General features: G+C 50.1%; 6 protein-coding genes across 18 annotated transcripts; 5 read left to right on the forward strand and 1 right to left on the reverse strand.

Moving 5' to 3' along the window:
- The first annotated feature begins 9,151 nt into the window (after nt 1-9,151).
- Slamf9 (SLAM family member 9) lies at nt 9,152-12,237 on the forward strand. The gene is made up of 4 exons (XM_052736641.1): nt 9,152-9,264; nt 9,825-10,166; nt 11,040-11,312; nt 11,680-12,237. Exons 1-4 carry the CDS (start codon nt 9,222-9,224, stop codon nt 11,877-11,879), a joined length of 858 nt encoding a protein of 285 aa, XP_052592601.1. The 5' UTR covers nt 9,152-9,221; the 3' UTR covers nt 11,880-12,237.
- A 3,572-nt stretch (nt 12,238-15,809) lies between these two features.
- On the forward strand, nt 15,810-33,625 carry Igsf9 (immunoglobulin superfamily member 9). Of its 6 annotated transcripts, none has more exons than XM_052737670.1 (21): nt 15,810-15,830; nt 18,202-18,467; nt 18,706-18,894; nt 23,587-23,739; nt 24,419-24,573; nt 24,781-24,898; nt 26,289-26,430; nt 26,542-26,687; nt 26,801-26,943; nt 28,195-28,335; nt 28,869-28,985; nt 29,214-29,364; nt 29,576-29,699; nt 29,932-30,107; nt 30,322-30,572; nt 30,789-30,873; nt 30,965-31,141; nt 31,429-31,468; nt 31,705-32,556; nt 32,803-32,930; nt 33,171-33,625. In XM_052737670.1, exons 2-21 carry the CDS (start codon nt 18,410-18,412, stop codon nt 33,350-33,352), a joined length of 3,528 nt encoding a protein of 1,175 aa, XP_052593630.1. In that variant the 5' UTR covers nt 15,810-15,830; nt 18,202-18,409; the 3' UTR covers nt 33,353-33,625. The 6 variants fall into 6 exon arrangements, with proteins under 6 accessions (XP_052593630.1, XP_052593628.1, XP_052593632.1 ...); XM_052737668.1 differs by lacking the exon at nt 15,810-15,830 and adding an exon at nt 16,149-16,224; XM_052737669.1 differs by lacking the exon at nt 15,810-15,830 and adding an exon at nt 16,291-16,393.
- A 1,442-nt stretch (nt 33,626-35,067) lies between these two features.
- Tagln2 (transgelin 2) lies at nt 35,068-42,366 on the forward strand. Of its 3 annotated transcripts, none has more exons than XM_052737675.1 (5): nt 35,068-35,189; nt 40,082-40,288; nt 40,708-40,882; nt 41,179-41,281; nt 41,593-42,366. In XM_052737675.1, the coding sequence occupies exons 2-5, from the start codon at nt 40,109-40,111 to the stop codon at nt 41,732-41,734; spliced, it is 600 nt and encodes a 199-aa protein (XP_052593635.1). In that variant the 5' UTR covers nt 35,068-35,189; nt 40,082-40,108; the 3' UTR covers nt 41,735-42,366. The 3 variants fall into 3 exon arrangements, with proteins under 3 accessions (XP_052593635.1, XP_052593636.1, XP_052593637.1); XM_052737676.1 differs by lacking the exon at nt 35,068-35,189 and adding an exon at nt 36,878-37,157; XM_052737677.1 differs by lacking the exon at nt 35,068-35,189 and adding an exon at nt 37,718-37,741.
- A 3,484-nt stretch (nt 42,367-45,850) lies between these two features.
- Cfap45 (cilia and flagella associated protein 45) lies at nt 45,851-82,128 on the forward strand. 4 transcript variants are annotated; one of them, XM_052737682.1, is made up of 12 exons: nt 45,851-45,927; nt 62,475-62,600; nt 65,007-65,149; nt 67,607-67,751; nt 68,090-68,260; nt 69,314-69,492; nt 70,628-70,757; nt 75,045-75,191; nt 76,717-76,830; nt 77,424-77,617; nt 81,340-81,564; nt 81,932-82,128. In XM_052737682.1, exons 2-12 carry the CDS (start codon nt 62,559-62,561, stop codon nt 82,008-82,010), a joined length of 1,569 nt encoding a protein of 522 aa, XP_052593642.1. In that variant the 5' UTR covers nt 45,851-45,927; nt 62,475-62,558; the 3' UTR covers nt 82,011-82,128. The 4 variants fall into 4 exon arrangements, with proteins under 4 accessions (XP_052593642.1, XP_052593638.1, XP_052593639.1 ...); XM_052737678.1 differs by lacking the exon at nt 45,851-45,927 and adding an exon at nt 56,833-56,908; XM_052737679.1 differs by lacking the exon at nt 45,851-45,927 and adding an exon at nt 56,914-56,974.
- A 10,180-nt stretch (nt 82,129-92,308) lies between these two features.
- Nucleotides 92,309-99,875, forward strand: Vsig8 (V-set and immunoglobulin domain containing 8). Its single transcript, XM_052736513.1, has 6 exons — nt 92,309-92,359; nt 95,848-96,093; nt 96,553-97,084; nt 97,744-97,863; nt 98,136-98,334; nt 99,168-99,875. The coding sequence occupies exons 1-6, from the start codon at nt 92,309-92,311 to the stop codon at nt 99,451-99,453; spliced, it is 1,434 nt and encodes a 477-aa protein (XP_052592473.1). The 3' UTR covers nt 99,454-99,875.
- Nucleotides 99,876-113,136: 13,261 nt separating this feature from the next.
- Nucleotides 113,137-129,851, reverse strand: Slamf8 (SLAM family member 8). Of its 3 annotated transcripts, none has more exons than XM_052737684.1 (5): nt 128,971-129,851; nt 126,340-126,666; nt 122,845-123,150; nt 122,657-122,764; nt 113,137-120,998 (listed from the first exon to the last, which is right to left on the reverse strand). In XM_052737684.1, exons 1-5 carry the CDS (start codon nt 129,002-129,004, stop codon nt 120,931-120,933), a joined length of 843 nt encoding a protein of 280 aa, XP_052593644.1. In that variant the 5' UTR covers nt 129,005-129,851; the 3' UTR covers nt 113,137-120,930. The 3 variants fall into 3 exon arrangements, with proteins under 3 accessions (XP_052593644.1, XP_052593643.1, XP_052593645.1); XM_052737683.1 differs by having other exon boundaries at nt 122,646-122,764; XM_052737685.1 differs by lacking the exon at nt 122,657-122,764.
- Between the last annotated feature and the right edge of the window lie 8,464 nt (nt 129,852-138,315).

Genomic DNA, 138,315 nt, shown 5'->3' on the forward strand with positions numbered 1-138,315 from the left:
GGCGGTGGTGGCACACGTCTTTAATCCCAGCACTCGGGAGGCAGAGGCAGGTGGATCTTTGTGAGTTCGAGGCCAGCCTGGGTCACCAAGTGAGTTCCAGGAAAGGCGCAAAGCTACACAGAGAAACCCTACCTTGAAAAACCAAAAAAAAAAAAAAAAAAAAAAGAATCATTGGGAACAAGCCTTAGAATTGTCTCATGGAAGGTCAAGGAGGCTGAGACACTCACCCAGTACTCCATTAACTGGTTTACACCCACCCTCTGCTTCTAAGATGCTCCCGTGCTTAGGGTGAGTTAACCTCTCTTTGCTGCAGTAAAACCAAAGCAACAGAAAAGCAGAACATACCCAGGATGAAAACTTCAGCAAGCAAGGTAGGGAGGATGGCTTAGTCATAAAACCTGTCTGGGGTAGAAATCCGGCGCCAAAGAGACTCAGCACAGAAAACCTTAAGTGCATGGTATAAACAAGATGTTGGAGTGGATCTCTTCCTGCTTGGCTACCCTGAGCTGACAGTGTGATAGATGCCAGGCGATCAAAGGCAGTGTGGGGGAGATCAGATCTCCCCTTGCAGAATAACAGTGGAAGTTCAGAAGAACCTACATCACTGCTCTTAGAACCCCTCATCCGTGGAGAGAGGGCACTTGAAAAAGCAGCATCTTTGGATATAATCGTTAGTTTGGAAAGTGTCCCCTGTGGAAGATAGTCTGAGGGGACAGTAGCCTAAGATAGGCCCAGGAAAGTTAAAATTGATTATGGACTAGGGTCTGACTCCAACTAGGGAGCTAGAAGCATGATACTACTACACTGTAGATCCTGGAATCTATCACGGAAGTAATATTTACCGGAGTCAGCCAATGAGACATAGTCTGCTTGGTTACCCAGGGAGCAGTATAATAGGGGCACTTGAAGGGGTGTGTGTGTGCGCGTGTGTGTGCGTGTGTGTGCGTGTGCGCGTGTGCGTGTGCGTGCGCGTGCGCGTGCGCGCACGTGTGTGTGTGTGTGTGTGTGTGTGTGTGTGTGTGTGTGTGTGTGCAGCGAGGTATGTTCCAGATGTCTAGGGATGAAGGAGGGAATTATGGAGGACCATCCAGAAGAGAGATGCCTTAACCATCAGAACGCTTTAGCAGAAAATAGTCCCTTTTAACCGTCTCCCAGGACACAGAGTACAAAGTCTCTCAGTCAGAGAAGAACAGTTTGTCACCCCCACTCCCTCATCTGTCTGGAGAGGGACTCAGGAGCCGTGGGAGACATTGCTGGGGGCACCAAGGAGGAAAGGGCAGTGGTGGTGAGCTGAGGGTGAGTGGTATGGGGATCTCCCTCCCCCATGGTGGACCCACGCTAATGGGTAGAGATTATTTCACTCTAAGTTAGGTTTGGAGTCTTGATTTATCACGTGGGGTAAGAACTTCTCATTTCTGAGCTGAGACCGGAGATCAAGGGCAAAGTTCTCACCCAGGGCAGGAGTAGACTGCAGATGTGAATAAGATTAAAAGGGGGAGTGAGAGAAAGCAAGGAAGCTTCATTTGGATCACAATCCATGAGCTGAAGTAACAGTTCTTTGAAAATCATGCAGAGGAGTGACTCTCTCCACAGTGGACTGGAAGAGCTCAGTGAGGAATGTAGATAGCAATCATTTTTCTCTTTCCGAAGATGTATTGGACTGTTTATATTTATGGGGGCATGTTCACCAAATATGAGGACAGCCATCTCTGGCTATCAGCACGCTCACTGTAGCAGCAGTGGAGATAGCCTTTTGCTCTCCCTTCAAGAGAAAACTTTTCTTCATCTGCCAGGAGTGTTATGAGCTGACAGCCTCCAGCTACCATCCTCCAAGCTCCACCATTTCTAGGGAAGCCCCTGCGAAGGACTGCACCCATGGTGGGCGTTGGTACCTGACACTCTCGCACAAGACCTAGCTCTTGGGACATCCTGCCCAACAGGGGCATCCTCTACTGGGCAACACTGAGCCAGCGCTCCTGTTGAGCTAGCAGATTGAGACACCTACATCATGGTACCACACTCTCCCAACTTGGTCTGGCTTTCTCCTCCATTGCATTTCACAGGCATTTTCTCCCCAGGAAGCCTCCTTTATTCTTGACTCCAACACTTGCACTCTTTAAACCCTGAACATTGTACACATGACCTTGTTTTCTTTTCTTTTTTATCTTGCTTTAATTTTATTTTTAATTTTGCGTAGTTCATTTCAAAAAATCTGGTTAAATTTTTGTATACCTTTATAATGTATGACATGTTGCTCTGAAGCATGTATATGTGTGTCTGTGGAATGACTAAATCAAATTAATTAACACAGTATTAATTGCCTCAAATAATTTTTTGTGCTATGAACACAAAATCTATTATCAGCTATTTCTGAGAATACTATATGTTAACTGTATATGTACAGTAGATCACATTATACAGTAGATCTGTTGAATTTATTCCTTCTGTCCATCTGAAACTTTGTGTCCTATGACCACTGTCTCCCAAGCTGACCTTATCACCAGCCCCTAGAAACAACCACTCTACTCTCTACTTCTATGGGTTCAATTTTTAAAGATCCTACATGTGAGATCATGTGGCATTTGACTTTCTGTGGCTGCCTTGCTCCACTTAGCAAGACGGATTTTTTATTTTTAAGGTCAAATAGTACCCCATCATGTGTATGTACCACGTTTGCCTTATCCATCCATCCACTGATGGATACTTGGGTTGTTTCCTTCTCTTGGCTGTTGTGACTAATACTCCAGTACACATGGGACTGCAGAGAGATCATCAGCATAACTGATTTAATTTCCTTTGGATACAGATCAAGTAGTTGGGATTGCTGGATCTAGTTTCTTTTTAAATAGATGGGAAGTCTGGTCTTAAAAAACTTCCAGGCTCAAGTTAAAGCCTGACCTGTATTTATAGAAAATCCAGATCAAAGAGGCTTGGCACTCATGAACTGAAGCACAAGGGCTAGTACTTTCTCTCCTTCACTTAGCAGACCTTTCTCATCCTTGAGGTCTTATCCTCGGTATCTTTTCTCTTTGAGAGTTTTTCCTCAATCCTCCTGACTTCAACCTGGCTTGTTAGAGGCTTTCGTTTTCTTTCTTTCTTTCTTTCTTTCTCTCTCTCTCTTTCTTTCTTTCTTTCTTTCTTTCTTTCTTTCTTTCTTTCTTTCTTTCTTTCTTTCTTCCTTCCTTCCTTCCTTCCTTCCTTCCTTTCTTTCTTTCTCTTTCTTTCTATCTTCCTTCCTTCCTTCCTTCCTTCCTTCCTTCCTTCCTTCCTTCCTTCCTTCCTTTCTTTCTTTCTTTCTTTCTTTCTTTCTTCCTTCCTTCCTTCCTTCCTTCCTTCCTTTCTTTCTTTCTCTTTCTTTCTATCTTCCTTCCTTCCTTCCTTCCTTCCTTCCTTCCTTCCTTCCTTCCTTCCTTCCTTTCTTTCTTTCTTTCTTTCTTTCTTTCTTTCTTTTTTGGACATTGTGATAATTTGACCGTAATTGCTCCCCCCCATAATCTCATAGGGAGTGATACTATTTGGGGGTATGGCCTTGTTGGAGGAGGTGTGTCACTGTGGGGGATGGCTTTGAGGTTTCCTGTGCTTAGGATACTGCCCAGTGTATCAGCCGACTTCTTATTGCCTTCTGATCAAGATGTAGCCAGCACCACATCTGCACACTACCATGCTTCCTGTCATGATGATAAAGGACTGAACTGCTGAAACTGTAAGCAAGCCAACTGAATTAAATATTTCCTTTATTAGAGTTGTCATGGACATGGTGTCTCTTCATAGCAATAAAAACCCAAACTAAGACAGTCATGAAATACCTTTTTGCTTCCTTGTCATGGCTTATTGAATTGAGCACTGATAGAAACTTAAAGGTTATCCAGTTTGAGGATCCATCTGGTAACAGAGATGCTGTAGACCATCTGAACCAGTGACTGTCCAGTCTTAGCTTGAATACAGGGAATGGAAGCTATATGACATAATCTATTGCCTCCTTACAGCCAAAGCTTACCTCTTTTTTTTTCTTTTCTTCATTCTTTTAAACTATTTTTAAAATTTCAATTATAGTGTGTGTATGTGTCTGTGTATATGTATATGTGCTTGTGTGTGTATATGTGCATGTGTATATGTGTGTGTGTGTGTGTGTGTGTGTGTGCAGAAGGAGGAGGTCAGAGGGGTATCAGATCACTTGAGGCTGGAGTTATAGGCAGTTGTGAACTGCCTGATGTGAGTGCTGAGACTCAAACTCAGGTTCTCCGCAAGAACAATATGTGCTCTTAACCACTGAGCCATCTCTCCAGCCCCAAATCTTTTCTTTTTTAACTTCTTAATCAGTATATATTCTACAGCATAGCAGGTTTCCCTGTAATGCTTTCATATGTGCATCTAACACACTTTGCACTCACTCTCTGTTATTGTCTCTTGTGTCTCCGCACCCCCACACACTTTGCACTCACTCTCTGTTATTGTCTCTTGTGTCTCCGCACCCCCACACACTTTGCACTCACTCTCTGTTATTGTCTCTTGTGTCTCCGCACCCCCACTCACTTTGCACTCACTCTGTTATTGTCTCTTGTGTCTCCGCACCCCCACACACTTTGCACTCACTCTCTGTTATTGTCTCTTGTGTCTCCGCACCCACACACACTTTGCACTCACTCTCTGTTATTGTCTCTTGTGTCTCCGCACCCCCACTCACTTTGCACTCACTCTGTTATTGTCTCTTGTGTCTCCGCACCCCCACTCACTTTGCACTCACTCTGTTATTGTCTCTTGTGTCTCCGCACCCCCACTCACTTTGCACTCACTCTCTGTTATTGTCTCTTGTGTCTCCGCACCCCCACACACTTTGCACTCACTCTCTGTTATTTCTCTTGTGTCTCCGCACCCCCACTCACTTTGCACTCACTCTGTTATTGTCTCTTGTGTCTCCGCACCCCCACTCAAGTCTCTCTTTCTATTCTTAAGCAGTCTTCCTTTCACTTTCATGTTTTCAGAAATCTAGATTCTGCATATGAGAGGAAAAAAGAAACAACCCATGGATTGTTTTGTTCAGCATGATTACTTCTGGTTCCGTTTCCTTTCCTACAAATGACATAACTTCATTGCTTATAGATGAACAAAACTTGTGGTGTATACTTATCCCACACCAGCTTTATCCCTTCACACCTGTTGATGGGCACTTAGGTGGATTCCGTCACAGCTACTGTGACTGCTGTCGAAGTAAACTTGAATGTGCAGGATCACTGCAGTATGCTGACTTAGATTCTTTTGAGTGTACTACCCAGCAATGGTATATCATGTGATAGCTCTGTTCTTAGTATTTTAAAAGAACCTTCATACTGATTTCCATAGTAACCCAACAAGTTTACATTTCTACTTATAGTTTCATTTCTATTATTGTGATAAAATACCCTAACAGCAGCTTAGAGGAAACCTGTTTATTTTGGCTCATGATTCCAGGTTACAGTCTATCAAAGCAGGGAACACAGTATTAGGAGCCTGAGACAGTCAGTCACTTCAGATTAACAAGAACAGAGAGAAAAGAATACATGCATGCTTGCTTCTTTGCTTATGCCTACCTCTTATGCAGCTCAGGGCCCCTGCATAGGGAATAGTGCTGCCTACAGTGGGCTGGATCTTCCCACATCAATCAATTCCAGAGACACACCCACAGGCCAACTCACTGTAGACCATCCCTCATGGAGACTCTTTCCCCAAGTGATTCTAAGTTGTGTCAAGTAGACATGTAAAGCTAATCAATCCATCACACTACGAAGAGTGCATGGAGGGGTTCCTTTTCCAGCGTATGTTTTTCTTTTAATTAATCAATTTATTTGTTTATTCTATGTGTCTTTTACATCATGTATCTTGATCCTATTCATTTCCCTGTCCCTTTGCATCCACCCTCGCCCCTGCCCACACCTCAAATAAAACAAAGTTTAAGAGAAAACAAGGAAAAAAGATTTAAAAGGGGGAAAAAATAGGTCTTATCATGGAAGCTGCAGTGCGACACTCTGAGTCATGCCGTAAACCCCTTTTGTCCATACAGCTTTACTTGCAAGTGTCCATTGCAAAGAGCCACTGGTCTGGTTCGAGGCCTCTGGTTTCTACTACGCTATCATAGAGCTACTCCTGGATATCCTGTTGTTGCCCTGTGTTGTGGAGATCCTGCAGCTTTGGGTCTGCAGGTCAGATCCCATCATGTGCTCCAGCAGGTCATAGATGGGGTAGATGATGGGGTGGGCCAAGTCATATCCTTGGGTCTGGGCCTGGGCAGCTGTAGGGTTCATCTGCCAGATGTGGAATGGGGACAGCTCTCCCATGCTTACAACTTTGGGGCTGGCTCACCCACACCTGCACTAACAGGGTCGGGCTCTCCCACACTTATGACCACAGAGCCAGCTCTCCCCCCTGCCCAAGATGTTGATGGGCAGGGTGGAGGAGGGCAAATTTCCTCTGCTCATGCCACCACCAGACAGCTCTCCCACGCTCACAATTTCGGGGCTGGCTCACCCACACTTGCTCTAACAAGGTTGGCTCTATTGTGCTGCCTTGGCAAGGTGCAGGGCCTACTCTCCGGAGTATTGCAGCTGGTGGGGTCAGGGATGGGTCTCCCACACTTATGACCACAGGAGCAGGGCATCATTCCCCTGCCCATGTCACCACAAGACAGATGAGAAGTTGAGAGAGCTCTCCCATGCTCACAACTTCGGGGCTGGCTCACTCACAACCGTGTTAACAGAGTTGGCTCAATTGTGCTGCCCTGGCGAAATGCAGGGCCCACTCTCCTGAGAGTTGCAGCTTGTGGGGGTAGGGACAGCCCTCCCACTCTTGTTACTTCAGAGTCAACTTTCCCTCCACCTTAGATGTTGATGGGTGGGGATGGGGCTCAGCTCACTCCCTTCCTCTCTCATCTTTTCAAATTTGCCTCTGTCCACAGGAACCATTCTGTCTCTTTCTCTCTCGTGTAAACCACCATACCATACCTCTGCTCACACTAATGTGTCCATCTGGCTGGTGCAGCGAGGTACCAAGTGGGCCCGAGTTTTCTTCTTGTAGCCTGGAGTGGACAGCCCCAGGCCTATGTCTCCCTGTCCCACTCTGGTCACCCTAGTGCTGTGCTGGGCCGTGCTTTCTCATCAGAAAGAGATCATTATAGTGCCAGCCACCCAGTGCCATCGGCCGCATGATGTGAGGTGGGGGTTTCTCTGGAGTCTGGTGGGGGGCCAGGGGTTAGACTGCCCTGACCCGTGCTTGGCTGGGTTCTGCCCACTCCCACTGTGTGGTGTGGTGTGGGGGTTTTCCAGAGTATGGTTTTTTTTTAACCTTGATTCTCTACAATCTCTTCTCAAATCTGATTTTCTCTATATCGTTGATCAACATTGATAATGGAATGATTTTAAATCTTTCTATGACATTAACAACTCTAGCTGAAACTCTTTTTAAAATTATTGTTGCTGTTATTGTTATTTTCTTTTTGAGACGGGGTCTCAGTATGTAGCTCCGGCTGACCTGGAGCTCACTATGTGGACCAGGGTGGCCTGGAACTCAGAGCAATCCACCTGCCTCTGCCTTCTGAGTGTTGGTATTAAAAGATGGGTTCCATTATGTCTGGCCTGAAACAGTATTTTGAAAGAGAATCAGCCTTTCCCTGCTGCCTAGGGAGGGGTCTATGTGATGTTTCTCTCAATTCACATTACAATTTAAAGGGGAACTCACACAGTCTCTGGAGCCCTTGAGATCCTGCAAGTGGAGAGGAGGATGTCCTCGAATTCCTTGCAGTAGGAACCCACTCAGGTGGCACCAACCTTGAGTTCCAGATGGAACAGCACATCTGCAAAAGGCACAGTGATGGCGTTTACATCGAAAGTGTGAGGAGGACCCGGGAGAAGCTGCTGTTGACAGCTCCAGCCATCACGGCCATTGAGAACCCTGCAGATGTCAGTGTCATCTCCTCCAGGAACCCCTGGGCCAGCCAGCTGTGCTGAAGTTGTTGCCGCCTCTGGAGTCACTCCAGATGCTGGCACCTCACTCCTAGGACTTCCACTAGCCAGGTCTAAGAGGACTCCAGGACACCTTCTGGTGGTGACTAATCCCAGAGCACACCACCAGCCTCTCACAAGAGTGTCTTGTGTCAACCTGCCTACCACTGCTCTGTGTAACCCAGAATCTCCTCTGTAGTGCTGGCATTGTCATTCCAAGCCACAAACGAGGGTGCTCACTCAGTGAATCCTATTTAGTGGATGCTGACTTGGGAAGTTCTGCACGTGTGTGGTACCACTTCTGGTGAGCACCAACAGTGCTCGTCTGGTCATGCCTGATCCCTGTTTCTATCGAGATCCTAAGAGATTGAGAAGGAAGAGCAAGTGAGCTAAAAAGGCTGTGGCCAAGAAGGACTGTCAGGGTGAATGGGCTGTACCTGCCCCCTGAGTCCACTGCTCTTAGATGGGAGGTGGCAGTCGCCTGCAGGTGTGCATGTGGCCTCTGGGCCCATCCAGCTGTTCCTTAGTGAAGCCTGGAATGTCCAGACAGCCACTGGGGACTTGTCTGCAGCTCTCACTGCCGAATCAGATGGAATCACCACTGAGTGGTCATAGACTGTTTTACAGACACTTGAGCAGAAGAGGAAGGTGGATGGAAGACAGTTTCTTAAAAAAAAAAAAAGAGATCAACCCCTCACCCCCAAAGAGCATCACAAATGGGAATACAAATAGCTTTAAACGGAAAGACTTCCCTCACTTATGTATTCTAATGCCACGAATGTGCATTTAACAGGGGCCAGGAACAGTGAAACATACAGAGGAAATGAAATATAGACTCTCAGGGGAGATAAAGATCATAGCAACACAGGAAATACTAAGGTGGTGGGGAGAGCTTGCTGAGGGCCGAGAGCAGGCTGGTACGTGCATATTTGATTTCTATGGGATCTGGACATACAGAGAGTTGGAGATAGAAAGTCTTTATTAGGAAGTGAGATTTGAACTGAGTTTGGGGGATGGGCAATCTGAGTCAGTGGATAAATCATCTGACTGTTAGGCTGGGGAGAAATTTCTTTCCATGAGGGCCAGGGAGGAGCTTAATGTGGACAGAGGAAGTTGAAGTGAGAAGTATTTCCCTCTCAACTTCCTATCGATATCAGTCAGTCATTCCTCTTCTAGGAGCCCCTTACCAGCTAGTGTTTCCACGACCTGGGGAGCTGACCACATCACTCTTCCCAGGCAGGAGCTGCTGATATGGGGGCCCTTCTCTGGTCACTCCTTCTGCTGCTTCGGGAAGGTGAGTGGTTGCCTAGTGCTGCATGAGACTATCTTGGTATGCCTCTGTTCTACCTGGTCTTGGGCTAGCAAGACCCTTTCTTTAGAGAGAATGTGTCAACCCTCCTGTGGATGGGCACCGAGGCTGATTCTATAGCTTGGCTATTGTAGCTCGCTCTGCAATAGACGTGGATGTGCCCATATCACTGCAGTATGTTGACTTGAATTGTGCCAAGCATGTACCCAGGAGTGATATAGCTGGATCCCAGGATAGTTTTGAGGAACTTCCATTCTGCTCTCCAAGGGATGGAGGACGGCCTCAGAGCAGGATAAGAGAGAAGGATCTGGATGGGGTTGCAGTTCCAGAAGGACAAAGAAGAAGGAAAACGTTGGATGGGGAAGCGATAAATGGGGACCCTCCCTGACCAACTTGGGGTACAATGGAAATCTAGAACTACAAGAGGTAGCTAAAAAGTCACACTGAGCAGAGAAGGTGCTTTGATGAGGAGGAGCCATAGCTACCATGCTAACTAGCCTTGGGCTCCCAGAGATATCAGCTGGGCTACATACATCTCTTTTCAGCCAAAGGGTTTTCTGGAGATGATGAGGACCCTGAGGAAGTGATTGCAGTCCTTCAAGAGTCTATCATCCTCTCTCTGGAAATACCATCCAATGAAGAGGTTAAGGACATCATCTGGTTCTCTCAAAAAAACCTCGCCGTAGTGGCACCAGGGGAAGAGGGACAGCCAGCCAACATCACTGTGATGGATCCTCGCTACCGGGGTCGAGTGGGCATCCCAGAGTCCAGTTACTCTCTGCATATCAGCAATCTGACCTGGAAGGACTCTGGCCTTTACCAAGCCAAAGTCAACTTGAAGACATCCCAGCTCTCTGTCACGAAGTCTTACGATCTCCGTGTCTACCGTGAGTTTTAGACTCCTATTATTCTGGTTTTCCTGAACTTGGCATGGATGCTTGGGAGCCGAGGTAAGCTTTACGAGGCTGGAACTGGAAGGCAGACTGCCTCTAGTGTGCTCTGTTCCAGTGTCTGAGCTTCAGCCACAGGGAGAGTGGGCTAGAACAAGGAGGCATTAGGACTGAGGATGTTTCCACAGAGGTTCCCAAAGCAGTGAGAGAGATGAGGACTGTGAATAGGGCATCGAAGGGCCCTTTTCTCACCCAGGAGACTGCATCCTCTAGATAAATAGCTCTTGAGCCCTTTATCTCCCTGTGTGATTTGAGGGTTACTCATCATTTCCTCCCCCACCTGAACTAACATTTCTTCTCTCTACCTGCCACATTGAATCTACTTAGGACCTTGGAGAGGCGATTAAAATGTAAATGTCTTTGGGAGGGTGGTAATGTTTTGTACAATCAGTGAGACCGAAGAGGATCTAGGGGAAGGAGGTGTATAAACTAAGAGTGAAGTAACAAGGAACCACTGGTGTATATCTGTCTAAGCAGATATTCTGCGGCCCTGCAACCACAAATGATATTGTTGTTTTATCTGGTTTTGCTTATTTATTTATTTATTTATTTATTTATTTATTTATTTATTTATTTATTTATTTATTTACTTGCTTATTTATTTATTTATTTATTCATTCATTCATTCATTCATTCATTTATTTATTTATTTATTTATTTATTTATTTATTTATTTATTTATTTATTTATTTATTTATTTTGAGTAAAGGGCCTCTCAAGATGGCAAGAATACCCAAGGCTTGAGAGACTTAGGAAAACAGACCCAACTTCAGACTGTTCAGTGGGTCTTCATGTTTTTTTCTTTTTTAGGGCGACTGTCAAGGCCCCACATCACTGTGAACGTTAAGATTCCTGAGGAAGGTGCCTGTGACATATCCCTGATGTGCTCTGTAGAGAGAGCAGACGTGGATGTGACCTACAGCTGGCTTTCATCTCAGGACAGCACTGACACTCCTCATGAAGGCTCTGTCATCAGTACATCTTGGAGGCCTGGTGACGAAGCCCTTTCCTACACTTGTAGGGTCAGCAACCCCGTCAGCTACTCCAGTTCCCGTCTCATCCCTGTTGGGTCCTTCTGTGCAGGTACCAGAACCCAAGAAACAATTCCTGAGCTTGTACAAGTCCTGTGCCTCAGGATACCACCTCCCCTCATGCCTGAGGCTCTCCAGGGACCCTAGAACACAACATTATTCTGTAGAGGCTTGCCACTGGATCAGGGAGGGACCCTGCCTTTGTCAGTTGCTCTGGATTTCCAGAGGATTCTTCTGCACTTGGCTTGAGACTGAGGGCCAGATACCAGTTCTGTGCAGGGATTGGTATTTCTAGAGACATTTGGTATAAGAGATGAGCTGATTATTAACTGGAGAGCCTTTCTATGAAACTAGACAGATAACTGCCCTCTAAACTTAACCATTCTTTTAATGAACTCTTTTCCTTTCTTCCTATACAGAGCCTGGCTATTCTGAGAAGTCTTCAGTGGTCTGCCTCCTGGCCAAGGGCTTGCTCCTTCTCTTACTCTTGGTAACTCTGGCTGTGGGACTCTGTGTCTTCCGAGCCCAGAAAAACTATGAGATGGCGAGGGTGAGGAAACTCAAGAGAAACCGAATCAAACTGCGTAAGAAGGGGAAGCCTGGCCCTAGTCCAGTCTGATCGGCCCCTGGAGATCCCTCTTCTGAGCTTTGTCTCCTCTTAGCCTCCAGGGAAATCATCTGGGGGACAGGTGGGAGGATCACTGCTGAATACCTCAAAGGGCCATATTCCCTGAGAGACACCAGCTGGCAATAAAGTCAGTCCCCACCTTCTGGAAGAGCTGTGCTTGATTGACACTTGTGTTGGTGCTGGGCAGCCCAGGGAAAACCTGTTGCCCACTTTCACTACCTGTCCAGGTATCTTCACTGAAGCCCACGTCCCTTCTCAGGCTAGCCTTTGGGCGGGAAAATGAGTCTGAAGACCCCATTAGAGTGAAGTGTTTGTTTTTACTGCATGCATCCCATTCTTCACCAACCTAAGTCTTACAATAAACTACATGAAAGGCTTTCTCACCTAACTAAATCTGTGACAGCAGTTCATTTAGTTCATAACTCTTGTGCCTAAGACTCCTTGCTCTCCTACCCCTATCCTTATTTTGACAGATAACTTTACATAACTCTTTTACCCAGTGTACCAAGTCTACATAGAAGCTGTCCCACAAGGAGGTGGCAGAGACCCCTGCTCAGTCCTTCTCTGGGTTATAGTTGAGATTGGTGACCTCTGTTGTCTCCCTGATACCCCACTCTGAGCCCTGCTGCTCACCTCGTAGGAGTGACCACTCACTGGATCAATTACTAAGATCTTGTACCCTTGACTTTTGTTTAAGGTTGACATTAGGTGTGGTGGCGCACGCCTTTAATACCAGCGCTTGGGAGGTAGAGGCAGGTGGATCTCTGAGTTCGAGGCCAGCCTGGTCTACAAATCAAGTTCCAGGACAGTCAGGGGTTACACAAAGAAACCCTATCTAAGTTGATTTTGAGGCCTTCCTGGTTTTTTTGTTTGTTTGTTTTCTTTTTCTTTTTTTGTTTTTCGAGACAGGGTTTCTCTGTGTAGCTTTGTGCCTTTCCTGGAACTCACTCTGTAGCCCAGGCTGGCCTTGAACTCACAGAGATCCCTCTGCCTCTGCCTCCCGAGTGCTGGGATTAAAGGTGTGCGCCACTACCGCCCGGCCTGTTTGTTTTTTTCTTATAGGTTTCTGTTTTAGGCGTTTTGATTGGAATATTTGGTCAGTGTAGGGGGCTCCTTACTCTTGCTCTTTCCATAGCCCTAGGTCTGATGTGCCTATCATACCATTTTCCCCAAATTTGATCTTGGGTGTTTTACTTAGGTAACTGCCAGGGTTCAGAGGAGGAGGGGGTGCAAGGGAAGCCACTTAATCAGTAGGACAGGTGTAAGTAATAAATGACTTGGTGGAGGTGACATAGGATGTGCCAAAGAGGGAACTGGGTGAGATCTTGGGAGACCTAGGTTTTACTCAGGCACTTTCCCCTGGCCTGGGATCCTGTGTTTACCCAACATCCATTGAGCCTCAGTTCAGTTCCACAAAAAACACATACTTGAAAGGAAGACGTAGGTGTAGCTTCCTGGAGTTCTTACAGAGACTGGGCCTCCTTTAGGTACCAGATAGTCCTGTCTTCAAAAAAGGCCTGTAGCCCCAACTCCTGACACTTTCCATGCCTGTCATAGGAGGTGCCACCATAAGGTGAGGGCCTGCCTGGGTGAACCACCTGGAGTCCATTTTTTCACAGAGAGGGACAGCCCATTTCTCTTGTCTTTTGGAGCTGGCGTACAGGAAGCAAACAGAAGCGAATAGTCCCTGTGTGGCAGGTCCAGGGATCTCCCTGGAGTTGGCAGAGTCCCTGCTTCTCAGAGCCAATCTCGGAACAGAGAAAAGTCCAAAACAGCCTGGAGAAGGAAGACTTAAACTTCGCAGAGAGTGTACCCTCGGAAGCCAGGCTAGTGACCTGGCGGCACGTTAAGATAATCTTATTCATTATTTGAAATAGGTTCATGCAATCTGGGGAATGGACATTCAAGCCAGACAGAAAATACACACCAAGATGCTCATAAGTGAAGGATCATAGTAACTAGGGATTGCCATGCCACACACTGTGGCAAAAGGGTATGTGAGAAAACAGACTGGAGAGGCACGTTCTAAAAGGTGAGAGACCAGGACTCATGGACACGCTGTCCACAGGCTCCCCAGGTTCACCATTTTCTGATAGTCTCACCCAGAAATGGAAATAAACAAGCTAGCTGATACGTTAGATGCAGTCCTGGTTGGCTGAATAAATTTTTCCAGAGGAGCAATTACTATGGCCCAAGGACAAGTGGGGGTAAAATCTTTAGTTTTGACCTTTAGGGATTACTTAAAAAAAAAAAATCAACTTCACTTCTGGAGTAAGGAGGGAACAAGTCACAGGTCTAGGTTCCCTTTCTTACAAAAACAAAACAAAACAAACACGTAAGATACATCAATCAGACAAAAATGACAATAATAATTTAAAAAAAAAAAGCTTTCAGGAAAAGCATGAACATATAAACTTAAAATTTGAAAACCGTGTAAAAATCTCATTTTTACAAAAAAAAATTATTTTAACATCCACATGAAAGTGAGTAGCTTATCTATCAGAAACCACCATAGACTGCAGAAATGAAACTCTTGGACCAGAGGTGGGGCCAGTGCCTTACAATTAATTGGTAAGGAACCAGGAAATCAAAGACTTCCTCTTTTGATTGTATAGTCTACCGTTATGTTCATGCTCTTCTTACTGGCATGATATCACCTGGTCGACTGTTAGGGCAGCCTACTGCGCAAACGAGGGGCAAAGCCACTAGTTCTGGGCCCTTGTTAGGGGTGGTAGGAAAAACCACGTTTCTGCTGCAGCCTCCTTCCCTCGCCCCGCTCCCTGCTCCCCGCACCCCCCGCCACTCCCCCCCTCCCCCAAAACACTCAGGCACTTACACCTGGAAGAATGTTCCAGCTCTCAGGACTTACTAAAGATGGAAGGCCAACCACAGCAACGGGTTCAGATCTGGATGACCACTATAGGGGGTGGTGTGACAGTGATTCAGGTGTGCTTACAATCTTTCCCCAGGGTCTGTTCTGACCTGGATTCCATTAACTACATGCGGGATACACTGAGTGGGAGTTCAACCCCAGTCAGAGTGTGGTGAGGACAGTATGTTGCTTTCAGGGAGGGCTTCCAGAGGAGCTCACTGGGAAGTAGTACCTGGACCTTGTTGCCTGGGCCTGCTGGGAGAGCAAATAGCAAGCCCGCACCCCCACAGCAGCGCCAAGCTGAGAGGTACCATTTTCTGAGGGCAGGTATATTTCTGCCTGTGGGTGAAATGTCCAAGGGGGTGGGTTCCGTGATCCAGGCTGGACCCTGAATGTGCCTAGGTGGGAACTCTTGGGCAAGTTCCTCCGTCTGGTCCAGCCGCTGCTTTCCCACTTGTCAAAAGGAGCTGCACTCGCTTCGCGGGGGTTTCAGGGCAGATGACAGGAGCAATGAACTAAACGTGCATCTACCCCAGGGCTTGGCACCCTGCAAGGGGTTCAGTGAAGGATCAGATAATTCCATTCTTTCTCTTTCAATCTCCGTTGTCAGGGCGCCCGTCATTTCTTCCCCCTGGGCTTATTTCTCTAGGTCGTTGGTGCCAGAAGCTGCCCCGGCAGCCACAAACACACACACACACACACACACACACACACACACACACACACACACACACACCTGGGCTTATTTCTCCAGCCACAAACACACACACACACACACACACACACACACACACACACACACACACACACACACACACACACACACGGGGAGGCGCCTGGGCAAAAGCTGGGAGCTAGCCAATACAGACAGGTATTTCCAGTCCAGCGAGAGGAAATGGGTGGGGGTGGGGATAAAGATAGGAGATCAGATGGGTCCGGGACTTGGGTGGATCCCCAGGGAGGGGGCGGGGAATCGTGCTCTCCACCAGGTGCTCCTGCCCCTGGCTCAGATTTCAACCTTCGATGCCTCCTTTGTGGCACGCTTGTTCGGAAAGAGGAGAAGGCCACGGGTAAGTTATAAAGGAAGGAGGGCATGCAAGCATCCTGCAAAGGGGGTAGGCTCCTGCGGCTCTTGGTGCACCAGTCTGTCCGACCCAGTAGCCCATCTGACTAGAGGCGGGAAGCGGCGGTCAGCCTTCCCACGCTTAGTTGTACAAAGCTCCACGAGGGGGCGACTGGAGCCCACGTGCGACCGCGTCCTTCTGTCTCTAAACTACAACTCCCAGGAGGCGCGGGGGTCCCGCCCGCCTTGCCCGGCCTCTGTTGGCTCCAATTGGACGCCGCGGGAGGGGGGGGATTGGCGGTCTCCAGGGCGACGGGAGGCGCTCGGGGCATCTGAGGCGGGGAGGCGGGTCCGCCCCCTATTGTGTGGCTGCGAGAGCAGAGCTGTGCGGTGCAGAGCAGGTGAGGGTGGGGGTGTCCTGGGGCGTAGAAATGGGGTGCTGGCGGGGACATGGGGAGCAGTGAGGAGTTCTGGGGGCCAGGGGGAAGCGGGAGAGCTTCAGAGAGAAGTGAAATTATCTGGGGAAGCAGAACCAGGGTAGTGCTGGGAGCGAAGTGGAATTATTGATGGGTGAGTGGGGGTTCCCAGAGATCTGGAAGAGTGTAGGAGGTAATACAGGGGAGTTCTTGGCGGGTTCCAAAAGGAAGGCGCTCCAGGAGCCAGAGAATGCGAGGGAAAAGAGAATTGTTGTTGTGGTAGACCATGAGAAGTGTATTGTGGGCTGCGTCCTGGAGGATTGGGAGGTGGGGGATTCCCGGGAGAGCAGGGTGGGGAAAAGGGAGGAGGGCAAGTGGGAATTCTGGAGGAGGCCAGCCAAGGTTGCTTTGAAGCGAGGCCCCTCTCTCTGTACTTGGAGATCAGGTGTGAGAAACTGGAATCTTGCAGACATTGTGAAAAGTGTATGGCTGGGATGGGAGTCCTGGAAGAAATGAGGGAGTGCTGGACGGGGAGATGGAAAGGACGGAGGATGGATGGGGAGTAGGAGTTGGAAAGGTTCCAGGAAAAGTAGGATAAATTCTGAGGATGCCTTGGTCACAAGATTCCTGGTAGAGCCAGAAGAGAATGGCTTCTCTATGGTACAATTGGAAGGTTTTCCAGGGAAGTCCAGGAGAGCTGGCTGGGTGCAGCAGGAGGCAAGGGAATTACCAGGAGTCAGGCAAACCGGTGTTATGCAGAGGCAGGAATGATACTGCCCTGTGGAGGGTATTTTACAGACAGTGCTGAATTGTGTGAGGCCAAGAAGAGGGTGGAGGCTTCAGAGCAGAGTCCACTTGGTTTGCCAGGCCCAGGTCAGGGCCCTTTGGTCCTTTGTGACTTCCTTAGACACTGAGGAGTTGCCTGCCTTCCATGCTCCAGGGTTCGTTTTGTGTATGGTAGGGACTCAAAAGCGTTTTTGGTTTCTCTCAGATCATGCCTCTAGGGTTTGGGAATGGTGGGCCTGGCAAATCCTGGCACCCCCAGGGCACTAGAGAAGAGTGCGTGGGAGTAATTAGGGCGAGGCACCAAGTCGGGTGTCTGGCAGAGGGAGGGTTCTCTGGCAGCATTTTGAAAGTGGCTACAGCTGCCAGGCCTGGATCTGCCCAGACCTGGAGGATGCTGCCTCCCTCTCCCACCTCCCATTCTTCAGCAGGTGGGGATGGCAAGCGATGTTGACTGAGTAGGGAATGTCTCCAGGCTCCAGGGCTTAGCACAGAGGATGGGAAGTGGGGTGAGGAATTGGATGTGGGCGCTCTGTGGGGCACTCTCTACAGGGTAAAGGGTTAGATTCTGTCTGAGATTTGCTCTAGACTAGCTGTCTGCTTCTGGGCAAGACCCTTAGGATCCTTATTGGCCACTCGGGGTGGTGGTGGTGGTGGTGGTGAATAATGGTCCTATCATGTTGTTGGTGACCTTGTTGGCATTGGGAGAAAGGAAAGAAGGATGAGGGGGCTAGGCACGATGGTCCTCATCTCCAGGACTTCCCTGATAAATCCTTTTCCTCCTGTGTGAGTTCTCTTTGCTCACTTTGCTAAGAACATTGTATCCCCTTCCAGGCATTCCCAGAATTCCTTTGCTTTTCCTGGGATCCATTCCCTTACCTGTGTAGTCTCAGCCCAACAGCAGTCTCTTGTTCTCTAGTGTTCATACACTAGCTTAATCTTAGGGCTTCAGGATCTCTGGTTTGGGAGCTAGGAGCACAACTGTGGTAGAGTTTGGCAGGAATGAGGCCCCGGAGTTGATCCCCAGCGGTACTACCCCAAAAATCTCTGGTCTCCGTGCCGGTCCCTTCCTTTCCTCTACACCCTCTTCTTTCTTCCCCCGCACCTCGCTCAAACAGGGCTTTCTTCTGGTCTCCTCCACTGACCAACTCTGTATGTTGCCTTATATTTTGCATTTAGATCTGGTGGCTCTCCAGACTGGAACAGCTCCCTCGGGTGTTGCATGAGCTAGGCATTAACTGGAAGAGTGAGAGCTGAACCCGGTTGCCCGAGGCGGATCAGAACACGACTGATGCTCTCTGGGATTGCTGGGCAGTGGACATCCTTCCGGCCCCTCCATCTGGGCTCCTGTGGATAGGAGGGGCCGGGTGAGCAGGCCAGCTGGGCTATGATTTGGTGTCTCAGTCTGACTATCCTCAGCCTGGTCATCAGCCAGGGGGCTGACGGTGAGCCAGACCCCCGGGGATCGTCATCTCTGTTACCCTGGGATGTGACTGTTCACTAAGGGGTCATCTGTGAGAATGTGAGAATAGGAGATTGGCTCGCTAGGGCTGGCTCAGAGAGGTTGGGGGTCCCTCCTGTCACGCAAAGTCTTAAGGAAACTATAGAGAGACGTTGATGGAGCCTCCCCTCCCAAATCTCATTTTGATCCCTTGCTGTTCCCTCGTCCTGCCCACCACGTAGGTCGAAAGAAGCCTGAGGTGGTCTCTGTGGTGGGCCGGGCTGGGGAGAGTGCAGTTCTGGGCTGTGACTTGCTGCCTCCAGCTGGCCGCCCCCCTCTGCATGTCATCGAGTGGCTGCGCTTTGGATTCCTGCTTCCCATCTTCATCCAGTTCGGCCTCTACTCTCCCCGAATTGACCCTGATTACGTGGGTAAGAGTTGTCCTTAAGTGGGAGGGGGGGAGTGTCACCAACACAGGTGGGTTGAGTAGGCTGCTCTGGGCCCTCTCCAGTCGCATCTCCCGCTCTGCTGCCCCAACTGCTTAGCAAGCATGGCCCTGCTCCCCGGTAGTGCTAATTCATTGAAGGATTCATTTATTTATACATGATGCATGCACACGTTAGAGCTTTGCTCCTTCAGCTATGTGTGGCGTCTTGCACGGGAGATCCCGCAGCCCTGTTCCACAGGTTTCCATCCTGACTTGCTAATTGTTCGATCCTCATTTCATGCAACCTTCCATCTTGATCTTCTGTAGTTCCCCCACTTAACCCTGTGCTGGTCTCTGGGTCTACTACCTGCTGCTCCATGTCTTCCCTTTCCCTACTGTCCAAAATGCCAGTGTGGAGGCTCCAGGCTTTTAGGGAGTGGGCTGAAGGGTCCACAGAGTGGGTAGTTATGCGAGCTCTTTGGGTATGAGGAGCTTCGTCGTCATCGTCATCGTCGTCTGATTCTGAGTAGCAGAGAACATGAACACAGACGGGGGCTGCTGGGGGAGGATCCAGTTCAGTTCCCCCGAAAGTCTAGGCATAGATGAGATTGGCTGGGTCGCTGCTTCTGGAGGCTCCTGTGGAGGTGTACTGTGTAGACCTCCCAGTAGAAGAAGACCTCTTTCCTGCACCCCAGTGTGTTCCTGATCCTGGATGGAGCCTCAATCTGAGTAAGGTCTCAGAGAACCTTTAGGAGGCCCTAAGGATGGATCTGGGCTGCTGGGCAAGAAAGAGCTTTGGCGCTTCCTTTGCCCGGAGTGAAACCCAGAAAAGGCCACCTGGAGAGATGCTGATGGGGTACCTTTTCTGTCTTTGGTTTGAATCCTGAGGGAAATCCTGGGATTGGCTGGGCTCTTGTCACTGGCTGGCTGAGCGGAGGGGGGGTGGGGGGTGGGAGGCGCCGGCAGGTGCCTGCCAGAGAGAGTTTATTTTCAAACTGGGGGCAGTTATTGGCAAACAGCCTAGTTGGGAGTGCGAGTGTGTGTGTGTCTACACAAGCCTTGGGGGCTTGGTGAAAGTGGGCCTCAATTAGCACAAGTAGAGAGAAACAGCAGGCAGAAACAGGCGGCCTCCCTGTCTGTGCCTGTCTGTGCCCCGGGGGGGCTTTGGCTGCAGGGCTGAGGCTGGACAAATTCAAATTATTGCCAGGCAGAGGCGAGGCAGGGGGGGAGTGGAGGCGAGGTGGGCAGGGCTTTCCCTGGGACTCCGCCTTCCTTTGCCGCAACATTAGTCTTTATTGTCCTTGGGCCCCTAGGCAGAGAAGCCAGGAGATGGCTAGCTCCCCTGTCTACCTGTGAGTTTTCTCCAGCTCGAAGGACTGGGAGTTGCAAGCCTTTGGATGTCCCTCTTCCCTTTGTTCCCACTCTTGCCCCTGAGTGGCCTGGAGCTTCTGACCAGCCACATGGGTCCTGCTCTGGTGAAGACCCCAGAGGGAGGCCTCTGAGCCCATTAACCCTTTATCGCTTCACAGTTCAGAAGGGGGGGGGGCCTCTCCGCCTTTGTGCTGGGGGACTCACAATTGCGGTTGCTAAGCAACGGGAGGTGGAGGTTGCTGAGGACAATGCTGTTCTGTCATAAACCCTGTGGGCAAGTGGAGGGGAGATGGCCTGGGACTGCATGACGCTGGTGGCCTAGAGTGTGGGAGCAATCACGAGAGAGATAGTAGCTCTGGGAACCACGCTGAAGGGAAAGCTGGTTTTGGAGGGCTCTAGAAGCTGTGGAGTAGAGAAACCTAGATGTATACTTGCATAGAAGTAGTAAAAGGCAGTATAAAATGATCTAGGACTAATTAAGTTAGCTACTGTATTTAAAGTATTTAGCATAGCACCTGGGTGGTGTGAAACTGACCAGGAATTGGGGAAAGGCGATCTGGACTTAGGCTTCCTGGGATGGATGTTAGACTAAGTCTGAATCAGTGAGACTGGCCCTTGTCCGTTGACTTTTGGGCTGTGTTTCAGGGATGCCCGGCAGAGCAGAAGGGACTTGGGTTTTATGACTATACTGGATTGCTCGATAAATCAACTCTGAATGTCCATCTAGAAGGTCCAAGCTTACTCTAATAAGCCGCCCTTCCTGCCTTTGATCCTTCCAAGCTGTTTGCCTCGATACATCTTCCCAGAATGCTTCCTTATGCCTCTGGCTTCATAGTGCAGTATGTGGGCACGGTCACTGCTGTGCTCCAAACTTCGGTGTGAACATACACTTGTCCATGTTCATGGTTAAATTTAGTGTGGGTTTCTTGCCTTTGCAGAGCCCAAGAGAGCAGACTCTGTCCTTCTCAGACTCTGTATGTAGGCAGATCTGAAGTCCATTAGGTTTGGCCATGCAGGTGGAGGGCAGGCCTATCTATAGGAGGAAGTGGGCCCAGGGGACAGGAAGTTATAGGACTGCCACTCTGGTCACCTTCTTGTTCTGAAACACTGCAGCCCAGCAGTGTGGACCTCCTAGGGAGGTTAGTTTGTACAACATGCTGCACTGAATATTCTGGTTAACTGGCATCAGGACTGTTAGCCATTAGCTGGTAACATTTCTTAAGTGAAGTCAGAGATTATGCTCAGTGTCCTGAACATTATTTGATTCTGATGTCGGTGTTCACTGGAAAGTGCACTGACTTTGGGAGACCTGGCTTGATCTCCTAATAGCTATGCAATTTTGGAAAGAAGTTTAACATTAGTTCCTTCATCAATAATGGATTTTTTGGGGAGGATTAAATATGGTGACTGTCTAATATCACACGACTCATATTCAATGCTTAGTCTTTCTTCCTTTGCTCAGGAGCTCAGCGATTACCATAATGAGAAATTCTATGATGTGGGGGTGTGGAGGAAGCTGCAGTCTGGGGTCTGCTGGGCTCAGTGGCCTGTCACATTAGAGTGACAGGGACCTTGCAGGTATGAGGAAGGGTACTGTATTCTTATGTTAAATATTTACCTGCTAGGCCCATTTTTATCTTCTGGGTGGGGATTATACACCCAGACCTATATGAAGGTCCACCCAGTCTAAAGAATCCACACACCCAGGGGCCAACTGTTAGAAGAAGAAAGGTCCATTAGCCACCCTCGATCCTATGGTTGTCATCTCTCTAGTGGCAACCAAGGGCAAGCAGGCTGAGTTTCTACTTCCGAGAGGCCACCCTAGAGTGGAAGCAGCTTGGAGGGCGTGGGTACCCCAGCAGCTTCAGGATTGCTTCTGTCGGGGAGGGTTGGGCTAGGCAGGACTCTGAAAGCACCACCTGGGAGCTTTCATTTGCCCATCCTGTGAATTTTAGAAAATTCCATCTGTTCACAGCAAAGGTCAAGTGAGCATGGGCAACTGGTAAGTGTAGGCGGGATGGAGCAGCTGGATAACCCAGGTGAGAGACACATTGCAGACTTCAAGGTGGAAGGTGGCAGAGAGGGAAATACTAATGCTTAGGAGGTAGGGTTTGGGAGATGTAATGAATAACTACATGGCAGGGGGTGATGGAGCAATCCAGGTGGTGCCAGGCTTCCCCAGAGGGCAACCTGGTGCATGGTGGTACAGTTCACTGATGTGGAAGAGGAAAGGGAGGTGATACGTTATTTGATGAGGGACGGGCCCAGGATTGAGTGTAGACTTCTGATTTCAAATGTGTGTCGTATTCATTTGTTTAACAGGCTTTATTTGAGCATCCAGTGACCAGGTGCTCTGCACCTCCCCTGCTTCATCTCTGGCCTTCCACCTCATCCCAGTTTTTCCCTTTCTCATTTTTTTTTTTAACTGATGAGGAAACTGAAATGGCCAGGTCTCGGCGTAACTTGCCCAAAGGAGCATCCAGCTGAGCTGGACTTGTGCCTGGCTGTTTTGGGCTGCCAAGCATGTGCCTTTCTCACTTGTAATGCTGTCAGGGTGCAGGGTTCCCTCAGAGGAGGGTGCTGAGGGATGGGGTGGGCATCTCAGTCGGCCGGGTGGATGTGCTGTGGATGCTGACCTGGCGGGAATGAGGTGTCCTTTTGTGCTGGGGTGTGGGGCTTTGTGGGGCTGCATGTGGTCAGTCAACTGGGGCACAGAGGGGATGGGATGTGTGGAGAAGGCTGCTGACACTGCGGCCTGGCTGGGCTGGACTCTGGCCACTCTAAGGCGCTTAGGCCGCTGATAATAGCTCTGAGGGATTACGGGCTTTGGCAGGCGAGGTCTGGGTCCCTGGGAGGGCCCCAAAGACTGCTGGGGATTCCAGGGACAGAGTCCTCTAAAAGCCAGAGTACCCCCAGAGGACTTATATCTTGATCTTATAAAGGACACCAGGGATGGTGAATCTTGTAGGAGTCCAGAGGGGACCACCAAATGCTGGCTCTTCACTCCTTCCCCTAACAGTCTGGGAAGTCTGGTGTATGTGAGGGGCGCATTCTGTCCACTTACCAGAATGCCTTGACTTTTTCTGCTGTGGATCTCAGCTATCTATTGAAAGGCAGGAGCAGTCGGAAGGACTGAACATAGCAATCTGCCCTCAGTGACCTCAATCCTATCGGTTCCTCTGCAGACCCTCACTCTTGGGTAACAGGCTTAGGCTATTCTCCACCTCTGGGAATGGCCTGTGTGACCAGGCCTGGGTGCGGGGGGGGAGGCTCCTGCAGAGTTCCTTCATTCAGCCCCCTTGATTCAGGACTTCCCTCCTCACAGGGCGAGTCCGACTGCGGACAGGAGCATCTCTCCAGATTGAGGGGCTCCGGGTGGAAGACCAGGGTTGGTACGAGTGCCGTGTGCTCTTCCTGGACCAACACAGCCCTGAACAGGATTTTGCCAACGGCTCCTGGGTGCACCTGACAGTCAATTGTATGAAGCAGGGGGGCAGGTGGTGTGGTGCGGGTGCGGGGGTGGGGGTGGGGGTGGGAAGGGGAGGGGAATGACGGGAGCCCTGGTAGTGAAGGAGAGAAGGGAAGCTGCTTGTATCCCAGTGCAGGGCTGATGCTCTACCCATCCTGGCATCTGCTCACTGGATTTGCTCATCTGGTGCTTGCCTCTTACCCCTGCCCTCCCTCCCACCCTCTGAGTTCTTCAAATAAAATCCAATCGGCCTCTAGGCTCTGAGTCAGGAACTTCCACTCCTGGTGTATTGGGTCCCGAGTGATGCAGCTCACCCGTGCATGCATAGCACTTTCCATCCGGGACCTTGTTTCTTCCTCGTCACTAGAAGGGAGACAGTTGTAACCATTCCCACTTCATAGGTGAAATTGCGGAGAATCAGGTAGAGAGGCAGTTTGTGCCACCAATGGGTGGCGGAGATGAGTCTAAAACCCACACCTCCTGATTCCCAGATTTCCCTGGGCGCTTGCTCTGGACATGCAGCCAGTGTTGGGATGGTCCCGTGTACAGCAGGCAGGTGACCCTGGGCTAGTATTCCCATGTACCTGGGCAGGCAGCAGCTCGGAGATGAGGTCTCCCTGGCTCTTGAACACTGCTTTGTGGGCTGATAGCCTTTCTGGCAGCCCCTGAGGCCTCTTTCCCCTCACAGCGCCCCCTCAGCTCCTGGAGACGCCTCCCTTAGTCCTGGAAGTGAAGGAACTGGAGGCTGTTACCTTGCGCTGTGTGGCCCGGGGCAGCCCCCAGCCTTATGTGACTTGGAAATTCCGAGGACAGGACCTTGGCAAGGGCCAGGGTCAGGTGCAAGTGAGTGGCCCCCCTGGATTGGGCGGGCAGAATTGGGAGGGCAGGAGATGGGGGCAGAAGCTCCGCTGGGAGATGGGTCGGGGGAGGGGCTTTCCCTTGGCTTCCCTGAGCCTGGGGTGCTGCCTCCCTCTGCTGGCCAGCCCTGGAAGTGCAGGGTCTGAGGCTGCCCAAACAGGAAGGGCCTTTTCTTAAAGACTCCTTACTTAGGTGCAGAACGGGACGCTCTGGATCCGCCGGGTGGAGCGAGGCAGCGCCGGGGACTACACCTGCCGAGCCTCCAGCACCGAGGGCAGCGTCACCCATACCACACAACTGCTGGTGCTAGGTGCTCTTGGGTGGGAGGGCTGGGGACCCGGGCCACCCATGTGAGAAGACAGGACCTGTGTTGGGGAAGCACGCAGAAGATGGGGAGGAGGCTCCTATCTGAGGAAGGGGCCCCGGTAGGGTGAGAGAAAGGATGAAGACATGGGCGGTTTAGTGCCCGGCAGTGTATAATAGCAGAAAGAACGTGGGCGCTAGTGTTAGGCCACGAACCCTGGGACTCTCCTGGGTCCTGGTTGTGTCATCTCAAAAAAGAAGTTCATGCCTACCTCTCGGGACTTGGACGAGCACAGAAAGTGGCATGTAGTCACTCTTAGCTCTTGCCTTGGGCAGGAGAGGCTAAGGAGCTGTGTGAGGCTGGACTCTGACTTCCTAGCACCTGGTGTCCTGGAGGGGAAACAGATTAATCTGTGAACTACTGGAGTGTCATTGTCCTTGGTACTTGACAAGAGCAGGGTTGGATCACAGTTAAAGGACAGAGACCTTGGCATCAGGAAGGCCCAAGTAGAAGTCTTGCCTCCCTTTTTGACCTCGGGCGAGTTACCTCATAATGTGTCTGCCTCTGAAACGTCACTTCTTCATCTGCCAAAGCAGAGAGATAATTCTAACCACACTGGTTCTTACGAGGGCTCTGAGAGATAAGCAAGCAGAGTGCTAGGCGCTCAGTGTAGCCTGTGGCAGGTGCTCCGTGGGTGCACTTAGGTCACTTCCCACTTGTTACTGACCCTAACTGGCTGTGCATTGGGGTCCAGGGACGGAGAAGGGAATGGGGGTATGGTAGCTAGAGACAGGTTTGCAGAAGGTGTGTGGCTGGGTTAGACCCTAGGAAATGGTACTCAGGACCTGGGATTCACTAGGGACAAGGAAGCAGCCTGGCATGGGGACATATGATGAAGTTGATCAGGGACTTCCTGATGAAGTTGACATATAGAAAAATGGGTGGCCAGGTGGGGGTTATGGGCAGGCACTGGGGTGAAAGTTTTCTGTGAGCCGGTGAGGTCCTTTCTGCATAAATGGCCATTAGTGTTGAGATGCCAGGGGAATCTAGATCCTGGCATTGTTACAGCATCTTTGGTGACATATGGGACCTGTGTGGGGGACAGGGATGTGTCAGGGACTGAAAGAGTAAATGAACAGAGTCCTTCACATACGGTTTCTAAGCAGAAGGAAATAGAGTAAATAGGGCTACTTGTCACTTCTTGTGAAACAAGGAAGACTTGGAAAAGAGAGCAGCCTCTGGTATAGGATGGTTTTTTTATCACATCTTCCGCCTCAGGCCCTCAAAGCCCTGTAGTAATGTGCCGCAGGTTACAAAGGGCAGAGCCAGAAGAGCCCCGAGGGTTCTGGGAAGACCATGGGCTGAGGACATCTTTCTGCCTTTGTACTTCCCACAGGACCTCCTGTCATCGTGGTACCCCCCATCAACAGTACAGTCAATGCCTCCCAGGATGTCTCTTTGGCCTGCCAGGCTGAGGCATACCCCGCTAACCTCACCTACAGCTGGTTCCAGGATGGCATTAATGTCTTCCACATTAGGTAGGGTAACCTACCTCTTGGGTAGCGGAGTCAGGGAACGGATGAGTAGTATCTGAGGGACTCCTCGTCTGGGCGAGGCCTGAGTTCCTCCTCACACATGCCACATTGCAGCCGCCTACAGCCTCGCGTGCGGATCCTGGTAGATGGAAGCCTGTGGCTGCAGGCCACTCAGCCTGACGACGCTGGCCACTATACCTGTGTGCCCAGCAATGGCTTTCCGCATCCACCCTCCGCTTCCGCCTATCTCACTGTGCTCTGTAAGTCTGAGCTCCCACTTCCACCCTCGCCCCCCCACCCCTGCAGCCTGCTACTCTCCCCCCCCAGACAGACCCAAGACCTTGTCCTCCAACTTGCCTCTACATTCTTCCAGACCCAGCACAGGTGACAGTCATGCCTCCCGAGACACCTCTGCCCATTGGCATGCGGGGGGTGATCCAGTGTCCAGTTCGTGCTAACCCTCCACTGCTCTTTGTCACCTGGACCAAAGACGGGCAGGCCTTGCAGCTGGACAAGGTACAGACTCAGGACACGGGAAGGAAGGTCTTGGCTAGGTGTTGTTATAGTCAGACGGCCAACTGCAGTGGGTGGCTGAGTGTAATTCAGTGCCGTGGTTATTTGGAAACGTGCTTCTTACCAGATACTGTGTTAGGTGGTGGATGTGGGGGCGTAACGAAGAAGTATCCATCCTTAGAGCGTGGCCTGGAGGATGGAACTGGAACAGAGACTCTGCTGCCAGGCCAGAGAAGGAACAAGGCTTTGCTTCTAGGTCTGATGGAGGAGAGCTCAGTAACAAATCCTGGGACTCTGGGGATAGATCTTGCAGAGTGGGCAGTCATTCGACGCAGAAACCACTTCACAGAGGCAGGGTATGGTATCGTGGGTTGATGAAATGATGAGTCGTGCGGCGAGGTGGGAGCTGCTGTGAGCACCTGTAGGGACTTGAGTGGTGTAGAAAAGGCTGGAAAGACAGGTTGGGTCCTAAAGGGAAAACTGCGTGCCAACTTCAGATGACCTCATTCCAAGCTGATTGAGATCTTTTGTTTGTCTGAGGAGACTATAAATTCCTTCAGGCCTTGCGTCTTTTCATCATAGCGTCCTCGGGGCTTTTCCAGTTGTGGCGTCCGGTAAATTTTTGTAGAAAGTTTACAAAAATCTTAAGGCAACAGCAGCGGTGGGTTTTGACAGTGGCGTTGTGGTATCAGGACTCTTGAGTCGGAGTTAGGAGGGCAGCTGGAAGGCTGTGAAGCAGCTGAGGTAGTCCAGGTGAGGGGGTATGAAGTCTGAGCTAGAGAGGACCGGAAGACAGATAGGCCGTCGTACTCAGACCGGAATGACGGACAAGTATTTAGATACGGAGCGTGAGGGGTCACACTTTATCAGGGAGAATGGGGGCGGGGAGCTTTCTTATAGAAGAGGATTTGGGGTAGGAGATGCAGAATTTAGCAACGCCGTGCTGGGAGGACAGCAGGCAGGGAACCCCACGTGACTCAACTCTAGGGATGCCCATTCACACCGTTCTCTGTGAGTGGCACCGTGAAGCTGTGCTCTCTCTCAGTCTCACACCCATTGATAATAGCCCCTTGACAGGAGAGAGAGAAAGGTGGAGGTCTACAGTCCGGAGAGAGGGTCAGGCCAAGACCCAGCGTTGATGGGTTGACTTTCTACAAGAGAATTTCCTGTATCTCCTCCTCACTTGGGTTGCCTCTCTTCACCCCGGCTTCACCTCTGTTGACTTCTCTACTTGTCATTTCCTCTGCCCTCTAGTTCCCGGGCTGGTCACAGGGCCCAGAGGGCTCACTCATCATTGCTCTTGGGAATGAGGATGCCTTGGGGGAATACTCCTGTACCCCCTACAACAGTCTTGGTACTGCTGGACCCTCCTCTGTGACCCGAGTGCTGCTCAAGGTGAGGCCCACAGCAGACGTGCTGTGGCGTGGCTAGGTGGCTGGATATGCGTTCTAAACCATGTTAAGAGGGTGGAGTCAGGCAGACAGGTATGGGAGGGGCTTCTAAGTCTGTTTCTTGTGGTGGTCATAGCAACAGCCAGCACAACACGCAGAGATGAAACTGGGCAGTGGGACATCAGTCACGTACACGTTCAGAAAATGAGACATATCTGTCTGACCTCAATCCTTCTGCCTCCCTTGCCGGAGTTCCACAGGAAATGGAGGAAAGGGGAGAGAGAGCGGGGAGGAGGGAGAGAAGAGAGAAGACAAGGAGGATCATCTGTAGAGACTCATCTGTCTCAGAGGGTCCTGCCCCAGCCCACCATTGCCCTGCAGACAGACCTACCTGCTGGGAGCAAAGACACAGGACTGAGAGAGGGAGAATGAGTTGGAGACTGAGACAGTGTGACAAGGGTCTGGGAATGGGGGACACCCAAGAGCTGAAAGAGGGGCTGTGAAAGAGGCCCCTCCAAATCCAGATCTGGCCTGCAGGCTCCCCCGGCTTTTATAGACCAACCCAAGGAAGAGTATTTCCAAGAAGTCGGGCGAGAGTTACTCATCCCCTGCTCCGCTCGAGGAGACCCTCCTCCTGTTATCTCTTGGGCCAAGGTAAGGCTCCTGACTCCTGACTCGGCTCTACCTGGGCCCATATGCCCACCGTTCCCCGGGCTGGTTTTTTTTTTTTTTTTTTTTTTTTTGGAGGGGGAAGGAGGGATGTGTGAAGGTACAGGCTGTCAGAGGCAATGTGGGGAGGGAACAAGTTACCCGGAGAGATGAGTGGTCCCCTTGGTGAGGGGTGGCTGCATGTATCCTCAGGGCTGACCAGTGGTTCTGTAGGTGGGCCAGGGGCTGCAGGGCCAGGCCCAGGTGGACAGCAACAGCAGCCTCATCCTTCGACCCCTGACCAAGGAGGCCCATGGACGATGGGAGTGCAGTGCCAGCAATGCTGTAGCCCAAGTGGTCACTTCTACCAATGTCTATGTGCTAGGTTAGTGTCCTGGGAGCGGGCTAGGGCTGGGGGAGCCATGTGAAACAGGAGATGGGGGGTATCGCTGTTGGGAGGTGTAGGTGGGGATCTGTGGGTACGGGACCCCCCCCCCCCCAGGATAATGGGCGGAGGACAGAACCTGCGATGTACTCTTTATTTACCCTACTTCAGGGTCCTGATCATCATCCCTCCCTCCATTCCCCCTACCCAGGCACCAGCCCCCATGTCGTCACCAATGTGTCTGTGGTACCTTTACCCAAGGGTGCCAATGTCTCTTGGGAGCCTGGCTTTGATGGTGGCTATCTGCAGAGATTCAGTGTCTGGTATACCCCACTGTGAGTGACCTGTCCCTGACTTCACCCTGGATCTACCCGGCCCTCTGCCCCTCCTTCCATCCCTCTGTGTCTAGCCACGGGCTGGCTCTGCCGCCCTATTGTCATAGATTCTTGACCTTCCGGGCCGAGGTCCTGAGACTTTGGTGGTTGAGCCAGAGGGGTGAGGTCAGCTCTCTGGACCCCTACACCATCCCGATCATCCTTGCTGATGAGATTTCCCTGTATTCCCCAGGGCCAAGCGTCCTGACCGAGCCCACCATGACTGGGTATCGCTGGCTGTGCCTATGGGGGCAACGTGCCTTCTAGTGCCAGGGCTGCAACCCCACACTCAGTACCAGTTCAGTGTCCTTGCTCAGAACAAGCTGGGCAGTGGGCCTTTCAGCGAGATTGTCCTGTCTATACCAGAAGGTAAGAAGTCCCCAAACCCTGGACGGCACAGAAATGGATGGGAAGACCTGGAGTGGGGATAGGGCAGAGATGCTGGGCAGCTTGGGGCCCAGAGAGGGTACAGAAAGGCTCTGGCAGAATGCGTGGGTACTTATGAGTTGGGGCAGGCCAGGGGAGGGACAGGATGAAGGACTCTGAGACTCTTACCCCTCATTTGTCTGTCTGTCCCATCCAGGGCTTCCTACCACACCAGCTGCCACTACGCTTCCTCCAACAGAGATGCCACCTCTCCTATCCCCTCCTAGAGGTTTGGTGGCAGTACGGACACCCCGGGGGGTACTCCTGCACTGGGATCCCCCAGAACTCATCCCTAAGAGACTGGATGGCTATGTCCTGGAAGGACGGCAAGGCTCCCAAGGCTGGGAGATACTGGACCAAGCCGTGGCAGGCACAGAAATCCAGCTGCTGGTGCCTGGCCTTATCAAGGTGTGTGCCGGGGGCAGTAAAGAGGGAAGGTCCCCCTAGGGACTTGGACGGGGTCACACTCTTCTTTCCTAACCCCGTCTTCTCATCCTGACTTGGCCATTTTCACCCCCTGCCCTACCTCATTCTTACCTCCCGACTGCAGTCTTCACAAAAGGGACTGTGGTGGGCAGTACTGGCCCTGATCCGCTCCATGGCCCCCCCACCTCTAACCCTCAGGACGTGCTCTATGAGTTCCGCCTGGTGGCCTTTGCTGATAACTATGTCAGTGATCCCAGCAACACAGCCAACATCTCCACTTCCGGTGAGAACCCAGTGGGCGGGAAAGTCGCTGGAGGTTACACGGAGGCTCGCAGTCCACTGACCGGCCCTCTTTCCTGTCCCCCTTTGCCCAGGCCTGGAGGTGTACCCCTCCCGAACACAGCTACCAGGTCTCCTGCCCCAGCCCGTATTGGCTGGTGTTGTGGGTGGGGTCTGCTTCTTGGGCGTGGCGGTCCTCGTGAGCATCCTGGCTGCCTGCCTCATGAATCGGCGCAGGGCTGCCCGTCGCCACAGAAAACGTCTGCGCCAGGGTAGGTGCCATCACTCTCTTTCCTAGGCTGCCCTCACCCCTCTGCCCTCATCACTGGGGTCCTAAGTACTGCTTGGCCACTTGAAGGGGTTACCCATCCACCGGCTGCTTCTTCACGGGAGAACAGCCTCTCCCTTTTTACATGGTCCTGGTGCGGCGTCCTTCCAATCTGGTACCTGGCCCTTACCTACCCTTTTCCCAGTAGGATGGGAATGTGGTTGAGGGTTGTATCCCCGGAGCTTGGGCAGAAATTTACCTGGATCATGTCCTGCTTTCATGTCCTTACAGATCCACCTCTGATCTTCTCACCTAGGAAGTCAGGCCCGCAGTAAGTCCTTACCTCTCTGGTTTCCTATTGCTTCCCATTGTACCTTCAGAAGGAGTTAAAATTAGAGGGAAGTGAGACCAGGCGTGTGCTGTCCCTGGCTTGGGGACTAGTCCCACGCTGTTTCTCTTCCTTCTGCCCCCACCACCTGGCCCTGCCCTTGCTTGCTCTCCCTAGCTCTGCTTGGTTGTGCAACAGACCTTGCAAGGCCAGACCCTGATCTTCTGTCCTTCCCCCAGCTCTGCTCCTGGCTCAGACAGCCCTGACAGCGTGACCAAGTTGAAGCTCCAGGGCTCCCCCGTCCCCAGCCTGCGCCAGAGTCTGCTCTGGGGGGAGCCTGCCCGACCTCCTAGCCCCCACCCGGATTCTCCAATTGGTCGGGGACACTTGCCACTGGAGCCCATTTGCCGGGGTCCAGATGGCCGCTTTGTGATGGGACCCACTGTGGCCCCTCCACAGGAAAGGTTATGTCTGGAGCGGGCAGAACCTCAGAACTCAGCCAAACGCCTGGCCCAGTCCTTCGACTGTAGCAGTAGCAGCCCCAGTGGGGTCCCACAGCCCCTCTGCATTGCAGACATCAGCCCTGTGGGACCGCCTCCTGCAGCCCCTCTACCAGGTCCAGGACCCCTGCTGCAGTACCTGAGCCTACCCTTCTTCCGGGAGATGAATGTAGATGGGGACTGGCCACCTCTCGAGGAACCCACACCTGCTCCACCTCCAGATTTCATGGATACTCAGCCCTGTGCCCCCTCATCTTTCCTCCCACCACCAGACTCTCCTCCTGCAAACCTCAGGGCAGTGCTTCCCAGGACACTGATGGGGGTCGGGGCCCCCTCAGAGCCCCCTTACACAGCTTTGACTGACTGGACCCTGAGGGAGCGGGTGCTGCCGGGGCTTCTCCCCGCTGCCCCTCGTGGCAGCCTCACCAGCCAGAGCAGTGGGAGAGGAAGTGCTTCCTTCCTGCGCCCCCCCTCCACAGCCCCCTCTGCAGGGGGAAGCTACCTCAGCCCAGCTCCAGGAGACACCAGCAGCTGGGCCAGTGGCCCTGAGAGGTGGCCCCGAAGGGAGCATGTAGTGACCGTCAGCAAAAGGTAAAGGCAATACCTACCCATTCTTGCCCTGGCCCTCCATCCTGCCCTATCATTCCAGATGCCCTCCACCCCCACGCCCCCCTTCACCTTCCATGTTCTATTCCACTCTGAGACCAGAAGACTCCTTCTCTTAGAAGCTCTGCCGAGGTCCAGGAAGCTCACTCTGGTTTAGAGGACCCCGGGTTCATACTTCGCTGGATGCCCTCTGTTCCTCTGCTCACGCTTTCTACCTGTCCTTTCTAACAGGAGGAACACTTCTGTGGATGAGAACTATGAATGGGACTCAGAATTCCCCGGGGACATGGAGCTGCAGGAGACTTGGCACCTGGGCTTGGCCAGCGCTCGGTCCCGACCCGAACATGAGCCAGAGTTAGGTATGTGAACTTCCTAGCTGGCCGCACGGCCCCACACTCGCCCCCCTCCCCCGCCATGTTCTGAGGTGAGTCCATCTGTTTCCCAGTCAAATTCCCGAGTCTCAGGCTCCCTGCTCTGGAGTGTCTCTTGCTTCCTAGGCTCACTGCATGCAAAGGCCCTTTGGAGCCTCAGGCCTGAGCCCTTCACCCAATGAGTCACCAACCATGTCTCTCCTGCGTTGTCCTGCCTTTCCTTTGAAGGTGTGAAGACTCCAGAGGAGAGCTGTCTCCTGAGCACAGCCCATGCCCCTGGCCCTGAGGCCCGCTGTGCTGCCCTCCGGGAGGAATTTCTAGCCTTCCGCCGCCGCAGGGATGCTACCAGGGCCCGGCTACCGGCCTATCAACAGTCCATCTCCTACCCTGAACAGGCTACTCTGCTGTGAACACACTTAGTGGGAGGCTAGGAAAGGCATATGGATCTGCCAAGGAGGCCAAGACTCTGGCTCCGAGCTTGGGCGCTGCCCCTACCACTCTGTGCGGGCATAGACCCCGGTGGTGGCCTGGTGGTAGGCTTGAGTGAGCTTGGTGTAGAACGAATGTACTGACTCTTTAGTTGAGTCTAGGGGTTGAACCGTGTGTGTGTGTGTGTGTGTGTGTGTGTGTGTGTGTGTGTGTGTGAGTGTGTGTGTTTATAGTGTGGGTGCAGGTTTGTTTTTTTTTTTAAACTGGTGAATAAAAGTCTGAAAAAACATTTCTCTGTTATCTATCTTTGTGTCTAAGAGAGGTGAAGAATTCCCTGGACCTGTATAGAGAAGATTGGGAATGAGACACATTCAACAATCATTTGAAAAGTAGTTGTTGGGTGCCTAATAGGGCCCACGAGCAGAGAGCTGCTGTTAGGCTATGAAGCCATGAGAAAATACAGAACTCACGGAGATTGTGCTTTGTCCTTGGGGAGTTCTTTCTGGTCAGTGAGGCAGACAAACATTTACAGCATACGAAGTTCCGTGATAAAGCCGTAAGCGGGTTATCACGCTGGCACAAAGAGTTCAGTTTGCGTCAACCTTTAGTTAAGTACTTAGAACGTGTGGGTGGGACTTCCTGGGACCCTCGCAGAAGACGGACATCATCCCCTGTGTGCCCAGCGAGCGAGTGAGCGAGCACGGCTCTACGCTCTTTCCGGGTGCGGTTTAAGTCTCCGCAGCTTTGAGTTTATTTTGTAGACTGGGCAACTAAAGCATAAGGCGCCGCCTTTTATAACTGAGCGAAAGCCACACAGCAGGTAACAGGCAGAGCAGGTGAGGCGCCAGTGAAGAACGGGATAAGCTTCCGGGCGGAGGAGCACCCGAAAAGGCGCAGGGGCCCGAAACGACATTCTATAGGTCTGAGTGGGGACTCTGTGGAATAGAAAACGCAAAGGTCAGTGTGGAACCGGCTGCTGTTGTTTTTTAAATATCAGGCTCAACAGGGGACTCCCCCATAATGTGAAGAAAGAAATAAGACTGGTGGGTTTTTAAGTGGGGACTCCTTTAATTGAAGCCTGAAAAAAAAAGTAGTAGGTGTTCTGGACACCCCCTAAACTATTGCTCTCCACCCAAAGAGGCAGGAAAATGCCTGCCAGCTTCCTCCACGAAGCCCTCCCCCTTCTGATCTCTCCAAGATTTAAGGAGAAATGTCAGGTAATTAAACAGGAGATGGAAGGCAAGGAGAGAGAAGCCAGGTCTGAACTCCAGGTCCCAAGCCCGACCACACCCCTTGGGCCCTGGGCAAGGAGTGACCTCACTGTTAGTTTTTGCCCAGGCTTGAAGTTAAATGGCGAGCAGAACCACGTGGGGGTGCTGTCCCAGCCTGCAGGCCCCCCGTGCTGTCACACCCTACTCAATCCTGGGGGAAGGCTCTTCCTGTACCTCCATTTACCTCGCCAGTTTTTAAGCCTGCAATCGCGAGCTAACCTAGGTAGAAAGTTTCCTACTGGATTACAAGTCTATGGCTGTTGAGTGGAGGCTGAGTTCTCATGGATGGAGACCTTTGCAGCGGCACCCAGGGCTGACTCATTAGGTCCTGTAACCCCCATTCCTGCCCACGGACCACCTATCTTAAGCACTCCAGCATTCCACCAGGCTGCGCCTTTAAACCTTCTCGGCCCTTGCCCCGCCCCTGGTCCGCCCCGTCTGAGGCGGGACCCTCCAGAAAACTCTAAGCCCGGCCGGGTCTTGAGCTCCACTCGCCACTGCAGCCCCTGACGTGCGTGCGTGTGCACTTACCCAGCCCGCTTGGACGGTGAGCAGGACTGAGGGACCAGGGGAGAGGGGAAGGGGTGGGGTGGGGTGGGGGTATGTGTGTGGTCTGTAGAGAGCTAGAAGCCAACACTTGAGTGGAGCTCCAGGGAGCGTGGGGGTTGTAGACTGGCCGCCGCCAGGGTCCTAACGGGGTGCTCCGCCCCGTGCTGTCAGGTCCGGTTCCCAAGCCTTGACTCTGCATTGTTGGGCAATTAAGTAAGGCGAGCTTTGCGGGTGCATAGACGGGGCGTCCGTCCCGACCCAAAGTCCCCCCCCCCAAAAAAAAGTCCCAAGCCCCAGCAGTCCGCTCCAGCGTCGAGTTCTTGGGGGAGAAGGAAGGAGGGAGTCCGACGTTCTCAGGCTGGCGTTGAGTGGCGGCGAGAATGGGATTCTGGCGCGCGCCCTGGTGCGCGTCTGCAATCCCTGAATTTACCATGCGACCCTTTCACTTCCTGGTCCAGGAGCACGTGTGGGCACTACCTGCCTTCTGGGCCCTGGAGACCGCCCTTTTGCTCCCTCTCCTGCTAGTTTGCTTTTCTGGGTACTCGGGTTCACTACCTGGGGGTCACGGGTCTCGGTGCGGTACTTGCACCGTGGCCTGGTCTTCTGTGAAACCCTATCCCTCTCCTGGAGTGCCTTTGACCTCGGACATCTCGGGGCTGCAGCCCTGACTGCACTCGGATGTGTCCTGTCTGGAGGGGTTGGCTGCTGTCCAAGCTCTCCTACCCTAGCCTGAACCCCCGCTGCCCCCTCCCGTGCCCCCTGCTGCTGGGAAAGCTGGTGGTGGCCGCGGGCGGGCGGGCGGGCTGCCCAGACCTGCGTCACCCCAGTGGCGGGAGGGCGGTGGGTGACTCATCCGCAGTAACGGCCCAGGGTGTGGCCGTGGGGGTGGGGGCGGCGGCTGAAGGGGCCGGACCTGCAGACCGGAAGTAGATTGCCTCCTTGCTGGACTCTGCAGACCTCCCTATGTTCATACCAGAGAGGTACTGGGACACTTGGTATCAGCGGCGCAGAAGCAGCGGCGATGGGAAGTGGAGGTGCAGTGTGGGAGACCTGTGGCTGGACGGGCTCCCCTTGCCCTCCAATTCAGAGCAGTAGTCAGGGACAGCCCCTCATCTCCAAGCTCCTCCCACTTTCTCCTTCCTGCAGTTCAGGGTGCACCTCAGACTGCGGGGCAAGGTTGGGACGGGTGAGCAGGGTGCTGTCGTTCCAGAGCCAGCAAATAGTCTTTGTCCTTGCAATCCCCTTGCGCACCCATGCCTTTACTGTCTATGACAGCCCCCCGGGGATTGGCCGCTAGTCTGTCTTCACACCATCGCCTTGCCCTTCAAGATTGCCAGGTGTGGGCTTTCTAGCTCAGAAACGTCTTTCCTACCCAGGATGTGTCTTCTAGACTTTGATTCTGCTTCTCTACTCACAAACTGCATATGCCTTCCAGGTCCTCCGAAGCAGCTTCTTCGGGTCTGGCTATACCCGGAGAACTGTTAGGATCCCGCATGCCCCTTTGCCTAGAGCCTCCACCCAAGTCTGTGTGGAGTGGGTGTTCCTGCCTGGGGGGCCCCCACCCTGCCTCCATCCTTATGTTTGGTACACAGAAGTCATGGCAACGGCCTCCACCCCCTCCTCTCCTCCTGAGCAGGCCTTGCGGCTTCCTGTTTGTGGAGCTTTCTCTTGTGCTCCGGACTCTAGGTGGTGAGGGGGCTGCCCCCTGGTGGGGGGAGGAGGGTCTTCTCTAAGGCATCCCCTTAACCACCGTGCTACCACGGGCCTTCTGCCTACCCATGTGGCATTTCTGTTTCTGAACAGTCTCAACTCACGTGTGAGTTGGGAAGTTCCCCATGTTCCCTCTGCGCGATGAGAGGAGAGTCCCCTCGTCTTCCCAGTAAATACTCAGTCAAGAATTCTAAAGTCCGACCCTTCCCAACTCGGTGTTCCCCTTGCCTTCAGCATTGACGCCGAATGGGGTGAGGTAAGCTGCCCGCGGTTTGGGTGGAGCACAGGGTTGGAAGGCCTTTTGTGGCACCTCCTCCTCTCCCAGTTATTGTAACCTTGTAGGCCTGCGTGAGGATTGTTCCCAGGGCTGCAGTCGGCTCTGGAGTTCACCACTGCCAGCCCACCCTGTAGGCCTGCCCAGCTGTTGTCGTCCCTTGGGATACCCAGTTCTTGGGCATCTCCCACACCTGTGTTCCAGCTGGACAGATGTCTTTAGCCCACCCCAGAAGGAGACTTGCTATTTTCTCTTTCTCTGAGGGAGGGCCGGGGTAGGTCTCCTGGGTGTAACTAGGGTGGGTCTCTCCAGCTGCAGCAGCCACAACCCATCAGCTGCCTGCCTGAGGGGGTAGGGAGAGACACAGCTGCCGGCCGGCCAGCCAGCCGGGCCTGGCTGGGAGAGCCTGGTCTGAGAACTCCGCCCCGTGGCTCTGCCACTTTGGGGTTCCGGGGTCGTGGCCTCAGAGTGGCACAGAGACACTGCAGCTGGAGGCTGACAACCTCGCCAGCTGTGTGCGGGCTTCAGAGCCAGGGGAGGAACCCTCAGTATTCACCTGTCCGGAGGTAGGTCTGGGGCAGGGGGACACTGGAAGGGTCTGTCTTTGGACTCCTTCTTAACCCTGGTATATATGGGTTAATCACTCCCTTGCCCTTTCTTTACTTGTGCCCGGGCTTCAGGCCCATCGGCTCCTTGGGAACAGCCCCAAGTGACAAGCATAAAGCTGTTTCCAGAAGAGAGGTCCAGAAATTGGGCAGGGAGAGGATAGGAGCCTTTGGCCCCCTCCTTTTCCCAGCCTGTCTTCTAGTTACAACACCAGGCTTGTATAGGCTGGGAGCTGAGTAGCTGCAGCTGGACTAGAGAGGGCGAGGATGCTGCCCCCGTTTCTGCCCAGGCCTCAGCCACTCCACCACTCCTCCACCTGCCTTCATCAAGCCGATGGGGTGTGTGTGTGTGTGGCCTGCGATGTGATGTGGGTCGGGACACAGCCTGACATTTATCTGGTCTGGCTGGGGGGAGGTCTCCTAATGAAGTTTAAAAATAGCTGATTTATAGGGGGGGGGGGGGTTCCTGCCGGAAATGTGGCAGCTGGATAACCCAGGGTAGGAAGGGGCAGCCATGTTGAAGGGTGGGGGAGGGGCCTGACCCAGCACACAACCTCTGCCCAGACTTAGGACATTATTGGAGACAGCCTGGCTTCTTGTATTTTGGCACAGCACCAGAGCCCATTGTGGGGGTGGTGGGAGTGTTTAACCTGGGGTGCATGAGAGAAGGAACCAGAATGACTTCATCCCTTAAGTCTGACCTGGCTTGCAGCCAGATGTGGGCTCCCTGCTTCCCTCTGAATGGAGGCTCTTGTCCTGGGGATACCAGTTTTTGAAATGTCAGAGACAGCCAGCTCTATTTCCAACTAGAGAGGAGGACCCCCTAAGCAGGGGCTGGAGTAGCGAGTGAGGGACAGGGCCCCTCCTCTGTTCCTGGCTCCCCTGCGCATCTGCAGCATCTCCAGGACTTACTCCCCAGGTTCCTGGGTGGGGAACCTGTCAGTAAAGTGGTGGGTGGGGCAGGCTGCCCGCAGTGAAATGCTGCCAACTCAGGCCTGTGGTCAGAAGCTACCGGTTCTTCCTAACCAAGGTCCTCAAGGAAAGTTAAACCCAGCTGTGTGTACTGTTCTTTCGCTCTCCAGGTTCCCCTGAACATAAGGCCCAAGGCTCTGGATTAATTTCCCCTTTCTGCTGTAACAAACTATAAACCTAGTGACACACAGCCGCTCTGATGGTTCTAGAGACCCTGGGGGCGGCGGGGGGGGGGGGGGGGGGGGGGCTCAGGGGGAGAGAGTCTCACTGGCAGAGGTCCAGGTGCTGGTGGGGCTGCGTTCACTGGGGCTGGGGAGCTAGGGGAGAGTCCATTTCCTTTTCTTCTCTGGCTTCTAGGGGCTTTGTTTGGTTCATGACCCTGCATGATCCACACTCTTCCTTCGCCCCTCTCATTCTGCCTGCCTTTTTCACTGACTGAGAATGAGAACTCTTTCGACGATCCTGGGCCCACCTGGCTGATACTTGGTGATCACTCCATCTCCAAACGCTCCCCCCCCCCACCTCCTTCACACTTTTTTTTTTTAACCATGTAAGGTGATATATCTCCCAGTTCTGGGAATTAGTATATGGACACCTTCGGTGGTGAGAGGAGGGGGTTAGTCTGTCTACCACGATGCCTAGGAGAGAAGGGAAAGAATTTTTTTTTTTTTTAACTGCTAGGTTTCTCACAGGAAACTCCCTTTGCCTGCTCAGCTGTGGGCCTACCTTGTCCAGCAAGCCCACCCAGACTGCGTCTGTCTCTCTGAGCTGATTAGTCCCTGTCACGCGATCTGAACTGTGCAGCTTAGTATTCAATTGTGTACATGGTTTACGCCGTCACCTTCCCTCCCTGTGTCCCCTTTGATGGCACTATGAGTCGTTCAGGACCAAGGGCTTCATTCTCTTCTACAATCCCTACTACAGATAGTAGATGCTCAGTTAAAAACCTAGCGGTTAGTGGAAGGTAGTTCCACTCACTCCCACTCTTGACCAGCTCTCCCATGTGCTCTGTATTCCTGTTTCCTCAGGCTCTAAAGAGCAGGGCTGGAGGCTAGACTGACTCATTTACCTTTGTCAAGTTTCATACTCCCAATGAAGAGCTGAACCGAAGCATTGACCCTATCCTCTATTCCAGCGGGCCCTAGGCTTCATTCTAGAAGTAGAACTGTTCCTTCAAGTGAAGTTTAGTATCTGTGTAGCCTCATACCGGCCAGACTTCAGAGCCCTGCTGTGCTAGCTCCTGGGCAGGAGTCCCCCCTCTCTGGCCCTCACGGGCGCCCCGTGTATTATAAAATGTTGACCGTGGGCCTGGTTACATCCTCTCCACAGCTCTTCACCGTCACCACAGCTGTCAGAATGGCCAACCGGGGACCTTCATACGGCCTGAGCCGAGAGGTGCAGCAGAAGATCGAGAAGCAATACGATGCGGATCTGGAGCAGATCCTGATCCAGTGGATTACGACTCAGTGCCGCAAGGATGTGGGCCGGCCCCAGCCCGGGCGTGAGAACTTCCAGAACTGGCTCAAGGACGGCACGGTGAGAGCTGAGCGGGAGGCGCAGGGAGAACGGGGCTGATGGCGGGGCATCAGAGACGGTTTGCCCCAAAGAAGGGGAGAAAGGGAGCGTACAGACCCAAGTGTGTCGTCATCCTGAGTATCTCCCTGGAGGCTGTTAGAGCCCCCGTGCTTTCCTAGCTCTCCAGAGTAAAGGTCAAGGTGGATGTCCCTCTTGCAACAGATGCTCATAGGTGCCGGTATAACAGCTGTTTGGAAAGAGGGTGAGAAGGTAAACTCCGGGCAGTGATTCTGGAGGAGCAAGGAAAGACTAAACACTTGCTCTTCCTCTGGGTTCAGAGGCAGGAGAGGACCTTGAGGCTCACCATGGGAAGGCACCTCTCTGGTTCACTGTCTTTGGTCCTCTGATCTTCAATCGGCATGTCCTCTCATCTCTTCCAGGTGCTGTGTGAGCTCATTAATTCACTATACCCTGAGGGGCAGGCCCCAGTAAAGAAGATTCAGGCCTCTACTATGGCCTTTAAGCAGATGGAGCAGATCTCTCAGTTCCTGCAGGCCGCTGAGCGCTACGGCATTAACACCACTGACATCTTTCAAACTGTGGATCTCTGGGAAGGTGGGCCAGGACCCAGGGCTGTTACCCAGGAGACCAGGGGTTAGAATGGGCCATCTTTACCAAAGAAAAAAGGATAAGTGGTGGGTTTCCTAAGGACCAGTGTGTGTGTGTGTGTGTGTGTGTGTGTGTGTGTGTGTGTGTGTGTGCGTGCGTGTGTGAGATGGAGGATGGGCCATACTGCAGGTTAGGGTGGGAACAATGAATTAAAGAGTTTAGATGCCAAGCTCATAGACAGGTGGAATCTTGGCATCCGGTACCCCTACTTCCGCTCAGGCAACGTAATCGTTTTCTTCCAGGAAAGAACATGGCTTGTGTGCAGCGGACGCTAATGAACCTGGGTGGGCTGGCAGTAGCCAGAGATGATGGGCTGTTCTGTGGGGATCCCAACTGGTTTCCTAAGTAAGTATCTGTGGGATAGCCACGGGACCCTGCTGGTACAGTATTCTTGCCCATTCCTGTCTGCAGAAAATAAATGATGTCGCCATAGAACCAGTCCTTACGTACAAAGCACCTTTAGAACTCCGGAAGGTGGGAGGAGGTGTGGTGGCGGCGGCGGCAATGAGATGCTTTTGGAGAAACAAAGAGATGCTTCTAGACAGCCCAGAGGTCTTAAAGGCAGAGTGCATATCAGCTTACATGTTCGGAGAAGAACTTGCTGGGGTAGCTGGTCTCTGACTCTGCCTCCTAACTAGTACTTCCTTTCTACCCAGGAAGTCCAAGGAGAACCCTCGGAACTTCTCGGACAACCAGTTGCAAGAGGGCAAGAATGTGATTGGGCTTCAGATGGGCACCAACCGCGGAGCATCTCAGGCAGGCATGACCGGCTATGGGATGCCACGCCAGATCCTCTGATCAGACATCCCCCCTGCCCCTGCCCTCCACGAATGGTTAATATATATGTATATATAAGTTTTAGCAGTGACATTCCCCGAGAGCCCCTGGATCTCTAATCCCCCCTCTGCCAGGGTAGGGTCCAGCCTATCTGGTCACCTCTGGCAGTGCCCGATGATTGCCTCTTTCTTTCTGGGCTTACTAATACATTCCTTCCCCACAGCCGTCAAAACTGGACCGACTTTTCCCCTGGGACCAAAGCCTCCTTCCGCCAGTGTGCCTCTCTCTCCCTGACCTCTGTACTTTCAGTCCATTCCTTGGCCCGGAGTCAGAGATGCTGCCCTGTGGCCCTGTGCCGCACTGACCTTCCTTCTAAAAGTATGCCTCCCCTACAGCTGCGGCGGCAGGGATTTAATTTATAGGGAGGAGCCTGCGGCTGTCACTCCAGCCACAGCTGGGCTGTACTTAGCACACATCTGGGCAGCTTTCCCATATAGAGGCCCTTTCGGCTTCTTCTTATTTTCCATTCCTCTCACTGTGGCTAAGGGGTGGGTGGAGCAGCCGAGACAGAGGTGGAAGAACTGCCCACCATGGTCTGGGGCTTGAGGAACACGAGTTGGCTGATTTTCAATAAAGAACCTCATTCTTTTTTGGATGGAGTCAGGCTGTGTCTGGGGCCACTGTGCCCACTTTGGGGGAGGGAATCATACCAGGCAAGGGGGGGGGGGAGTTGAAAGGTTGCAGGGCTGAGCCCTGTCTTTGTTTCCGTCCCCATCCCTCTCTGTCGTTTGGTTTAGGGGAGGACGGGTTGGGATAAAGAAGGGACAGGACCTCACTTGGGGTAGGAGCCTTAATGCAGTTTATGTGAGCTGCATGTGTAGGATGGAAGAACTTTATTCCTCAGTGAATTGGGCAGGTGACCTGCTGCTCCTGGCTGAGTCTTGACAAGTACAGGCCTAACCAAACAGGAAGCCCTTGAGGCAGACAGGGGGCAAGATGGCCCATGTTGGAGTAGGCTATTCCAGCGTGGGGGGCTGAAGGTAGGGGTGGGGGTCACAGTGGCTGGGAAATGAGCAGGAATGAGTTAGCGGCTGTGGAGATGCCTTATCCACTGACCCCAAGCACCTGTGAGCTGCATTCCAGGGACAGCCTCGAGGCAGCTTTCCTCTAGATTTTGGCCTTGGATAAGAATCATCTTGGGGTCACTCTGTCCCCAGCCCAACCCCGGAATGAATGCTCACAGCCTGTAGGCCTCTCATCCTTTCAAGGCTTCCTATGCTGACTCCGTGTCTTCCCATGGGGAACCTGAGGGACTCTAGGTCAGCTACCGCCTGACCCCTGCCCACCCTCACTAGCCAGTCTCAGGGCCGTGGTCTCCCATGTCCCTCTCTCTTTTCCTGCTTTGATACTACCCATCTCTTGCAGAGCAGAAAGCCACAGCATTGTGCCTGAGACTCAGCTAATACAGCGGTTTGTAACCAAAGAGCTTTTGTCTCCCGCTCCTTCCCTGCCTCACTGTGGCTGTCTCTTCCTAGAAACACCTACTGTGTGCCAGACACCATGCCCTAGTTTATAGCCGGCAGCTTTCAGCCTTATCCTGACACCTCACTATGGAAGAGATAGCATTTTCTTGCCTGCTGCACTCTCAGGGATGTGGCACAGATAAGATAGGCTGCAGCCTCTGTGTAAATCTCCAGGGGGTTAGCCGCCACTCCTTTATCTCTCCTTCAGAGAGTCTTTATGGACTACCAGCCTGTGAGAGTGATGTCATTGCAGAGAAAATACTGAATTCACTGATTTTCTTTTTTAAAAACATCCTTCCCTGATTTAACTCTTTAGAGCTACAAACTGTTGTCAACACACTGCAGTTTTCTGGGACATGATATGCCTCAGCACTAACACTGTCGGGTCCCAGAAGATACTTATAGAAGTCCAGGAGGTGGATATTACCTTGTTATTGCCCCCATTCTACCCCCTGGGTCTCACAAAGGGAAAGAAGCTTAGCCCAGGCCACCTAGCAGTCACATGAAGGAGCAAGTATTTGAGCCCTAAGTCAACCTGGCTGAAGATGTAGTTCAGCCTGTGCTGTTAGGGGCTCAGCCACAAATAGGGGTGTGGAGGGACTGGGGAATAAATGTAAAATGGGGTAATGGGATGCTGTTCCTCATTCTGTAAACCAGAGAGGATGATTTTTTCCTGAGGCTCCTGTGAAGATTGTATAAGCCCAGAATGGAAAGGACTTGTGTGGTGAATGCTTGTAAAGGCCTAAGAAATGAAGGAATATGGGATCAAAGGTAGGCTTTGTGTGCACAGTGGACTGGAAGATTGCTGATGCCCATTGGTGCTACAGCCCATCACCACAGTACTGCTGAGTATGATCAAAGAAGCTTCAGCTGGCCCTATCTCACTCTCTAGAGTAACATTTCCAAGGCAGTGGGGTCCAAGAGATGCTCATTTTTCTTCTGGTTATGATCTCCAATTGCCAAGCTTGGAGAGGAATCTCAGTATCTCTTCATATCAGTAGACATTCAACTCCGTCCTGGTTAGGTTGGATTTGTGTGTGTGTGTGTGTGTGTGTGTGTGTGTGTGTGTGTGTGTGTGTGTGTGAGAGAGAGAGAGAGAGAGAGAGAGAGAGAGAGAGAGAGAGAGAGAGAGAGAGAGAAAGAGAGAACTTGACACAAATGAGTTATCTGGGAAAAGAAATGTCAGTGAGAAAATGCCTCCATCAGACTGGCCTGCAGGCGAGTCTGTGGGGGCATTTCTTGATTAGTGATTGATGTTGGGGTGGGGGGCAGCCCACAGTGGGAAAGTGGTCCTGGGTGATAACAGAAAGCAGACTGACCAAACCATGAACAGCAAGCCAGTAAGCAGTGTTCCCCTATGGCCTCTGCTTCAGTTCCTGCCTCCAGGTGCCTGCCTGGAGTTCCTGTCTTGACTCCTCCCAATGGACCGCGACTATGGACATGTGAAACAAATAAATCCTTTTCTCACCAAGATGCTTTGGTCCTGGTGTCTTTATTACAGCAACAGATAGCAAACTAAGACAAAACCCTTTTGGGACTAGCATCTTAAGCTCTTGTATCATTTTCTGTTTGCTTTTTAGCTTTTGGCCCCCGCTGAGGCCAGTTTCACTCCTGATTTGGCTCTTCTAGTTTTTCCTGGCACCCTTTCAAGCCCTGGAGTCCAGAATGGGTCCCAACCCTGATGCCAGGAGAAACAGCTCCTCTGTACAATGTCCTCTTTGCCTGTCATCTCCTAGCACCCGTCCTTTGTGGCTTTCTGTATGTATTTTGTAACTGATACTGCAGGGAGAGTCCAGCTACCTAAAACAACCTCCTTGGAGGTCTCTGCACGGTTTGCCCTTTTATCTCCTCAAAGCTTTCTTCAAATAGTGCCATTCCTGAGCACCCTACTTAAAATTGCACACCGCCTCAGCCTGCACCCCTTCTCCTTTCCTGCTGCCATTTATGATGGTCGGAGAGCCAATATGTTTAACTTACTCATTTCCAGCCTCCACCCATAGAATCCACACTGCGCAGAGGCAGGGTTTTTATTGGTTTTGTTGATGCAGAGTGGTGCCACAGGTGCTGGATAAATATTTGTTGGCTGAATAAACAAATGACTGTCATACCTCCTGCTTGCTCTCAAATCCCCTTGCCTAGTGAGATAGTGCCCAACCAGCCCAGGGGCACAGCCACTCTGCCTCCCATCAGATCCGAGATGGAACCAAGCTCAATTGTCAGCTCCCATTACTTCCCCTGCGCTAATTTTCACAAAGCAAGCCCCCAAGAAGCTTCACCCCCTACTGCCAGAGAAGCTGCAAAGTGGATGGAGGGTAGTCTATGTGTGCAAATGGAAGGCAGAGTGATGACTTGAGATGGGGGGATGGGGAGTGGGAGGCACACCGGAAGAAGAGGGCAGAGTTAACTTTCCTTCAATTTACTTTGCCTTCATCCATGAAGCAGAAAATCACTGTGGAGGTGTAGAAAAAGTAGGCGTGGCCCTTGGTGGCCAATAGAAGGGAGGATTAGAGAAGGGCAGGGAGGAGGAGGAGGAGGGTTTCAGAAGCTCCACCCAGTTTGGCTTGCGGGTGAGAAAAATCGAAGGTCGGTGCTGTCCCTGTGTGAGTGTGTGTACTCAGGTGTGTGAGGACGGCTAGACCAAGGCTCAGGGACCCCAGGTGGGAGAGATGAATCTATGTGAAGAGACCGCCTGTGAGTGTCTGTCTGCCCAGGGGGTGGAGGGTAACGGGTGGACAGAGGTGTTGGTCCTGCGTGTGTGCGTGCGTGCGTAGGCGTCTGTGTGTTTGTCCACCAGGGAGAACAATAGGCACCATTCCTGCCCCTTTTGCTCTTTGAGAACTTGGCAAAGGGCCCAAGGAGCAGTGGAACAGGGAGAGGGCTAGAAATAGGACCCTAGGGAAGGAGACAATAGAGGGCCTGGGATTAAATTTGTTGAAGAAAGGCTAAAAGAGTGAATTAGTAACTGTCTCTTTGCAAAGAAGTAGGTTTTAGTCCCAGTGGCCGGGGAGGAGGGATTACAGAAAAATGCCCTGAAGTTGCATCTAGAGAAATTTAGGTTAGACAAGGAAAAATGATACTCTTGCCTCTAAAGGTTATTAGCCTCTGGAATCTCTCAAGGGTCAGAAGGAATGTCTTCAATAAATAGGACAAATCTCGTTTCCTAATGGAAGAAAAATGGGCAGTTCTGCCCGGAAATGCTAAGATACACCCCCCCCCCCCTTTTTCCATGTGTGTGGTTTTCAACACTTATTGCACTTACTGAGTTTCTATTTCAGACCTTACAGGGTAAATTATTGCTACATGACCTCTTTGCTCAAAGACTATGTGCTCCTCTGAAGGGAGATAACATACAGATGTGAGCCGTGATGATTCCTGAAGCCAGTGACACATGCCTTTGAGGAATGTATGCAGGACTCTATGGCAGGACTCTCTGGTCAACTCCTCAACACCCTGGAGAATTCCTGAATGCCATGGGGATCAGAGGTCACCTATATCAAGAATTATCTGCCCCCCTCCCATTTGCCCAAGGAAATATGGGAGCCTACTAGGGAGACTTTTGAGATGATGAACAGTCACCGACTTTGTGGTCAGAGGTCAAGTGTCTGTGGGTGGAGAGGGGTGATGATAGTCACCATCATTTTTGCTACACGCTATGTTAGGAACTCTATGTTTTTGGATTTATTCTTTCATTATTTCAAATAGACTTTTCTTTGGGATGGACACGAACAAAGAGGTGTACGAGTGAGAACCAGGGATCGTCACGGGCAGACAGGTTAACATCACTAGAACCTGAAGTGGGTGTGGAGAGGTGATAGAAGCATCCCATCAGACACCCGGGCTGTCACTCTACTGTACTCCCCTGTGGCTAGAATCTGACTTTTCAGTTGGTTTTCTAGGAGGGAACTATGGCCCCGTGTGTGATGGAAGCGTGACTGTGGTGAAGGCGATGATAGTCACCATCATTTTTGCTACACGCTATGCTAGGAACTCTATGTTTTGGATTTATTCTTTCATTATTTCAAATAGTAATCCTTGAACATCTTTTCAAAGTTGTGGCCCCCGTTGCATTCTGGGGGTGAGGGCTCTGCCATTAACAAGACAAGCAATCTCCGGTCTCCTGAAAGGGTTAAGAAAAGCAAGGAGCCAATTATAAAACAACATGTGTTGTGGCATTATTAGAGGGTGTAGGTCTTAGGGGGAGCTCCAGGATGGGTGCCATGACACATCATCACCGTCATTATCACGCTTCTACCACACACTGAGCTGTATTTCCCTACTAGAAAACCAGCTAAAACATTGGATTCTACCATACACCTTCCATGGGGTATGGAAGATGGTGACATCTGAAAATGCCGGGGTAGTTGAAAGCATATAGGGAGGCCAGGGGTGGTGAGACTTCCTGGGCACGATGTGAGAAGTGCCCTTGCAGAGATGAGGCTATGCCGGGCTGGACCGGATCTTTGAATTTAGAGATACTGCTAAGAAATGTGATTGAGAAGGGAAGTGAGGATCAGGTCATCAAAGGAGCTTTCAAGAAGTTATTGGATTCTTTTCCAGGAGACAGCTTCTTATGTGGTTGGCCTTGAACTTGTGGCAGTCTTCCTGTCTCTCCCTATGGCATGCTGGGATTCAGGCGCTTGCCACTATGCCTCATGACTGAATGATGCCGAGCCGGACAAGAGAGCTGTAAACTGTGCTTTGTTCAGAAAGTTCTATGAGGCTGCAAGGCAAAGAATGGTCTAAAATAGGGAAAGGAGTACTGGAGTGGTCCAGGCTGATGTGACAGTGGCCTGGGTTAAGGGCAGGGCAGTGAACACTGCAAGAAGATAATGAAGGTCCAAATAGTTTGGGACTCTTACTGACAGTAGAACAGAAGGAGAGAGGAAGGGGTTAAGAAAGACATTGTTTAGCTCCAATAACTCCAATAAGTGCTAGCTGTTGCTGGGATGAGAAGTCCGCGAGGAGAGGGCACCAACACAAAATATGAACCTTCCCCGTTTCACAGAGCAGGACACCTAAGCTCACAGAGTAACAGTGACTCGCCCAGACAAACTAATAGGCCGACTGAAACCTAAACTCTAGATAGCAGAAGTCCAAGCTAGTGCTCACCCCGTTGTGGGGTTCCCCTGTGAAATGACTGACCCTGAAGAAGGGTTCAGCCTGCAGCTGGCTCGGGCTGTGGTTTTCCTGTGAGTGGAGGCCAGGGCCATAGTGGAGGAAGGGAGAGGTCAGGCTTGGCAAGAGGTACAGGAAGTTCAGCTCTGCATCAGCCACCTCTCCAGTTAAATGGAGAGCTGGCTGCTTTGGAGAGGAATCCGACAAGAGCGCCTGAGGCGCAGCCCCTGGATCCTGCTTCTGCAGGTTTCCTGCTCAAGGCAGCCTGACCTTCTTAGACCTCCCTCAGATAGCCCCATTTTTACCTCCAGCGACAGAAACTACAGCGACCACCGAGACGGTGCTTTCAAGACACTTGGATATTTATTGATCCCAGAGAGGTTTGCCACCTCCTGGTAAGGCTTTAATATTTTCATATTCTTTGGAGAGAACAGAAAAACCAAAACTTAGGGAGTGTGAGTGATTTGCCTGGAGTCCTACAGTTCCCGAGAGCAGGAAGCACACATTACATATCTTCCCTTGGCTCCTGGTTCTCAGAACCAAAATGTGTTACAGCCAGAAGGAGCTCAGAGTTCAGGATTTTGAACTGTGATGCATGAACTAGAACCCAGGTTTCTAGACGCCTGTCCATCAGTTGATGTTGAAAGTCAAGCATCCTTGGAGCTGGGACTGGCTATAGACCTTAGGGAACACAGGATGGTAGATTCTCCTAACCAGATCACCAGGAGCTCCACCTTGCTAAACACATCCCGTTCTCTAAGTGATACCCTCACACTCCAGCATGGGACTCAATGGGACGCCAGTGAGAAACGCAGATTCCAGCCGACTTATTAGAGCTATAGACCCAGAACCTGGGTGGAGATGAAATCAAATGGACTCCTCCTTAATTTTCAGTCAGTATATCCCAGAAGACTGGAAAAAGTTTCTCTAACAAGAAAACTGAGGTCTTGGAAGAGTGCTGGCCTGAGCCAGGAACAGTTGTTGTCCCTACCCCCTCAACCCTAGCTCTGTTTGGTGACTGTGGTGGGGTTGCCAGGGGAACCAGCCTGTGCAACTTCCTGGCTTTGGTGGTTTTTTTTCCCCCCCTCTCCTTGGCCTTATCTCAGCATCCGCCATCCAGTCCAGGGCTGTGTGCTGGTCACGTAGGAGGGGAAGCTGGTGCCAGGCATGTCCAGGACACCAAGGGAACATTGGCCCAAGTGCTGGATGGGTAGGAGGGTGGCGCTGTGAAGTTCAAGAAGTCAGGGAGGGTGGGTAGGGGCACAATTTAATTAATGTCTTTCTCTGTGGCCTGGGAGGTACCTGCCACATGGTGATGTAGGGGAGGGTGGTGATAGCGAACAAGGGTCTCTCTCCGTCCTGACTCTGATGTCTCATCTGTCCTTTCATCCTCCCCTCTGGCGCCTGCTCCTCTCTCTCTTCCCTAGACCCAAAGTCTCCAGCCCCAAGGACCCCCAGTGGTCCCTACTTCCACCCCCGACACTGACATCCCTGCCCCCACAGTCCTATGCTCTTCTGTTCTCTCTGTTTGGTTCCAGATTCCTTCCTGCGTTTCAGGCTCTCCTCTCTCCCTGCCTCGGCTGGGTCTCTTGGGCGGTCGTTAAGAACAGGAAAGAGAAAGGGAGTTTTGCAGACAGATGGAAAGCAGTTAGCAATTTAAGTAAAGTAATTCGTGCGCGTTTAAGCATTTATTTATGTTTTGAGCCTTACTTTGATTTCAAAAGAATTTAGGGTGGTTTGGAGAATTTAAGTGTTCCAGGAAAGGGGATGGTGACGCAGCTCTCAAGCATCATGCAGCTTAGCAGAGAGGGTAAGATCCATTCCTGGGTCCTGATGTTTGTACTACACTAAGGATGAGCCCCCCCTTAAGCCCCCACATGGCTGGGGGGAAGAAAATACTGCAAACTGATTTTGAGCATGGTCTTATCTTCATACCTCCCCTCCTCCCCCGGGGTGAGGGCTATTATCCTTTCCCAGGAGGAAACCAGGCCCAGGCCAGGGTCAAGCCTTGGGAGACTCTCAAGTCATAGCTGTCCTTTTCCATTCTGTTCTCCCAGGGGACACAGCATGGGGGAGCTCCTTCAGGCCCTCCAAAATGGAATTTTGGCTGGGAACCAGATTTAGAAGAAAGAGCTTTACTGGGGAGAAAATGGATACCCCTAAAATGGAAGCAAAGGCTATCGAAAGGGATGGGACAGGTCCAGGGAATGGAGGGGACTCCTGGACTCAAGAACTCCCAGGTCTGAGTATAGACGTTCAGAAAGACAATGCCAGAGAGCCATATGCAAGGAACACAGACCCCTCTACAGAAATGTGGAGTCCTGCCACATTCTCTGTCCATGCCCAGCTACCCCATCCTATTTCCTTTCTCACCTAGCTTCAGAGTGTGTCATGCTAGAGCAGGGGGGCCAGGTTCCCCCTTCATTTCAGAGGGGCCAGAGGAAGGGGAAGACAAGGAGTAGCAGAGAATCACTCTCCCTTCCCTTTGCTCTTAGACAGGAGATACGCTTCAGTGAGAAGCCAGACTTTATTTTAATAGCTCTGCCGGGCCATGTCTCCCAGGCTCCTTCAGCTAAATATGCTTATTCATCATGGAGTCAAACTTCCTATGTCTCCTGCCTCAGCCAGTGTGGGGAGCATCTCAAGGGCCAGCAGGGTGACTGGCCAGGCACCCTTCAAGGCTCCAAGGGATGAGATGGCTGTTCCAGGGCCAAGTCCAAACCAGAACTGGCAGGCTGTGTGTTCCAGCCCCTTGCCTCCACACTTCTCCTGGATCCTGACCCCTGGCTAGGGACCTAGGCCTTTTTCTAGGACTTCCCTGGGAGTGGTGCCCTGGTAGGAAGGGTTAGGCAGCAGGAGGTAGGGTTGAGCAGAGCAGCAGTACCCTCCCTCTTCTAGCTCCTTAGCTTTTTAACCCTGGCTCTCACCACTGGGCTTGCTGGACAGTGAAGACATGAGCAGAGGAGAGTGAAGAAAGGATTGCTTATGGGGGGTGGGGGTTGGGAGGGGTAGACAGGAAAGGACTCCAAAGATGTAAAAGTAGAAATAGCTGGAAGAAGACAGAAAAGGGTATTGAGGGATGAGTGGGCAGGGTTGGGGGAGGGAGGCAATCACTTGAAGCCTTACTCGATAAGGGTAGGATACTGCTGTGCTTTTGAGTCAAGTTTTGCTGAGAAAGAAAAGAAAAAAAAAAAGAGTACTTAGTTTTGTGAGGCCTGAAGCTTACATAGTTTTGGAAGCTCCAGTTGAGATAAGCAATCCGAAGTTATTAATCCAAAATTAGATACAGAAACAAATACTTGGAATAATAAACAAAGCTGGAAAAATTATAAGCTTTAGGCATTGTGGAAAACGTCACAAAAATCTCCACCCCAAGAGGAGTGATAAGCTTTGTGAAGGGTCTTTTCTTCCCCACCTCTTAGTCTCTTCACTTGGTAAGGGTTTTATAACCTGAGTAAGACAACCCAGTCTTTCCTGGGATGTGGATTGATCAACATTTTTATTATTATTGATAGATTAGAATGTTCCACTTCACCATTTGTTGTACGCAAAATCATGTCGGATGTTATTGTTGTTGTCAAATTTGGGGAAATTTGTACTACATTTCTTTCTTGTAGGAGTTGTAGGATTTCAGAGTATTGTTCAGTTATTAATCTTAAGTGTTCTTTGAATTGATGACTCTCATTAATCAGATCGTGGCTGGTCCTCCTCTTGCTGTGCTAATATGGGTTTCATGCATTCTCTATCAATGCCAATGCTTTATATTAAATCAACAAGGAATTTAACATTCTCCCAATGTTTGTGCCATTTCCTTCGTCTTGTTAAGTGGATTACTATACAACCTAAATTTAGTCTTCTTATTCCTTCAGATTTCATCTGTTCCTCTTTTGGAATTACCTTTCTTGTGGTACAATTTAAAAATTGTTTTAATTTGCTTCTCAATTCCAAAGTAATTCCTATTGATTTCATGGCTTGTTTTTTTTTTTTCTATTTCTGTTTCGTGAGCTGTCCATTTGAAGTTAATTTAATGTCTTTTAACACATACACTTAAAGTCATAAGAAGGAAATATATTGTCCATGGATATCCAAATCAGAAATCTTTTAAGTTTGACTTGCATGACTGACGTTTCCAAAAATAGGCAGCTGGGATTTAGGTCAGTGGTAGAGCACTTTCCTGGGATGCCTGAGGCCTTGAGTTTGATCCTCAGTTTAAGGAGATTGTCAGTGGGTAAAAGTACTTGCTGTAAAAGCTGGGCCGACCTGAGCTTGATCCCTGCATGTCCTAGCCCCCATTGGTATTCATGGCACTCTTACGTGGAGATGGAAGGCAGAGACGGGAGAATCACCCCACCCCACCCCACCCATGCCCCTACGTGTGTGTGTGTGTGTGTGTGTGTGTGTGTGTGTGTGTGTGTATGCCACAAGTATATAAATAAACAAAAATAGCAGTCTAAAATGGAACAGCCTCATCAGCCCCTTCCCCTTAGGGCACAGGGAACTATGCAGAAGAGGAGGCTGAAAGACTCTAAGGGTCAGAGGTGATGGATGACACCAAGGAGCAGTGTCTTCCAGACACAACGGGACTGACGCACACACAAACCCATGAAGGCAGTCGACACAGGGCCTGCACAGGTCCAGGCCAAATGGAGGAAGTGGACATGAGCTCCCATCCCTAACCAAGAAGCTATCTCCAGCTATCTCCACTCATAAAGGAACACTTAGTTTCCCCAGCGGAGTCTCACTGGGATACAGGCCACTAGGAAGGCCAGACCCCATACCCAGCAGTAGATGGCCATCACAAAATGAACTCATTTTTTTTTCTGTCTCATATTGCTTTGTTTGGACATTTTACCTCCTTATTGGTCTTTTGCTTGTATATTATGGTTTCTGATTTTTGTGGGGTGTGTGTGTGTGTGTGTGTGTGTGTGTGTGTGTGTGTGTGTGTGTGTGTGGTGGTGTTGTTGTTTTGAGACAGGGTTTCTCTGTGTAACCATCCTGGCTGTTCTGGAACTCACTTTGAGGATGGCCTCAAACTCACAGAGGTCTGCCTGCACCTACCTCTGCCTCCCGAGTGCTGGGAATAAAGGCATGTGCCACTATCGCCAGGGTGATTTTTTGTGTTTGTATTTATTTATTTATTTGGTGTGTGTGTGTGTGTGTGTGTGTGTGTGTGTGTATCTGCATGTGTATATGTTTCTCATGCTTTTTCTTTCTTCCTTTTTTATTTTATTTATTTATTTAATTCATTTGTTTTCCAAAGCAAGAGAGAGAAAGGTGTGGCATTGGAAGGGTCGGTGGGGAAGTGGGGAGGATCTGGGAGGAGAGAAAGGAGGGGAAACTGTGATCAGAATATATTGTATGAAAAAATATTCAATGAAAAGAAGCTCCAAATAAAATCATAAATACATTAAAATGGACTTCAAAGCAGCATAGTCCATGTTTTAGCATTTTCAATAAATTTTATTTTATTTTTCAAATCTTTGAAAATATAGTGCAGGGTATGGAGAGATGGATCTGTGGTTAGGAGCACTGACTGCTCTTCCTGAGGACCCAGGTTTGATTCCCAGCACCCACAGGGCAGATCCTAACTCTCTGTAACTCCAATTCCAGGGGTTCCAATGCCATCTTCTGGATGCACAAACAATTATCATTATATACATGTACATAAAAATAATAATAAGAAAAGTGTTCAAAAAATTGAGAAGAAAATACATCACAGAGCCCTTAAAATACCCTTGTTATGCTTCATAGTGTGGTAGGCTGAATGAAGCACACCCTTCCAAGACACTGCCCGAATGTCCACCTCTTCATCTCCAGAACTTGTGAATACTCACCTTACATGGCAAAAGTGGTTAATCAGAAATGGTTAAGTCAGGGAGCCTGAGATGAGGGGTGACCTTCACTCTTCTGGGTGCACAGAGTCCTGAAAAACATCAGAGAACATTTCCCAGCAGAGCGGGATGTAACTGTTGCAGAATTTCCAGAGACAGTCAACAGTGCTGCCTTTGTGGATAGTGGAAGCGTTCATGAGCCAAGGAAAAGGGCCTTAGAAACACCACAACCTCTAGGAAGAACGCATCCCCGCTGACACTTTAATTTTAGCCCAGTGAAACCCACATCAGACTTCTAAACTGTAATAAATTCGTGTTTATTTAAGCTCCTAAATTTGTGGTGATTTGTTATAGCAGCAGTGGGAAACTAAAACACAGGACTTGAATAGCTTTCAAATGAGAAGACTGCGTCCATTATGCTTAGGAAAATTCGGGTGACTTGCATTTCGGGGACTGTAATAAAGAAATACAAAGAGAAAATAATCAGCGAAGGAGAAATGCAAGTAGCCAACCAGTTTGGGTGCTCTGGGGCAGCTTTTCTCTGATGAAACGTATGATGTACACCTAACTATGTATGTTCCATCGCTGTGTCTCTTCTGGACACAGAGAACTTCAGTTTTCGCTAAGCATGAGTACAGATGGAATCCCCACGTAACGTTTTGTCCTAGTCCTACTTGTGTGTGTACGCGTGGTGTGCAAGCATGTGTGTATGCGTGCTTGCATATGTGTTCAGATACACTGCATGAGTGTGCATGCATGCAGAGCCTGGAGGTTGGTGTTGGGTGTCCTCTTCAGTTGCTCTCCACCTTACGTACTGAAGCAAGAGCTCTCACTTATACCCAGAGCTTGCTGATTCTGTTAATCTAGGAAGCCAGACCGCTCTGGGACCCCATCTCTGCCTCCTGGGATTTGGGACTGTCATACCTGCCATACCCATCAGGCATCTCGGTGGGTTTTCCGGATCTGAGCTCTGGTCTTCAGGGCTTGAGTGGCACACATTTTATCCAATGATCCAGCTTCCCATGCCCACTTAGAGCTTTACAGCATTGATGGCTAGAGGAATATTTTTTCCACAGACTGGCTTCTGGCTTTGTTCATTCCCAACCTTGTTTTCCCTCCCTTTTCGAATCCTTTAGCCATTAGGCATCACGGCACAGCCATATGGAGAATATGGCTGATAAGTTGCTGCCTGTATGTCCAGTGAGTTGACTTAGTAGCCTGGTGGGATGAGTGTTCCAGGAAGCTTTCCTTTTCTAGAAGAGTCTTAACTGTACATGCAAGTGATGGAAACCACACCAACATGTGTCACTAAACCCAGAATAAATGTTTCTTTAAATCAACTTACGTTGCACAAATACGTGACTAAGCAGACATATTGCTCAGGGCTTTGCTATGAGCCTTAGAGTGCCTCATGCGAGCAGCAGGCCCTGGAGCAAGGCGCTGTTAACTGTGAGCTACATTCAGACACTAGGGAGTGATTTCCCCGCAGTGCACTCTGTCAGCCATTCCTCCCTGCCTTTACCCCTTTCCTTTAGCGTGGCAGGCTGAGTTGTGAAAAGCACACATGCCTTGTTTTGCAGTTGCCTCTCTTGGCCTTACTTTTCCATCTTTGGTTACGGGGCTAATACTTACCTCTGAGAGGTGTGGTTAAGAATTGGATTCCAAAGGAGATAAGAGTGGAGGAATCTGGGGAATGAACTCTATAGCTTTCTGGATTAAGCAGCAGCAGCAGCAGCAGCAGCAGCAGCAGCAGCAGCAGCAGCAGCAGCAGCAATAGCAATACACCTCTGAGAAAGAAAGAAAGAAAGAAAGAAAGAAAAAATCCCCAAAAAACTTCACCTGGTTGGTGGGAGATTTTGTGAGGAGTGAGTGGGGCATGCAGGATCCCAGGTCTGCTCAGTTCTTTCCTGCAGATGGGGAGGCATGGGGGACCAAGGCCAAGCTGGGTGAATCTTAAAGCTCCTGAAAACATTTACAGTAGGTGAAAGGCAGGTCCCCCTAAGCTGGAGCCGTGGGTTTTGACGTCATTTAGGTAGGACTTATATTTTTAGTTTACTTACTTATTTATTGAGATGGAGCTTGCTATACTGCCCAGGCTGATTTTGAACTTCCCATCTCAGATTCCCCGTCTCTTCAAGGAACTCCCCCCCAGATCTCAGAGCTACAGCTTGTGAGACTACAGACACGTCTTCGGGGCTAGCTCGTTCTTTGGTCTAGCCAGACTCCCTCCTACTGTGAAATTTGTTTGGTTTAATACTGCCTGCTTCTCTGCAGCCTGAACTCTCATCAGGTTTGGTTTGGCTCCTCCTGGAAACCCATAGCAGTAACCATGGTAACCTAGGATGGGTGGAAAGGTCTGTGAGAGAAAAACCGCGACCGGGGCCTGGCTCCTGGGCTCCTTGATAGTGGAGCCCTTCTGGGCCCATGGAAAGTAGGTCCTTTAAAGTTTGAGCCTGACTTAAATTAAGTCAAAGCCAAAGTGGACGTCAGGGGTATATCCAAGGGGCTCAACCTTCAAGAGCCTTGTTCCTGCACCACTGTAGGGCGGGAAAAGCTTGAGGGAAGGTTTCCTGCTTCTAAACTACCTTGTGACTGCCCCAGGAACTGGAGGGGCGGGGTATGGGGCGGGGCTAAAGCGCTGACTGCGGGTTCTTGGTTGCTATGGTAACGCGTCATCTCCCGCGGAGCCAGTGGAGGCGCTTGCAGCTGAAGCGGTGGCAGAGATGGTGAGGCTCTGGGTAGCTATAGCTCCTGAGTCCTGAAGTGGATTGGGGCTCTGAGGGGGAAAACTGGTGAGAGGCTGGGGAGGACAGGAAGTTATGGGAGTGAGGACCGGACCACTGTGGAAACGCAGTAAAGGAAGTCCAGAGGCGGATTCAAAAGACTTAGTATTGATTGGCAACCTCGGGTAGGGTTGAATGGGGGATGTGCTGCACCTTTTCCCATCCCATTGGGCTGGGTCCTCTTGGGTTGTGGGATGTGATGTGGAGAAAAGCACCGGTAAGAGGCCAGATGATGGGGTCGACCACCCGCTATGCAGTTAACCAGCAGGGTGATCATGGGAAAAGCACCTAATGTTCCAGAAGAACCCTCGGTTCTCACTTGTGTGGGGATGACTTCGGATCATTCAGTGGGCACGCCATAAGCATTTGTGAATGAATGGATGGATGGATGGATGGATGGATGGATGGATGGATGGATGGATGAATGAATGAACGAATGAACGAATGAATGAGGAGAATCTCAGGTTTACAAAGTCCTGGGGAATGACTGGGGTAAGTCGGACAGTCCTGAGATTCCTTGAGCTGGGGTGGACTGCCATGGTCATGGACTGAGAAAATCAGCAAGACCTCGTAGGAGCCATGAAAGCCTGGACCTGAGTGTGTTGGATCTGAGGGGTTGGGGACGCTGCGGACAGGTGTTGACGAGCATATAATTACTGGAACTTACTTAGAATGTCTGGCGAGCTGGATGACTAAAGGGGGTAATTGGGTTGTATTTGTGGATACACTTTAGGCTCAGAGGCTGCCTTGCATTTGTGGGGTTTAGTGGATTTCAGAAGAAGCTGGTTAATTATGAAAGAAGTAAGTCTTCAAGTTCCCAGCTTTTGGGGACCCTCTGAAGTGTAGTGATGGGAATCCCTTCCGGTTGTACACTTTGATTGTCTCCCCTCAGCACAGCAGTGCGTGCGTGCGTGAGTGCATGTGTGTGTGTGTGTGTGTGTGTGTGTGTGTGTGTGTGTGTGTGTGTGTTATCCTGGCACCATGCCTGGTCTCTAGGGACAAGTGCTAGATATCAGCTCATCACTCCTGTTTCAAAAGCATCCTCTTCCCAAGCACTCATGAATCAGCAAGTTGCAACTGGACTAGCTAGATTTGTGGGCTGCATAGATCCCAAGCCCAGAGATTTCCACCCAAAGACCACTCAGGACAAGGGTCTGGCTAAGTCATTCGACCCTTATAAAATGCTTTGGATAGGAATGGGTATATAGACATGTTGGAAAGATAGTGGGTTTAAGTAATCCTCAGCAAGCCAGATGTGCATGTCCGTGCGTGTGCGTGTGTGTGTGTGTGTGTGTGTGTGTGTGTGTGTGTGTGTGTGTGTCTATAGTGCTACTCACAAGCTTTTTTGAGAGCATGGAGGAATGAGAAGAGGTGGTGGTGGGGAGGATCATAGACAGGCTATTAATCACTTCAAAAGAAAATGATTAATAGCATCCTCTAGAGGGAGGGGCAGGAGCCTCCGTACCAGCTCTGCTGTGATGTTTAGGTGATCCACCACAGATAGGCAATCTGGTCCATTTAGAAAGAGGACAACCAGCTGGATCACTTGGAGTGGAAGGCAAGGGGCCTGGTGTGTGGGAATCCCTCCTTTCTTAGTAGCCAAGCCTATGGAAAAGGAAGTACACCAGGCCAAAAATCTGAAGTCTGACTTTGTCAGCCTGTGTTGACTCCGTATGAAGGAGGAACTAGATCTCAGAGTAGGAAGGGCATCTAAGAATGGACATGCCTTTGTCTTTGTTCGATTGACAGGTGTTGGACTTACGTCAGGGAAACTCCACACCGACCTATTCCAGTCCCTGCTAGCATTGTCTTGTTGCATTTAAGCCAAATGCCCTAGCTCCTGCCATCTAGATAAATAGAACTGAGTTCGTTTTCAGGGGCTGCACTCTCCTGCCTTCAGAGTCAGGTACCAGCCCTGTAGTTATACTTTGTTTTCAACTAGAAAGAGTTTTCTGTTATTATTATTTTATTGTTTCTTGGTCATAACATTGTTATCTATTCATTGCGTAAAGTTAATATAAGGAACAGCTTCAGATGGTAATACTCACCTGAAATGTGGGGCGGCGGGGGTGGGGGGTGGGGAGGGTAAGAATCTTGGATGTGTGCTGCTATGCTCAGCTTTTTTTTTTTTTTTTTTTTTTTTTTTTTTTTTTGGTTTTTCGAGACAGGGTTTCTCTGTGTAGCTTTGCGCCTTTTCCTGGAACTCACTTGGTAGCCCAGGCTGGCCTCGAACTCACAGAGATCCACCTGCCTCTGCCTCCCGAGTGCTGGGATTAAAGGCGTGCGCCACCACCGCCCGGCTAATGCTCAGCTTTTATGTGAGTGCCAGAGATCCAAACTCAGGTCCTCACACTTTTGTGCAATAAGCATTTTGCAATTAAGCCAGCCCTCTCTATCAGCATTTCTACAGGAGCATTTATATATTTGTTAGAATATATTTTTTCTTCAAAAAATTTTTGACAGATTTATTCAGTTATATAATGAATTTTAGTCATTTCACACACACACCCCATTCCCTTCACATCCTCCTCCCTCTTCTACTGAAAATGACATGTTTTCTTAAAAACTTTGTATATTAGGGAGATTTCCCTATTTCGCCTCTACCCATTTGACTTCATCCTTCTGCCTCAGCATCTCTGTTAGAGCAGCCTTGTTTGGCACAAACTCTCATGCTCCTGGGATGAGATGGCATATAAAGAGAAGGGGGCAGCTGGGTCACCAAGATAAGCATATTAATGCGGGGCTTGCATGTTTATCTGTCCCTGATCAATCTTCGTCTTCCTTATTGTCCCTGCCTCCTCAGCTGTCGGTAAGCTGGAGAAAGCCGTTTTTCCTTCCAACGCGGTCTCCTTCCAAGCAGGGGCAGGCAGCTTCTGGCTAGCCACTGCTCAGCATCGTGGGGATATTTATTTGGTCACGCAAGAAATAAATCCAGCCCTTTACCTCCTAAGAGGACCACTTGGCTACTGCCTCTGATCCAGAGGGATCCGACTTTCCATTTCTGCTTGGTTCTTCTTCTTTTTTTTTTTTTTTCTTTCTAGCGTGTTTACACAGTGACCTCCCTAGTCCTTCTTGTTACTCTTGGCAAAATTGGTTATTCTAGCCCTGGGGTAGGGTTTGTGGCTTTACAGTCAGCAGTTCTCCAGTGAGGTTTTCTTAGATACCCAACGCTAGTGCTCATCGCTCCCCGCTGGCCTGCTCAGTGGCTATTTTTCTGTGGTCGTTTGCTTTCCTCCCTCTGTTCCGACTTCTCGGTTCCGGCAGCGGATTGTTTCCTGTGGTGACTTCCTCCAACCTGGGTACCAAGGACACAGGAAAGAGAAGGCAGTCTCTGCCTTGAGGGACCTATAGTCTGCTGCACAATGCCACACACAGGAGCCCTGGAAAAGAAACAGGAAAACAGATGCGAAAACAATAATAATGCTTTCCATCTGTACTCCGAAAGCCCTTCCATATACATTATTATCCTCAGTGCAGACCGCGTACGTGATCTGGAAAACGTGGAACGGTGGAGTGAGTTGGAGTCAGACATTCGTTGCTCACAGACACTCATCTCAGTCTGGTCTAGACTCCTTGCAGGGTCACTTTGTTTAATTTCGTTCCTTGTTTTTTTTTTTTATCACATGTAAGTTGGGTCCCTACTGTGTGCCAGGCCCTGCACTTTTTCCTTAATCATGTAGAGAACTCAAACTCTGCCCTTTGTTATCCTCCCACCTCACCCCTCTCACCCCCTGCCATGCTTAGCCTCAACCCTGTCTACTGAAATTTCTGTTCATTTCCTCTTATTCAGTTTCCAGAGGAAAAGGGGAGCGTTTGCCCACCACCGCCATATAACAACCCATCAGAGGCTGCTTTTAGATGTCATTGGGGGCTGCCATATTTACCGTTTAATAAATCCAGACTCGTCTGCTCTGCTGTCTTGGGGCTGTCTGAAGATGTAAGCCTAGGCTGGCTGTGCCAGGCAGTGAGGGGAAGGCACACCCAGCAGTTCTCATTGTTTGGTAAAGAGCCAGCTGAAGAATCATTGCCCAGTTTAGTGTAAAAACCTGATGTAGGCTACAGGGGCTGGAAGGAAGTCTTGTTGGTCGTGGCAGATGACCGAGAGCTTGTAAAAAAAACACTGTCCAGTGTTCAGTGGCCTGGAATGCGAGCTCCACGTCTCTCTTTACTCCATCCCCCTGGTGGCTGCTGATGTCCAGACTTGGAGGGACCCAGGGTGTCTAGACCATTTCCCCGAGATATCTCGGCTTACAGAGCTCTGTCGAGACGGGCTGGCGTGGGCTCCTCCAAAGCAGTGTATGAATCAGCTTTAGATTAAGGCTACCGTTATCCAAAAGCCCTTGCGGAAACGGCTTCCTGGACGTAGATATCTACTCTCCGGGCCAAGCTGCAGCTGAACTGACCGCTGGGACGGGAGGTTGTGATTAGCCGGGAGGTTGTGATTAGCCGGGTCCTCGATTGTAAGCAGCAGAACCAGAACTCTTATTCCAGTAGGGTGGAACACCCTGAGAGGATGTAGGAAAGCCCACTGATTTTTGTGCCAGCAGGGAAGCTAGGTTTGGAAAATAGGAACAGAGGGTGCCTCTTCAGCTGTAACCGAGGCCAAACTCCAAACCGAGAACTGGTCTGGCACACGCTCCCTGGTGCTGCAGGCTTTGCATGCCGGTGGTGTCCTTATCAGTGTTGCCCGAGTGTGGCTGCTGCTCTTGCCATCCATGTCAGAAAGGCTTTCCCTTGTTCTGTGTCTTACATCACCGGTTCCCCGGTCACTGTCAGGTCGGGGGCATCTTATTGGCCCAGCTTAGATCCCCTGCTTGACTGGGAAGGCAAAGACATGATGCTTTCAGCTTTTGTTGTTGGGAATGAGCCTTGTCTCTCACAGTCATTAGAGGGAGGACCTGCCAAACATAGGAAGCTATCAGAAGCCATTGGCACAGCAAGTAGTATTGTGTGTATTACACTTGGGTTAATTTTGTCTGATTGGAGATGGTTATCATTGTTCATACACTACCTGAAGTTTGTCATCCGTCACATGCTGAGCTGTGTCCCAGATGAGTTTCTACAATTTTTATTTCCTTTTGCGGTATGTCCTCAGTGAAGGGGGCCCCAGAGCGGGGCTGAGAAGATGGGTGATGAAGAGACACAGAGGCCTCTCGAGGCCGTTCTTGTGGGAAACCACAAATGGGCAGGCGATGGGGTGCAGTGCTACTCTCTTCCTCCAGCCATCCTTTCCTCCATCCTTGCATGGGTACCTTGGGAGTGACTTGGCTTTATCAGCTCCCAAGACTACAGAAACAGTCTTTTGTAGAGCTAATACGTCTCGTCAAGAGATCCCTCCCCATGGGGATGCTGTGGCCCTACCTTTCAGGGCCCACACAGACACTTTGTGCAAGAGGTTTTCCCACAGGATCACACTCTAGCTCTCAGCATAAGCTAGAGAAATGTTTGCTGCCTGTGGTCTAGATGTCACTGGGTACTGATGTCCGATCCTTTCTGTCTCTTCCTGCAGCCGCTAAGTACAGGGGATGCCTCGAGCTCCGCTTCCTCTGCTTCCAACAGGTCACGGAACAGGACCCGCTATCGGACCAAAGCCATGAACTCTGAGGTAGATGAGAGCCTTTTTGGAGGTGTCAAGGTAACTAATCATCGACAGACCCCCTGCCCCCGCCCCCCATGGGTAGCCAGCCACTCCTGGACAGCAGTGGCCTAGACCAGCGTTGCTTAGGATGAAGCTTGTACCTGTCACATCACTGAGACTTCATACCCAAGAAAAAGGGGAAGTTCCTAGCCCCTAGCTGTACAGCTCCAACATCTAGTGTGTTCTAAAACAGGGGTGCCTGGTTCCTCACCCCTGAAAATTCCCAGTTCTTCACAGCATCCGAGTACAAAACAGCGCACACAGCCTCCCCCTTTCAACTTCCACGTGCTGGACTGACACAGTCACTTAGCTTGGGGAGGCCAGCAAGACTGACCCAGACTGGGACAGTGACAATCCCCGGAGTGCAGAAAAGGAGAGGCAGAGAGTTGTTTGGAACAAATTTTGGTGCCTGTGATGGTAGATAAGAAGGGGGTGGGGTGGAGTGGGGAGAGTGAGACTTGGAGAGTCCGACAGGGAGGGAGGAAGAGAGAGAAAGAGGTGGGCTAGGAGTAGAGACCTGATGTCTGTTGCTGCTCTTCATTAGTCTCACTGTGCGTCTAGAGGGCCCCTTGGAAGATCTCCCACTCTGCATGTTTTCCCCACCGGTAAAGTCAAGGGTCAAAAGGATGCAATTTTATAATTACATCGAGAGACTCTTTCTGAGGAGAAAGGTCCTTATGGAATTTTCTAGTCAGAAAGGAGGGTGGGAAATGGCCAAGTGCTCCAGGATTAGTCCTGTCCTGGCCCAAGGTCTTTGGCCTTATGGGTAGATGAGAGTCCAGGAAGTTGGCGGTAGGGGGCAGAAGTGGCCTGTGGCCTGACTCAGTCATGCCCTCCGGAAGCAGAGATGAACGGCAGGTGGCAGCAGTGTTCAGGGGACAGTGCAGAGTGAACCAGTCAAAGCCACACACACACACACACACACACACACACACACACACACACACACACACAGTCTCAACCTGCTTCTAACATAGTACACAAGTGCCCGTGTACACACTGATACACACACACACACACACACACACACACACACACACACACACACACACCCAGTCACCAGGCAGGTGTCAGTGACTGCGTTTATGGCACCAACACTTTCCTGTGCCTAGAAATTCCCTGACATGGGTGATTGTGTTTTCGTGATAACTCTTTCATAGTTGGAACACTCTAAAAAATACCACACACCTAATCTGTGTTCATTTTGCTGAATCCTCAGTGACCTCCTTAACCACATTTTTTTTTTTTTCCTTTTTTGCTAAGAGTCTTCCTGTGTGGCCTAGGCTGGCTTTAAACTAGCTGTCCTCCTGCCTCTTCCTTCCCAATTGCTGGGATCAAAGGTGTGTGTCACCAGGCTTGGCCCAACCATTTTTAGATTTTAAAGGCAGGTTCCTTTTAGGCTACCTAGCTGTGCCTAACTCCCTCAATATGGCTTTTTTTTGACCACTAGTCATTAGAAAGGATTAAAAATTACTAATACTAAAGGGTAAATTAATCTGTAACACTTATTGCTTCAAACTCACACTGTGTTTCAAGAATTTTGTAAGACCAGAAATGTTCACGAAGAGATAACCTACACACCAATTTTTTTATTAAAAAATTTTTTTATTCATTTTACATACCAACCACAGACCCCCTTTTCCCTCCTCCCGCCCCTCCAGCCTTCTTCCCCCCACCCCCATTCCTGCCTACAAAAAGGTAAGGCCTCCCATGAGGAGTCAGCAGAGCCTGGTACATTCAGTAGAAGCAGGTCCAAGCCCCTCCCCCTGCCTCAAGGCTGTGCGAGGTGTCCCACCATAGGTAGTGGGCTCCAAAAAGCCAGCTCATGTACCAAGGATGGATTCTGATCCTACTGCCAGGGGGCCCCTTAAACAGATCAAGCTACACAACTGTCTTGCCTATGTAGAGGGCCTAGTCCAGTCCCATGGATGCTCCACAGCTGTTGGTCTGAAGTTCCTGAGTTCCCACCAGCTTGGTTTGGTTGTATCAGTAGGTTTCCCCATCATGATCTTGATGCTCCTTGCTCATAGAATCCCTCTTCCCTCTCTCTGACTGGACTCCTGGAGCTGGGCCTGTACACACCAAATTGTTAATTTTCATTCCCAATGGTTTTAACATAGGGATGGATATACACTGTCACCCCCCTCTCCTCCCCACCTCTTGGCACAGTCTCTGGCATCCTCAGGAGGAATGTTTGCCTGAGAACAAAAGGCACTACAATGCCCTAGCCACTCTTGGTGTTCAGCAGTCTATACCAGAGCCAGCCCCCTTCCCCCACACCCTTCCATCCCCCCACAGCTGGATGGGGTGGAAGCCCCAGGGAAGCTACCCGTGCCTGAGGTTAGGATGGATCAGGGGGAAGTGGAGTGACCTGCTTCTAAGTCTTCCTTTCCGATCTCACAGCCTCCACCCCAGGGCAAGAGTGACAGCCCTATCGTGGTGCTCCGCGATAAACACGCCGTCCGGAAAACTCTCACTGCCTTGGGCTTGGACCACAAGCCAGAGACAATCCAGCTCATCACCCGAGACATGGTCCGAGAACTCATGTGAGTCCCCAGGGCACAGTGCTGGGTTCCTGCCTCCGTACAGGGTGATGGGGAGATCATGGCCATCCAGGCCGCCCAACTCAACTGCTTTCCTCTCCTCTCCTCTCCTCTCCTCTCCTCTCCTCTCCTCTCCTCTCCTCTCCTCTCCTCTCTCACCTTTGGTTTGGTTTTGTTTGCCTGTATAGATTTTTTTTAAAAAAAAAAAATCTTTTTTGGTTAATGTTCACAGAAATGTGTTTCATGGTGACATTTTCTTATATCTATATACTTGGTTCCTAGTGTCCTTTCCCCAGTTCCTTCCCTGTCCCCCCTCTTCCCTTCGTCATGGTCCCCTTCCTCCTCCAAATGGTCCCCTTTCTGCTATGCAGACACATATATCCCAAATGTCCTCTCTAGTTCCCTTCTTCTACTTAAATCTCTTCCTCCCTCTTACAGGCCTCTCTCTATTTCCATGATCACACATGTGCACGCACACACACACACACACACACACACACACACACACACACACACACGCCTAAATTCTACACCTGAAGAGAAAAGAGCCAATATGCCCCCGTTGTGTTTCAGAGTTATTCCTCTCCATCTTGGCCTTTCTCTTCTCCCTTTTGTAGTTTTCCATTTACACTGCCCTTCACTCCAGAGTTTCTCTCTCCTCCCTTTCTTAGGATGAGCTTTGGGCTCTAAAAGTAACTGGTAGACGGTCGGTGCTTCTAAGCCCTCAGTAGTGCACTTGGCGAAGGGAAGTGAACCAGATGAGTCACTTCCTTTTGGCTACATCAAGAGTCCAAAGCAAAGGGAAACTGACCAGATGCCTAATTAACGCTCTGGCTCCTTCCCAGACTCCATGGCTATCAGAGGAAATTCACAGGGGCTCTCCAGGGTCCTGGGAGGGGGGCGGGGTAGCTCAGTTTTACTTCCGGACTGGAGCAGTGCCACTGGGCTCCTCCTAAGGGTGCATGCTGAGCTCAGTCAGCCAAGTGCCAAGAGCCAGTGCTGTGTTTGGTGGCTTAGCACCCATGTTCTGTGCTTCACGCTCTCTACACATTCCTACCACTCTGGCTCCACTGCTGAATGATGAATGACGTAAGTTCCCAGAATCTGAAGCCCTTGACTCATGGCTTAAGCTGAAGAGACACAGCTGGATCCCAGTGCAGGAGCAGGAGCTGCACTTGAGTACAGCTTTTTTTTTTTTTTTTTTTTTTTTTAGCTGAGGCTGGCCAGCCTGGGCATCTGACAGCCCGACATGGGCAGTAACCTGAGGGGTGCTACTTCTTGGAATGGTCTCTCTGCAGACACATTGGTGGTATTTCAGATCCACTGTTGTGGATCCAGGTTGCTCTTGGTCACTTTGTACCCTTGGTTGTTTGGGGCCACACCACTTGGGGCAGTATAAGACCTTGACTAATATGTAAATCCACGCCGGGCGGTGGTGGCGCACGCCTTTAATCCCAGCACTCGGGAGGCAGAGCCAGGCGGATCTCTGTGAGTTCGAGGCCAGCCTGGACTACCAAGTGAGTTCCAGGAGAGGCGCAAAACTACAGAGAAACCCTGTCTCGAAAAACCAAAAAAAAAAAAAAAAAAAAAAAAAAAAAAAAAAAAAAAAAAAAAAAAAAAATATGTAAATCCACTTCTTGAACAGCCCCCACGAGTTTTATTAGTTGAGAGTTCACTTCCTGTCTCAGATCATCTGCGTCTTATTGCCATGCACCTGTTAAATTGCCTCGCCCAGAAGCAGCTTTATTCCCACCTCTCAGCTACTCCCTCCCCCATCCTTAATGTATGTTATTTGTTTCTAATCATTATAATTAGCTATAGGTTTGTTGAATGCGTTGGGCAGCTACAAGGAGAGTTCAAGAGACATGTCTCCAGCAGCTGTCGATCAGAGTTTTAAATTAATATTTAGGGTTCAAAGCTTCTATCTAGGCTGGATGGACAGGGATATTTAGATTTCCCACCAGCATCTATTTCAACCTTGTCTCGCATTCCCTTATACTTTTTATGCATCGGGAATAATCTGTTTTTAAAGTTCAGTTCAACAGCTTTCTTTTCAGTGCTAAGTACCAAGTACCGGGTCATAGATTAAGGTCACTGATGTAGTTAAGATAGTGCCTCATCCTGAAGGAGCTTGAAACAGGCCTTGCACCATTGGTCCTGATGTGGGCAGTGAAATGGAGTCAGAATGTGGTGGGGCAGGGTGGCCAGACATAAACACAAGGTAGAGTCATGGACAGTTACACAGAGAATGTAGCCTATGAGATAGATCATGGAGAGAAAGATGTAAATGTCTCCCCCCCCCCCCAATCTGCAGCATCACTTGCTTCTCACCTGAAACCCTTCACTCCAGTGGTCCATGACGTTGCAGACTCTTCCGCCTCAGCATAGCGTGGGGAGGAGAAGAGAGCGTGGGAGCTTGGAGTCTGCTCTCCTCCCTAACCCTGGTCATTTCTGTGTCAGTGTTCCCACAGAGGACCCCTCTGGGGAATCCCTAATCATCAGCCCCGAGGAGTTTGAGCGGATCAAATGGGCATCCCAAGTCCTGACCAAAGAAGAGTTGGAGGCCAGAGAGCAAGCCTTCAAGAAGGAGAAGGAAGCCATCTTGGTAACTCACCTTCATAGCCTTGTCCTTGGTGGCTGGGTGGCAGGACAGAAAAGTCTAGTGGGGAAGCCAGCTTCTCGTACCAGAGCGGGTAACCTCAGTTAAGGCATGCTAAAAATAAGGCGTGCGTGTGCATGTAATAGAAAAATGTTGGGCAATGAAAACTGGAAGGCCGTCACTGAGATATGGGAGGGATATGTGGGCCACTGGGAGAAAGCCGGGCTGTGAAACCTCTCTGCTCTGATATAGCGATGGACGGAGGAGATATCTTCCCAGGTTACCTGTGGCAGACAAGTGCACAGGGAACGACCCCCCCACCAATCCAGGCTGGTGTCCCTTAGGAAGCAGTGACGATCCGCAAGAAGATCATGAAGCAGAAGGAAATGGCCTGGAGCAACAACAAGAAACTGAGTGACCTGGAGGAGGCGGCCAGGGAGCGGGCCCAGAACCTTCTGCAAAGGGCCAGCAAGCTTCGCATGGAGCAGGAGGAGGAGCTCAAGGAAATGAGCCAGGTGAGTCTCTTCCTTTTATTTGAGGGCTCCCTGCCACTCCCTCTTGGCTCTTACTCTGGCACTGGACAAGGTGAGGGACTGCTGTGGGCGGGGCTGGCATGAGGAGGAAGAGGAGGCCTGACGTGCTTGCTGGATGACTAGAGCAAGTCCCTTGCCCTCCCTGAGCCTCATGGGGTCCAGGCAACACTATTTAGCAGAATTATTGACAGTATTAAGGAAGCCAAGATATAAGACAGCCTTTGTGAACTGTGACTGATAAGGATCTCGATTTTGTTTTTATCCTGTTAGTTCAAGTCTGGCTCTGGATGGTGGCGGAGACAATAGAGCCCAGAGTACTTCTTTTAGCAGGGAGCATAAAGATCAGGGACTCATTTGCAATTCTTTTCTGTCATTCATTTGCTTGTGGCTCCCTTATTGACCAAATGAAAAATGCTGACTCCCCAACCCCTTCATCTCTGATTTCCATCTCTTAGGTAAATCTCCATTTGAACCTGCTTTTATTATTTTCCCAAAGCTCTTACTTTCTGGTTCTTAATGAAGGTGGCACCATGGTTTTTCATTTCTTTTATGTCATGTTGGGTTCTTCTCGATTAAAAAAATCTAGTGGTTTGATTTCTGCTTGAACATCTTGGCTCCCGTAAGCATAACGTGGTGTTCCTGGGTCCCTGCGAAGGAACTGGGCAACTCTAAAGACTTACGGAGATTTTGTGTGTGTTTATGCAGGTGAATACGATATCATGGTTTTTCATTCTATTTCGGAAGGCTGATCCATTACCTCTCAAACTCTACAATACTGAGTGAGGCTGTCTCTCCTTGAATAAACCTTAGTGCCCCATAAGAACCCAGTAAATATTTGAGCTATGCTGTGTTAAGGAGTGAGTGGGAAAAAATGCTCTTTTTCTTTGAACTCGTGACGGACCCTGCACATCTCCAGCACATTGTATTCTGCTCCCATTTCTTCCCCCTTAAATTTCTACACACTCATAAAACCTCCTTCCTTAACCTTAGTCCCCCCCAAAGCCTAGTGCCACCATCTTTTTCTCCACTCCCTAGATTATTCTGAACGCCAAGTGCCACGCCATCCGGGATGCCCAGATCCTGGAGAAGCAACAGATACAAAAGGAACTGGACGCAGAGGAGAAGCGGTTGGATCAGATGATGGAAGTAGATCGGCAGAAATCCCTTCAAAGGCAGAAGGATCGGGAAAAGAAGAGGAAGGAGGAAAGACTGCGGTAGGTAGAGGTGTGGGCTTGGCGTTTCCCCTCCCTGAGTCCTGTCCACTATCTTCAAGGCCAGGTAGCCTAGCAAAGAGGGAAGAACACATGGTGGCAAGGCTCCAGTGTCTCTCCTCCCTTACGGAATGATGCGGGGAATCATACCACCTGTGAAGCTTGTTTACAAGATGGTGACAGCTGCTTCTCTGTAGATTCCAGTTCAGTGTCCGTTCTCAGTGCTTCCTGTCGTCCACTCCACACTCCTCTCCCAACATCTCCAAAAGAAAGCTCTGCCTCTTTAGGCAGCTCTGGTGTCCTGACCCGATCTTTACGCTGATTGAGCTCAAACCCACTTTCCAGGCAACTCTTTCTGCCCTTCCTTACTTCATCTGTCGTAAGAAGCATTCAGCATCTGAATATGAGCTGAACATTTCTTCTTGATTCACATCTTTGCCTTCTCTCATTCCTGCAGCCTTTACTCATGCCATAGGCTCTAGATGCCTCCAAGTTCACTGACATGCCTACAGCACCCTGGGGTCACTTGGCAGGGAGCACTGATTGTAGAGCCAGTAGCCCTGTATTTACGGTGGAAAAGAGGGCTTTGCTGAGTGGAACTCAGGGTTTAGCCCTGTCTTTCAGCCGCTGAGAGTCTTCAGCGTAAGTCACGTACACAAAAAGACAGTGGGCAGAGTAGGCATGAGTGTCAGGCTGGGAGATAATAGAGGAGAAGCGCTGAAGGAATTAGAGATCCTGGACTTTGAAAATCTACAAAGCTCTGTGAAGCTGAGGGAGGAAGCTGTCTTCCCACCTCATTAGAAGAGTTGGGGAGAAAGCTGGATTCCAGAAGCTTGTTAAACACCAGAAGGGAGAAGGTGGGTTAAGATGTAGGGTAACTCCTGGGCGGACAGATTTAAAAAAAAAAAAGAGGAGTCTCAGGCAGGGGTACCCTGGAAATAGGACACAGCAAACTGAGGGTTTATGGCCCAGGACACTCGAGGGAAGGACTTTAGTCTGGGTGCAGGAAGCATAAGCATGCCAAAGGGACACTTGTCAAATGATGCCAGAGAAACCTCCTGACAACTTGGGTAGAAGTGGGGGTGGAAACTTGATGGACTCTTGATTTCAGAGCCACTCTGGTCCTGTTTTCTCCCAGGGGAAAGCGGCAGATCGTGGACCAGATCAAGAAGAACGAGGAGGAGCGCTCGCTGCTTGCAGAGCACCGTGAACAGGAGAAGGAGCAGATGCTGGCCTATCTGGAGCGGCTCCAGGAGGAAGATTTGCAGGTAACAGGCTACCGAGCCATGCTGAGTTTCAGCAGCAGCAAAGCCCTCCAAGCTCCATACCCGGGCTCAGGGTATGGAGTGATTTTTTTTTCTTCCCTCTGACAAGGCACACATTCGTTTCACAACATTGTCACCATCAACTTCTTAATTGCTGTCTGAAACATTTGTTTGGCCATGGCATCATGCTGGGGATGAGCTGTGATTTGGATAAATATTGTCCTTGCCTCCCAGGGACTTGGGGTCTGAGACTGGCATATCGATGTGAACAGACACATAAAGGAAATATATGGTTGCATGCTTTGCACAAGTAAACATAGGGATGTTTTACAGTCTTCTCCTCGGTTACTGAGGGAAATTATACACTCCACAGATGAACAGCAATGCTCTGGTTTTCCACTCCCTGCTGTTGTCTCGTTCAGAGTACACAATATCCCATTGTCATTAATTGTGTTGTGAAGCCAAACCTTTTATCCCTGTTAGCTTAGATAAAATTAGTAGGAACATTTAATGAGAAAACAAAACAAAAACAAAAACAAAACAAAATAAAACACCCGATGACACACCTGTGCGAACTTCGTAAAGTTTAAGATGGTCTTTTATTTGTCTTAGATGGTCTGTTGCAAAACATGAAGCATGCAGCAAAGACATATAGGTAGCTATGGCTGTAGGTATGCATGCTTTTGCATGTGACGGACACACATGTGTGTGCACGCATGCACGTGGGAAGCCCCAGGTTGACGTCAGGGATCATCCTCCATTGCTTTTCTGCCTCATTCACTGAGGCGGCTCTCAGTCAAGCCTAGTCTTGCTGGCCACTTTGCTCTGGGGAGCTTTCTCTGTCTTCTCAGGCTATAATAACAAGTGGACCACCACACCCACTCAGCATTTACAAGATTTCCGGGGACCCAAACTCCCGGCCTCACAGTCCTCACGCTTGTGTGGCAAACACTTTATCCATGGAGCCATCTCTCCAGCCCTGTAGCAAGCATTTGAGAACACACACACACATTCAAGTCTGATTAGTCCTTTGATAATTTTGTACAATGTGTTTGGATCATATTCGCCCCTTTGCCCATTTTTTTTTTTAATTTCGAAAACTTCACACAGAAGTTGAAAGAATTGTAACCATATCCATCAGCACTTCACTTTGGCTTAATGATTAACCATTTACCTTAATAGTTGATGAAACTACGTTTGGCTCTAGACATCTTGACAATTTTCTACTGTGTGCTTTACCCTGCACCTCTGAAGAACAAGGGCCTTCTTACGTAGCCTCCATCAAAAAGTCTTCCAAAGATCCCATAATACCACCCAGTATTAACCTATATTTAGTTTTCTTTAATTGATACAGAAATGTATTTTCAGCTATATTTCTTTTTCCAAACCAGTTTCTAAATAAGGCTCACCCGCTGCGTTTGGTTAAGCCTTTGTAGTCCGTTGTGATCTAGAAGTATTCTCTCATTTGTTGATTCATTTGTTTCTTTAATATATTTGGTTTTTCGAGACAGGGTTTCTCTGTGTAGCTTTGGAGCCTGTCCTGGAACTCACTCTGTATCCCAGGCTGGCCTCGAACTCAGAGATCTGCCTGCCTCTGCCTCCCAAGTGCTGGGATTAAAGGCGTGTGCCACCATTGCCCGGCTTATATATTTTTATTTTTAACTAACACCTAGTAATTGTGCATGTTTGTGGTCTACAGTGTGACAGTTCTATATGTAGGATGTGTAATGGTCGGATCAGGGTGATGTGACTATCCACCACCTCAGATAGTCGACATTTCTTTGTATCGGGAACGCTCAGAATCTTTTCTACTAGTATTTTCAAATGTACAGTTGATTATTGTTGACTGTAAGTATCCTGCTGTGCTATAGAACACCAGAAATTATTCCTCTTATCCAACAGCATTCCTGTACCTGATTCTTTTTTTCATGGTGCCATTTAAATCATGAAACACATCGTTTTTTATTTTTGTGTCCCCGCCCCCTGCCCCATGTGTATGGATGATTGAGCATTATCAACTGCTACATTGGGTGTTGGTGAGTGACTGGGGACCATTAAGGGTCCCATTAGCAGGTTCCCAGAGTATCTACAGTATAAGGACTAGTGTGAAGAGTAGGTTGCAGATCTCTGGGGGGAGAAGTGGGGGCTTGTAGCCTTGTGAACTGCTTGCAAAGGAGACCAAGAAGATAGACACACTCAGCTAGGATCCTGGCTTGGGGGAGAAGTGTGGGAAAGAGTCAGGAAAGAGAGGTCTAGGGAAAATATGCAGGGAATGAGGTGGGAAACAAAGACTAGACAATTCAGCCACATAGTGGAGAGTTGGGAATTGGAGGGCTCACTGGGAAGTCCCAGCAGTCAGTGAGTCAACACCATCACACTAATGTGTCACTGTCCTTTGGATATCCTCTTAAAAGACACTCCCAAGTCTCCAGGAAGTATTATTAGGCAAGTTTAGGGTAGAACCCTGCACCTCACTGGCTTGTCAGCACCTCGGGGAGCAGGACAGCTCTTCCTACCATGTTAGCAAGATGGAGAAGAATCAAGGGAGTTTTTCTAGGTTGCTTTGAAGGGTTTTTGATGACAGGAAACAGGGAAAGTCCCTTTGGTTCCTTGGAAGTCAAACGAGCCAGCAGAAACCACAAAGCAAAGAGTAAATACACAGGCAACAGAGCAAATAAATACACGATTATATAATTGCCCTAGATCAGCAGCGACAGCTTATTCAGCACTGAGGGTCAGTGTGAATAATGCCTGGGCTATCAACGACAGTCCTGAAACTGGTGAGAAGTTGGGAAGGAAGATATGGAGAAGGCTGTGTGTGTGAGAGCTGGAGGGGTAGAAGGGAAGAGTAGTGAGAGGAAAGAAGTGGTGTATGAGAGTCAGGAGAGAGTGAGGGAAGCCTGCGACCCACAGAGCTGCTGTGGGGACCAGGCCAGGAAGCTTCCTGGAGTAGGGAAACCCTAAACTGGGTAGCAGCTAACTTGGCAGAGAGCAGCCCTAGGGGAGGCTGAGGGCAGCAAGGCTTTGGGGAGGTGCAGCTTTTGAAGAAACGGAGCCGGAAGCAGCCCGGGGAAGCTGAGTGAGTGGGTGGGAAGAGGGCTGAAACAGAGCCTGGCATCCACTGGAAGTGACGGGCAGCCAGCCGCGCAAGATTCCAGAGTCTCTGCACGTGACTCAAGAACATGCCGGGTGTGGTGGCCCACGCCTTTGATACGAGCACTCCTGAAGCAAAGGCAGGTGATCTCTGTGAGTTCGAGGCCAGCCTCCTCTATGGGAGTTCTAGGCCAGCTAGGGCTATGGTAGTGGGACCCTGTCTTTACAAAAACTGTACCTGGCTTAAAAGTACCTGAGTTTGGAGGCTTGGGGTGGGAAAAAATGTAGACTTTCTCTTTATAAAAGATCTTGATACTCCAATTGGCACTCTGCTTTCCATGGCTCTGTGTCTAAACGCTTCCCCCCCGCCCCCATGCCATCACATACTACTTGCTTTGGTCTTTGTTTAGCCATAGTTTATTGGGTATTTGCTGACTTCCTCACACTGGGCTATATGTTGTTGCGGGAGGGAGGGGAATGTCGCAAGGTGCCTGTCTCTATCAGGGACAGAATGAAAGGGAGGTGTGTGATTGATCATTTCCCAAAGGTGTGGCACCAGCCTCAAGTGCAGAAAACTCAGCAAAGGAGACAACTGAAAGCTGAAACAATCCAGTAAGATTTCCAGAGCGGGCAGACATGTTAATTTAGGCAGAGAGGTTTACCAGCTGTGTGGCCTTGGGGAAGCCAATTAAACGCTGAACCTCAGATTTTCATCTTTGCAAGCCCTGCCTTTCAGGACTTGGGAAACAGCCTCTGCTAAATGCCAAGTGAATGGAAATTACTCAATTTGAACAATGTTTATTATTATTTTTTTAATCATCACTGCTGAATGAAATCTCAAATTTGAGTTTCTATAGGAGAAAGACATTGAAAGCTGGAGGGTGGTAGCTCCTGAGGTCAGAGGGGTATACTTTAGCATGGTAAGAGGGAGAGAATTTTGAGAGCCTCTGTTTCCAGAGAGCATAGAGAGATAACAGTGTCAGTCAGGGGGCTGTCACCAAGTTGAGTTGGACGAAGACTACCAAGGGGCTATTTGATAGCAAAGTTGTTTATTGATGGCCCTTGAAGGACAGCTTTAATCCGGGCTGGTGATGGCGGCTGGACTGCCTCCTGCCTCGGTGTCTCTCCATACCAACACGCCGGCAGCTTTTCATCCTGCCGCCTTCTACTCTGAGGCTCTCTTCCTTTTCCTGACAGGATCTGGAACGAAGGCATCAGGAGAAGCTGAAGATGCAAGCTGAAATTAAACGTATCAACGAAGAAAACCAGAGACAGAAAGCCGAGCGGATGGCACAGGAGAAACTGGCAGACCAGATGGTGATGGAATTCACCAAGAAGAAGATGGTAGGGACTTCGTGTCTGATGCTGGGACCTGTGTCCAGGAGTGACATGTCCGTAACAGACCTGAGCTATAACGGCACTCTAGCAGAAGACAGCCATGTCTTCATTCTAAAATACACAGGCCTGGCTTCTTTTTCTCTTCATGGTCAGATAACTTGTTCAATAAGAGTGTATAATAGCTTCAGAGACAACCCCTGCAGAGTGCCATTATTTTTCATTAGTACTTTCATTTAAAAGTTGGGATCAGGCTCACATGCAGTAAAAGAAAACTAAAATGATTGGTAAAAGTGAAGTTTCTGTGAATTCCTCAAGGTTTGAATTCCCTAGAAACCAAGAGCAGCTTCTCCATGCATTCTTTTTTTTTAACTCTTATATAGGATATCTGGTATTGGGTACTAAAAAGAGTCGTCCCCCAGGAAGCAGTATCTGTAGACAGCTGTGGGTTGATAGAGCTCTCCAATGTGTGGATTCATTCTGGGACAAAAATTGAATGATGGAATGATTGGGGTGTGTGGGGAGTGGAGGACAAAAAACAAACAAACAAAAACCAACTTCAGTTTAGAGTGAATGTGGATTTATGTAAAAATAGGAAGACAGACTTAAAATGGCAGAAAAAATGATTTCTTCAGGTATGGATCCAGTCTCTTCTGCAAGTTTGGAGTTCTATAATGGCAGTAGACACATCTTACTTCTCTATGATGTGTTTTCAGGAAGTGTGACCAGACCTCTGGGCACTGCTCCTTCAGGACTAAAGGCAGAGAGGGGGGTTGTGGAAGCATCTAGAATTTTCTCCCCTACCATCCAGGGCAAAGATGAGGCAGAGGAATCAGCTTGACCCCGGGGAGCGTGACTCCCAAGCAGGCAACTCCCTGGGCTTCTTGGCAGTCTGGGCAGTTAGAATAACGAGGGATAAGGGACAATGCTTACAGAATGGCCACTGAGTGTCACCCCACAGGTGCTTGTGGTCATGTGACTGCGCTAGAAGCAGCGGTGAAGCTTTGGGGACATGCACTCCTGTTCTTTCACAGAAGTGGTAAAAGGAACACATTTTGTTGGTTCACTCTTGAGGTGAACTATGCTAAGCACTGTGGGATTGCCCAAAGCGTGGTTGGCAGTTTGCCCCAGGGGGAACTAATGAGACAATCTCCACCTGCTGCATCTTAAAGTCTGGCAGTTGTTATTTGGCTCCGGTGGTCTTGCAACTCGAAATTATCTGCACTGTGATGGAGGGAGTCCAAAAGCCTGTCTCAGGATCCCTGCCTTCGAATCAGTTTCAGCAACCCCAGTATCTGTCTCTTGAGATGCTGCCTGGGCTCTCTAAGATAACGCCTGAGAAAGACGCCTTCTACAAATGCTAGTTGTCCTTACCTTTGTTGCTAAGATCCCTTCCCCCACATCTGAGATGGGGTGAGGAAGTGGTCGGGGAGATGCTGGAAGCAATGTTCCGCTGTGGAGACTGTTTCTCTGTGCAAAGCTGCAGCCCTGTGGATTGTCATGAGGCCTTTTTTTTTTTTTTTTTTCCTGGCAGGCTCGAGAGGCAGAGTTTGAGGCTGAGCAGGAAAGAATCCGGAGGGAGAAAGAGAAGGAGATTGCCCGCTTGAGGGCCATGCAGGAGAAGGCCCAGGATTACCGAGCAGAGCAGGTATCCACTTCCTCCTCCTCTTGGCTTTCCTTGGTCCCTCCCACTCCAGTAGCCATTCCTTGACAGCCGGTAAAGTGGCCTCCAAATCTAACCGCAGACAAATGTCCTTTAATGATGGGATGCACTCTGAAGGAAGGGTGGACCCGTTCCCATTGTCCGTAGTGGCAGCGGGAGAGCAGAAGTATGCACTTAGGTTCTGGAGAAAGTTTTTGACTGCTACACAAAGAAGAATTTTCAGCCTTCACTGGCTAATGAAACATGTCACCAGAGAAAAATTCGGCATCTCTATCATTAGCAGTTTTTAAAATTAGAAGCAATTCTAGGAGTGCCTGGAGGTGCTTAAGGAACGGGGAAAGAGTAAAGAGGAGAGAGACAGGACACGGTGACACCCCCCCCCCCCTCCGGAAATATGCTGGCCCCAAAGATCTATGCCAGGGTTCCATTTCTTCTTTTGACAATACCTGGCTGCCAGAGAAATCCATGGTGCTTCTCGAAGCAGACTGAAGTCTGTAAGCCGGTGGCTCTACCTCCTTCATTTGTACCCTCTGAACCTTTGGTTCCCCTCTCCCCCATCCCACGGCCTGCTTTCTCAGGATGCCTTGCGGGCCAAGCGCAACCAGGAGGTCGCCGATCGAGAATGGCGTCGAAAGGAAAAGGAAAATGCGCAGAAGAAGATGGAGACCGAGGAAAAACTGCGCCAAAGCCGGTTGGATCAGGTGGCTTTCAAGGAACACACGCTGGCGGTCCAGGTGCAGCGGGACCGAGACGAGTTCGAGAGGATCCTTCGGTAGGAGGGGCCCCGGAGACCCCCGGCTTCCTTTCCCTGTGTGGATAAAGTTGGGGAAGGAGAACAGTGTGCTCAGGGGATGGTGTGTGCTGGATGGAGAGGAGGCTTTCTGCCGTGTAAACGGGCAAGTGGACATCCATCTTGGTCACGTTGCCGCAGTCATTCTGACTAGATGGATGGCTGAAATATTTCAAAGCCATTCGAGCCCGAAATTTTATGATCCGAGAATTGGAAAATAGCATCTGGAAGTGTTTAAGGAACTAAGGGCTATTTATCCCGAATCAGTAAAGATGTAAATAAAGGCATACATCTGGTCTGGTCTGCCTTCCCCCTAGACCCCACATCCCTCTGCAACCTAGGGAAACTGAAGTAGGAGAAACCCGAGGGAGACAGAGGGTCTCCAGACACCAAGGGTTGTGTCCCTGAAGCAGGACTCCGAGGGTGTCTTTGCCACTGACTCGACTTGTAGCTGTTAAGCCAACATGTGTTCCAGACTCTGGGTATTGTCAACCTCGTTGTGAGTGAACATGGTTCTTGCCTGCTCCCTAGGAAGGCTTTCAGAGACTCCTGGCTGGCTGGACCTCGTCTACAGTCATCTCCTGGCTGCTTAGCAGCTCCTAGCTTTACTTTTTGTTGTTTGGGCTCAATGACGATTCGGACATGTCCACAAAAGCCCAGGACCTACGCTGCCCACCCTTCTGACCCTCCCTCAGAGCAGCCGGCTTCCTTCTCTGTTCTGTTTTCTCCCAGTCAGCTCTGCCAAACTGCCAGACCCAATCGGACTGGGGACAAGTCCCTTTTTGCTTTGTTTCCACCTCTGTAAAATAAGGATTTTTTTTAAAAAAAAAATAGTAAGGCAACAAACCAAATACAATTCGCATTTGGAGAATGTGAAATTATAGAAGTTATGCTCAGACGAAGCAAGGCTGATCAGCACGCCCTCATCTTGATGTCTGGGCTCTGGGTCCTTCCTTCCTCTTGGAACTGTCTCAGTCAGGAGCAAGCCAGGCCAGGCTTTCCTGCACCCCTAGTGGAGGCAGAGCAGAGCTGTGGAACCTCTTTCCCGCCAGAACTGGATTCCTGGACTTGCACAGAATCTTGCCCCTGCTTGTTCCCACTGGCTGTGATGCCTTTTGGCTCTTCTGCTTTTCCTGCCCTCGGGGTTGTGCTGTGGTCACTGAACACCTGGTAAAGGAGACAGCCTCCTAAATCCCCCCCAGAGCCTGCCCCTGGGCTCCAGATTGCCTTCCAGATGTCTCCCCCTCCTCCCTGCCTCCATGCCCTTGGACAGCTGTGAGCCTTTGGCAGGCACTAATAAATATTAATGGGATGAATTCCAAGTCCTACTTTTGCTGCTGACCCACTTGACTCCGCTTTGCTGTGTTTGCCTGAAGCATGTACACTAGCTAGCTATTAACGCTTGTCCGGCCCTCTGGAGAAGTCTAAGTTCACCTGCTGCCCTAGCTTAGCATCTAGACCTAGTGTCTCCAAACCATGTGACCTCCACTGACAGACATCTTCACTCCCAGAGTGTCTCTGCCACAGCCAGCAATTCATATTTTCTTACTTCAAAAGCGTGACCTCCAGTACGGCCTGCATATGGACTTGCTGCTTCTGGGTAGAAGGTCTTGAACTTTTAGGCTGTTGACTGAGCAGAGAGAGCTAAGTCAGGACATTTTGAAAAAAAAAAATACGGACATTCAGGTTTGCACCCCCAACAGGTTGTGGCTTAAACGCCCTGGGGCAAGTAGCTTTTGAAATCTTGTAGGTGATTCTAACATCCAGTCCATATCCACAGCTAATGTCTTCACCCTGTGCTAGGACCAGTGTATTAGTTACTTTTCTTAGTGTCCAGGGAAAGCAGTTTGAGGAAGGGCTTGTTTGGGCTTATGGTTTGAGGGGAGACAGTCCATCATGGCAGGGAAGTCATGGCAGCAAGGTGACTGACTGGTCGCACAGCATCCATAGTCAAGAAGCAGACAGAAAGCCAGGTGTGGTGGCGAGAGCCTTTAATCCCAGCACTTGGGAGGCAGAGGCAGGCAGATCTCTGCGAGTTCAAGGTCAGCCTGGTCTAGAGTGTGTTCCAGGACAGCCAGGGCTGCACAGAGAAACCCTGTCTCGGAACACAAAACAAAAGGAATGAGACAGGTTGTAGACAGAGAAGAATGCTGGTGCTCAGCTTCCATTCTCCACTAAATTTTTTTAATCCAGGACCCCAGTCCACAGATGGTGCTGCCCAAATTCAGGGCACATCTCCCCGTCCCCTCGGTTAAATCTCTCTGGAAACCCCCTCACAGATATGTCCAGGGGGTGTTTCTTCCAGGTGAGTCTACGGTCTAGTGGCGTTGACAATGAAGGTTAACTGAATCCTTCCTCATTTGGATTTTCAACTGCCCACCATCCTAGCAGCTCTCTAGTGATACATCCAGCTCTCCCTTTTCCACACTTAATCCTTCACTTAGATGATCGTGAAGCACTAGGAAACTCATCTACATACAGGGCAGTGATGATAAGCCGGGAGAGTACATTCCCCGCCCCAGATCCCTGTGGCATTTGGTGTCTAGTTACAGAGGGGTGTGGAGACCAGCAGTTCCCTTCCTGTGCACTGGAAAGGCTCTATAGAGGGTAGAGGTGTGGAATTTGGGGGAGATATTTGCATGGCTGGAGGAGCTGTTAGGACGTGAGAGGGTTCCCCATGTGGGATGGATTTTGTCAGACAATGAGGAGATGATTAAGTGACAGTGTCCTTTGGCGGTGGGAGGGGAATCTTTGTTTTGGTATAAGGGAGCCTGTGGGAGAAAAGCAGGCAAGAAATCCCTGCCTAAGATAGTTCTACAGTTCGGGTTTGATTGTACTGAAAAGAAATCTGATACTAGGTTAGATGGCCTCTGACCGAATTTCTTTGAGGTGTAAATACATTTGAGCTGCTCTGGATGCCATTAGAGATGTCCTCCCTGATATTAGTTAGGGTCTACGAAGTATTCTTGTGGAAGACATCGGAGAAGGAATGTGAAGACATCCGTCAGTCAGGGGACAGAGAGATGCCTGACTGAGTTCTTGCCTTCCTCCAGCAACTGAAGTAGAGCTAACATACAGATACTGTTTCCTTAGTCTTGCTTGGTTTTGTCGACGTCATTACCATCAGAGAGGAAAGGAAGGAAGATCATTTAGATCAGGCCGAGAGGAGTTAGTTGCATCATTAGCAGGAAGAGTAGGGAGAGCTCTCGTTGGGTGAAACCCTGGTTGTGGGACCTAGCTATGTGGTTTACAGAGTACACATACATGGTAGGGATTCTTGTTTAAAGATACTAAGGGCCGAAGAGATGTCTCAGCAGATGAGAGCACTGGATGCTCTTCCAGAGGATCCAGGATCAATTCCCATCACCCACGTGGCAACTCATAATCATCTGTAACTCCAGCCCCAGGGGATCCAATGCCCTCCTTTGGTCTCTGAGGGCATCAGGCATGGATGTGGTGCCCAAACACACATGCCCGCCAAACACCCATCCACATAAAGTAAAATGAAAAAAAAATTTAGAAATTACTAATAATTTCAACACTGTGATTTATGACGATGGACCTGGTTCTGGCAGGCGAGAGGAAAGCACACAGTAGGCGCTTTTAGTCTGATCTCTGAGGTCTGGAGGTTGGATGGCTGTGGACCACTGAAGAAGGGTCACCCAAGAGCTCAGCCAATTGCATCCCTTTCGTCCCTTCCCTAGGGCTCAGAGAGAGCAGATCGAGAAGGAGAGGCTGGAGCAGGAGAAAAAGGCGGCGGACCGCCTCCAGCACGCCAATGAGCTCCGGCGGCAGGTGCGTGAGAACCAGCAGAAGCAGGTGCAGAACCGGCTCTCCACCTTCGAAGAGGGCCGGCGCCTCAAGGAGGAAGCCCAGAAGCGCCGTGAACGCATCGAGGACATCAAGAAACAGAAGCTGGACGAGCTGAGGTGCGCCACCCCGGGTTCCTTCCTTTCTCTGCTCCTCTGCTCTTCCTCAAAGAGGTGGCACAGTAGGCTGGAAAAGCCGTGACAGGGGAAGAAGGAACCGTGACGGGAGGTGTTTAGCGGAAGGGCTTCCCGCAGGAGGCTTGCCCCTCTGATGGGTCTCCAGCAGAAGGTTCTGGAACTGGGTCTTGTTGGCTCCTTGGCAGCTCTTGGCAGGTGTTAGGACCTCGACTAGAATATGCTTGGTGGGTAGATGGTAGGGATAGGTTGGGGTACAGGGCCCCAGGTTGTGGAGGCCCAGGGCACGCTTTCTCCTGTCACACCTTTGGTAAGCACCCTACTTACACATGCCCCGTGTTTCTCCCGGCAGAGCAACTGGCCTTCCTGAGAAATACTGCATCGAAGCTGAGCGCAAAGCCAACATCCTGCCAACCACTTCTGTGAACTGAAGCCTCTATGGTCTTGGGGGGGGAGGGCACAGATTCTGCCCCGTCCCTGGGGGCACCCGCAGTTGCTGCTAATCTTGACATTTCATAGTTACAGATTAAAAGTATTCTATTCTTCCAAGGAACAGCTCAGCTTTACTACTGTGAGTGTGGGGATTCTGGTGGGCCATTGAAGGTGGATCCAAATAAACCCCAGGGGACCTGAATGTGGGCTGGCCACTCAGGCTCTGGAACGGGATGGTGCTCAGGTGGGGTCTTCTCTCCTAAACAGTGAGATGCATTTTTTTTTTTGATGGCGTGGGGCGGGGGGTGGGGGGCACCTGGCCTTTTCGTAATCATATGGTCTGTGCATTTTCAGTACATTCTTGTCTCTTTACTGGTCCTGTACCCAGTTCATAGGAATTTGGGGGGGCACTGAGGCCGAGCTAAAGGTATGCTTTTGTTGAGGGCTGGTGAAAAGGCTGCTTGAAGCAGAGCTGGAGAGGGAGAGGCACGAATAGCTGAGACTGGCTTACCCTGGGCTCCTAATTGTGACTCAGACCACATGTATGGAGGGGGCGGGTGTGTGAGCCCGGGGCTCCCTGTTCTGGGCTCAAGCCTCTCCTGCTTAGACCCTTTCAACTCCAGGCAGTCCTGCAGCACAGACATTTGCCCCATTCCCATGGAGGTACACTCAAGACCCAGCTCCTCATCCAAATACAGCTGACCCTCACTCTTGGTCCTGTTATCCTCGGTTCACCTTATTCCACGAGTGGGCTGCCTCTGTGTTTAACTTTCCCTACCTAGTCCCAATCTACTCCTACATCCTCATTCGCTCTGCAGGTGCTTGCTGAATACTTGTTATGCCATGTACCGTCGAGGTCCCCTTTTCTAGAAGCTTCTCGTTTGCGCTTCTGATTCTTCCCTTAGCTTCACCCCATTTCATATACCTTTAGAATGGTCTCAGCATTTTTAGAATGTCCTTGGGTATCAAGCCTTCCATTTTGAACTAGAGTACCACCTTTCAATGATGGAGATAACTCTCCATCCATCTAACATCATTGCTGCAGTGCCTGTCTCCTTCATCCCCAGGGGCTTGCTCCATCCCTCAGATTCAGAGTCTAGTCTTGTCTTCCTCTATGCATGCATCCTGTACCAATGAGGAGAGGATAGAAGCTGGGTGTGTCCTGGGTATTTACAACGCCAGCTTACAAGGGCCTGCGGCAAGAGTCCTCTTTTCATAGGGCCCAAGGAGAGTCACAAGCTGCTTCTTGTGTTTCCTCTTCCTCAGACCCAGGGGCTTCCCCAGTCACCTTCTCCACGGTCCTCAACTGGAAGACTATTGCTTTCACACAACTAGGTGGGAAGCTCCACTGGATGGGGAAAAGACTTCTTTACCTTTCTTTTGCAGCACCCCTGACTCAGTGCCCTCTTACCTAAAGAAGTGTATACATTCCTCCATAAAGGTCTTGGAAGATGAGGTTCCCAGCCCAGGATAGGAGAGAAAGCATTGGCAGTGCCACCAAGGACTCTAGCCTGTTTCTGGCTGGCACACTGACACTACTGATTGTTCAGATGATACCCACTGGGGCCACAGAACAAGCCTCATCTATTTCAGAGGAATTTCTATCTCAAGAAAGCCAGAAACGTTCTTCGTACTTCATATTTGGCTGGTTCTACACCTGCTGACCTTCCCAGAGCTAAAAAGAATGGGCCGCTCTGGAGTGCAAGCCAGAGAGGAAGGAGGTTCCATACCCATTACCAACTGCTGAGTCTACATAGAGAAAAATGAGCCAGGTTCACAGTTGTAAAATAAGCCTGGCATTTGACCAAGCTGCTGCTGGTGAAATGCAGGTCTGTGGGGCTTGCAGAGCCCAAGGCCTCAGAGTGAGACAGACTGGACAGGGTCTAGGCCATGTGGATAAAGATCTGTCTCTAGGAGCTGGAGAGATGGCTCAGAGGTTAAGAGCACTGGCTGCTCTTCCAGAGGTCCTGAGTTCAATTCCCAGCAACCACACGGTGGCTCCCAACCATCTGTAATGAGATCTGGCACTGTCTCCTGATGCAAGCATACATGCAGGCAGAAGCATAAGAAATAAATAAGTAAATCTAAAAAAAAAAAAAAAAAGGTCTGACTCTAGAGAAAGGACTACAGCCAACTAAGAATATGAAGATGGTTTGGGAGAGTATCTAAAACAAAGGATTGCCCCTCCAGTCCCATTAACTTCTTAAAATGTCGGAATTGGCTACATGATGTGGAGGAGAGGTTTGATTTCTTTTCTCAAGATTCATGAGAGACCCTTCACAGCATCCGTAGCCTCCAGCATCAGTCGGTTCATCCCCTGGATCCATGTTGCTATAAGGGGGACAGTTCTGAGAACTGTTGGGGTCTTGGGAGGCTCCATATTGTCATCTTGTATAAATCTTCTACCAACTCTTTGTAACATATCTTGTGGGGTGTTTTTTTAATTGCTGGAGAATGAAGGTGGGGCCTCACATATGCTAGACAAGCATTCTACTATCAAGCTGTGTCTCCGGCCCCTCTCTAGCCCTCTTTTTTTTTTTTTTTTTTTTTTTTTTTGGTTTTTCGAGACAGGGTTTCTCTGTGTAGCTTGGCGCCTTTCCTGAATCTCACTCTGTAGACTAGGTTGGCCTCGAACTCACAGAGATCCTCCTGCCTCTGCCTCCCAAGTGCTGGGATTAAAGGCGTGCACCACCACCGCCCGGCCTCTCTAGCCCTCTTAATGATGATTGGCAGTGGGGCTAGTTCCATAAAAAAGTCACCTGGCTAAAGCAGGGGCTAGTGGGTCCGTCTGTCCGTCTGTGGCAGCGATGGTTAAGCCAGCAGGAAGTTGGGCGCGTACAGTCTACAGGATGGGGGTGAAGTGCAGGGGGGAACTAAAAGGTGTGATTCTGAGGGCTCTAGGGCACACTCGGGCTCAGGAATCAGGGATGTCCAGTCTCAGTCTTGCCTCTAAAAGTTAGCTCTTGACCCTTTGTTGATTTTTTTCTGCTTCAGCTGATCTCATGCTCAGAGGCACAAGTAGGTTTATCCCTGCCCCGCCTCCAGCTACAGATCAGCCTTGAGGTTATCTGGGAGGCTGCAGAGAAGTAAAGTAGTATTGGGGGGATTAGGAGATAAGCAGGAGGTGTACTGGTGTTGTCTTTGTTGATGTAAAGTTGTTTTTTGTTTGTTTGTTTTGAGTGCCCAAATTATTAGTAACTTAGTTGTAGCAGATTTTTTTTTCTTTTTGGAGACAGCCTTTCTCTACATAGCCCTAGCTATTCTGGAACTCCCTACATAGACCAGGATGACTTCTAACTCACAGAGGTTCACTCGCCTCTTCCTCCTGAGTGCTGGGATTAAAGGCATTTGCCATCACACTAAGCTCAGATTCCTTTATATATTATACTTATATTGTCTTATATAAAGGTATTATTAACTGCCAAGGATTTCTTAACCCATCTTTTGCCTCTGGAATCCTTCAGACCTTGCAATGTCAAACTGAGTTGGTCCAACCTAGGAAACCTAGGGGCTGGGCTCCTAGCTATAACAAGTAGCTGCCTCCCAGGCACATGTGCCCTAGCTCCTGCCTGGGCTCTATGCCCTACCTGCCCACATGAGCCTGGTTGCCTACACCATGCTCTGCGGTGGCTTGGGGGACGGTCTCAGAACCTTGGAACCTGCTCCAGTTGGGTATGACTCAGCTGCCAGGCTCCGGTGGCCTAGCCAGGTAGTCCCTGACTCAGTGGAGTGCTGGGATGTCTTCGGTGCTCCTGAAAGCTTCAGCATCCCCCCTGTGTGACTTGGACCACAGCTGGGCATTAATTGGTCTCAGTAAAAGCACTTTGAATGGGCTGGGATGAAAAGGGCTCTCAGAGTTCAAAGTCCTGCGGCGTTTTGGGGGGTGAGTAAAGGTGGCAGCTGTTTAGGTGACAGAAGAAAGAAGCGCTGAAGTGTCAGACAGGCAGTCTGGGCACACAGGCTCAGAGGCTTAGGGACAGAGAGTTCCTCACTTTCTGTTCTTTCGACCACACCCCTCCTGCTATATTCTTGGGAATCCTGGAAGCCCCGTGGTAAAGGCAACTGCTCGCTAGAGACCTCAGGTCCCTCGCTATGTAAAAGTGACCCGCATCCCCTTCTACATACTGAGACGCAGCCCAGGAAATAAGAAAGGTTACCTGGCCTATCTGACTTTCAAGGGATTTGGCTGTCCTTAAATAGGTCACCCCCCCTTCTCTGCTGTAATGACCACAGCTCCTGCTCTTGCCTCTGCTGACTGGGTTATGCCTCTTGAGGTACAAACTCCTGCCTTCACACCTACATCCCTCTTGGAAAGGACGGCCTCGGTCTCAGTGGCTTTGATGGTGTTGGTGCTGGGGCAGGGGTGGAGCTGAGGCAGTGGCTTTCTCAGACTCCCAGAAAGAGGAGGTTAGGTGGGGAGGGGAGGGCCTGGGAGAAACCAGTTAGTGATTTTTTTTTTTCTCTACATGGCTGCTGGAAAAAAAAATTAGTCTATGTCTGGGCCAATGGGAATGAGCACAAAGTCATGAGAGCCAAGGCTAGAAGAGACCTAGGAGAACTGCCAGTGTTATCGTCTTCTTGGTAAACCCTAGTCAAATGGCTGGGCAGTCTGGCTTGCATTCCCCGAGAGACAGGATGCCCACTGCCTACTTGCTAATGGAACCTGGTCGTCCCAGATCAGGCTCTGCTGCCCAGAAAGCTCAGTTTGTAGTCCACCTGCGTCTTCCCGTGCATCGAATGCACGGCCCCAGCCTCACTCTTCGGGACGACACAAAACAGGCGCAGATTCTCTCTACAAGATCGAAGCCCGCTGTCTCCACTCTGCATAGTGAGCATTATGACGGAAAGGGCCCTTCGTTCTGGGAAGACAGGGCTCTGCAGAGGCTTCCAGGGGAAGTGCTGGAAGGAGGTACCTGGGGGAGGAGAGGAGGCTTCCTCTTCATCCTTGGGCAGGGCTTATGGCTGTCCTGACAGTTAACACTTCCCTCTCCAGCCAGGCCTGGCGGAACTAGAGCAGCCCCACCTTCTCTCACTCAGTCCTTTATCCCAGTTTCCAGGCAACAGGAAACAAACAGGGAGGGCAGAGAGAGGGCCTGCCTGGTCAGGCTTAGTGAGGAAAGCTATGAACCGGATACCAGCTTTCTTCTGATGCCTCTCTCCACCTCCTACCTCTCTGGGCAGTTGTTCAGTGCAGGACAGGCCTGGGACCACCCTGGGGGTTGAGGGGGACCATAGCTTCCCTTTGAAGATATGTGTTCGGAAAATCCAAGCATTGAAGCAAAAGAAAATTTTATTCCTACAAGTCCAAAAGCCAAAGTCCCACTGGACACATAGGGATTAATTCATCACAAAATCTGTCTTCACGCACAGGGACACAGGGTCCAGGCCAATCAATCTGAGTTGTAGGATCTATCCTGAGGACCTGGCTATGATCCCAGCGAAGTCCTCTTAGGATTTGAGTAGAAGGATCCAAGAGGGTTAGTTCTCAAGGATCTTATCTCCTCTGTCGAAGAATAATCATCAGCTGTCACTCCTGGCTTCATTCTTCTGAATTGTGTCTGGCAGGACCCTGGCTTACTTCCCAAGCACTGAGACATAACTCTGGTCACCTCTGGGGTCCTCTAGTTCTCTCTGTGGGCACACCATCAATAACCTTTTGGATCTCTGTTTAAACACCATTTCCAGCAAGCAGGACCTTGGTGGAATATTATTAGCACAGCTTATCACACCGTGGGCTAAGTGTCCCTCAGCTTGTCCGTGTCTCTCAGTGGGGATGCTGTGGGAGAGGCGCTGCGTCTCCTTCGCTTTTTCTCCACATTCTGCATGAGGTCCAGCAGCCAGGGAAGTGCTGCTGGAGGTCCGAGGGATGGAGATGTAGCCGAAGACACTTTTATCTTCAGGCTTCTCAGTTCCATCTCAGCTCTGTCAGCAGGGTTCCACAGGCTCTTTACACGGGGCTCCCTCTTGACTTGGTTTGTCCCCCCCCCCCCCCCCCCCCCCCCCCCCCGACAATTTCAGTTGATGACATCCGGTCAACCATCTTGGCTCGTGAGCCTTGCTGAAAGTGGTGGTGAGTCAAGCCACTCCTTCAGAAGACCGTGGGACCCATGCTCAGCCCTAGGATGCGGCTTGATGGGAGAGACTTGGGTAGACCCAGCTTCCCTCTTGCTGAGGGGAGCCAGTGGAAGCACCGAGACTCCAGAGCTGGGGAACGGGCCCAGATCATCTTTGGGTCATGTGTGTTTCAGGCTGTTGCTTGAAGCCCCATCTGTATTGCAGTCTCCAGCCCCACCCCCACACTTTCAAACTTAAGCACTCACATAGACCTCTCTGCTTTTCTCCCACCTGACTCTAACTCTTAGAACTTAGAGTGAGCCCTTCATGCCACCAGCACAATCTCTGAGCCCCTGCCCTCGGCCTCACCTGGTAGTCCTTCACCCTATTACCTTCACTGAAATCTGGTGGGAAGTCAGCAGCTGCTCTAGCCCTTTGGCATCCAGAATCCAGCTTCTCTGCGGCCATCTTGCTTTAAGACCTACAGGATACCGTCTCTCTGTGGTAGTTCCTAACTTCTGCTCCCAAACTCCTCAGAGACCTTCTCTGCTGGGTGACTCTTCCCTAGATGTTCTGGGGTGGGCTCTAGGTCTACATGGAGGCATGGGAGAAGGGGCAGAGGGGCTGCGAGAGAGGGAGGTCTCGAAGCGGGTCAGGGTGTAGTCTCGAGTTAGCGGGGCGTCTTGAGCCTGTACCCAGGGAGCCTGGGGAGGAGCTGGGGCAAGTCATGGAGGAAGAGAAGAGCAAGGGGTTTGTGTGGAATTGCTGAGAAGGTAGCTTTGGAGGATGGGCAGGCTGCCAGTATTCTAAAGGGACCTGGTGTCGGGTTGCACACCCGCCCCGCCCCCCCCCCCCAGAAGCTGGCTCTGGCTTCTCTGAATCCCTGTCTGGCCTCCTCCATTCCTCACTGTCTCTGTTCACTCTTTGCTAGGTCTTCATCTTTTATTTCTGTCCTAGAACAGAAGTGAGTGCTCTCTCCTAGCACAGAAGTCCAAGATTTTCTGAGATCAGCCTGGACCTTTATGGGATTTGAAAAGGAAGTAGAGGGTGAAAACAGTTAGTTTAGGGTGGAGACAGATGGTGAGGGGGAGGCGAGGGAAGAGTTACAGCAGGGTGCCTCTCAGGAGTGGGACCTTCTTCCTTTGCTGAGGGTGAGGCCCAGAGAGGCACAGGACTGCAGGCCAGTCTCAAAAGGTGGAAACACTAGGCTGGATCTATGTCTGGTCCCCTTACCCCACCACCCTGCTCCCAAGCCCCTGTGGCATAGGGCAGGAAGACCTACAGCTTTGTTTATAGGCTCCAGATTGCAAGCAGGTGACAATTAGGCTTCAGTAGGTCAAGGGGGACCAAAGATGATGCTCTATTTTTTTCTTGCTCTGGGAAACCTTCTGTGATCCCCTCAAAAGTATTTTTCTAGAAGCATCTACTAATAGCTCCTTATTCTTTCTCAACTCCTCTACCTCAGCCTCTTTGAAACTCCACAATCCCTTCCCCTGTAAATCTGTCTGATGGGCCTCATCTTTCGGCGACAGAACTCCACTGGTTACTCATAGCTTCCTGCATCTGGAAGCTTCCTTAGGCTGTGAGCAGGTGGTAGAGCAGGACTTCAGAGGTTACATTTGTTGTGGGATCAGGTTGCTTCATCCTCTTTCATATGGGCTCATGCATTTTTGAATCCCTCCCTCAGATATTGGGTATATCAGTATGTACCACTAGTATGTTTCCAGAGTGGAGCCAAACCTGGATTTAACGGGGGGGGGGGGGGGGGGGGGGGGGGAGGCTGGTATCTTTCTATACCATAAATTCTCATTTTTGATTACCTTGAACCCTCTTGATCATACATTTTCACCCATGTCTTAACCACAGCTGCACATTCTTTGGACTTAAATCCCAAACTTAATTCAAACTCGTTTGTAACAAATCTTAAATCAGTTTCAACTCAGCCTTGGATTTACCTCAATCTGTATTCCTAAGCATATCTGCAAATGACACTGAAAGTGAATTCTTTATCATAGCACAAAGCCCAGCCTTGACCCCTAGCTGCACTTCCAGCAGTCATTCTAACCTGAACACTGACCTTAACTTCAATCCAAGCCTCAAACCTGACCCCAACCTCGTCCATAATTTCAAATAACCCTGAATTTAACCCCAGGGGCAGCCATCACGGCACCTTAGCTCAAATCCAGAGCTCAAATGAATGAGCATATACCTCGATTTAGTGGACCCACAGCTCTACCCCTTTCCATTTGGTTTCTCTCTCTTCCTGGTCCTGCCTGCTTTCCCCTCCACTCACCACTGACCTTCCACCCTTCCCTCCGATGGGTAGTAGTCCATCCAGCCTTCTTTTGGACCACTCAGGGCTGAGAATCATGGTGCCTGCCTGTCCCCTACTCAGCCGGTAGCTGCGACTGAACTGAATTTTTGTTTCTCCGGGCTTCTGTTTCCCTACCTGTAGAATGGGGATAATGACCCCTGTTTTCCAGAAGGCTCAGAACAACCCCATAAATCTCAAAATAGATAAGGAAGTAAGGATAGCCACTGTGTAGATCTGGTGGGCCCTCGAGCAACCTGTTATTGTTGGCAGGTTGGGTAAAAGGGTTTGGAACACAGAGCCGCGTGGACTCCTTATGCTTCCTCATTGTTCTGTCTTATTCTTCCAAGGGGGTGGGCCCTGGCAGCACTCCTGAACCCCATAACTCTCCTGAAGACTCTTCCCCCTCTGCCCTTCCTGAGTCCCAGGTCAGCTGTGGAGAGGGCTCTGGGATCCCTTGTGGGAGCCAGGCTGTAGAATGAGGCTTCCCGGTGACTTGCCTCCTGTTGGATGGTGCTGGGATCGAGGGAAGGTTAAGGAACTGTTCTGAACCCATAGATCAGCCAACAGCAGCTGGCCTTCCCCCTTCTGCTGGCTAAGACCCTCCCACCCCAGCTTCTACCTAACCGCCTGGAACTGTGATGGCTTAGTCACCCTGATGACTGTAGTTGCCCAGTGGACAGTCCAGGCTTTGAGGGTCTTGGTTCTTAGGAAATTATGACCCTTGTTAACACTGGGCCTGCATCAAACCTCCAAGGCCTGGCTGAGATCCCAAGAAATCCCCGAAGAAAGCACACAGCCGAGCTCAGCCCTTCTCCTACCTTCATGCCTGCGAGAGATGCACACACTCACATGACCTCTTGCCCTGCCCACCTCAAACATTCCCTCACCCTTTGAAGTCCCTCACTCCCCCCAAATGCCCCGACTCCTCTTTCCTTCTTCTTTGAGCCTTGGTAAACTGATTTAGATTTGTGTGGGAGGTAGGATCTAGACCCATCATAGCACCCCCTGCCCTCTCTGGGGTCCTGGAACTTGGGGATGACCTTTGTGTCAACAAGGATGGAGAAGCGGTAGCAAGGCAAGACCCTGTTCTTACCCACCCCCTTTCTCTCCCTCATCAGCTCAGGAGGCCCCACTCTCTTTGAAGGGAAAGAGAAAAGCTACATTCCAGTATCCCCTGTTACCTGGGCTTTCTCTCCAGGCCTAGGTCTCAACATGGGAGAAGCGCCCCTTCTCTGGTGCACTGTCTTTAATATCTGACCTGGAGGATCCCCCCACCCCCCGACACCCCGAAAGCAAGAGGTGCTTGAAAGGGTTAGGACTTGGAAATCTGGGTCTGAAATGGGGGAGCATGTCAGGCTCTGGGGTGTCTTTGGTCAGTGTTAATTCTCCAAATCCTGGCCATCCTTCCTCCCCAAATCTGGCTTCTCCTTCCTCTTTCCCCCAGGGAAGTAGGCAACAAATGAGTGGTGAGTGGAGCTCCGTGGACGCTGTAAAATGGGGCAACTGTTGTCACCCCGAGGACTTGGTCAGGAGGAAATGGAGGTTTAACAGGTGCCTAATTACAAGTCCCGCTGGTCGCTGTGCACTACTCTTGGGACAGGGAAGAGCTTGGGTGAGGGCTGGGTAATGCCTGGGTAGGCCACCCTGTCACCCTGCTAATTAGGGCTACTTGGGCTCCTCCCCAAGGCGGGGACCAGGCCCCCTCCCTCCTGTAGAAATAACTCCGGCTGCTCCTTAGCCTGGCACTCATTGCACCTTCCTGCCACCCCGGGCAGTGTCTGGGCCCTCCGCTCCCCCTCCCTCCACCTGCCCCATCCACCCACCACCACCAGCCCACTGGAGCCCAGCTCAGGCGGAGGAAAGATCAAGCCTGGAGACATGGGAGTTCGAGGAGCATTCCATCTACTACTCGTGTGCCTGAGCCCAGGTATGGGGCTGGGCAGAGGCGAGGATGCCCAGTATTATGCCAGAAGGTCAAGGGTGAGCAAGGGCTCACAGAAGAGCCTTAAAGATGGTCTAAGAGTCACTGGCAGGGACTGTCTACCTTCACTTTGCTGACACCGATTTGGATACTGCCAAGGGAGCTTCTCCCCAGGACAGCCTGTGCCCGAAGGCTTGGGACAGTGTCTGTGTGCAGAGGCCTCGGAATAGATCTTCATGATCTAATTGACAGTTCGAGTAGCTCATATATGTGTGCAAGGGCCCTTTGTGATGTTTCCATGCTGGGAGATGGAGACAGGGCTTGCTTGGAGATACGGAGTTAGTTGTGGGCATTGCAGGTGGGGTATGAGTCAGGTGAGCAGCAGCTCTGGGTGGGGGCTGAGGAGGAGCCTGGCAATGATCCGTTTCGTTCAGACAGTCGGTGTGTTCTTCTCAGTGGAAGGGTCAGCTCTCCCAAGCCAGAGCACTGGGCAGGAAAGCTGTTTGCCTTGAAAGGGCTCCACATGCTGGGTTGCTTCCATCATAGGCAGTAAGAACCCAGGCCTAGGACCTCTGGTCCATGCCCCATGTGCTGTGGGAGTCCATAGGTGATGCCTCTTCTGGGATGAGGCTGAGAGGATGTGGACAGGATGGATGGTAAACTCCCAGAGCCCCCTTCACCTCTCTAGGGCATGGCTGGAAGGCAGGGTTCACAGGTTTGGATACTATGGCTGTCTGCCTGGGGCCTGGGCAAGTCCTAGCAAGGGACGTTCTATTAAGTATTGCTGAAATTAGCATGGAGCCCCTCCTGGGGTCTAGATGTAGGATGAAGGGTATGAGGAAGGAGACCGAGAAGGGGGACTGTTTCATCCTGTTTCTGTGTATGGGAATGTGCGTGCCTGTGTGTGCACATATGTGTGATGGCTGTATTTCTGGCAAGATGCCTGCTGCACCCTTTCTCTGCCGAGGGCCTCTCGGGCAGTGCCCACTCAGGAAGCCCTGGCTGTGCCAGGAGAGTTGGGGGCATCTCCGTGTGTGCCGTGTGTGTGTGTGAGGGTGTGTGGGCTAGATGCTTCCTGTGCCGATACTTTCTGAGCTGCCTTTTTTTTTTTTTCTTCTCTCTTCCTCTTCCAGTCTGAAATCAGTTTGAAAATTCAGAATAGATTTCTTAGCTGAGAACAGACACTTGGCCGAGGTGACGTTCCCCATACAGGGTGGCCAGCCCTGGTGATTTTATAAGGGACAATCACTAGTTCCTTGGACAGCCCCTTGACTTCCCAGTGTCCCTCTCTCCCCAGGTCTTGCCTAGGACTCTTTCCTATACCGACTTTCTTCCTGGTTCTTCTCTCCGCGCAAGCTGCCTTCTTCTCTTACATTCCCTGGAAATCCTTCCCCAGCGCCACAGCAAGATAAACCAGGGTGATATGCCAGGAACAACTTCCCAAGGGCTGGGAGGAGGTACGAAGAGGCTGCAACCCTAGGGAGGAGGCTGAGAAAGCATCTAAGGAGGCTGAGGAGCTAGGGTGAGGCTCCTTGTCCTGGGACCATTGAAGCAAGACAGTCTAGCGCAGGGTGGAGGCATTCTCTTCCAGCTTATTCCTCCTGCCCAAGTCCCTTTCTCTAAATACTTACCCTCTGTCTGGCTGACATCCGTGGTGTGGGGAAAGGGAATCCTCCCTGTCGTCATCTTTTTCCAGTGGCTCATCTCCAGGGTGGAGCTTCTGCTCTCAGGTGAATTCTGGCTCATCCCTGGCTTGCCTCTAGCCACCTCAGGATCTGGCAGATAGCATCAGGATCCTTATCTGGAATGAGCTGGTATTCTCTTGGCCTAAGGCTGGAGGAGGCATCTCCAGGTCCCGTTAGAGTCCCAGAAGCCAGGCTACCTGTTGGAGGATAACTCAGAGTCTATCGGATGAAATGGGCTAGCCATGGTTCAGAGGGGCAGGTCCGGTGATGCTTGAGATGTTGGGGGAAATGTTGGGGCCCTCACTAGCTTCTCCAGAGCCAGGCTACACGCAGAACTCAGGGCTTCTGCAGATATGTCTGGTCTTGAATGGACGCGCAGGAAGCCACAAAGCGTGCAGTGGGTGTGTCATAGATTAATGTGTACTCTGCCTGTGAATGTGTGTCTGTGTATAGGTCCGATAATCTGTGTGTAAGAAAGTGGGAACTGCATGGGCATATATTCACATTTTGAGGGCTTGAAAGGACATGCCTGTGTCTATTTGTTCAGTACAGTGTATACCTCTGTGTGTGTGTGTGTGTGTGTGTGTGTGAGAGAGAGAGAGAGAGAGAGAGAGAGAGAGAGAGAGAGAGAGAGAGAGAGAGAGAGAGAGAAGAGTGGGCTGGAACCTCAAAGAGCAAGTTTACTCAAAACGGCCATCAGTAGAGAAGCTTGGTGAGGGGCTTTGTAGAGGGAGTGTTGGAGAGACTGTGGAGGTAGGGAGCTGAGTGTCTAGGGTGGAGTCCTGGGCTCACTCCCCCCTTGTTCTTGTCTAGGTCTAACCGGTTGGGGCTAGAGCTCGCCTGAGGCTTCAGGGTAGGGAGGGGGAGGAGCTCCCTCCTAAGCTTCCTGATCCTGGCTCCAAACTCAGGGTTCCTGCTCTGACTCAGTGGCAGGAGGGGCCCCAAAGGGAGCAAGCAAGTGGGAGCAGCTCTGCTGGAACCACACAATCACACAAGGAGGACACACAGCCTACAATGGTACACTTTGCCATACAAGGTTCATTCTACAGATATAAGCTGCCGTAGACAAAGACATGCACATGAATGTGGCCAGGCTCTAGGTTACAGCTGCCCACTGTCAGGCAAAGGTGTATGCTGTCACTTAGAACACTTATATAGTCAGCATACACTATCATACATATCACACACACACACACACACACACACACACACACACACACACACACACACACAGAGATATACCTAGTCTTATGCTTTTCAGGATGGAAAAGGATCCCAGGAGTCACTGTATCCACTCTCCTGCTTCTTGCTGGAGCTCTTCACTTGACCCAGATAAGGCCCAAACCCAGCCCATACAGGTAGCTTTTAAACAGCCTGTTTCTTCCAATGGAACATTTAACAACTTCGGGTGTTTCACGCATACACACACACACACACACACACACACACACACACACACACACACACACAAATTGCCTATGCCATCATGTAAATATATAGGTAGATATACTACATGGTCATGTGCATGAATATCTTTGCAGCTACAAAGGCTCATAAACATATGATGCACATTTGTGCACATATATTCATACATTCAAATGCACAATTGTGTATACACATAAATATAAGAGCTATATGTATGTAAACAGTATTCAAATGCACATCTACAGAAACCTAGAATATATACACAAGTTCACAAGGATGCCCAGAGACTGCCATATGAATAAACAAACAATATTAAGTATTGCTTATGCCAGTACACACACACACACACACACACACACACACACACACACACACACACACACACACAGGGGCAGCCCCTCATTCCTATAGACGCTCCACTGAGTTCTGGCTGACAGGTAGCAGAGTGGTTGAGATTGACTGCTCAAGCACTGTTCACATCTCCTCACCCACTTTACCCTTCCCCAGCACTGCTGTCTGCTGTAAGGATCAACGGGGATGGCCAGGAGGTCATGTACCTGGCGGAAGGTGACAATGTGAGGCTAGGCTGCCCCTACATGCTGGATCCTGAGGACTATGGTCCCAATGGTCTGGACATTGAGTGGATGCAAGTCAACTCAGAACCCTCACATAGGGAAAATGTGGTAAGTGTTTGGCACAGGATCCTCTATCCTCCGTATACTCTGTGATGTCAAACCTGACGGGAAGCCAACATCCTGAGGGAGAAGGAAGAAGGCCAGTGAGGAAACCAAGGCTTTGAACTTCCTCCAAGGTCTCTCCGGGAATGAGACAACAGGGAAAGAGCTGTCCAACTGGGAATCAAGCCAGACAGATTCCACCTCCCTCTACTCCACATCAAGGGAGATTAAGTGTGGCCCCTGCCTTTAGAAGTTCCTAGTCTGACCTTTTATTGGTCTAGAATATCTAATCGCATTAGCTCTTACTTGTTCTATAAGAGAGCAGTGTGCTCGACACCATCCTTCCCATTTTTTCAGCTGAGAAAATTGAGTCTTAGAGAAGATCAGTGAATTACCCACTCAACCCACATGACCCTCCTTGGCTCAGTTTATCTCGACAGCTCTGTCTCCCTCTCTTCTTCACAGTTTCTAACATATCAAGACAAGAGGATTGGCCATGGCAACCTCCCCCATCTGCAGCAGAGGGTCCGCTTTGCAGCCTCAGACCCCAGCCAGTACGATGCCTCCATCAACCTCATGAACCTGCAGGTATCTGACACAGCAACCTATGAGTGTCGGGTAAAGAAGACCACCATGGCCACCAGGAAGGTCATAGTCACTGTCCAAGGTACGACCCGATTCTTCTGGGCTCCCCTTCCCCGGGCTTCAGAGTCAAGGGCGGGTTGGCTCTGTCTTTCGGCTGGGTCTGGGTTTATAATTGCCTGCCTTGTTACAGCACGTCCTGCGGTACCCATGTGCTGGACCGAAGGCCACATGTCCAAGGGCAACGATGTGGTACTGAAGTGCTTTGCCAATGGAGGCTCTCAGCCCCTGTCCTACAAGTGGGCCAAGATCAGTGGGCACAGCCACCCCTACCGAGCCGGTTCCTACCACTCCCAGCACAGCTTCCACTCTGAGCTTTCCTATCAAGAGTCTTTCCACAGCTCCATCAACCAAGGTGAGGGGGCCCAGCTGAGTGAGAGGGAAGATAAGTAGTGGATCGGGAAAGGGGGCCTGCTGGGACTTCCATGGCTTGTCAGTGGTACCAAGTCTATGAGAGGCTGCTCATCTGGGCATGTCCCAGCAGCTGCTATTGAGGGAAGGAGAAAAGGTATGAATGGGATGTCAGTCAAAAGCAGCATGATTAGTTTGGAGAGAACATGGTCCAAGGAAGAGCTGGGCTTAAATCCTGGCTAGGATGCTGGTTGGTAGTAAATCTCAGGCAAGTGGCTTAACACCTCTGTGACAGGTGAAAAGAGGGAATACTTACTAGTAACTACCACTCACTGGCAAGTGAGGATTGGATGCTCCTCCTAGCGTTTAGAGAAGCTGAATAATATAAGGGGGCCAGTGCTCAGACTCAGGATGTATTTCCCTGAGGTCACAGAGAATTAAAGGTGACTCTGTCTTCTTTCTGAGAGAGGGACCCTTCCCTGTCTTTCTGTCTCAGCAAGGGGAGTATTTAGATTTGAGTGGACTTGTGAATGCTTGCATCCACCTTCCTTGTTTTGTTAGAGTGGTATTCCATCCTCCATCCCACAGGGGCTGGGCAGGGTAGGAGCCTCAGAGATCAGGCTTCTCTGTCTCACTGTCCCTCTGACGCTCTTCCAATTTCAGGCATGGGCAATGGGGACCTGGTGTTGAAAGGTGTCAATGCGGATGATGATGGGCTGTATCAGTGCACAGTGGCCAACCATGTGGGCTACAGCGTCTGTGTGGTGGAAGTGAAAGTCTCAGGTAGGTACAGCAGCCCCAGAGTCCCCTGGCTGGGAGGGCTGGAATGCAGGTACCTAGACTTTATCTTGGAGCCTCAGCGGGTTGCCTCTCCACTGCTCTCAGGCTAGGCCTTTGTCTAGAGCAGCTGGAAGCCATCTGCAGATTCGCTTACCCTTTACCTTCTCAAATCTTCCTCGCTGGACTTTCCAGGGCCCTGGGTTCTTTCCCACAAACATTTGCCCTGGCATGTGCCAGACTGTCAGAAGCCTGATTGCCTCCCCGTCTCTCCACAGACTCCCAGCGTGTAGGCATGATCGTCGGCGCGGTGCTGGGCTCTTTGCTCATGCTGGCCTGCCTGGCACTAGGCATCTGGGGGCTCATCTGCTGCTGCTGCGGAGGCGGCGGGGCTGGTGGTGCCCGCGGTGCCTTCGGCTACGGGGTCGGCGGCGGGGTCGGCGGCGGGGCCTGCGGCGACATGGCTAGTGAGATCAGGTAAAACCTGATGCATGCTGCATGCTGCTGCACGGCGGGGGACCGGCGCCCTGTCCTCTTCACCCTTGTCTGCCATCGGCCGGCTGGGAACCCCACCCCAAACCTGCCCTACCATCGCCATGGAGTGCTGGGACTGCAGCATGTCGACCTGCCCACTCGCCGCATGGCTTTTCTGTCTTCCCCCGCTTCCAGTCTTCACCTCTGCTCCCTGCCTTCCCTTTTCTTTCTGTCGTCTATGCATCCCTCGGTCTGTCTGGCCTAGACTGTAAGCTCCTGGAGGGCAGGGACCGTGTGTTTTTACCTTCCCCTTGTATTGCGCCGGCAAGAACCTCAACATGCCTATTTAAGAAGAGGTAACATCGGTAGTGCGAATAACTTATATTAGAAGCAAACTAGAAATAAAAATAGAACAAGAGTAGCAGTGTTAATGATTGCAATGCCTTGGGGACAGAGGGAAAGAAGAGCGAGGGCCAGGAGGCGACGAGAGCTTGCCAGAGCGCAGGGTGAGGGTTAGTCGAGGAAAGGAGGGACACTAAGACTCCCTTTCCAGCCAAACACTAGAAAGGGACCGAGGGCGCCTGACTGAGGCTGCCTGCCATGAGCTGCTGGACAAGCGGGTCTGAAGGATGAGGATGGTGGCATGGGGGCGCTGCAGGGTCGCTGGCCCGGGAATGTACAGAGAGGAGAGTAGGTTGAGAGAGACAGAGAGGTGAGGGGCAGGTGGAAGGGGGCGCGGGAGATGAGAGGTTGCCAAGAGCCCCCAGCTCTGCCCAGGCCGTGCCAACGCCGCGCCGTGGAGGAGCCAGCTCACGCGCCCGCCTGTTGTTTTCCAGAGTGGACGCCGAGCCGCCCGGGTGCAAGGCCAGTGGGCGCGGCAGCCGCGTCACCCATCTCCTGGGGTACCCGACGCAGAACGTCAGCCGCTCCCTGCGCCGCAAGTACGCGCCTCCGCCCTGCGGCGGCTCCGAGGACGTGGCCCTAGTGCCCCGCACAGCCTCCGCAGCCTGCGAAGCGGGCCCTTCCCCCGTCTACGTCAAGGTCAAGAGCGCAGAGCCGGCCGGCTGCACCGACTGCGCCCAGGTCGAGCAGCGGTCGTGCAAGGACGGCCTCTTAGTGTGAGCGCGCGGCACCGGGCTGCGCCCCGGCTGGCAGGCGGTTCGGGGCTCTCCGCCCGCAGCTGGGGACAGGCTCGGGCAGGCGCAGACCTGGCTCTCACCGGCCGCTTGGCGGCAGAGAGTTCAGGGGAACTTCCCTCAGAGATGCCTGGGGGACAGAGCCTTCTGTAGCTCTGAACTAGGAGGGGGGCAGGGGACAGAGGAAGACAGTTCAGATAACCCTCCCTCACCCCTGGTCTCCAGGGAGAGGAAGGGAGGGAAGCAGTCGGTATCCCAGAACCGCAGAGGTACAAGCCAGGTGTCCCCAGCCACGGCAGAGGGCCCCCAGCCCTGGGAAGGTGGGGTTTCAGGACTGGATGGTTCTGTGTGTGAGATCTGAGCTCCGAGGCAACAGTGTTAGCACAATAAAGAAGCTTAAAGACGACACCCAGGTGGCTGTCCGGCGTTCCTCCGAGGGCTGGGCGGGCGTGGGATGGGGAGTCCTGACAAGTTGTTCCTTACTGTCTTGCCTCCTAGCTGAATCCTCTGCTTCCCCTTCCTGTAGGGAAGGCCGCATCTGAAAAGGGTCATCTAGTCCTATTCCTTCGCAGCACACATGGGAAACTGAGGTCCTTCAGAACGGACTTTTCCAAACTTGTGTTTCCCTTTTTATTCTAGAAGAGGGAACGAGTGTGTGTGTGTGTGTGTGTGTGTGTGTGTGTGTGTGTGTGTGTGTGTGTGTGTATGTGTGTGTGTGTGTGTGTGTGTGGTGGTGGTGGTGGTGTTAGAGGTGACCTCTACACGGTCCCTGACCATTCTTAGCATCCTCTTTTCTCCATCCATCTACCTAATCCGAACTTCTTTATTTCTCCCAGATGTATGCCTTCCTTCCCAGCAGCCAGGAAGGGATCTAAACCCATTCAGACTCTGTAACAGAAAGACCTGAGGATATCTAGCTCAAGCTTCTCTTTGATGGGAAGGTTAAGTGTATTAGACACCCACTAAGTTCCAGGTGCTTTCAAATGTTTTATTTTACTTCCTAACTTTAGCTCTGTGAGGCTGTGCATCATTCCTATCATACACAAAAGAAACCGAGATGCAGGGGGATTTATGTATCTCATCCGAGTCAAAGGGGGGGAAAAAGGCAACAATTCAGGATTTGGTCTAGGAGTATTTGATTCCAGGACACCAGGCTGTTCTCTGATAGCTGAATTCCTTCTGTAACATTCCTGATGAGGACTGTCCCAACCCACCCCCTTCTTGCCTACCTTCCGTGCTAGCTCACTGCCTCCCAAAGCTCGAGCCTTTGGTTGGGAAGATCTCATAGGAAGTTACTTCTATTGACTGTATGTACCTTTTATTCTTTGGTCCAAGGATCTACTTGTGGGGAGCCCAGAGCATCCTATTTCGACTCAGGTGCCTCTAGTGGACCACATGGTTGTGTTCCACCCAGGACACCTGTCTGGTGTTAGTGGGTTCAGGGATCTTCACAAGTTCACAGCACTGTAAAGCCAATTAGGTGTGCTTGCTTTCCCCAGGCACCTGCTAGCTGAGAGCCCAGATTCTTCTCTGGTTTCTCTTCTCCTCAGAAGAAACTGGTCATTCCTAATCTTCCTTCTCCTGTCCCAGGGCAACATAAAGTAGGTATGCATAAGGCTTAGAGTATCCTTCTTGGTAGTAAATAACCTGGAAACCCCTAAGATGGCTTGGGATTTGTCAAGGGGTGGCGGCGTTGTCCATTCTGCCTTGGCAGTCTCGGCAAGATAGATGAGAGAGAATGAATTCTGGGACAAAGGGAATCAAAGACTGTTTGCCTAGGGACTGGGAGATGGGCATTGGGGAGTGTATGGAGATGAAGGGGGAAGAGATTTAAGTAGGGAGGGAGTAGAGAACTCCAGAAGCCAGCAACCATTTGGTGGTGTTGATGAGTGCCTTTCAGATGACTTATTCATTCGTAGATAGAGTTAGCTTTTCAGCAGGGCGCTGTGCCCGGCACGCGGCACACTTTTGCCCTGAGGCAGGTGACTGATGAAGATATGAGGTAAAGGTGGTTCCCACTCTGAGGAACTGCCAGCCCAGCCTCCTGCAAGGTGGTGAGGGGCTGAGGCAGCCAAGTGGCTTACTGTTTGTGGTTTAGTGACATCCCACCCCCACCCCCAGGGGAATAGGGGAGTCACGCTTACATTCAGCTTTCGTTTGAGCAGTGGCAATGGTGAGGCTCTGGTGACAATTTCTGTTAGGGTGAGTCTAAGTGTTAAGTTAGGGGACGTTTCTAAGTGTACGGTGGAGGACCCTTACTTTTCCAACAATTGATCGTATTATAAGACCGTCTGGGTCTTTTTCTCTCATTTCTTCTGCTTGTAACCTGTTTGGTGTGTCAAGAGGGAACATGGGGTGATGCATGTTGAATAATGGATTTGGGGGTGAGCTGGACTGGAGTGGGGGGGGGTCACAGAAGCTTTGATTTGTAGCTGGGTTGCCAAATTTAGGTGGGCCATATCACCATTCTTGCTAGTCAGCTTTGATTCACTATGACAAACTCCTGAGATAATGAATTTTGAAAGAGGAAAAGCTGATTTTGACTCACAGTTTTGGAGATTTCTGTTCATGGTTGCTTGGCTTCCTCGCCTTTAGGCCTTTGTTGAGACAGCGCATAGTTGTGAAAGCACACTAGAGGAAGAGGTTCATTCCTTCGAGCTGGAAAGCAAAGAGCAAAAGCATGGGGAGGGATTGGACATGCCCCAAATGTCTTAACTTCCTCCTTCTCCCAATATTGGCAGAGACTGAAATCAAGCCCGCAACACCCAGGACTTTGGTTACTAATCTAAACTGCAACACCAGCCAAACAGCTGGCTAGGGGCATACACTGCCTCCAAGGGAAATCAGAAAGACAGTTCTGACTTACTGCTGTCTGTCTTTCTCCAGAGACTCAACTCGAACAAAGTCACCTGTTTCCATTCCTCTTTCCGATTCTGTCTTTTGCACCTCTTCCCAACCTTGCCAGGACTGAATTGTAGTTCTTTGGGTCACTGAAGAATTACGTAGGTAATCGACATCTCCTTAGTAACACACACCACTCTCTCCATAGCTATTAGAGACTCCATTCGGCATTCACAAAATTTTCATGAATTTTGCCTCCGGTACATCTGATTGTGGGGCATCTCTGCTAGAAATGCTTCTGAGTCTTCACATACTCAGCCCCTCTGACTTCCCTCCCCAGCCCTTAGAAAGGCAGAGAATCAATTCTCAAGCCTGTGGGGACAAGGGATCCTATGAATCACCAGCTTGTTCCTCCGAGGGTAACCATGGTCATCCAGCCTGACCATTGCATTTTTACTACCCTAGGTCAAGTCTAGGTCCAGCCAAACTCTCTCTCTCTCTCTCTCTCCATCTTTGCCTCCCCACTGTGTGTGTGTGTGTGTGTGTGTGTGTGTGTGTGTGTGTGTGTGTGTGTGTGTGTGTGTGTTCCCCTGCTGTGGTTAGGCTGTGGCCTGTCTGGAGAAGAATGACTGATCAAGACTTTAGATCTGTCTCCTAAGCTTCCTGGGGTCTTCCTCCTGGCTTGGTTCCCTGATTTAGTGGGAGCCTTGGAAAATCCTGCTCTCCGTTTTCCCATCTGAAACAATGATTTCATGTATTCCTGATGTGAGAAAACAAAACCAATTCCATTCGGTTCCTTGTTCTTATTTGCTAAATTAATTTTGTACAACAGTCTCTGTTTATGTAAAGTTGTAGAAGTCAAACAGAAAGGGATTACAGTGTACCTCAGGTAATGTGACCTAAATCACAGGTTGGCAAGTATAGCTTGAGGGTCAAATCTGGCTCGTGACCTGGTTTTATATATAAATCTTTATCAGCATCTCTTTATTCTTAGGGCAGGTGAAGTGGCAACTTTGGGAAATCTGGAGAGCTTTGGATTTGGTCACTGTGCCTACTGGTGGAGAGTAGACAAGATGGCCTGCTGGGCCTCTGTGGCCATTGCCCTTAGCAGACATTTTAGATGGGACACTGAGCAATAGCAGAGATACAGAAGTGCTGGACCAAGGCAAAGAGCTAAGCAGAGGAGGACTGGGGTCAAATCCTGAACTTATTTTCATCAAGGCTGAGTACAGTGATGGTGGGTCCTGTGTGGACTTGGGGAGTAGGAGAAAAAGAGGAGGAGTAGAACAATTGTAATGAAGGGTTGTGAGTTTTCCTTGTTCACATGTGCAAAAGGAGCCTGTGCTTTTAGAGTTGGATAGAACTAGATCCATAGCTATTGAGTGAGAAGGTTTCCAAAGTGTCAGTTTCTTAAATGGAACCTGGAGGTTATCTGATGTGATGTGCATATTACATACATACACACACACACACACACACACACACACACACACACACACACACACTCACCTATGTAGTAGGGACTCAGCAAGTGGTTGAGCCCTCTATATCTGATGTGTAATCTCATCTGCCACAAAAAGGCGGGCCTGGAAGCCTGGACCTAACCATACAGGGGTTGGGATGAAGGCTGGAGTGGTTGGAAGGTGCAGGGAGCGGTGTCGCTGTTTGTGGGTTCATGCGGATCCGTGGAAAGAAGACTCAGAGGCATCTTAAGAATGAATCTAGCCTTTCATGGCTGTCCGGAGGGTGTGGGTGTCCAGTCTCGAAGGACTGAACATCTTTCCTCTGCCTCATGCATTTTTATTTCTCTCCATTACAGTTTAGCCAGTTAATTTCCATATGTTCAAAACAACCTGAAAGGAGCTCCCAACAAAACAATGCCAAGTGCAAATTCCTCGATTTCTCAGGTGCCAAGGTTTTCTGAACTAAGCCTCCCAGGCCTTTGTATCCTTGGGAGACTCCAGAGACAAGATTCACATAGAGGGCAACAAGGGAAACAAAAGGTGTCTGCTAAACAAAAGGTGGACTAGGGCTGGGTGCTGCTCTCTGGAGCCAGGCCAGGTACAGCTCAGCAGGGATGCAGCCACAGTGGGGGGGATGCTTGGGGATTGAATTTAAGAGACAGTTCACCATCTGGAGGGAAGGGACAAGGAATTCTGCAAACAGCCAGTAACCAAGTAGGTGGACCAGGCCTAGCCTGTGAGGCTTGCAGTCCACTAATATTGACAACAATCCTCATTAATAACAGCGATACTAATAATTACAGGAAGTACCTGAAACACAAGCTCAGCAGGGGCCTGGACCAGCTTCCAGAATCCTCTGGTGCCTCCCGGGACCAGGGTGTGTCTTCCTAGTACTTAGGGCCACGCTTGCTGCCCTCTGGAGTGCCCACTGTAACCCTGAGCATGACAGCCTCTCCCTGGTGGTCCCTTCCTCCAGAAGGTTCTTCACACAGCTTTCAGCAAGGAAGAGCCTTCCCTACAGGGCAGGGTGGATGCAGATTAGCTGCTGCTGCAACTCCATCCCCCGCTGCACCCCCTCTCCCCCCGAAAATCAACTCAGTTCAGGACTGGTCTCTTTTGGCCTCCACACAGCCATTCACCCTGCTTCTTCTCTGGTTAGTCTCCTCAGCATTCTCTGGATTGCCCCTGCCTTTCATTTCTCCTACCAGGATGCCAAAACTATCTTGAGACCCTAATCTCCAAAAGCTCCTCCAGCCTCCTCTAGTCCCAGCCCCTGACTTGCCTCAGCTCTTGGCCAAGGCAGTTTTCCTGCTTGTAAAAGCTTCCCTGCCTTCCTTCTCCCTGACCCCTTTCTCAGTTGGCCTTCGCAGGAAGCAGATGGCCTAGTCCGGCCCCTCCATCCCAGCCTCTTCTCTGCTGCTAGACCAGGGGAAAGAGCATTTACTCAATTAGCTTTTTCTGTTTGGGGAGTGTCCTGTTGTTCTCCAGCTCCACCAACCCAGGCTTCCCTTGGGGTTGGTGTGGCCTGGTCTCCTCCTTTCTCGTCATTGACTCCCTTGGGAGTGCAGGAGCTCAGTGAATGGGTAAAATTAGTGTGATGCATAGTTTGTGCTAGCGACTCCTCTCCCGATTTGGTAAAGACAATAGCCAAGGCTTTGTGATTATTTCCAAGAGGTGGAGTAGAAAGGCCTCATGTGTCTTCTCAAATCCTTTTGGAAGGCACCTGGGAACTTAACTCTCCCTAAGAGAAGGGGGATGAACAGAGAAGGGCATGAGCGGGGAAACTGTTACCAGGACTCTGGGCTTCCAAGGCATGCCCCAAGGGCCGGGTCTACCAGCTAGGTCACAGTTAGTGATCTTGTCTCTATGACCAGGGGGCTGTCAAAGTTCTCTCTCCCCTGTACAGCTTGTAGACTTCTCATTCACAGGGTGTGAAAGACTTGAGGAAATGCCATGTCTGTGATTACTGCTATAAAAAATTGAGCAACTAGTCCTTGGTCCCTAGTCTAACCGGCCATTATCACATTGCTCCTGTGGGGAAATCTCATTCCTCCTTTTCAGTAAACATTAAGCCTTTCCAGGAATGGAGCATATGCTCTGAAAAAGGGGAATAGAGAAGTCAGCAGTTTTCCCCATTGGTATCCTCCACCTCCCTACCCAGTCACCTAAGACTTGCATACCAACAACACACACACATTTATTTATTCACTTGGGTCAGACATCTCTCCTAAATTCTACACTTGCTTTCTGCTTATTTAAGACAATTCAGTGTTTCCCCAAAGTTAGCATGCCCCAAAGACTGTCAATAGTCTTCTCTAAATCTATCCTGCTGCCTCCCTCCTCCAGCAGATGGCAACTGTCTGTTAATTCCTTTCTTATCGGTTCCCCCACCATCTCCCCCTGCTTAGGAGATCCTGGTTCTGCCTTTAGAGTAAGTCTAGAACCTGCCATTCTTCTGTCGCTTTGTAGTTTCTGAGCACTCTCAGGTCTTGCCTGGCTTACCTCAGCGGGGCTATGTATTGGGTGATCACCCTGCTTGCTTCCCGTTCACCACAGCTTAGTATCTACAGAGGAGCCAGACTGAGAGTTGAGCATTCCTCTCAGACTTCTGGAATAGCTTTACAGAGTCGAAGTTCTTAACTGTTCCAGACCTTTTCTGACCGTCTGTGACACCCCCACTCCCCAGCTCTCTCCTCTCCAGCCACATTGCATCACCTTAGGAGTCTCACCCTGGCTGATCCCTTGGCTCTTCCAGACTGCCCAGTGCAAGTTCTTCTCATCTTCAAATCTCTCTCAACAGTGTTCTTTCCAGGGTGGTCCATCATGGCCACCTTGTGAAAGACTGCGTCTGTCTTCTACCTATGCTTGTTGTCCTTAACCTTCAGCCCTTTCTTTAATTTGCAGACCATCGGCAGCCTTTTGGGGGCATGCTATCTCACATACTGTTCCATTCACTGGGGATTGTTGGTAACTGATTCACCCCTCGTTGTCCCTCTTCCAGCTCTACGAGGAGGAAGTACAAGACAGGGGCTCTTCTCTGCTTTATTCACTAAACGCACTTAACCTCCGAAAACAGCCATGAACATGCTCCTTCGGTAGAGGGGCTTGCTGCGCAAGTCTGGCAATCTCAGTTCAATCCCCAGAACCCGCATAAAGGCGGAAGAAGAGAACGAGCTCCATATTACTGTCCTCTAACCTCTACATGTGTGCCGTGGCACATGCACATCCCACCACGCACACATATACAAATAAATAAATGAATGAAATTTATACAATAATAAATACATAAATAAATGTCAGGCATATAGAAAATACTCAATAGATATTGTTTCCAGGAAAGAAAAGAGATAAGGGTACAGGCTGCTTGAAGCAAGAGGAGTTAACCTTTGACTTCAGTCCCTGGGGAGGTGAGAAGTTAGGGGGAGAAACAGTCTTCTCCAGAATGCAGAGCTTCATGAAGACTCTAGAGGGTTGTGGGAGCTCAGACTCTTGACTGCAGTGTCTGGAAGGGGAGACCGAGTAGGAGAACATCCCAACCTGAGACCCTAGGCTCACGCAGTGGAGAGACTAGGTGGCAATGGTTATGTGTTGTCCACCTGTCTGCCCTTAGCTCCCCACAGTAACCTCTTAATGAACAAGCGTGCTTTGCGGGGGGATGTGCTTAATGTGTGTGACAAGCCCGGCATCTGAGACCTAATCCTTCCCGGAGCAGCCCGCCTCCTGAGGGAGACGATTAAGCTCATTTGGAAAAATTATAGAACGATGCCTGTAGCTGTTGATTCGGTTCTGTGTGAGCTGGGAGAGCTGGTGCTGTGAGATCACGGTAGGAGCGCCAGGGCTGGGCCTTGAATCACTTGCTTGGAAAGCAAGATGGATGAAGGATTGCATGTCAGGCTGGGAGTTAGTGAGGGAGGAGCACCTGGATTAAGGGATAAAGCGCTCGAATGTGTCAGAATTCTCGGACAGATAAGAGCCTTGCTTGTCTGGAACAGAGGGTGTGAGTGGGGTTTGCTGATGGCTGTTACCTTTGCCTTATGGCCCCTGGGTCTAGGGCTGGGGAAGGTTTGTCTGGGTTAGCTGCTGTGCACCCCAGCAGGGGATCCATCTTCTAAGCTGGGTTCCTTTATTTCTTTTGGCTGCAAACTGTCCACTGAATCTGCATCCCTCCAGGGTTGAGGGATTCCGGTTTCCTCTGCATTTTCTCTGGATATTTCCAGCCCAGGCAGTATAAGGAGAGCCTGCTTTAGTATTTAGAACCCAGCTGGCTCAGCCTCCAGGAACGGGACCTAGTTCTGAAAACAGCACCGAGGCCATGCTGGCACTCCGAGGCAAGGGGACAACTTGGTAATGGGATGTTTGTGCGTCCTTCCAACACGAAGCTGTGTAGTGAGTGGGTAAGATGTCCGCTGGGATAGTGATGGCTGAGCAGCTACAGGGTCAAGGAATAGGACACAAGAGACCACAGTTTCCTCCTCTGCCCAGACTTGGGATACTCTTGAATCTCTGCCTTCCCCTTCCCCAGACAGCCTGTTAGCCCTCAGAAGTGTCTAGGACATCTCTAGCCCAGAGTTGACTGAGCATCTAGTGACCTGCCTACTTCTAACCTTGCTGTATGCAGCCGGCTGCCAGCCATCAGCAGGCAGGCACCGGGCACCGATCAGTAGTGAGCTCCCAGCTGTCTTGCAAGGGCATTCTGCACCTTCTGCTCCCCAGTTTCCTGACCCGAGACAGCAATTCTTGATGTCTCCCCCATGAAAAAGATACTGTAGTGCCTCTGACCTGGCCTGTGCGACACCTTTGAGGGACCATCATAGCGGGGACCAAAACAGATGCTCTGCAGTGAGTGAAGCGCCACCCTTCTGTGTCTGATCTTGTCCGTCCACGTCACTACCATTGCTTGGATAGGCTTCTCTCAGGGACTCCATCCAGACAGTCTATGTGGGGCCCAAAGGCTGCAGGAGTCTCTGTGGGTAGGCTGGAGTCACAGGATGTTTCCTCATAGCTCCTGAGGTAGCTTCAGCACTCTCCATCATTATGATTTCAGGTCCTGAATGTTCTTTTTTTTTTTGGTTTTTTTGTTTGTTTGTTTGTTTTCTCCTGAAAATGCTAAGGCAGTACCCAGGCCAGGAGAAGGACATTGTGGGTCTGGATGAGATTGGACCGAAGGCTCTTTGAGAGGTGCTTTTGTCTTAAAAATACCTCATGAACCTCAATTCTTAAGTTCATGTCTAAGGAACCTGGCAGATCTGCGGTGCAATAAGTGCCCAATTAGAGGCATATCCCTGTGATCCTGGGTAGGCGTAGAATCAGCGCGGAGGAGGGATTTTTCTTCCTTAGGCTGACTTACATTGAAATTACTAGGTTGAATTCTATGAAATCATCTGTATTGCTTATATCTATGACAATTTTCATATGATCCAACCCAATATATTTTTCATCCTTCTCATATTTTTTTTTTGTTAGCTCCTGTCCCCTGATAATTAAGGATGAGGGAATTCCTGACTCTTTCCTACAATGTGCTCTGCTCTCAGTATTACCAGTTTTGATGAATGACACCCCTATCTACCCATCGTGTCTACTCAGACCAGATACCCCTGTGGTGGTGGTCTTGGCCTTCCTTCAACCAAGGACACAATGCCCTGTCTATTCTAGGGCTGGATGCTTGTTGGATACATCTGCTTTTCCCACCACTGCTCTACATCTATTCGAGTCTGTGGTCACTTCCTGCCAGGATCACTGCGGGGGCTTTGTCTTCAGGCTTTTATTTCACTCCATTCTTCACACAGGGCCAGCCAGGTCTTTTCAAAATGCAAGTCGGATCATGTCACTTCCTTCCTTAAAGCTCTTCAGTGGCCTCCTTTTACCTTTGTAATTAAATTTTAAATCTTACCGTGTCTTACCAGACCCTGCCTGACCTGGCCTCTGCAACAGGCTCCTTCCAAGGCCGCTCTTGCTCATTACCCACTGGCCACAGGGACCTTCCTTTAGAGTCTAAAGTTTAGACGCTCACACACATCAAAATCCTTCCGGAAGGCTCTCCATACCTGCCGATTTCTGAGCTTGCGGGCCTTCTCGACTCTGCTTTATTACCGACTCCCACTCTTTCTGCTGGCTGTGGCTTAAACGTCCCTTTCTCAGAGGGGCGTTTTGGGAGCTGCCTTCCTGCCAGCCATATTTTGCTCCCTCGTGCTTTTCTTACTTTCGGATCTCAGTTATTTTCTTCTGAAGAGACTTGGTACAATTTTAATCACCCATTTGCGCTGACTCGCCCCGTGCCTGTCTCTGCCCGGTGGACTGCTGCTTCCTGAGCGCAGTGAGAGGCAGAGGCAGGTTTGTCTCCTTGGCAGCCGCCTTCCCAGGGTTCCTTGCTTGTAGCAGGCACTCCTTAAAGGCGTGCTCAGAGAATGGTTCCTGAAGATAGAAGCGCGGTGGGCTGGGACATCGGAGTCTGTCCTGCCGAGTTCGAACTCACAGCCTTCTGTTGTGCATCTTTAGGAGCCATAGGCAAGCTGGAGTTTCGCCTAGAGTTATGGAGAGTGACTAGGAATTATGACAGGAAAAAAGCCCAAGGGGAGGGGTCCTCCTATTTAAGCCCACTCTTTTTTCTTTTTTTTTTTTTTTTTAAAGAAATGGAGACCATTTATTTGTTTTCAAAAAGGCAGTAGTGGCCAAAAATATCCTTACAGTCCTTAAAGTGTTTTTGTTTTTATTTTACACACCACCCACAGTTCCCCCTCCCATGCCTCCTCCAGCTCCTCCTCTCCTCCCTCCTCCATCCACACCCCATCCACTCCTCCAAAAGGGTAAGTCAACAAAGCCTGGTACATTTAGTTGAGGCAGGACCAAGCCCCTCCTCCCTGCATCAAGGCTGAGCAAGGCGTCCCATAGGCACTGGGATCCAAAAAGCCAGCTCATGCACCAGGGATAGATCCTGATCACACTGCCGGGATCCCTCAAACAGACCAAACTACACAACTGTCTCCTGTATGCAGAGGGCCTAGTCTGGTCCCAAGCAGGCTCCACAGCTGTCGGTCTAGAGTTTGTGGGTTCCTAGGAGCTTGGTTCCATTGTCTCTGTAGATTTCACCCCCCTTGCTCATAGAATCCCTCTTCTCTCTCTTCGACTGGACTCCCAGAGCTTGGCCTGGTGCTTGGCTCTGCATCTGCTTCCATCAGTTACTGGATAAAGTGAAGCCCACTCTTAACATTTGTCGCTATAGATCATCACAGAAGAGGGAGTAGGAAGATTGTAAGAGCCAGAGGTAGTGCACATCTGCAGCGAAACCGAGCTTGCTGGACAGAACAGCACCCTAGCACATATGAACTCCCAGTGGCTGTACCTGCATGCACAATCCTTGCACATGATCAAGCAAGCCAAAATCCCAGCACAGATCAAGGGAGAGCTCATGAAGTCCTATTCCGGGCTGAGGAACTATTGGCAGCTGATGGCTTCTTGGGGAGGGAGAGTCAGTTTCCTACAGGGATGTGGTCTCTGAGAGATGGCCCTACACCCACACACACAGGCAGCTCTAAGTGGACTCAGTAGGTTTAAAAGAAGAAGAAGCACATGAAATTGGGAGGGAAAGTGGTAGGGAGGATGTGGGAGGATGTGGGGGGTGTGAAGGGAAGGGAATGTGGGTGAGTGTAATCGAAATATATTACATGCATATACAAAATTATTAAACAATAAACATTTTGTTACTTGAAATTGTTATTTTTTTTTCTTTTTAAGTGACCAGGGAGGCCACCTGTGGACTGAAAAACTTTGGGGTTTCATCTCATGCATGGTTGTAGTTGTACCTGTTTGTTAGGACCACTAGCCCACCAATAACAACATGAAGGCTTATTATTACTTATGAAAGCTTGGCCTTTAGCTTAGGCTTGTCCCACTAGCTCTTATAACTTAATCTGCTTCTATTAATCTACGTTCAACAATGTGGCTTCGTTACCTCTACTCTGTACCATATGTCCAAGCTCTTCAGTGCCTCCCTGGCGTCTTCCTGCCTCTCTTCTTCCCAGAGTTCTCTCTCTCCCCGGAAATCCCACCTATTCTCCCCTGCCTAGCTATTGGCCAATCGGTTCTTTATTAAGCCAATCACAGTATACATCTTCACACAGTGTAAACAAATATTCTGCAACATGTAGTAGTAAAGGTAAAACTAGTTCATTGTCCTGGGGCTGAGGGTGGACTCTTTATTTACTTACCTGTAACTACATCCATCATGGTGGAGGACTTTACACACACACACACACACACACACACACACACACACACACACACACACGGAAGCCATGCATACCTACATTGCCCTCCTGCAATGCTAACTTCAGACCTAGGGGCACATATATGGGTGGTTTTACTTAACTTTGGCAGGATGAATCCAGAAAAGAAATCTCAGAATTCTTGTTTGAGCAGGGACTTCCTGGATCTTGGATTCAGAGTATGGTTCAGGGGGAGAGTGAACTCCAGGTAGTGTCCCTTATCTCCTTCCTGGTGGAGGTGAGCCACGGAAGGCCCTCAGTAGCACAGGCCCAAGCAGTAGCCATCTTGATGAAGTGCAGGCTGATATTATTTCTGAGCATGGCCTCCTAGGGGTAACTCATAGGGAATGGGTTGGTAGACATTCCACTCCACTTGTCCTTTTAGGACACAGGCTCCAGGGAACGAAACTCCGAGATAGCCACTACCTGAACTCAGCTGAAGCTCTGGGTGGTAACTCTGGCCTTTGATATAGAATTCTCTGCCAGATGAGTGCATTGATGAGACATAAATCTTCTCTTGACTGCCCAGGCTTCGGGCCTCAGATAATCCATGAGCCTCATTCTCTCCCCTGTACCTCTTACCCTTTTCTCTGTAGTAGCCAGGTCTATGGTCAGTCCACATCCTCCCTTACCTTCTCATGCTGAGGTATCACTGCATGTGGGATGTGTGTGCTCACGGCTTAGGAAGAAGCCAAGGCTGTGTTGTGTATGTGTGTGGGGTGTGTGTGTGTGTGTGTGTGTGTGTGTGTGTGTGTGTGTGTGTGTTGGAGGATGGGGCTGTTAGGGATTTTCTGGGTGTTAGGCTGTAAGGTACTGTTATCAATAAGAGGCTGGAGGATTCTGCAATATTTGAGGGTCAGGTGATCAGTGGATCGTGGGTTGTAGGACTGGGTATTCCTGGGTCTGATGGACAGACAGGACTGTGGTAAGCACCTGGTGCTCTAGGCTCCTGCAGTTACCCTGGCAGCAGGTGGGCGGGTAGTGAGCAGACCAGACAGTGGTCAGGGAGAGAGCAGCGGGGGTGGGGGTGGGGTGGGGGGATGGGGGGTTGGGGGTGGGGGGGTGGGGTGGGGTGTCATCCCCCTCACTGCCTCTCTAGTTAGGCTGAGTTTTACTGACTTTACCTGACCATGGAGATCCCTGAGTAACCCTAGTAAGAGAGTGCAACCGGAAGGCTGTGTGTGGGCTTGAAGGCAAGACAGAGTGTGACAGTGTCTCAGTCCAAGAGTCCCAGGTCCCAGGACCATCCTGCCCGGGAAGTGTGGCTCTGGCCCCAGCACCACTCTCCTCCCACTTGGAGGGGAAGCTGAAGGTCACCCATCAGCCTGTGATTTCCCGGTATTCTGGGAACACAGCTGAACAGAATCCTTCGCTTTGGGAAGACCTGCCCAGGAAATCACAGCGCTACCCAGTCTTCCATGCCTGCTAACTGTTCTAGGCAAAGTTGCCATTACGGTGATATTTTATTTGTGCTGAAATGTGATTTTATTTGTATGTTAATAAATAAAGTTGCCTGGGGGGGGGGGGTGGGTCAGAGCTAATAGCAAGCCATAGCAGAAGTCTGGCAGTGGTAGCACACGCCCCTAATCTGATCACATGGCAGGCAGAGTCTGTGTGTTCATAGCCAGCTTGGAGACCCATACCTTTAATCTCAATACCAACCATAGAGACCTGGAGGTCTGTATAGACAGGCAGTGACAAGGAGGTCATGTTGTTGGGTTTACAACCAATGAGAAGGCAGAACAGAAAGTCAATAAAAAGACAGACACACAGGAAGTAGGTCTCTTTCTCAGGGGAAGGATGGTAGCGGCAGCGGGGTGGTAAGAAGGCGGTTTTGGTCTCAGCTCTTGGCTACTTCTCTCTGACCTCTGGGGCTTTTAACTCTGCATTTCTTTAATAAAACCATTCAGAATTACATCTACATGCCATTTGCCATTTCTCCCGCGGACTGGACTGACTCTTACTGAGGACAGAGGTCAGACAGATCAGGAGACAGCTTTGAACCCACTGTGGGGGCTGTATGTCTGTCCCAGTACTGCTGTTGACAACGAGGTCTTGAGCCCTTGGAGGACAGGGCTGCGATGTGTTTTAGTAACTGATAGATCTCTGCTGTGGTGCTGTGTGGCAGATGCTCTGTAAAGCTTATTGAATGAGCAGATGGATTCATTTCCTGTTATACAGATTCCTGTTCAAGCTTTTCCTTAAAGCTTTATTTTGTTAGACCAACTATTGCTTCTGACAAGATGTCACATACCACTCTTCCGTTGTCATAGAAGAAAAGTCCTTGGCTCCAGCTAAGTAGCTCTAACTCCACTGATTTGGAAACTTTAGTGAGCAACTGGGATGCAGAAAGTATAATGGAATAATTCCATGGAGACCCCAAGTCGGTCAGCATTTTCTTGGGATCTCTGAGTGACCCACAAGTTTAGGATAAATTCCTTACTTGCTTTAGTTAAGGCCAGAGAGGTTTGTTTTCCCTGTTGCTGTTTTTGCGTTTGCATAGACCCGAAGAATCTTGACTAATGCCAGTGTTTCTCTTTTATTCTTAGACATTCTAAAAACATGACGGTTTCAATGGCTGTGTGTATTATTCACTTGTTTGTATGATTGCTGGTTTGTGTTTCTTGGTAATGGTGTAACTACTTCCCATCACTTTCTCCTTACAGTGCTGATATTTCCCCCAAGCAACACGCTGAGAAAAATGGCAGAGAAAGAGAAGCTAGATTAATTTTCCTCCACAAAGCATGGCTGCTTTCCAGCTCCTTAGCAGAACCCTTCCACTGGCCTCTTCCGTCTCATTGTTTATTCATTCATTCTTTCCTTAAATTGTAATGAGTTCTCACTATTGGAGGATGCTATAGATTGTTGCGGGTAGGAATAGCAAACAGTTTTCATCGTAGCAATCATCTTTGATTGGTAGGGGTAATGTCAACAGTGCATCTAGACTCAGTGGGAAAAGTGTGTTGGCATCTATTAGCTGGGTCTGACATGGCCCTGGAAGACAGAAATTTGTATATACATGCAATGCGTTTGTCACTCGTGGTACAACTTCCTAATATGAACAATCTCTAGTCTATGATCTTGCTCTGAGACAGATCTTGCTCTGAGACAGTTTCTGCTGACTCAGATTTGTTCAAACAGTTCATTTCATAACTGTATTTCATCATCAGTTGGAAAGTTCTTTCCCGGTGATGTAGTGCAGTGTGAGGGGCTGAACTGATTTAGAGAACCAGTTTTAGAACTAATTTTTATCTTGCCTTGACTAATTACATCTTTTTGGCTTCAGCTTTCCACCTAAGAAGTGGAACCCAGTAACCACAAGCCTGCCTCCTCACTGTGATATCCTATTTTTCACATGGGTCAACATCTGCATCTTGGTAACATGCTCCGCTGACCCTGGTTACACAGTCTGGGCTTATGTTAAAGCTTTTCATATATTTGTATATCTGCATCCATCTGAGGTTTTCGTTTTTGTTTGTTTCAAACCAAACACAAGCAGTTTCTTTAGTCATTTCTCATAGGATAAGGACATCTAGACTTCTCACCATGCTGGCCATTCTCTTCTCGATACTCAAAGTTTATTGTATCTCCCTAAAAGTATGACTCCTGGAATGGGAGCCAGGCCAGCTGTGCAGTAGAATATCCCCACTCATATGGTCAGCCTGCCACTCCTGACAATTGGTTGTCTCCAGCACATACCCCAAAGGCGAGACAGCAGCTGACACTTTCACAGACCTAGGGAGGTTGTATTCTGGAGTTTTACAGACTTTTGTTTCAGGCTGCATGCAGAACGGCTACAGGGAGCCGATGGGTCCAGCCTGAAAGGGACAGTTGTTTCCCTGAGAGATCAGCAAGAGCTGGTTAACACAGGTACTGTGTCATACACATGGAAGAAAGACTTGGTGGGGATGCCATTCTCCCCCTTCCCCCTCCCTCTTTAAAGCACTGAGTATTTATACCTGCACGAAGGAAATGAAACTGTCTTTGAACTGGTTCTTGTGCTACACTCTCCCCCATCCTCTCATATTAGTTTTGGGATACAGCGTCTCGCTCTGTAGCCCAGGCTGCCTTGGTACTCACCAGATAGTCTAGGCTGACCTTAAAGTCACAGCAATTCTGCTTCAGCCTTTCCAGTGCTAGGATTACAGGTGTAAGCTACCATGCTCAGCTAAATTCTAATATTCCGTCACTTGACCTCTTGGTCCCAGCAGATCTCACGTTTATCCTTCATACAAAAGAATAGGCTCAAATGCTATCGCTGAAGATAAAGAAGAAGAGAACAAGGAAGAGGAAAGGCAGTCTGGAGAGGATGCTGGTCTGAGCATGTACATACTAGATACATCCCCCAAAGAGACTGACACCTTGACTCACTGGGGCCCCCTCTGCCTCCCAAACTCCAAGGAAAAGAGGCCCTTGCTCTTTAGACCCTGAAGACCTCCATGAGGTGGCCCCAGGCCTTATCTCTGGACCTTTCCCTTCTCTTATTTCTCCCTCGTTTGGATCCAGCCACCTGGTCTCTGTTGGCTGTGAACTGTGCTTCCACTTGAGGGCTTTGCTGTTCTGTGCTGGCAGCACTCACCTGCCAGTGCGTGGTGACATCCTAGTTCCGATGAGTCCTCTCCTTCCTTCCTTCCTTCCTTCCTTCCTTCCTTCCTTCCTTCCTTCCTTCCTTCCTTCCTTCCTTCCTTTTTTTGTGGCTCTGGAGATTGAACCCAGAGCCTCCTGCATGCCAGGAAGCACTCTCCCACTGAGCTATATTCCCCAGCCCATCTTTTTGCACTTTGTTTTGAGACAAGTTTCTGACTAAACCAGCCAGGCTAGCCTTGAACTTACTCTGTAGTCCAGGCGGGCCTTGAATTACCATCCTCCTACCTCAGTTTTCCAAGTAGCCAGGTCTCTAAGCTTGTACCACAAAGCCAGCCTGCCTTATCTTTTAGACGGAACCCGTCAGCATCTAGCATATACTTATCAATTTATTTATATGCCATTGAACATGGATTCTACAAAGGCAAAGGCTTTGCTTCATCCGAAACTGATTCCTCAGGGCCTCAGAGAGTTCTCAGCATATGCTGAATGCTCAGTTCATACTTGGGATGGTGTAACTTTTGAAGCATCTTTCCCAATGTCTCTTAGAATAAGATTGGTCTCCCACAAGCACTTTGTGTTTTCCAGAGGAAGGATAATAAGTCTAATAAGGATAATAAGTTGACAAGTGAGTCACTGGGGATGGGAGCAGCAGTTTGTTTGAGCAGCATGTCCTGTCCCAAGAGGCCCTGGTACAACTCCCTGCAAATCCACTGTCTACACAAGGTAGATAAAAAGACGAGACCTGTGCTTGGATTTGAGGTGAGGCTGTGGAGATAAAGGGAGGAAAAGTGGGGGACAGACAGTGTGTGTTTTATCACCCCAGAACCACCATGGCTCATCACTAGAGCCTGGGCTTCCCTTTTCACGTTGTTTCATAGACAGGCTGGTTTTCCATGAGTTGGTGAGAAGATGCCTATAAGTGGCAGGGGAGGGCAGCACAAGCTGCCAGGCCGTGTGGGCACGTGCACTCTACACGCGGAAGTTGGACGAAAGGGGAGAGAAGAAAAGTGAGTGCAGGTGAATGAAAGAATTCGATAAAGCCAGGAGCCTCTGAGAAAGGCCGGCGAGAGGGGATCCAGGGTAAGTGGACAGGAGGTGTGTGATGTGAACACACCAGCCAGTGGATGGTGCCCATTATTTGTCCCAGGTAAAGTGGCTGTCTCGGCAGTGAGGAGAAGAGGGAAGGTGCCAGGGCAGGACTGACTTCCTGGGTGGAGAGACTGAAGCCACCCAGGAAACACACTCAAAACTATCTCTGTAGCTGGAGTTTTCCTGCCTGGCCCACAGTCAGGACAAATCTCTCTCACCCGCCAGTCCCAAGCCGCTCAAACCTGATCAAGTAAACACAGAGACTTATATTGGTTACAAACTGTATGGCCGTGGCAGGCTTCTTGCTAACTGTTCTTACAGCTTAAATTAATCCATTTCTATTAATCTATACCTTGCCACGTGGCTTGTGGCTTACCGGTACTTTACATCTTCCTTGTCCTGATGGCGGCTGGCAGTGTCTCCCCTCCCAGCTTCCTGTTCTCTCAATTTTCCTCTCTGTTAGTCCCGCCTATACTTCCTGCCTGGCCACTGCCAATCAGTGATTTATTCATTGACCAATCAGCAACACATTTGACATACAGACCATCCCACAGCACCTCCCCTTTTCTTTTCTTAAAAAGGAAGGTTTTAACCTTTACACATCTCCAAAGTCAGCTTGGTATATTTGGGAATTTGGGCGTAGCTTCTCTTACTACTTCCTGCTGGAGGGGGGCGCTGTATCTTCTGGGGAAACAAAGAAAATTTTAGGATCATGGAGTAGTCCGTGAGGCTGTATCATCTGAGCCAGTTGCCTTGAAACGGTTCTGGATGTTGGATCATCTGGGCCATGGTGTCATCAGAGACCTTTCAGGTGGTCTTGGCTGGTCAAACCTGATGTGTCTTAATCTTGAGCAAATCCATAGCCTCTGGCTTTCTGTGGAAACAAAAGAGACTCTTTTCCAAAGCAACGTATCCTTACATCCAAATTTTGAAGTCAAAGTATCTTTAAAATATACATACTGGTTTAACTCAGCTTCCTTTACAATCAAATATCTCTCTGTAGTTAAGAATCCCAAAGACAACACAATCCAGATTCTCTGTGTAATAGTCATCTCTACGTGGCTTATTTTTTATATTAATTTTACTGTCTCTTTAAAGACTTTATTTTTTTTTAAAACCATGTATTTGTTTCTATACTGTATATATCACCTTTTTTTGTCTCTTTTAAGCCTACGTATATTTTACATACATTTTAAACTATTACATCTGAATCTGTCTTATTGTGAATCTATTGCTTTAAGCTGCAGCAGCTGTGGCTACTGGCTCCGCCCACCTCAGCTTCCCAACATGGCGGCAGTATGCTTACCGCCAGCTCTGGGAGCCATCATGGGTCTATGCTTTTATCCAAGCAGCGTGTAGCCCAGAAACCTCTTTTTTTTGTTTTGTACTAGCAAAGGCTAAATCCACAATGCAGCTTAATATGCCACTTGCAGAGGCCTCATTCCCACCATACGGGGGCAGGTCGAGCGCACACGCTAGGAACCCGCCAGTAGCTCAAACCGGCAGCTGCCGCTCATTTGAGAGAGACAATTAGGAAGCTGTTTTTAGCTCCGTTTTAGAATCTTTTTTTTCAGGTTTTAGGTGGAAACTCTTGCCCCACGTTGGGCGCCATTTGTAGCTGGAGTTTTCCTGCCTGGCCCACAGTCAGGACAAATCTCTCTCACCCGCCAGTCCCAAGCCACTCAAACCCGATCAAGTAAACACAGAGACTTATATTGGTTACAAACTGTATGGCCATGGCAGGCTTCTTGCTAACTGTTCTTACAGCTTAAATTAATCCATTTCTATTAATCTATACCTTGCCACGTGGCTTGTGGCTTACCGGTACTTTACATCTTCCTTGTCCTGATGGCGGCTGGCAGTGTCTCCCCTCCCAGCTTCCTGTTCTCTCAATTTTCCTCTCTGTTAGTCCCGCCTATACTTCCTGCCTGGCCACTGCCAATCAGTGATTTATTCATTGACCAATCAGCAACACATTTGACATACAGACCATCCCACAGCATATCTCTGCTTCCTCAGTGCCTCCTTCCTCTCCATTATCAAGGTCTGGGCGGGGCCCCAGGATAAAATCCATTCCATTTGGATGAGAATAAGCGTGGACCTTAGTAGCTGCTCCTCCACGAGGACAGATTTAACTCAGTAAGTGCTTTGTTTTCCCAAGCAGCAATAGACAGCCTAGACTTTTTCAAGACAGAATCATTCAATGGCAGGATACATTTTCCAAGGATGGCTGTAACAGTATCCTCTACAGTGGCGGCCTGTGTCAAAGCGACCTTGACGATCCTACAGGTGAGTGGTAGGGACTTTGCTCTCCCCTTGAACTTAGGTGGGTCTTCTACACTTGCATCTGAAAATGAATGTGGCCGATCCTGAAGTGTCTCAGTATCCTTCCCCTCCACAGTTTTCCTCCCATGTAGCTGTTCATGGCTCTTCCTTCTCCCAGTTTCAGGAGGACAGACTCACCCTGAACTTAGCGGCTTCTCTTGCTATTGTGCAAGGCTTCCCTGTTGGCTGGGTCAAACTCTCTGTTTTTGTTTGTTTGTTTGTTTTTCCTTTCTGGCAATGGTGTAGAATGTACAGAGAGACCCCCAAATACTACCCCAGATCATGTAGAAGGCATGAGAGTAGTTAATGGTGATGAAGATGTCTATTAATAGGGTGCTACCAGAAAAATGGCTTCCAACCCAAGATGGCGGCATGTCAGCTATCCTTCGTCACCCATAACCTCAATTGACCTTTGAGGGGCCTTGAACTCAGATGCCCAAAGTCCTTCATGCCAGAAAAGAAAAGCCCTTCCTTCCCTCCACCTTTCCTTATTCTGTAACTTTCCTTATGGTAACATCTTGAACACAAGAATCTCAGATTCCAGGGGCTGGGGTTGGAGTTGGCAGTGGTTAGCTCAAATGTCTGATATCTCTTAAGGCCCAGGACCTGGCCTGGAGGCAGTCTCTTGATAGTTAAATAATTCCTTCTATACAGTAGTATAGAAGGACAATGTCTCTGTGGATCCTAGAGAATGTCCAGTGCTCTTGAGGAAGCACCCTCTTAGTCCACCTTGCCCCCCGGAGGGTGATGGCTTCCTTGGCTGTTCTCTAGCGGCAGACAGGAGACTTGTGGAAGTTCTGAGGACCCTGGAAGTTTCCGGGTGTGGAGCATCATGTGGCTGGGCAGGGCGTCTCATCATGATCCAAGCACCAGTTTATGTGTCCTTCATGGCGTATCTTACACGAGGGGATTCTCCGTCTCTGGAACCACCCTGTCAGTGCTAGCATCCTTCCTTTTCCTTTTCCCTGGAGAGGAGACCAGAAGGTTGGAGTCTCAGCATATTCGGCCCCAGGCTCTGAACACTAGGTATCCTGAACCCAATCACCCCTTCTTGTTTTCTAAAGCCATGGAAAAGGAGATGTCTGTTAAGAACGGGACAGTCTTCTTAATGTCTACATGTCATCCGCACCCATACCGTGAGTTAGGGCTGTGTGGTGCCTGGTTAAATAACAAGAATGCGTGTGGCGGAGCGCGGACCAGCCCCTGGACACGTTGTGTGGAGATTTACATTATCCCAGGTGGCCACAGCTGTTCTTTTATGAGCCTTTAAAATGTTAGGTTACATGAAAGGAGGTTATTGCAAAGAACCATATAATGGGATTCCATTCACGTAAACTGTCCGGAATAGATAAGGAAAGTGGATGCGTGGTTGCCGTGGCTGCACAGGGGAGTTGAGGAGTGTTGACTCAGTAAGTGGTTATAGTCTTTTGGTGGGGAAGGTGATAGAAATGTTCTAAATTGGTTGTGGGTAGGAGATAAAGCTCTGGATTAACTTAAAGCCATTAAATTGTGCACCTTAACTAGGTGAATTGTACAACATATGATTTACAGTTCAATAAAATAGTTTTTAAAAAATGGCTCTTTTCTTGGTTTCTACCTTCTTACTACAAATCCTGGGGGGCAAGGGGTATGGGACAGACCCTCTTCCTAACAGACAGGACCCCTAAATGGAGTGCAGTGTAAGCTGTCCACCTCAACTTTCCTGTCCCTTGAGAAAAATACACAAGTACCTGTCACTCCTGGACCTAATGCTTAGTCACAGAGTAAGACCCTGGTCTTCCAGGACACAACTAACATCGTAAGGGCAGGAAGCTCAGCAGGGAAACAGCCATGAAGCCTGTGACATCTGTGATGCTCCTTCAGGGGCAAGGTACAGGGCATCTGGGCAGACGCAGGGATAATTATCTGTGTGTAGAGCCCAGAGCCTGATCTGACCAGGTTTTCTTCATCACTCTTCTGTAGAAGTTGGTCTTGTGAGCCATTGGCCAGAGGTGGGGGTGGGGGTGGGTCTTCTCTCGGGAGTTCCTTTCTTAAGAATGGTTGGCAAGAAGTGAGTAGGGTTCATCAATACTTTCCCTCAATAACTATTCACCAGTGCTCTTCCTGTTTTAGGAGCCATGATGCTCGAGGGACCCACTGGGTGTGTCCCATCATGACCCAACCTTTGCTTTTGTGTGGCTCAAAGGTCAGCAGGAGCAGACAGGTCATTAGTCCTTGGGATGGAGTAAGCAAAGGCAATTAAAGGAAGGAAGTTCATCAGACTGAAGGTAGGCATGGAGAGGGGGAGGTAGGGAAGGCTTCCGGGAACACACTCCCCTTGAAGACTCAGCAAGAGAGGGCCAATTGGAAAGGGAAAAATCACAGAAAGCGTGCCTTAGGCAGAGAGACTATAATGTGCACAGGCCTGCGGGGAATCTGAGAGAGCAGCTCATTTGAAGAATCGCAGAAGAAAAATCAAATTGTTCAGTCTGGTTGGAGACCAAAGTGTGAGGGGCGGGCCAAGACATGAGACGGGAGATGCAAAGGAGCAGGCCTCTGAATCTATGTGGGAGGAGTCTAGTCCCATCTCCTTCCTGGCATTCCCACCCACTTCCCCCATGTTCTGTGCTTACAAGACTCCTACTTGAGCAGGGGCCATGGTGCCATGCCCCAAAGAGACCAGCTAGAATCAGGAACACTGAGATTGGCACTACCACCAGCAGCACGTCCTTGTAGGAGGCCTTCCCAGAGGCTGCAACATGGAGGGTAGAGTCAGAGACGGGTCTGATGCACCATAATCCCCAAACCATTGCTTACTGGCCCTTGGCCTACCTGCTTCATGATGGCAGCTCTCCCAGGGAGTGACTGTGGCCATATCCCAGCTGACAGGGTTGGAAGCGATGCAGGTATAGGCCACATCTTTGTCGCCCAGTCCCAGCGAGACACTTAACACCTGTCCATTTGAGAAAAGGCTGTGCAGTTCCATGTCAACGTCCATCAGCCTCTCCCGTCGCCAGCTATAGGTTATGTCACTGATGTTGGGGGCCCAGCAGGACAAGAAGACCTGGCAGGTGTTGGGGGGTTGAACCTCTTCCGTTGCAGCAGTGAACACTCGAACCACGGGCTTGGGCACCGTATCTGTGTGAGAGCAGCAGAGCAGAGTGGGTTAGGGGGCTGCTGGGTGGAGTCCACAGCTCTGTGTCTGGGTTCTATGCATGCTTACATGCCTCTTTGGTTCTTCCATCTCGTTTATCTCCCCGTTGCCGATTCTTTAGCTCGGTATCCAAAGCTTTTATGAAATGATTCGTGCCAACCTCTTCAGCTACACTCTCTGCGGGTCTTCCTCACCTAGTCCATTGGTTTGCAGTTCTCCTAAACATGAGGTGCTGTTTCATACATTTCAGGCTTTTGTGTGGCTCATCTGTGCACACAAATGCTCCCTGCCTCCTCTAAAGAAGGTCTTAGGTGCCGGGCGGTGGTGGCTCACGCCTTTAATCCCAGCACTTGGGAGGCAGAGGCAGGCGGATCTCTGTGAGTTCGAGGCCAGCCTGGTCTCCAAAGCGAGTTCCAGGAAAGGCGCAAAGCTACACAGAGAAACCCTGTCTCGAAAAACAAACAAACAAAAAAACCAAAAAAAAAAAAAAGGTCATAGGCCATACTCTGGCTTGTCCTCATACTCACAATCCTCCTCCTGCTTCTACTGTCAGAGTGCTGCAGTTACAGGGTTGTGCCACCATGCCTGGTCCTATTCTTTTCCTTCTTGCCCACCTAGGGACCCCCTATGCATCCTTTAAGACACCCTCCTCCCGCCCCTGCCCCGTCAGACACACTGCTTTTTATGTGTGTCTTTTTATGCTTTTTATGCCTTGACTGTGACACCTTCTCCGATAGTTCAGGTAGGACTCAGAGTTCTCCAGGCACCCCATTCGTGTCTTTTTGAAGCCCTTCATTCACAGTGTGCCAGTCAGTCAACAAGGGATGACAAGTATTTATTAGTTCAGGTAAGAACACACATCCCGCCGCACTTGGGGAGCCTACAGTTTAGTGTAAGGAGACAGACACTGACACGTGATGATGAACAAGAAAATAATCATAAGGGCATAAAATGGGGTGAATGAGGAGAGCCCGGAGGGGGGTGGGGGTGGGGGCTCTGTCATCGCCGTAACCTTAGCGCTCTAGCGCTGGCAAATCGGTGTTTGATACCTGGGCTGCTAACAAATTAGTGTCCTGGCATCCTAAGCAGCGGCTCCTCATTCCTGTACAGATTGATGAGTAAATCCCACGTCTCTAGCAATGGGGCCAGTGGGAGAGCATTATGGTGGCCACAGGAGGGCCGAGTCTCTGACAGCGTTCCAAAGTCAAGCAGAGTCAAACCTCGTTAATGCCAGCTCAATCTGGTGGGATTTGTGATATGAAAAAAAAGAAATGATTTGCTGGGCATACTAATAGTATAAACAGAGATTACAGGGGGGATATTTACACCACTTAAGAGGACTAGCTGCCTCCAAACACGATCAGGCGCCGTAGAAACACCCATCGACATTTCTGGTAACTGATCCGCTAATTCAAATCATTCTTATCTATTGTCAGAGCCGAGCTCCTAAGGACGGCTGCTTGGCAGCTTCCTGCAATTAGTTCTAATCACGCTATGTATTTGGAAGCAATAAAACAGCAATTTCCTCAAAATCTGTAATTCAGATACTGAGAACAAGGCATTTTAGGGCTTAGTGGTGTGGGTGCCGCCTGCATTACCACACTCAATGTCCTTGTTTCACGTGTGCAGCAGCCGAGACGTGGAGGAGAGGCTCCAGGGCCTGGGTGGCTGTGCAGGTCATTCCCTGCACAAGGGCACTGGGGGGGGGGGGGGGTGGCGCTACACAGTGCTGAAGTCCAGCCAGCATTCTGCCTGCTGAGATGGACAGCTTGCTGCATGCCTTCATGCTTCTAGAAGTGCACCCTCTAACTGTACATCAGCATCCTGAATGGCTCACCCAAGGGCAGGTAAAACAGCTGTCTCTGGGGCTTTGAGAATCCTCCCCAGTTTGCTTACTGGCCCCTCTCTCCTGCTTCCTCTTTCCAGCCTCTATCCCCACTTCCCATTCTTAAATCTGGACTCTCTGCAACCTTCTCCATTTTTTGAGTTTTCACTGAAATACTGGTGTGGGGCCACACATAGTTTTGTCTCAAGTCATTCGGTAGATGAAATGAATGGGAGTTAAAAAGGCCCGGAGCAGCAGAAATGAATGGAGATAGTGGAGGAGAGAGACAGAGAGGAAGGAGGAAGGGAGAGTGAGAGGGAGGGAGAGAGGGAGAGAGAGACTGAGAGAGAGCAAGCTCATTCTATCCTCACCCTATCCTTAGCCAATTCATCCACTCCAGCTGCAGGGATAAACGCAGCTGCACACGGTGCTGGTATTGTGGAGCAAAGCCCACCCCATGGACCCTAAGAAACGAAATAAAAATAGTGACTATTTTTTAGCTCCTAAGTAACGCAGCTCGGGTTAGCCTTGAACCCACAGCAATCCTCCTGCCTCAGATGCCCAAGTGCTAGGATTAGAGGCACGTGTTACCCACCCAACTAAAAGATCTTTTAGGAAAAACAAGACTGGGGGTGGGTGTGGTCCAGATCCCTGGTATACAGTTGGTTCTTAATATGTACAAGCCCTAGGTTGAATCTTTGGTGCTAACTTTAGAACAACAGAAATAAAAAAAAGAAGAAGAAAGAAAACAACAAAACCTCCACAAAACAAAACAACAAAACCCCCATAAAAACACACAAAACCCCCAAACAAAACAGAAATATAGAACAAAAATCCTATAATTAATTATAATTCAAGTTGAATTTAACTTGTCAGTAAAAACTAATTACGTCATATGCCACATTTTTCCTTTGCCTTTTTTTTTGTGTGTGTGGTAAATAAAATAATAGAACCAGCTTTGATGATACCTTAGAGGGGATCAACAGTCCACTTTGCCCTACACACCACTGTGCTTCATCCTGATGGGGATTGTACATAGTAGGTGTTATAAGGCTCACTGTAGGAATGAGGAAAGAAGAGAAGGTCTGGTGGGTGAGCATCATGTCCCAGCCTGCTGAGCCAAGGAAAGAACGAAAGGAGTACAGATGAGGTATGAGGTGCTCACCGGGGAAGTGTGTGGGAAGCTTTTTTAGATGTGACTTCTGGGGAGTCGCTTTTCTCTGATTTAGCCACGTGGCCAAAGGCCGTACCTTTCTGGAACCCAGCCCTCCCCAGCTCCCGTGGCTCCAGATGCTTGGCTGGTAGTTTGCAGGAGGAGAGTCAGGGAACCAGTGTTGGACACACTTACCGTACACCTTGAGATGCAGGGTCTGGGTCCAGGTTTGACCCCCGGTGTCCACCATCAGCACGGAGAAGTTGCCGCTGTCTCCAGTTTTCAGGGGCCCAAGCTCCAGGCTGAGGTTGCCATGTAGCTGGACTCGGCCCAGGAAACGGGAGTGGTACAGAGTCTCCAAGGAACCCCGGAAAAACGTGGCCAGGAGCTCCTCTGACGGCCAGAGAGATCGCCAGATGGCCTCGCGCACTTGGAAGCCAGGAGGGCACTCTGCCGCCAGCAACACGGAGTCCCCCACCTTGCTGAGCACTTGGACACCGATAACCACGATGGGAAGGAGTACTGTAAGGACAGAAGCCGCGGTGAATCTGCCTGTGTAGGCGTCTTGTCCTACTCCTGGCAAAGAGCTGAGTTGCTCAGAATTGAGTTAGGGCCCCTCCGCCACCCAGCAGCTGCACTGAGTTGAGGGTGTAGCAGTAGTGTGTGTCATGGATGGGGAAACAAAACAGGAAGAGAATCTGGTCTCTGTTCATGGAGAAGCCAGACCTCAAGCCAGCCACTAAAATAAATGAAGTTATCACGCTGAGAAAAAGTGGCTGAACGCAAGTAGGTTAATAGGGGTGCTCACCCAGCCTGGAGCGGCCTCCGAGAAGATACAACTCAAAGGAAGAATAGGAAGCAGCCAGTCAAGCAGTGGCTCCTGGAGTAGGGATGGAGAGGAGCTACAGGCTGAGGAACAGGAGGAGTACAAGGGAGAGAGCATGGGGAAATGAGAGGGGTTCAGGAGGGGAAGTGGGCAGTGCACCAAGAGTTGGCGGGATCACGCTGTATCATGAAGCAGAATTGGTGTCTGGGCTTCTAATCCTTAGAACAACGGTGCGTGCTTGTGTGGTGTGTGTGTGTGTGTGTGTGTGTGTGTGTGTGTGTGTGTGTGTGTGGTGTCTCACGTAGATTTTAAATGAGAAAGCGACATGATGAAGTGCAGGCCTAAGATGGCCATGGCAGGAGGCATGGAGAATGCATTGGAGGTGGGGGAAGGTGGAGGCCGTTTGTATTCATGCAAGAGAGAGGTGATGGAAACTTGAACAAGGGAAGGGAACCACAGGGATGGGGAGAATTGAGACAGAGAGATTAATAGTGTAATTAACAAACTCTGGGATTAGATTAGGTCTGGAGAGGGAAGGAGAGAACTCAGAGTGTGCCCAGGTCTTTGGGATCCATTACATATCATTATTGTGATCTGAAACAAGGGCAGAGACAGACAGATGACAGCAAGGTGCTGCGCTTTTTTGAGGACTGTTCTGAGTTTGAAATACGAGGGAGACAATCCTCCTTGAACTGCCCTCTTGACCCCTTTTCTGCCTTGTTCATGCTTCCTCTGGAAGTATCACCATCACCTCTAACCTCTGCCGTCTCTGGCCGCAAGTAGACATGCTTTCTGTTTTCCCACAGTGATCAGGGATCAGCACCCCTATCTACTATTATTGTCTGTTTCTGAATCAGCATCTCCCACCAGGCCGTGAACTCTTTCAGGTCAAGAGCAAATGTCTTCATCTGTTCTTGCAGTGCCCCAGTTTCATACCAGACTTCAGGAGCTCAGGAAATCGCACCGAGTTTGCCGAGGACTGGCCCAGAGCCTGGCATAGAAGGAGGCTTTGGGATGCAGGGCAGGGTGAGGGCTGATGTGTAATGTATCCAAGCGCTGCGAGTTGGGATAAGGAGACCCGTTCTGGATGGCCACTCTGCTGGCCACAACCCTAGTCTTTATCCACATCCTCGCCCTCCCTGGACCCAGCCGTCTCCATCCTGTTGGGACACAGCTTCAGTCTTAACTGGAGATGTCAGTCCAGACTGAGGTTCTCTCATGTCCTGGCTACCCTCTCACCTTCCTCCCCTAAGTAAGACGTGGAGGCTGTCTCAGCGCTGTTGGACCATTCTCTGTTGCCAGTAAGAACATCTCTAAAAATGATTGAAGGTCTGAGGATGTAGTGAGCTCTTGTTTAGTTCTTATGAGTCCCCGAAGGATACAACAGTGTCTTGGGGTCTGTGAACTCCATCCTGGCCCTGCAGGGGCTGACCTTGTTGATGGAAGAGTGGGACTCGGGCACAGATTGATGAAGGGGGCCACTGAGAGTTTGGAGACTATTCTCAAGCCCACAGGGACCATGTTTAACCTTCTGTTACCTCTCCTCTGTGCCAATGTTCACCTCTACTTGTACAGGACAGAGAGAGGGACCCTAGCATTCCTACAGGCTGCCGAAAACGCTCCTCAGACCATAGGGAACCTTGCTCTGCATCACCCTCCCCTCCTCTTCCTAGACTGTAGAATCCCCATGTATCAGTATTGACAGAATCCCCATCATCCCTGCACCCAACCTTCTCTCAAAGCTGCCACCATTTTAAGCCACTCCGGGCCCTAGAACAGATGGTATCTCCTGGATACAGATGCCACTAGTGCCGCCACCCGCCACCCCATTTCCTCCAAGACCCCACTTTAGGTTGCCTCAGAGGTTGCTTCAACTCTTCACTTCTCCTTAGCTTCCTACTTGGTTTTGGGAGGCAGCTGCCTAGAGGTCTGATGAGGGCAGCTAGGGAGGGGCTTTCAGCTCCCTGAGGACAGGCTGTCTGTCCATCTGCTCCACTTACCTTCGCAGAGAAGAAGACCCCAGAGGGACCACATGGCAGACGTCCTCCTTCGGAAGATTCCCTCAACAAACCAGGATATCCTAGGCCAAATGAGTGCACGGAAGGAGCTGTGGTCCTGCTGGAAAGTCCCATGTTCAGAAGGAGGAATCTTGACTCAAAACAAGATGTCTGGAAAGTGAAAGCATCCCGAATAAGGCGGAAGTTGGCTGCAGGCCCGGCTGGGCCTCGCTGGGCTTTCAGGAGCTGATTCTTGTAAGTCAGCCTCTTTCCTGTGCACATGGCTTGCCAAAGCATGGTGACAAGCACACCCACATGGCTCATGGGCTCCTTGCAGATGGTCACCAGGCTCTCTGCATCCATCCCTGCCCAGGGCTGTGTCTAATCATCATCATTGCCACAGAGAGTTCTCTGAGCTGCAGTTCCAATCATCACTTCCCCTCTGCTGAAAACTCTTTGAAAGCCTTCCGCTGCCCGTCGGATAAAGACTAAACACTGAGCTTAGCATGTGAGGCTCCTCAACTTCTCCAGGCTGACTGCCCATATCCCCATTCCTCTCGGGCCATCTCAGCCCGATCACCTCTTTTTAGAACCACCCATTTGACATTTGCACACATCGTATCGGCTTCCCAATCAGGGATGCTCTTCCATCTATCCTCCCAGATCCGGGCCAGCTCTGTACCCAGCCAGGCTGTCCTTCAAGGCTTCCTGACTACAGACAGAGTGGCAAGCCTTTGTACCCATGTGCACTTACATGTTGCTTCCTTATGCCCTTGACATGTTGCTGGTCATAGCTTCATAGTTTCTGCAGGCTGTTTAACAGCAACACTTGTATTTGTTTCTATGCTGGACATGCTTATTATTTAATAAATAACTGTTAGAGAGTGAATGACTGCTAGACATGGTTACCCCTTTTGCTTTTATGTAAGGCTGAGGACCATTCTCAGAGCTGAGCTTCTTGTAGCCCTGGTGGAAGTATTAATGGTGAAAGAATTTAAAGCCAATGTAATGTTAGGCAGCTTGCTGGGGTCACAGAGGGACAGAGCATGGGTCTATTCTGTCACAGTTACCTCCTCACTCTTATTCTCTGCTTTTAGTTAATTAGCTGCTGCTTCTCCTCCTCCTCCTCCTCTTCCTCCTCCTCCTCCCCTTCTCCTCCTCCTCCTCCTCCTCCTCCTCCTCCTCCTCCTCCTCCTTCTCCCTCTTCCTCCTCTTCTTTCCTCGGTACTAGGGATGGAATGGAAGGCCCCTGGAATGTTCTACTACTGAGTACTCCTATCCCTAGCAGGGAAGTTTTCTTAAGATGCTGCCCTTGAGAAAGATTCCTAAATGTCCTGAGTGGGGATCATTGTGTGTTGCCCTGTATAGTCTCTAGCTTCTCAGTCAAATGGGTATCAGGCTTTGGTATCATTGAATCAGAAATTAGACATATAGGATGGTGAGCAGGAGAGGTTGGAGAGAGAGTCCCTGCCTGTAGAAACAGACATGCCAGGAAGAGTGAAGGCTGCTGGCACACAGGAATTTCTCTAGACAAATGAGCCACACAGGCAGTCAGCATTGCATGAGGGCCAGGGGAAGGTGTCTGTGGATCTGGGCAGGGATTGTTTCCCGAGAAGGCAGACTTTGAGCATGATTTATATAGGAAGAGAAAAAGGAGGCCAGAGGTTCTGATGGGCCTTCAACACAAAGAGGGAGTTGAGCGTGTCAAGAGTTTGTGGTGTGAAAGTGAAAGCAGGCTCCAGGAACCATGAGGGGGCAGTCAGGGGCCATCTTTGGAAGGCGAAATGGGAAGAGTGGAAGGGGAGATTGGAGTCTGATTATGCACGTTGAACACTGGGTTCAGATATTCTGGAGAGCCGTGGCTCTCCTTGTTAAATATTTGAGTTCCCAGGGATGCTGACTTAGTGGGCGGGGATGGGCCCAGGAATCTTAGTCCTAATAAACACTGTACTGGGTGAACATGTCACCGATGGACTGAGGGAATGCCATAAGAAGCCCTGCTTGGAGGCAGGGGGCTGTTTTTGTGCAGAGCAGGCTGGGAGAGGAAGAGGAAGGGAGTCCGAGAAACAGGAGGGCCTGAACTAGGAAGGGAATGTCTGGAGGAGAATAGGCGGTCTGCTGAACAGAAGTCCCAGTGGAACCTGGAGGTTTCTGGATGTCGGACAGAGAAGCCAAGGGAGGGGACTCATTCATGGCTCTCTTGTCAATTCTGTCATCTATTCATCAAGCATTTATTGAGCATCTATTTAGGTGCCAGGTGCTGGGGACACAGAGATGAAAGGCTTAGCCCCTGCCCTTAAGGAGTCCGAAGTTTAGAGGAGGAGATGGGATGCGTAACCCAATAATTACAATCAATGTAACAAGAACAATGCTAGAAGTGTGCATAGGATGCTGTGGGAGCCAGAGGGCAAAGGCCTGGCCTGGGTGGGTAGAAGGCTGAGGGGTGTGGAGGGCATTGGTTGAAGGACGGGTGTTTGAGTGAGTCTTAGAGTACAAGCCGGATGGGGGTAGTGGTTTTGAAAGCAATCTCTAGAGTTAGACCTGCACCCAAGTGTGGCCATGAAGCCATGAGAAAAGTAACTTCCCTGCTTCGGTGTGCTCACCGGAGGGATGGGGATCAATAACTGGATCTCCCTCTTAGTGTTGACCATGGGCTCACCACGGATCTGGTCCACAGTGAGGTTCAGGTGCTAACCAGGCCTGCAAGTGGCCAGAGTCAGGAAAGAGACAGCTGCAGAGGGAGGGCAGAGGCCTCGTTTCTCATCTAGACTGGGAGCTCCGTGATGGCACAGAGCAGAGCTCTTTCCCTTGTCTGTCTCCTGGGCTGCCTAATGCAGGCTTTCCATGAGGTGATGATGACCTGAAAGCGTGTCAAATTGTGCGGGGTGATTCTGCAGTGCACAAGACGAGCGAGCGTGGTTTGCAGGATGCAAAAGCAGGGCAAAGTGGGCCAGAGCTTAATTCCTCTGGAGGACCCAGTTGGTTGTCCCTAGTGGTCCTCCAATACTCCTCCCACCCCGTCCCAGTCAGCTGACAGGGAGAAGGGGGAGAATGGGTAAGGCTTGGAAAATATCTTCCAAAATAACCTCCCCAAAGGGGAAAACTTTCCTTCTGCTATGTGACAGTGGAGAAAGGCAGACTGAAGAACGACGTGCTTCATCCCAGGTGCAGGGAAGGGTTAAGGTCTCCAGGCAGGCAGGTTCCCCCTAGAAATGCGGCTAATCACTGGTTCACACCACATTAATTACCCAGCCACAGGGGGGAGTGTGCTAGAGTAAATTAGCAGGTGAGTTCAAAGGGGCCACTCCCTGCATTCCTTAATTAAGAGAGCAGCTGGCAGCCAGGGCTGCTACTCCTGTCTCCCTGGGGCCTTTCTGGGAAGCTGGAGTCAGGAGGAGTCTGCGCATACTGAGGATGGAGAAGTAGCTTCATCTGCCCTGTGGTGTAGTCCGGGCCTCACCATTAGCCCATTTCTACCACTGGCTATGGGAAGGGTGAGCAGGTGGCCAAGTGATGACCTGCCTGAACAGAACCAACAACCTAGGCCTGCTTGGTGTAGAGACGGAGGCTGGGAGGGATTGGGTGAGGGTGAGCCAAGTTGTGTTTGAAATGCCTTGTCTGCAAGGCCAGCATGGGGCCATGCTTCTTCCACAGGGAGATGTGAGAAGGTTGAGAGAAGGCAAGAAGGCGGGGTGCAATTGGGAGAGAGGGGAGCCAGGCAGGGAAAGAGGCGAAGGCAGAGTGGCTGTGGAGGAAGAGGCATTCAGCAGTCTCCTAGGGAACCCAGGGTGTTACTGGGTAATGGGGTAGCCTCTAGGTGTAGCTGAGGGCAGGCAGCACTCTACTGCTCCTCCAAACTTTAAGGACTGAGATCCTGACCAGACCAAACCAGAATGGAGTTATTCTTACTAGGCAAGTATCTTAAAACAAGAAATTGTCTAATCAGTTAATCGGAAGGAGACTAGTTTACGTTTATGGAGTCTCATGTGTTACAGGCTGGCCTTGACCTCATTGATAATAAAGGACGACCTTGAACTTCTGACTCTCCTGTCTCTACCCGCCCTGAATGTTGAGATTACAGGCATGCCCTGTCACTTCCAGTTTATGGGGGTACTGGGGGATTGAATCATAGGCTCTGCACATGCTAGGCAAACACTCCACTGAGTTATAACCCTGGCACATTTTCAATCCTATCAGGACTATAACTTTTGAAATGTCTGATTGGCTTTTTTGTTCCTTGTGATCTGCTTTCTCTGGCCCTTCCTGCCGCGGAAGGCCAGCTCTGCTCCCCTCCCCAGGCACCTTTACTCCTTTTCTAGTCTTCTGGGTGGGTGGGTTGCTGCTCTATGAACTGCTAATAAATCATTTAACCAGGTTGAAGTTTTCGTTTTCCATACCTTGTAAGCCACACCTGTGAGACCCCTCAGGAGATGACACGCCCCTGGGCCCCAGCAGCCCCTCCCTAGCCAGCCTTCTTGGGCAGCTGTGGTAGGGCAGGAAGAGTGGCCTGAGGCAGAAAGCACTGAGCACCCTGGGAAAGCACTACTTCCGCCACTTCCTAGCAATACCCACTGTCACTGTTTCTGCATGTGCGCAGTGTGTATACCTTACTGGCCACCCCTGAGATGGTGCTGGCATGGGCTCCTTCGATTCTGTCGCATTCAGCTTTCCCGCCTCACCCTGTTGTAAAGAGGTAGAAGGGACGGTGTCTTTAGTGAGGCAGGGGCATGCAGCTGAAAGTTTTTCTGTGTCCTGCCTGGTCCTGTGGTACTGCAGCTGCTTATAAAATAACCACACAGAGGCTTATGTTAATTAAAACTGCTTGGCCACTAGCTCAAGCTAACTACTGACTAGTTCCTACACTTAAACTAAGTCCATTTCTGTTCATCTGTATGTCTCCATGTGTTCCGTGGCTTTACCTGGGTGCCATTACATGCTGCTCCCTGGACGGCGGGCTGGCATCTCCTGACTCAGCCTTCCTCTTCCCAGAATTCTCCTTGTCTCTTATCCCCACCTAGATGTCCTGCCTGGCTACTGGCCAATCAGCATTGTATTTATCAACCAATCAGAGCAACACACATTCACAGCATACAGAAAGACGCCCACAGCTCTTCCCCTTTTTTTTGGTCTAATCAAAAAGGAAGGTTTTAACTTTAACATAGCGAAATTCCACAGCAGGGTCATGGTACACAGAGTGGGAGAGAAGGAACAAGTAGGAGGGGACACCTGCAGGAGAGTGGGTGGGTTGGGTGTCCATCTTAGGGCCCCCTTGCTTTGGAGGCAATGAGATAGTCTCTAGAGTTGTGAAGGAAGGCTGCCTAAAAGGAAACAGAGCCACTGTGGAGTTTTATTGAGGTAGCGAGGGGAACTGGAAGCTCATCTATGCATTCACCCTTCACCACCACTTGTTGGGGTTCTCAGACCAATGCATCAAATAAACATTTATAGAGCATCCATCCAGTGTGAGTCATCCCCATGAGGTAAGCACTCACAAACTGGGTGGCAGCAATCCCGTATTGATGATGCAAGTGACCATCACTGTTGATGTGCTCCATGTGGAAGAGATTCCAGAAATAAGTAGACATGGCCTACTTTCTGAACTGACTGAGGAACTCCACTGAGTCTCTCCTGAGGCCCTGTGAGCAGTGTGAGAGGCAGAGGCAGAGGCAAAGGCAGACTTGCTGAGGGCTCTAGGTCCTGCAAGCTTCGGTGGCTTCCAGCAGGGCAGAAGGAACTGAGACCGCACAGGACACAGAGCTGCTCATTTAAATAAAAATGCAGACCTTATTTCTTAGCCAAATCTAAACCAACCTGGAATTGAAAGGAATCTCGAAGCACACAACTCTCTTGGTTCCATTTTCTCTTGCATCTAAACTGTATAGCCACGTACAAAACAATGACCAAGTATCGCTCAACTTCTCTATGTTTCTCTGTCTCTGTCTCTCTGTCTCTCTGTCTCTCTCTCTCTCACATACACACACACACACACACACACACACACACACACACACACACACACACACACACTTTTGAGATAGGGTTCCATATAGCCTGGACTGTTCTGGAATTCACAGTGTAGCTGACGATGACATTAAGCTTCTGATCCTCCTGTCTCCACCTCATGAGTGCTGATGCCTCAGGTACTCATCACCACATTGGGTTTCTGAGGTACTGTCAGGACTTTCTGCATGCCTAGCAAGTACAACTGAGCTGTGCTCCCAGTCCCCATTATTTTAAGATGTAGTTTTTCTGGGAATGGATCAGACTGAGAGTAGGCAGTTTGAGTCTCAGAGAGGGCCAGCAGAGGGCAGCCACGGGGTTCCTAGCCGTGGGCATCTTTTTCTCTTCTTTCAGGAGCAATTCCAGGCTGCTGCACTACCCTCAACCCAGACCCTGAAGTCTTCCCTGTCCCCTTTTTCTTTAGGTAATATGAATCTATAGAACCCAGGTCACTAGAAAAGGCACAGTCAACACATTCATCTAGATGCGTAAAGGTTTGCGTTTAACTCCGACTTGGAGAGAAAAAAGATGATTCATAGTACAGACAAGTGACATCAGACGCCCGTGGCACGCAGCAGCCTCCAGTGGTCTCCAATGCCCTTCCTCAGTGTCAACAGGGTCTGTCCCTTGAGGACTGAGGGTATCCTTTCCCCCTGTGAAATGCCCCCTCCCCCACAGGTCTGGATATGGGACTCTGGTCTGGATGGTAACATCCCACAAACCAGGGAAAACAGTACGGGCTGAAGGGTATGGCCATCCTCAGATAGCTCTACTCTGCACTTTCGGGGAGTTTTCATTTTTTCTTAGTAATGGTTCATTTTCGAAAAATATTGCAGCTTATTCTTTTCTAAACTACGGGGAAAGGATGTTTTCAGTTGTGCACATAGGTCTGTAAAGACAGATACCAGGGAGAGAGCAGAGTTCCTGAGCAGCCAGAAGTGTGTGTGTGTGTGTGTGTGTGTGTGTGTGTGTGTGTGTGTGTGTGTAGATGGGGCTTTTCTCATTCATCTGAGCCAAACAACCTTTTTTAGTTTTTTTTTTTTTTTTAAATTTCCAATCCATTGTGGACTTGTACTTTTGTAGACTACAATAAAAGCAAATTACTAGAAAAACGAAATAAAAAGACATACCTACAAAATACAAGCTCTAATTTTTTTTATGATTGTATTAAACAAACATAAAATTACTGTCAGATTGCTATAAAAGTTTCTAAATATTTGCTGTAATTTTTGTGTGTATCACAGATTTCTTAAAAGCAACTCACAGACCGGCACCAGCCTGGGTCAGTGGTGTAGGGGAAGTGGGACGACCCAGGAAGGAGGTGGTCTGTGGTCCCTAGGAACAACCGGAAGGGCTGGAGGCTTCCAGGGCCTTAGCAACAGTGTTTCCCTTCATGAGCTGACGCTCGTCTGTGGTTTGATCTTTTATTAAGGGGGCAGCTTTTCCATCAAGGGAGTAGCAATGGCTTGGGGTCTGCAAGTGCACTCTGACTGACTCAGGGGGGTTCTCTGCCTCTAGAACGGCTGGCTTGGGCCTGCTCAGCAGACTCTCTGCTGAGTGGCAGAAAGAGAGGGGCTCAGTGTTTCCTGGACATGGATGGATTGGTGATAGCAGAGACCGGGATGAGGGAGGAAGGGGGCTGGGGTGGGAGAAGGGAATCGAGTTGGAAAAGGAAATGATAATGTGGACGGTCTCTCTAGTTCTCCCATCTTTAGGGCTGAACCATAGGCAATTAAGGGGATGGATGCGTTTCCATAACGTGCCTTGTAAACAGATCAGCCTGATTGAAAGCACTTGCAAATTGCCCGGGGATGGTATTGAAAGGCAGATTCTCATCTAAGCAGGTCTGGGGTTGGATCTAAAGAGTTGCATTTCTGTGAGCATCAGGTAACATCAATACTGTTGATGTTGGGGAGCTGCTGTGTAAGATGTTAGCAGGCCTGTGGTGCCTGGAAGACAAGATTGATATCCCCTTCATAGGCAAGACAGGTGGAGTCTGCTGCAGTCCCTTTCTGTAAGTCAGATTCTGTTGTCTGTGATTCTAGAACAGGAGCCTGTAAAGATGCTCCAGGGCCTAAAGGAGTATGTGTCAGCTTGTGAGGGGGCCCCAAACAGCTTGACCACACAACTGCCATGATAGGCTTAGAGGCCCAGACACAGCTTCTGTAACAGGCTTACTGGCAGGTAACACCCAGATCCAGAAAAAGCCATGAGCTGACCCCACCCAGGGAGGGCCTGCATCTAAGGGGAAATACCTGATATTCCAAACATTCCCTATACTCCTAGACAAATGTCAGTCAATCAGGGTCCTGAACCTTGGAAATTACCTCACCCTAACCTCTGCTGTGATAAAAACCCCCACCCTGCCTGGGCTCTGGGCCCTCTGCTCTCACTGCTGAGTCAGACAGAGAGTCCAAGATCCGAGCTTGAAAATAAAGGCTCTTTGCTTTTACATACGGGATTCGGTCTCCGTGGTGGTCTTTTGGGGGTTTCTGTGATCTGGGCATAACCAGCAAGCATCCTTTACTGATTGTGGATGCCTCAAGCCAACAATGAACTGTTAGGTGCTGCAAATGACCTATATGAACAACATGAAACAAATGTACATATTTCTTTTAACAAAATAGATTTTACAACTGTCTGTTAAAAACAAGAAAGCAATGACAGACTTTTCTGGTGCACTCTGCAATCTGGAGCTCTGGGCAAGCTGAGTTCTGTGTCTGAGCTAAGTATGCTCAGAGCTGCAGGGGAAGGCAGTGTCCTTGCTGCCTTCAGGGCTCTGGCCCCATTGTCAAGATTCTGTGAAATCATCTGGGCAAGCCATTTGCTGGCTGACCTTGGTCTTGCTCAACTTCGGAGAGGACTTTTAGTCCAATGGTCATAGATAGCTTCATGTTTTCTTTTCAGTATAAAGGCAAACATATTTTCTTTCTGTATAAAATCTATTTATCTGTCTGTATCCACAGACACACATATCTATATTTAGTTATCTAGTATCTTGTCTTGTGTCTGTTATATTACCTATTATCTATCTATCTGTCTATCTATCTATCTACCTATACCTATCTATCATCTGTCTATCTGGAAGAAAAACCCTTCTCATTTTCATTGAAAGCAGATATGTGTGGCTCTGTGTCCAGTGTTACTTCTGGAACTCTGTGTGTGTGTGTGTGTGTGTGTGTGTGTGTGTGTGTGTGTGTGTGTGTGTGAAGGTGGGAATTGTTCATTCTCACACTATTGCCTGGTTTCCCACTCAAAAGAGAATCTACAGTTCAGGAGGCCTTGGTCAGGAATAGGGCATAGTGGCTCCTTCACTGTGGGTTCAGGAACTGGATGACCCACAGGAAG

The sequence above is a fragment of the Peromyscus californicus genome, unplaced genomic scaffold (genome assembly GCF_007827085.1).
Source record: "Peromyscus californicus insignis strain IS unplaced genomic scaffold, ASM782708v3 Scaffold_14__1_contigs__length_90479793_seg_2, whole genome shotgun sequence".
Taxonomy (NCBI): Eukaryota; Metazoa; Chordata; class Mammalia; order Rodentia; family Cricetidae; genus Peromyscus; species Peromyscus californicus.

Excerpts from the sequence above, each read along its gene's own strand:
- Slamf9 (XM_052736641.1), top strand. The coding sequence starts at position 9,222 with ATGGGGGCCCTTCTCTGGTCACTCCTTCTGCTGCTTCGGGAAG. Across the intron at positions 9,265-9,824 it reads CCTTCTGCTGCTTCGGGAAG|CCAAAGGGTTTTCTGGAGAT; the intron begins GTGAGTGGTTGC and ends ATCTCTTTTCAG. Across the intron at positions 11,313-11,679 it reads TGTTGGGTCCTTCTGTGCAG|AGCCTGGCTATTCTGAGAAG; the intron begins GTACCAGAACCC and ends CTTCCTATACAG.
- Igsf9 (XM_052737670.1), top strand. The coding sequence starts at position 18,410 with ATGATTTGGTGTCTCAGTCTGACTATCCTCAGCCTGGTCATCAGCCAG. Across the intron at positions 30,108-30,321 it reads TGTCCTGTCTATACCAGAAG|GGCTTCCTACCACACCAGCT; the intron begins GTAAGAAGTCCC and ends TGTCCCATCCAG. Across the intron at positions 32,557-32,802 it reads GTAGTGACCGTCAGCAAAAG|GAGGAACACTTCTGTGGATG; the intron begins GTAAAGGCAATA and ends CCTTTCTAACAG.
- Tagln2 (XM_052737675.1), top strand. The coding sequence starts at position 40,109 with ATGGCCAACCGGGGACCTTCATACGGCCTGAGCCGAGAGGTGCAGCAG. Across the intron at positions 40,883-41,178 it reads AACTGTGGATCTCTGGGAAG|GAAAGAACATGGCTTGTGTG; the intron begins GTGGGCCAGGAC and ends GTTTTCTTCCAG. Across the intron at positions 41,282-41,592 it reads GATCCCAACTGGTTTCCTAA|GAAGTCCAAGGAGAACCCTC; the intron begins GTAAGTATCTGT and ends CTTTCTACCCAG.
- Cfap45 (XM_052737678.1), top strand. Across the intron at positions 69,493-70,627 it reads AGGAAGGAGGAAAGACTGCG|GGGAAAGCGGCAGATCGTGG; the intron begins GTAGGTAGAGGT and ends GTTTTCTCCCAG. Across the intron at positions 77,618-81,339 it reads GAGTTCGAGAGGATCCTTCG|GGCTCAGAGAGAGCAGATCG; the intron begins GTAGGAGGGGCC and ends TCCCTTCCCTAG.
- Vsig8 (XM_052736513.1), top strand. The coding sequence starts at position 92,309 with ATGGGGCTGGGCAGAGGCGAGGATGCCCAGTATTATGCCAGAAGGTCA. Across the intron at positions 92,360-95,847 it reads ATTATGCCAGAAGGTCAAGG|GTAGCAGAGTGGTTGAGATT; the intron begins GTGAGCAAGGGC and ends TCTGGCTGACAG. Across the intron at positions 96,094-96,552 it reads CCTCACATAGGGAAAATGTG|TTTCTAACATATCAAGACAA; the intron begins GTAAGTGTTTGG and ends TCTTCTTCACAG.
- Slamf8 (XM_052737683.1), bottom strand. The coding sequence starts at position 129,004 with ATGTGGTCCCTCTGGGGTCTTCTTCTCTGCGAAG. Across the intron at positions 123,151-126,339 it reads CCTGCATCTCAAGGTGTACG|ATACGGTGCCCAAGCCCGTG; the intron begins GTAAGTGTGTCC and ends GCTCTCACACAG. Across the intron at positions 120,999-122,645 it reads CCTGCTCAAGTAGGAGTCTT|GGAAAAGGAAAAGGAAGGAT; the intron begins GTAAGCACAGAA and ends TCTCCTCTCCAG.